Raw genomic sequence first — 113,589 nt, forward strand, 5'->3', positions numbered from 1 at the left:
CAGCCAGAGATGCCAGTCAAAGGGAGAACCCTCTCGGATCCAGGATATTATGGTCAAGGACTCAACCCCGGGCTGTTTAACTGCTCGTGGGACCCAGGTGAGCACTTGGTAAACAGGAGCAGGGCAAAAGAGGGGAGGCCCCCAAATTCATGGAAAATAGAGATTACTTCATTCTTGGAAATTGGAAGTTATTTCCATGGTGGGGAAGGGTGGGGGAAGCCTGCCCAAGCCAAAATGGTGAGAAATTTCAAAGGTAAATTAGGCAGAACATCCAGAATTTCTGGACTCAAATTGAGAGATGGGGTCTGGCCACTCCCAAAGCTGCCTTAATCATTTGCTAAACCAAGGCACAAGGGTGGGAGAGTAATTCTTTGGTTTTAATTACCGGCGGCTCCCACCCTGTACCAACCCATTGGAACTGGCTCCTGCTCGAGGCTAACATCTGCACCAAAGCTCTTGGACGGCATCCGGCTGTCTTGCTAAAATGGGGGATTCCGGGAAGAAACCCTGTTTTTCCCTTTCCGTCTGGGCCCTTCTTGGGAAGGAGGGAGGAAGACCTGAGGAAAGGGACCCCCTCCCTCATCCCCAAACACAATTCGGTGCCCTGGTGGTCCTTTGGAACGGAGGAAGATCTGTGAGAGGCACCTGCTTCCTGTTCACGGGATGGCCTGGCCCCGTGACCTCGGCTGGGCCCAAGCAGATTCATCTGAGTCAGAGGGCCCAGACTTCTCGCCACTGCAGCCTTCTCAAGACTCCCTGTTCTGGGCTATTAAAGAACCAAGTCCTGTCCTGAACCTCTCTGGTGAACTTAGCCCGGGAAGAAAAGGGGGCTGCAACAGGCAGGAGGAAGAGGCTGGGGGTGGGGAGGGTGAAAGTGTTGAGAGGGCCCCTGAGCTGGAATCTTAACCCCAGTAGACTGGCTTCCAAGCATGGGGGGGATGGGGTGGAAGCAAAGGGGGAGGGGACCGGACACTATGTACCCTCAGAGAACGTAGTCAATCCCAGAGATCTCAAACCCTCCCGGGGAAACCCGCATGGCCAACATGTGAATCAGAATCTTGCCCAGACCCCCAAGGCAAGTGTCCCGGGAGCAGTGAGGCCGACGGCAATAACAGTGGCTACCAACTGCAGCTTCTCCGGAGTGCTCCAACCCCCCGCCCTCCCATTCCACCACCCTGAGCCACTTAAGTGCATGTCTGGGGGTCCTTCTGGGGGGCCAGGACATCCGGCCGTGGCCACCTGGCGCCGAGACAGCCCCTGTAGAAGCATCTGACAGCGTTTGAGTAAAAGGGCATGTGTGTTGGGAGTGTGTAACTTTGCGGAGGGTGGGGAGGAAGCATGAGATAAAATGAGATTAGTGAACCATGCATGCAGTGGCACAAATACACCCAACCTGACCAAGATAAAGATCCACCATCCTACAGCTAAGTCTCCCACAGTATGCTCTCTTATAAAGAACAGTTTCTCTCTCTGTTTTCCCCACTTCTCTCTGTCTCTCCCCTCTCTTCTTCCTCTGCTTCCCCTTGTCTTTGTCTCTCTCCTCCTCCTCCTCTGTCTCTTTCCCCTCTTCCATTTTTCTCTCTCACCCCTTTTCTCTCTCTCCCCCTCTTCTCTCCATTTCCCCATTCTTTTTGTTTCGCTCTCTCCCCTTCTCTCTGTCTCCACCATTCCTCTCTCTTTCTCCATCTTTGTCTCCTGCATTCTCTCTCCCCTTTTCTCCATCTCTCTCCCTCATTCTTTCTTTCTCACCCTTTCTCTCCATTTTTTTTCCCCATTCTCTCTCTCACCTTCTCTCCATCTTTGCCTCCCCATTGTCTCTTTCCCATCTTCTCTCCATCTGTCTCCCGCGACTCTCTCCCCTTCTTCCTTCCATCTTTGTCTGCCCCCTACTCTGTCTTTCCCCTTCTTTTCTCCACCTCTCTCCCCCATCCTTTCTTTCTATCCCCTTCTTCTCTCCATCTTTGTCTCCCCCATTCTCTCTGTCTCTCCCCCTTTTCTCTCCATCTTTGTCTCCACCATTTTCTCTGTTTCTCTCTCCAAATATTATCTCTCGGCAGCCAACAGTTCTCACACCTTCTTTCCTTTGTCCCCTTTTGTCTTTGGACAAAAGCTTTCTTTCTCAAACTACACTGGCCGACTGTCGACTTTATAAAGCCTCTCAAGGCCCCCACAAAACCCTTCTCTGCCACCCCCATTCTGAAGGCTCCATCCCTCCCCACCAGATACCCTCACCAGCCCCTAGTTTTCTCCCTAGGCTCCCTTTAAAATGAACCCTGAGAAACCCCAGACCCCCGACTTCAGTCCCTGCCCGGCCCCCCGCCAGGCCAAGCCAAACTCGGGGGATGGTAGGGTACTTCTGGCCTCCTCGGCCATCAGACATCACGAGACCCCCTTACCTGGCCAGCTTTTCGGGCTCCCCAGTAAATGATGACAGGGCGGCGAGGAGGAGCAGGCCTGAGGCTGCCGTGATGGGCCACAGGAGACCCCTGGCCTGCCGGCCCAGCCGGCCCAGCCTCCGCCGGCAGGCCCTCATGCCGCAAGGTAGGTCACACCGGGCTGTTCTGGGCACTTTCACATCTCTTAGTGGGTTGGCCGCCAGACTGGGAGTGCCCTTCCCAGGCCTCTCTGGACTGCAGGTGTGTGCTGCCTGCCCCAGCCAGGCTGAGCAACCTTCCCCGGGCTAATTCAATCTGTCTTCCTGCCAGAGAAGAGGGAGGGACCTCCGGGCTGGGGTGGTTTGGGAAAGAAGATATTCCTTCTGTCCTGACAAGTTCACCTCACCCCGTCGCTCCTAGCCTCAAACCTGGATGGGAAACAACCCTTGGGCCGGGCACCCTCCCCGGCTTCTTCCTGCTGCTGTCACTGACACCAGCTGCCCTGTCCCAAGGACTCCCTGGACATCAAGACTGGGGCTAGAAACTGAACCGTCTCTCAGCTGAGCCTGGGCCTAGCCTGGAGAGAGCCCGCTTGGGAAGGGGGTGACCCAACTCTTACACCCAACCCCAAGCGAGAGCAAAGAGCACCCGGAAATGACTCAAGACCCCCAGATGACAGCACAAGACCCGAGATGAGAGTGCGAGACCCCAGGCAAGAGCTCAGGACCCCTGACCGGAGCAGAAGGTCCCAGACAGAGCACAGCATCAGGCCTGACAAAGGCTCAAAGCTCAGGCAAGGGCTCAAAGCCTCAGATGACAGCACTTAACCTAAAAGCAGTTTAGGGAAGGGTCTTCCATCTCAATCAATCAATCAATCAATCAATCAGTATTTGCTGAGCACCTACTGTGGGCAGAGCACTTAAGAGAGTGGAGTAGAATTAGTAGGCACAATCCCTCCCTACAAGGAATTTACAATCTAACTGGGGAGACAGATATAGAGCAATTTACAAACAGGAATGCTCGAAGTGTAGTATACAAAACAGTAACAGGAAGTAAGGAACGCTAAAATGCGGAGGAGTCAGAGGACCTGGGTTCTAATCCTGGCTCTGTCACTTATCTGCTGTGGGACCTTGGGCAAGTCATATCACTTCTCTGTGCCTCAGTTTCCTCATCTGTAAAAGGCAGATTCAATAACTGATTTCCCTCCTCAGATGGTGAATCCCACTTGGGAGGGGGATTTTGACCAACCCTATTATCGTGTGTCTAAGTGCTTAGCAAAGTGTTTAGCCCATACAAAGGACATAACAATTATTATTACTACTTTTAGCAAGAGTGCTGAGATGACAGTAGGGAGGATGTGACCTGGGGAGGATAAAAATGAATCAGGGAAAACATCTTAAGGAGAAGGTGGTACAAATCAATCATTTGATGGTATTTATTGAGCACTTACTGTGTGGAGAGCACTGTACTATGTGCTTGGGAGAGTACAATGCAGAATTGTATTGTACTCTCACGGCTTTTGGTCGTAGGGAGTCGTCCTGAGTCACCAGATTCTGAGTGTCAAGTGTCATAAGGGCAATCAGATGGAGGAGAGCTGGGATCTTAGCCCCCATTTTACAGATGAAGAAAGTGTGGCCCAGAGAGGGTAAGTGATGTGTCCTGGATCACCTTCAGGCCAGTGGCAGACCTGAGCGTACTGTGGATGCGATTTTTAATGCAATGCTTAAAAATCTCTGCACTGTACATCAGTTTCCCCATTTGTACATGGACAGATCTGCACAATCTGTATCTTGTTGGTGAGAATACTGTGAGTGAGGAGAACTGGGAGCGGGTCTCCTTGGAAGGTAATCAGAGAGATCGCAGGCCTGGGAATCAGAAGGATGTGAGTTCTAATCCCAGCTCCACCACTTGACTGCTGTGTGATCTTGGGAAAGGCACTGAACTTCTCCATGTCTCAGTAACCTCATCTATAAAATGGGGATTCCCTCAGCTCCCCCTCCCTCCCGCATCACCTCAAATTGCTCCCTTTGGTCTCCCTCCTTATCCCCGGCCCACAGCACTTACGTACATATGTATATATCTATACTTGTATTTATTTATATTGATGCCATGTTTACTTGTTTTGATGTCTGTCTCCCCCTCTTTAGACTGTAAGCCCATTGTGGGCATGGATTTTCTCTCTTTATTGCTGTACTGTACTCTACAAGTGCTTAGCATAGTGCTCGGCATATGGTAAGCACTCAATAAATATGATTGAATGAATGAATGAATGACTGTGAGCCTCATGTGGGACACAGACTTTGCACAAACTGAGGATCCTGGCAAAGTGGCGACTCTGGGACTACTGCCTCTGAATGGAGCCCAACGCCGTACATTCCTTGTTGGCCGGGAGAGAGGGTTAGAGGGAAATGCAGGTCGACGGGTCTGCTGCTTCCCCTGCCCCACCCCCACCCCCAGTCAGATCACAGGTAATGACAATGTTCATCGGCATGGACGGGCTGGGACGATGGGGTTAGCACCGGGTCAGAGGGAGTCGGCAAGCCCGGCCCCCAGTCCTAAGTGCATGATGTCTCCTCTCCTTCCCCGAGGGCCCAGCCCCTATCCTTCCCATCCGGCCACATTCCCACTGGTGTGGTGTCCTAGGGAGCTCAGAAACTCTTTCAGATAATAATAATGATGATGGTGGTATTTATTAAACACTTACTTTGTGCCAAGCACTGTACTAAGCACTGAGGAAGATACGAGTAATCAGGTTGGACATAGTCCCTGTCCCACATAGGGCTCCCAGACTTAATCCCCATTTTTCAGACAAGGTAACCGAGGCAAAGAGAAGCCAAGCGACTTGCCGAAGGTCAGCCAGCAGATACAAGACAGAACCGGAATTAGAATCCAGATCCTTCTGACTCCCAGGTCCATGCTCAATCCACTAGGCTTTTCAGCTGGCTCCTTCCCCGACTCTGTTTGAGGCACCGAGTCAACAAGGAGGCAAATCCTCTCTGGCGGTGTCGGTTTAGCTGGGCAAAGGTTACATCTCTCCCTCGGCCCAAACACGCCTCCAAAGCCCTCAGAAGGCAAAAAGAACACCTGGCCCCAGCTCATGGGAGAAGGCGAGATCCTCTCCGCCCCGGACTTGCTGTCCGTTGTGGGATCCTGGTGCACCCTGGCCGCAGGCAGGACACCGGTCCCTCTCTTCTTCCTCATTCCAGGCCCCCCTGCACAATGCTGCGGTGTGCGGTTGCCCAGAAGGGGATCATTCTGGGATTAAGTGCCTTTGTGCAGCTTGTTTTTCAAACAGTTTCTCCACCTCCCCCCGCCTCTGTTCTGCCCGGCAATGTGCTCCCATTAACATTCCACACCAAGCGTCTGCCCTCAGCTCTCCCTAGCCAGGTGTATTGTAGGTTTGGAGGGGTGGGTGAATGTGCTTCGCCCAAGGTTGGCACAGCCCTGTTGGCACTGCCACGCTAACACCCCATGCCCGGTGCAGTGTGATGGGTCAAAGGAAGCAGGCCCACCCAACCTCCCCAGACTCGGGGCATGGGTCAGTCAGCATGGCTTAGTGGAAAGAGCACGGGCTTGGGAGTCAGAGGTCGTGGGTTCTAATCTCGCTCCTCCACTTAGCTGTGTGACTTTGGGTAAGTCACATCACTTCTCTGGGCCTTAGTTACCTCATCTGTAAAATGGGGATTAAGACTGTGAGTCCCACGTGGGACAACCTGATGACCTTGTATCTCCCCCAGCGCTTAGAACAGTGCTTGGCACATAGTAAGTGCTTAACAAATACCAACATTATTATTATTACTGTAGGGCTCCCTCTCCTCTTGCCTGGATTTCAGATGTGTCCTCAGGCTTCCCTCTGCCTCTGCTGAGCTCCTGATGGCAGCAGTCCCTGGCACCGGAGCTCACACTCCCCTGCTCTAATGCCAACCTCTCACTGTACCTTGAGCTCGTCTTTCTTGCCGCCAACCTCTCATGTCCTACCTCTGGCCTGGAACGCCCTTCCTCCTCATATCTGACAGTTACTCTCCTGCATTTCAAAGCCTATTGAAGGCCCATCTCCCCCACGAGGACTTCCCTGTAATCCCTCTTTCCTTTTTCTCCCACTCTTTCTTCTTTGCTGTGACTTGCTCCCTTTATTCATTCCCACTCCCAGCCTCACAGAACTTATGTACATCTCTGTGATTTACTCTATTTATATTAATGTCTGTCTCCCCCTCTAGACTGTTAGCTTGTTGTGGGCAGGGAATGTGTCTGTTCTATTGTTGTACTGTACTTCCCCAAACGCTTAGGACAGTGCTCTGCATACAGTGCTCTGCATACAGTAAGCGCCAATAAATACCTCTGACTGACTCTCAGGAAAGATTTGTGGGTGCCAAGAAAGAGGCACGCTGGGGAGGGGTTCCATTGTTCCGTGAAGCGGTCTTGGAGGCAGGGACCAGGGAGGTGAGAATTAAAAGATGAGCCAGTTTCCTGGAATGCCGCCTCCCATTTTCTCCAAACCGCCAGACAAACCCCCTCAGGTTGGACACGATCCCTCTTCCACCTGGGGCATACGGTCTAAGTAGGAGGGAGTAGGATTAAATCCCCATTTTACAGTTGAGGAAACTAAGGTAAGAGAAGTTAAGTGATTTGCCCAATGTCACACAAGCAAGCAATTGGCAGAGTCAAGATTAGAATCCAGGTCCTCTGACCACCAGGCCCATGCTCTTTCCACCATGCTATGTTGCTTCTCAAACTGCAGTCAATCAATTTGCTATCAATCAATGGTATTTATAGAGCACTTACTATGTCCGGAGCAACTGTTTGGGAGATTAAATACAACAGAGTTGGAAACGTTTCCTGCCCACAGGAGTTTATAGTTTAATTGGAGAGGATGACATTAACCAATCAGTTGTATTTATTGAGCGCTTACTGTACCTAGCGCTTGGAAGAGTCCAGTGCAACAGAGTTGGCAGACCTGTTCCCTGCCCACAACCAGCTGGCAGTCTAGCGGGAGAGACAGAAATCAATATAAATACATCTACAGTGGCAAATTCACTTCCACTCAATCAACAGGACCAGTTGTGTCATGGTGAAATATTTTAGCCCATTTTAATTCCTGAGTTTGCTTCTCTTCCATCACCTCCTCACTCCCAGTAGGTCTGGCTGGCACAGAACCGAATACGGCAAAATGCAGGGAGCCCCGAACTGAGAATGACTGCATAATAATAATTCCTGGGAGATGGGAAGCTCCCCGAGGCCAAGGATAGGGTCATGTCTGTAAATCTCCATTTTGACCATTTTACATCCACATGGTGGACTGAGAAGCGGGGCCTAGTGGGAAGAGTATGTGCCTGTGAGGTGCTGCCAGGCTGAGGGTGAGTTCGTAAGCAGGTGACACCAGGCTGACCTAAAAGGAGTTCTCTAGGGGAGAGAGACAGGAATGTTTTGAATCCTTAAGAGCTCACAGGAATTCTTCAGGATGCATACCACTTTTCTTCGGTGACCCTACTCGACAGCAGACTCACCCTCTTAAGGAAAAAAGGCCAAGTAGGTACCAAAACGTTTAACTGTTTTCTCCAAATGTAAAATGCGGCAGTTGAAAGGCTCCTCAGCCTCTGTTCTAGCTTAAATATGAGTCTGCTGTGAGGGACACGCAGACTGGAGCCGGCTTCCGGAAGCAAAATGGAGATAGAGCGAGTTCTGATAGCCGGCAATAGAGCAGGTTTGGGGCTCACACTGGACTAACGTATTTTTTGCACGAGCAATGTAATGAGCAGGGACCTTGATTACATACAACTGCACAAAGATGGAGGATCAGTCAACTAATTGAACAAGTTATATGCAAGTTCAATGAAAGAAGGGCCTCTTTCAACCGACAACACATTCTCCTGTCACAAAGCTTCGGGCGCATCTAACTCCCTGAAACGACCAAATTGGATATGTTAGGGTGATCTTTCAGAGTCTGCTCACCCTTTCCGTGGGGCAAATGGATCTCTCAGCATATCTCTAGGTGGTCACTTGTTAGACTGTAGATTCCTTGAGGGCAAGGTACAAGTGTCTTGTTTCTGTTATACACTCCCAAGCAATTAGTGCCTAACCTGAAACATTAAATGCTGATCACCAGTGGACTCTCCCTTTGCACATAATAAATGCTCAATAAAAACCACTTATTGACTGATTCTTTTTTAATGGTATTTATTAAGCACTTACTATGTGCCTGGCGCTGTACTAAGCACTAGGGTAGATACAAGCAAATCACGTTGGACACAGTCCATGTCCTGCATGGGGCTCATAGTCTTAATCTCCATTTCACAGATAAATTACCTGAGGCCCAGAGAAGTGAAACAACTTGCCCAATGTCACACAGCAGACAAGTGGCAGAGCAGGGATGAGAACCCAAGTCCTTCTGACTCTCGGCCCGGGTTCTATCCACTAGGCCACGCTGATTCACCTTTCCTTCTTAGAATCATTTACCACAGAAGAATTCAAACAGCAGCAATTCTGTTTAGAGGAAACAGAGGAAAGGTCACGTCAGAGAATGTCCCCACCCAAAGGCAGAGACAAGTAGAGACTGTGGATTAAGAGAGTGAAGGTATTAACACTCCATTACTTTTGCCTACCTGCAATTTATTTTCAGGTCTGCTTCTCCTAGTAGATTGTAAGCTCCTTGAGGAGAGGGATTGTGTCTACTAAGTCTATTGTACTGTTTCAAGTTTAAACTTGGTAGAGTGCTCTGCACACAGAAAGCCCTCAGGAAATACTACTGATTGATTGCTTACCTAGTTTCGTTAGTTTGGTTCCTTTCCCCTCTAGACTTCAAGCTCATTCTGGACAGGGAATGTGTCTGATTATTGTTATATTGTCCTCTCCCAAGCACTGAGTACAGTGTCCTGCGCACAGTATGGGCTCAATAAATACGAATGAATGAATGAGTGAATGAATGATTACCAAGGAAGAGAAGTAGACATTTGTTCAAGAATTCTAGCTGAACAGGGTTTGGTCAGGCCCCTTCCAAAAAAATAAAATAATGCTATGAAGGTAATTTTAAACGACAATCTGTCAGACATTGAAGTAGGACTTTGAATGGGGTGACTGTCCCCTCAGAATGGAAAACAAACAGAGAAAGGACAGCATAGTCCAAGAAGATTAAAGACCTGGCCTGAGGATTTCTAAAACCGCATTTGGAACAATAAGAATCTCATTGGGAGAAAGTCTTTATAATCAAAGGACAGCTGTAGGGAAAAGGAAAAACAGGAAATTCAAAACCGGGCAATAAAATCAATCCAAAGCGCAGAGGAGTCCTGGGTGAGATAAGAAAACTCAATTTGCTTAGGAAGGCTTATTGAGGTACCCAGGAGCCAGGAGAAAAGGGAACAGAAAGCTGATTCTCACACAATGGGAGAACAATGAGTCTGGGTGACGCAAGAAGCTGAAATGGAGGTGGCAGAGACCCAAGTTGAGAGGAGGAAAGGGAAAAGTTGGGTTGAATTGGAGTCAGTGTGGGGACTCTGGTGACAAGGAGGGAGCATCATCTTCCAAGAAAAAAGATGGAAGAGTCTCACCGTAGCCAAAAGTCCCATGCAAAAATTTGGAACCCGTGGCTCTGCTCTTCCCAGGGTCCCTAATATGATCTTTTTAAAGGAGTTTTTCTGCCAGGAGCAGCAGGGAAGCAGCGTGGCCTAGTAGAAAGGGTGCCTGCCTGGGAGTCAGAGGACTTTGGTTCTAATCCTGGCTCTGTCACTTGACTGCTGTGTGGCCTTGGGCAACTCACTTCACTTCTCTGGGTCCCAGCTTCTTCATCTGTGAAATGGGGATTCAATACCTGTTGTGCCTCTTATTTTGACTGTGAGCTCCAAGTGGGACTGTGTCTGATCTCACTATCTGTACATACCTCAGTGCTCAGTGCAGTGTTCAATTCTGAGCAAATACTATTATTTTTATTATTATTATCATTATTATTTATAAGATGACCTAAAAAGCTTTATTGACAATGCCAGGTGGTCCAAGTCATATAGGCATGACAGTCAAGACATATCCTCTGGTATATCAATTCTGTTTTTGACCCATTAGGGTTGTATGGGGCAGGGTTGCAAAATACTGTATGCCCACTGAATCCTTTCCTGTTTCTCCTGAAATGCCCAGTCACTGGGCCACCATTTCACAGCTGCTCCCCTGCTGTCTCTTTTCTAGCTGACAAGTTTTCGCACTGAATCTGCCCAGGGAGCCCTTGGTCTTCCCTGCCAACGTTCTCTGGCCTTGGAGTCCAATATGTGGGTTTTTTGGCCCAGGAACACGGCTCCTCTCCAGCCCCCTCTTGCCTCTACATCCTGTAGCGACTACTTGGGCCTCCCAGACATGGTGAGTTGGAAGGAACAGCCAGACCCAAACCCCCCTCTTTTGTGAGGGGACAGTTTCCCAAAAGAGCCGCCTCACTTGTTGAACTCAGATCTCCCTCTTCCCACCTCCTTTTGCTATGGTCTTGACTTCCTCACAAGGAAGTGGTCACAGACTCACCCAGAAAATCTGCCCCTGGCACAAGGCCGCCACATCGGGAGTCCGGATGGCCTCTCCGGAATGGGAGATGGGGTTTTTTGTCACCTTCCCTCGGGGGGTGGGGAGTGGTCACAGGCATCATTTCCTTCAGGCCTTCTCTTCCAGAGAAGGGGCTTAGTCAACCCACCCACCACCACCAAATTGGAGCTTTAGGAGACACTGGATCAATCTAATTTGAGGACTCACATCCTCAGGTGGCCTGGAGGGTGGCCCAAAATTTTGAAATAAAAACAGGGTTTGGGGGGGGGCCTCAAATTTGACGATCCCTGCCTCGAAGCATCAAGCGGGGAATGGAAGTCTATGCTTTTGTTAATTGTCTCCAGATAGAGAGACTACACCCCCTCACTCAGTGCACATCACTCAATGCAGTAACAGTTCTTACTGAGCATCTGCTGTGTGCAGAGCACTGGACTACCCAGTTGGGAGAGTACGACAGAGGTAGTGTGAGAGGCAGTTTGGTCTAGTGGAAAGGCCACGTGACTGGGAGTCAAGAGACCCGGATCTGCCACTTGCCTGCTGTGTGACCTCAGGGTAATAATAATAATGTTGGTATTTGTTAAGCGCTTACTATGTGCAGAGCACTGTTCTAAGCGCTGGGGTAAACACAGGGGAATCAGGTTGTCCCACGTGGGGCTCACAGTCTTAATCCCCATTTTACAGATGAGGGAACTGAGGCACAGAGAAGTTAAGTGACTTGCCCACAGTCACACAGCTGACAAGTGGCAGAGCTGGGATTCGAACTCATGAGCCCTGACTCCAAAGCCCGTGCTCTTTCCACTGCGCCACGCTGCTTCTCGTGTAGGGTAGTCACTTGGGGTCTCTGAGCTTGTTTCCTCCTCTGTAAAACCAGGATTAAATCCCTGTTCTCCCTCCATTTTAGACTGTGAGGCCCATGTTGGACAGGGATTATATCTGATCTGATCACGCTCAGCCAGTTTGTGGCATATATTAAAGCACTTAACAAATAACAACAGGGTAATTCATGATAGCACAATGACCGTCATGATACCACCCTCTGGACTGTAAGCTCGTTGTGGGAAGGGAATGTGTCTTTTTATTGTTGTACTGTACTCTCTTAGTACAGTGTTCTGCACACAGAAAGCGCTCAATAAATACGATTGACTATTATTACATGGCACAATCCCTGCCCTCAAGGAATTTAGCATTTATTCTTCAATGGACTCTCCCCTTAAACACAAGACTGAACCAGACTACTCGACCCACTTTCTCAACCAAAAACAATAGCCACCCAGGCATGTGCCGACAGAATGATTAGGCATCCCAAATCTCTGTACTATTGCTTGTTTTACTATAAAAACAAATAAGATTAACTGGGCAAATCTCTCCCCTCCCCTTCATCACCCACAAAATCCGGTTTACCCCAGAGGTATCTCTCCGGCACACTGGCACTCTACTGTGTCTGGCTTGCCAATCGTGGCAGTTCTAAGGGGTCCAAACAGGAACTCCTTATGAAAGATGTTTGCTGTTCTCCAGTGTAAATCTGTGGTACAAGTACCATTAAAAAAAAAAAAAACGGAACCAATTGTAAACTACTTTACAGAACCAGAGCCAAACCCTGAGATTTGCTGTGGTTAATCTCCTGCCCCACCCTGGGGCCATCTCTTCCTTCTGAGTCCTGGCAGGATCTACCCAATACTAATTTGTGATTTGGTACTTTGAGGCGTTTACATTAAAGACTTGAGGGCCTTAATGGCTGAACTCTAATAATCACAGGTGGCCAGCAGAAAACCTCATTCTGACTTGCAAACACTTGTTTCTATTCTCCAGACATCTGTTTCCCCTGTTGGTGCCAATTTTGATAGGTTTTTTTTTGTACGAATTTGTTAAGTGCTTACTATATGCCAGGCACTGTTCTAAACGCTGGGGTAGATACGAGTTAATCAGGATGAACACAGTGCCTGTCCCCCTACATGGGGCTCACAGTCTTAATCCTCATTTTATAGAGGAGGTAACTGAGTTTCAGAGACATGAAGTGGCTTACCCAAGGCCATACAGCAGACAGGTAGCAGGGCTGGGATTAGAACCCATGACCTTCTGACTCCCAGGCCCATGCTCTATCCACTAGACCATACTGTTTATCCTTCTTCAAATTTGCAGACCACACCTTTCCCTGTCTTCAAATCACATCTTTCCTAAGAGGCTTTCCACGGTTCATTTCTAATTCCTCTGCAAATTTTCTCTATAGTGCCTGTTCAGCAATTCTGAGCTAACTAAACACCTCCATAGTAACAACTTCCCTTGAGCCTATTGTACCTCTCTTATACATCCTATTTCTTAAGCCCTAATTTTTATGTAAATATCCCCCTCCCTCCTTTCTCCCATCGGTGATTTATTTTAGTTTCTGTCTTCCCAGGTAGACCGTAAGCTCCTTGAGGATAGAAATCTTGTCCACAAATTCTGTTATACACTCCTGAGCACTTAACACAACGCTCTGCATAAAGTAAATACCATTGACCCTTTGCCCACATCCTCCTTCTGCCTGAAACTCCCCCTTCTTTCATATATACCAGACCACCACTTTCTCTACCTTTAAAACCTTATTAAAATCACATCTCCTCCAACAAGCCTCTCCTGACTAACCCCTCATTTCCTCTACTCTCTCTCCTTTCTAGGTCAACTATACATTTGGATCTGAACTCTTGAAGCACTTGATTCTCATCCCACCGTCAGCCCCAAGCATTTACATACGTAAACAACTGTCATTTATTTTACCATTTGTCTCCTCCTCTGGCACCTGTAAGCACCTTATAGGCAGGGAATGTATCTTTCAACTCTGTTGTAATTGCTCAAGAACTACCAATGATTTATTGATTGATTTTAAAATCCTCCCACACTGACACTCCTGGGTCTTGGCATCAAATTTAAGTTACTTACCCACCCCACCCTCCAATCCCCAGGTCCCCTAACCATGCTGAGGAAATTTTCTCACCAGCATTTTTGAGCTCCTGTTCCACCTGCACATTGTTAATTTCCTGCTCACTCTAAGTCTGGAACAGAACAGTTTTCTTCTTCCCCTCCCCCAGGTCAGCTGTCTCTCCACCTGGACAATCATTATGGTATTTTTTAAGCCCTTACCATTTGCCAAGCACTGTTTTAAGCACCGGGGTAGATACGAGATAATGGCATAGTCCCTGTTCCACATGAAGCTCGCAGTCTATGGCAAAAGAACTGGTGTTGAATCCCTACTTTATAGATGAGGAAACTGAGGTGCAGGGAAATTGACTGACTTGCTCAAAGCCAGAATTAGACCCCAGGGCATATCTGTAATTTAGATATTATGTCTGTTTTATTTATTTTAATGTCAGTCTCTCCCTCTAGACTGTGAGCCCTTCGTGGACAGGGAACAAGTCTACCAACCCTATTGTATTGTTTTATCCCAAGCGCTTACTATGGTCCCCCGTACACAGTAAGTGCTCAATAAATACACTGATTGATTGGTTGAACTCTGACTCTCAGGCCTACACTCTTTCCACTAGGCCACCCAGCTCCTTGAAGCTCTGCCCATTATCTTCCCTTGGGCCACCATCTGGCTGAAGCTGCTAGAACTCAAGGCAAATGGTCCACTACTGTGGGCAGAAACGAGTGCATGGAGAAATCTGTTCTGTCCCCATGGCTTCATTTCCCTCGCCTGAACTGAGTCCAATGGGGGTGACCAGGGTAGAATATGAAGGGGGGCAGGGAAAGCAGACAGAGGGCAAAGGTCTCCACTGCGTCTCTGGAAGTCAGTCAGTCATATTTATTGAGCACTTACTGTGAAGAGCTCTGTACTAAGCGCTTGGGAGAACACAATATCCACAATAAAAGGGCACATTCCCTACCCACAGTGAGCTTACAATCTAGAGGGGGCAGTGGTCTAGTGGACAGAACAAGGGTTTGGGAGTCAGAGGACCTGGATTCTAATCCCAGCTCTGACACTTGTTTGCTCTGTGGTCTTGGGCAAGTCACTTGACTTTTCTATACCTCAGTAACCTCATCTGTAAAATGGGGATTAAAACCGTAAGCCCCATGTGGGACATGGACTGTGTCCAACCTGGTTGGCTTGTATCTACCCCAGTGCTTAGTAGAGTGCTTGAAACATAGTACGTGCTTAACAATTACCAGAAAAAAAATCCATCAATGGTATTTGGTATTAGAGAAGCAGCGTGGCTCAGTGGAAAGAGCACGGGCTTTGGAGTCAGAGGTCATGGGTTCGAACCCCGGGTTGGCCACTTGCCAGCTGTGTGACTTTGGGCAAGTCACTTCACTTCTCGGTGCCTCAGTTACCTCATCTGTAAAATGAGGATTAAGACTGTGAGCCCCACGTGGGACAACCTGATTCCCCTGTGTCTACCCCAGCGCTTAGAACAGTGCTCGGCACATAGTAAGCGCTTAACAAATACCAACGTTATTATTATTATTTATAGAGCACTTACTGAGTACAGATCACTATACTATGCATTTGGCGGAATACAAGAGAGTTGGCAGATACGTTCCACGCCCGCAACAAGCTTACAGTCTAGTGGGGAAGACAGACATTAATAATTATAATGTTGATATTTGTTAAGCTCTTACTATATGCAGAGCACTGTTCTAAGCACTGGGGTAGATATTCATTCATTCAATAGTATTTATTGAGCGCTTACTACGTGCAGAGCACTGTACTAAGCACTTGGAATGTACAAATTGGTAACAGATAAAGACAGTCCCTGCCCTTCGACGGGCTTACAGGGTAATCAGGTTGTCCCACGTGAGGCTCACAGTCTTAATTCCCATTTTACAGATGAGGTAACTAAGGCCTAGAAGTGAAGTGACTTGCCCCCAGTCACACAGCTGACAAGTGGCAGAGCCGGGATTCGAACCCATGACTTCTGACTCCCAAGCCCGGGCTCTTTCCACTGAGCCATGAATATAAATAATATATACTATATCATTTAAAGAAAAACAAAACTCTGATTCAAGACCATGTAGCAAGAAAACAGCTTTTATCTTGGATTCTGGCCCAACAGGAGGTCTGTCAGTTTCCAGCTCTGAGGACTTGGATCTGAATTAGGAAAGGCTTGAATGTGGAGGGCGGGGAAGAGGGAGGCCAGAGTCTATTCCAACCACAGTTCCTGGCCCTTAGGTCTCCAGGGAAATACATTTAGAAATAGTCAGCAAAATCCACTCCGGAGAGGGCCAGAACCTCCAGGGATAATTCTAGACTACCAGAGTTGGCCAGGAAAGGGCCTGGAGTTCCCCAGATTGGACTCTGGCTTGCCCAGTGAAGAGCAAATAACAACAATAATAATAAAATGGTGGACAACAAGCACTTGAGAAAAGCTTAAAAGTTATGCAGCCTGGAGAAATGAAAGGAAAAATGAGACATATTTTATGAAAGTTTTCCAGGAGGGTTTCTGTACAGTTGGGGGGTACAGCAACAGAAAATTAAATGAGAAGGATGACGGGACAGAGGATATAACGAAGTACTAATGGGAAGTAGCATGGCCTAAGGGATAGAGCAGTGGCCTAGGAGTGAGAAGAACGTGGGTTCTAATCCCGGCTCTGCCACTTGTCTGCTAGGTGACCTTGGGTAAGTCTTTTCGTTTCCTCTGTGCCCATTTACCTCACCTACAAGTGGGGATTAAGACTGTGAGCCCCACACAGGACTGTGTCCAACCTGATTTACTTGGATCTACCCCTGTGCTTAGTACAGTGCTGACATGTAGTAAGCACTCAACAAATACCCTAAAAAAAGGGAATTGCCTGGGTCTTACAACAAGCAAGAGGTGGATTCGGGACTAGAACCCATCCCTCCTAACTCCAATCCTGTGGTCTTTCCACTAGGCCATGCTACCTCCCTAATCAGTTTCTGATCAAGCTTGGAACCTTCTGATGAAGCAGAGTGATCCAGGACGTCAGTGGCTTTATTACTGCCTCAGTCTTGGGCCAGAAGAAGCTGATAAGGACAGGGTGACATCAACCGATGAGGCAGCTTGGGGACCCTGAAATGCTTTCTGTGAGTAGATCCCATGTCCTGGGTCTTCCGGGGGCTTTTGTTTCTTAAGTTTTATAAAAGGGAGAAAAAGGAAGAGCTGAAGGAAAACCCCTATCATGACACGGCACCACGCGGCAAAGCTGGCTGTTCCTTTTCAGAGATGCTTTTATTTTTCTTCTCAAGAAACATAAAAAAGCAGCTTTCCAGGCAGTGTGACTATTCTGGGAAGGCTTGCATCCAATTTTAGTTTGACCTTAACCTCTTTGTTCTGCAAATTTTTCTCAAAATAGTAATTATTTTCAGTACCCGGAAATGTTGTGATTCAGTCCCTGTGGAGTAACCCCCAATCCTTACCAGCATTCAAGTATTTGCATTTGAGCCCCTTCTGCACCCCTTGGTTCGGGCAGAGGGCAGGACAGGAGAGGTGGAGGGTCACGAGAATGTCTTCGCTAGACAGGACTTTGACTGATGAGGGAGGAACTTGCAGGAGCCAAACTATCCCAATATAACGCTCCGGGGGATTCTCGTTGCGCGCAGAGTGGCGGTGCCTCGTCCTGAGGCAACATCGCCCTCTCCTGGAACACTTCATTTCCCCAATTTAACGGGGTTTATTAGGAGAGGGCTATTTTGGCCACTATTGGACGCCTTTTTGAAAGAGTTGAGGTCCCGCTCCCAGACAAGTGTCCCGGATTAGGCTCCCTTGAGCCTTGGACCAGCAGGCCAAATTAGGTGGAAGACCCGCTAGGAAATGACACCGAACTATCCCTACAAGTGAAGAGGCGGTCTGCAGGCTGGATGGCATTCAGCACCGTGGCTACATCACCAAGGACATCCTTTTAGGAGTAATAATAGTAATAGCAGCAGCTGTAATAGTAGACAAAACGGAATCGAGTAGCAGCAGTCGTAACTGAACGTCGCGGTGTTTGCTAAGGACTTCTACTGGTCAAGCACTGTACTATGCACTGGTCAGTATTACTATTACTACGGTAGTTAGCTGTAGTAGCCGCGGCAGAAGTAATAGAAATAATACGGGAGCAGCAGCAGCAGTAGTAGAAAAGTTAGGATAATAGTAGTAGAAGAGAGAGCATAGAAACAGTAGCATTAATAGTAGTAGTAGAAGAGATAATATAGTAATAGTATAGCATCAGTAGGAGTAGAAGAGATAGGATAAAAGAATAGCAGTAGTAGAAGAGATAGCATAGAAACAGTAATATTAATGGTAGTAGTAGAAGAGATAATATAGTAATAGCATAGTATCACTAGTAGTAGAAGAGATAGGATAGAAGAATAGCAGCAGTAGAGATTGGATAGAAGCAGTAGTATCACTAGTAGTAGAAGAGAGAGGATAGAAGTAAGAATAGCAGCAGTAGTAGAAGAGATAGGATAGAAGTCAGAATAGCAGCAGAAGTAGAAGAGATAGCAGAGAAACAGTAATAATAGTAGTAGAAGAGAGTATGCAGTAATAGTATAGTATCAGTAGTAGTAAAAGAGATAGGATAGAAGAATAGCAGCAGCAGAAGAGATAGGATAGAAGCAGTAGTATCACTAGTAGTAGAAGAGAGAGTATAGTATCAGTAGTAATAGAAGAAAGAGGATAGAAGTAAGAATAACAGTAGTAGAAGAGAGGATAGAGGTAGGAGTAGGAGCAATAGGAGGAGTAGCGGTAGTAGAGTTGTCCTTTGTTTCGATAACGCCGCCAAGAGTGAGGCTGCATCCGTGAGTGTAGACCGTCTTCATCCATTCAGTTGTATTTAGTGAGTGCTTACTGTGTGCAGAGCACCTACTAAGCGCTTGGGAGACTGGTCTCTGAGGCTACTCGGTCTCCACTCATAATTAGTAACCCAGTTAAAGCGGCATCTTCCAGAATGAGAGGCGGTGAAAGATGTCTTGTTTTTTGGTAGGGCACCTGTTAAGGACTTACTCTGTGCCAGGCACCGTACTGATTGCTGAGGTAGATAGAAGATAATCAGGTTGGACACAGTCCCTGTCCCATATAAACTCACAGTCTAAGTTAGGGAGGAGGATTTAATCCCCCTCTTACGGATGAGGAAACCGAGGCACAGAGAAGTGAAGTGACTTGCCCTAGGTCATGCTCAGACAAGTGGCTGAGCTGGAATTGGAACCCAGATCCTTTGACTCCCGGGCCCGGGCTCTTGCCACTGGGCCACACCACTTCGAAGGCATCTGTATTCACTCTTCTTAGGAGGCAGGAACAATTAACTCCTTATGCCCTAAAGGAACCAGCCTCATTTTCAATTTGATAAGCGTATGATGTTGCCAGGTACATAAATCTAGGGTTTACACTGGATAGGGGCTTACAGTAAGTGCTTAGTACAGTGCTCTGGACAAAGTAAGGGCTCAATAAATACCTTTAATGGATTGGATGGTGTCCCACAGGATTTTAAGAGTCTTTTTGTACCCGGTAGGGAGATGGGTCTGGTAGAATCCAGCCTCTGCTAGCCCAGCGGAAGGGAGATATGGTACCTCTTAAACCCCGTTTAGGCCCAGGGACCCACCTCACCTAAACCATGCAAAGGGATGTAACGGTAGACAGCGAGCTCTGGAAAGGGCCTCAGCAGCACTGACTTCCTGGCAGCAGCTTCTCAGAGTCCACCTCCTAGAGGCTGGGAGATTGCCATTTCCTGCACCGGAACTGGGAAAAAGAACCTTGACGAGTTTGGTCAGGAATGTGGAAGCACTGGGCCGCACAGTCCAAAGTTCAGCAGTGCAGAAGCAAAGCAGTGCAGAAGGGAGGCCCAACCAGATGCCAATTGTGAGGAGATTTATAAAGGCCAGACACACTGTGGGAGAGGAGGGCGGGTGGAACAGGCCATGGGGGTGAAAGGTTCCAGACCCTCTCTCTCTTCTCGCCTGGAGGGCTGTGTGACATCACGGTGCCTAGCCCCCATCCCCGCCCCCATCCCCGCTGGGGTGGAGGGTGGGAGATACAGGGAAATCTATGAAAATTCACACCATCTAGAGGTGTGGGGAACATCAGGCTGCCAGTCTATTTCCCTGTCTGGTTCTACTTGTGAGTGGGTCTGTGTTGGCCTCCTGTAGGCTGTAAGCTCCTGTAGGCAGGCATCACATCTACCAATTCTATTATATTGGACTTTCCCAAGCGCTTAGTCCAGGACAGTGCACACAGTAAGCTGCTTGAGGGCAGGGGCTGGCTGTCTTCAGTCTATAACTTTGTCTATCTCCAAGTGCTTAAGAACAGTGCTACGCATGTAACCGGTGCTCAGTACGTGCTCGTAACTACATATTGCAATGGCTAAATCTAGAAAAGTCTGAAAAGAACAGAGCATTGAGTCTAACGCCGCATTCACAGTATGACAGTTGGTCCTCCGTCTGCCGTCGAGGGTCAGGGCCACAGTCGAAGCTGGAGCACGCCCGGTGGCCCCGTAGCATCTACATGTCATAAAGTTTGAGCTGCTCCTCTACGTCCCCATCTGACATTTCGCCAAACGTCTCCGTGTTGTCCTTCATGAGCTTGAAGATGGCAGCCAGCTGCTCTTTTTGGACCCTATTAAGGAGAGAGAAAAGACGCCCCCAGCCCCATGACCCCAGCAGTTAGACCTGAATGGTGCCCCCGCCCCATGTAGTCAATTTAAGGGCCCACCTTGCCCTCACAGGTGTTAGGGGACCTGGCTGCTACAGACAGAACCTCATGGAGGATAATAATAATGGTACTTGTTAAGTGCTCACTATGTGCCAAGCATTGTTCTAAGTGCTGAGGTAGATACAAGTTAAGCAGGTTGGACACAGTCCCTGTCCCACGTGGGGCTCATTCTCTTAATCCCCATTTTAAAGAAGAGGGAACTGAGGCTCAGAGAAGTGAGGTGACTTGCCAGAGGTCACACAGCAGACCTGTGGCAGAGCCGAGATTAGAACCCAAGTCCAGTGACTCCCAGGCCCGTACTGTATCCACTAAGCCATGCTGTTTCTCCAAACAAATATATAATTCTGGTGGTGGCTTGTTTGGTGTTGGTGTCTACTGGACCAAAATTATTACTACTACTAATAATAATGTTGGTATTTGTTAAGCGCTTACTATGTACAGAGCACTGTTCTAAGCACTGGGGTAGACACAGGGGAATCAGGTTGTCCCATGTGGGGCTCACAGTCCTAGTGGCAGACAAGTGGCAGAGCTGGGATTTGAACTCATGAGCCCTGACTCCAAAGCCCATGCTCTTTCCACTGAGTCATGCTGCTTCTCGAGAAGTGACTTGCCCGCAGTCACACACCTGACAAGTGGCAGAGCCAGGATTCGAACCCCTCACCTCTGACTCCAAAGCCCGGGCTCTTGCCACTGAGCCATGCTGCTTCTCTGACTATTATTATAGTCATTATTACTATTATGATGTTTATCATTATTATTATAATGATAATTATTATGGTATCTGCTAGGTGTTTACTATGTGCCAGGCACTGTACTAAGCGCTGGGATGATAAAAGCAAATTTTTTAATGCTATTTGTGAAGCGCTTATGGGGTGCTAAGTACTGTACTAAGCACTGGGGTAGACACAGAATAATCAGGTCGGACATCGTCCCTGACCCACAAGGAGCTCACAGTCTAAATTGGAGAAAGAATAGATATTTAATCCCTAATTTACAGATGATGAAATCAAGGCCCACAGAAGTGAAGTGAATTGTCCAAGGTCACACAGCAGGCAAATCCCACACAGCTGGGATTAGAACCCAGTGTCCTCTACCTGCCAGTCTTGGGCTCTGGCCAGTAGTGCCACATTGCTTCTCCATTATTCTTAAACATTTGTGCCCTGAGCATTAGCATCAATCAATCATATTTATGGAGCACTGACTGTGAGCTGAGCACCGTACTAAATGCTTGGGAGAGTACAATTCAACTAAGTTGGTAGACCTATTCCCTGCCCACAAGGAACTCAAAATCCAGAAGAGTGAGTGAAAAATGCCCAGAGGGCCCCCACAAAGGATTTTGAGGACAATCAGGAAGGGTGCAAAGGGGGTTGTGGATTTCAGGGGAAGACCCAAGCAGCCGCGTGTGGCCTTTGAAAAATGGAGAATGTTGCAGGGGCTGGGCTGTCTGCTCTAGCCACCATGGTCACTGCAGTTGTGACCTTTGGACTCTGAGGTTCTGTTAGACTGTTGAGAAGCAGCAAGGCTTAGAGGCCAGGGGACCCAAATTTTAATTCTGACTCTGTCACTTGCCTGCTGGGTGACCTAGGGCAAGTAACAGTTGCTCGGGGCCTCGGTTTCCTCCTCTATAAAATGGGGCACCAATGCTAATTCTCCCTCCCCTTTAAATGTGAGCATCTTGTGGGACAGGCCCTGGCCCTGACCTGATGATCTTGTAATTCTCCCCCAGGCTTAGTATTGTGCTCGACCCACAGTAAGTGCTCAACAAATACCACAATTATCACTGAGCCGGGAGGACTGTGAGACTCTTCTCCTCTAGCCCTGCTAGGACCCTACTACTTTTCTCTTTTGTATTTATCCTCGCTCCTTTGCCTTCTCTGATGTTTGAATGTTTCTATTGTTTCATCTTTCCTTATGAGTTTGTCACCACTTCCCTCTCCCTTGCTTTATTCTTAGATTGTGAGCCCCTTTGTGGGGCGGGGACCATAGAATTTCCTCCTGAGTATTCTTTCCCAAGACTCTGTACAGTGCTCTGCACAAAATAGGTGCTTAATAGTACACCAGAAGCCCCAGGTGGGACAGGGAATGCTTCCGACCTGATTATCTTGACTCTATCCCAGGACACTGTATAGTGCTTGGCACATAGTAAGAGCTGAATAAATATCCCAATTTCTACTAAATACAATTACTACTATTCTTCCTCCCCAAAACCAGGACAGAAATTGGATTCATTGGCTATTTCTTGGTAAATAGGGAACAAAGAGTATTCTTGGTTTCAGAGGAAACAAACCATTTTTTCCTTGGTTACATGGGGAGCAAACCTAATTCCCTTCTTGGGTAAATATGGGGAACAAACCCCATTCTCTCCCTGGATAAATAGGAAACAAATCATTCTCCCTTCTTGGGTAAATAGGGAACAAACCCTATTCTTGTTCTGGATAAACAGGGAACAAACCATTTTCCCTCCTTAGTTAAACAGGGAACAAGCCCTATTCTCTACTTGGTTAAATAGGGTTTGTTCAATTGGGAGGCAGCATGTGGGAGTTAATGGCCTGCAGTTTATTTGGAAATTATTTGACTTCAGCTTTCAAGCTCTTTAATCCCCATTTTCCCTTCCCAAAGTTTCTTCCGGAGCTGCTGAAAGGCAGGACAAGAGGGACAGGAAGATGCAAGCATGGGGGTCGGCTCTATAGGAGTGAGGCAGGTGGTGACATCTTCATTTCAGAAGTTATACATTGGCTCATCTAGATTCTAATCCCAGCTCTCCCACAGAGGAGACTGCAAAACACTCACAGTTAATCGGTTTTGAGGTCAAACGAAGTGTTTACTGAACCTCATCAAGGTGAATAACAGTCTTAAAGAAATGCAGCTTCTGACTTGGATAAAATATATGAAAAATCAGCTAATAAAGTCAAGAGCTGCAAGTCACAATCTCAAGAAGTGGGGAGGGAGGAAGAGAGAGAGAGAGAGAGAGGTGTATAAGTGAATGAATAAGTGCTGAATATGTACTTTAAACTCTTTGAGAGTAGGGAACATGTGTGTTTTCTAACTTGCATTCTCCCAAGCACTTAGTACAGTACTCTGAACACAGTAGACTGTAAACTACTTGAAGGCAGGGATTATTCTATTGTACATTCCCAAGATGCTTTATAGGCCGTAAGATCCTTGAGGGCACCGTTAATGTTTTCCATCTTTATTGTTTTCCCTCAAGCACATAGTACAGTGCTCTGCACACTGCAGGGGCTCAATAAATACTACGGATATGTAAGATTTATACATATATTTGGATATAAATTTTGAATCTAGTCTGGGACAGGTCTAATGCCCTGGAAAAGGTATAAACAAAATGAGACCTTTGAATTTCAATTTTAACCTTTACTTTAGCAGACGTGTTCCCTACCCATAATGAGCTTACAGTCTACGGGGCAGACAGTCATTAATATAATTATTGTAGCATTTAATAAGTGCTTCCTCTGTGCCAGGCACTCTACTAAGAGCTGGGGTGGATACGAGCAAATGGGGTTTGACCCAGTCCCTGTCCCAGATGAGGCTCACAATCTGAATCCCCATTTGACAGATGAGGTAACTGAGACATGGAGAAGTTAAATGTCCTGCCCAATGTCATACAGCAGACAAGTGACAGAATTAGAAACCCAGGTCCTTCTGACTTCCAGGCCCATGCTCTAATCACCAGGTCACGCTGCTTCTCCCATTATTCTCATTTTTAATATAGATAATATACAATTTAAAGATTTATACCCAAATTCTGTGGGGTTGGGGGTGAGTTCCTTGAAGAAGAGGTGCACTGTAATCCCACAGGTATTCTAGGCCTCTCCCACCCCTTCCCACGCCTGCAGAAACAGTTTGAAATCGAAGGAGGCAGCCTTTTATGCAGTGGGCAAAATATCCAGTACTGCCATTAGGGGGAGATCAGGATCCAAAGAGAAGTCATTTAAAAAATAAAACTGAAAAATCACACTCACAAGAGTCCGTATCAGCTACTCAAAGGTTTATTGGGCCGAACAGAGGCCAGAAAACAGAGATCCAAGCAACCAGAAGTGGAGTCGGGTGTGTAAGAGCCCCTCTCATGTATAAAAAAAGGTAACTGCAAAGAGCCAGATTCATCCAGACCGTCTTGGGGTAGGCGGGGAGGCCGAAGCTAGCAAAATCTAGGTGGTTTGGGTGCCCAAATGGTCACGGTCGCAGCTGTTCTAAGGTATCTATCAGAATGTCCATCTGTCTAGTGCCCTCATGTCCGGTGGTTTCACTTAGTGCCAGTGGGTCTCATCTTCCGTCCCAGAAGTGAAAATTTACTGGGAATGGCACCAGCTCGGGGCTTGTTGCCATGGCAACTACCCACTTCAGGGCCGACTGCCACCAATCAGCCTAGCATAAGTGCAGTCCAAGGGAAGCATAGGGAATCTCTGAGAAGCCGGCCTGGGGCTGGACTAAAGACAGAGCCTGGGGCTCCTCCTAGGGGGAGGGCAAAGCCAAGGGGCCCACGGCCTCTGATTATTGCTATTCTAATGACCAAAGCTACAGCTGGAGGTGGAGGCCAGCAGAGTGAGCAAGGATGAGCCCCTCAGGGATCCCCGTCCCCATCCCTGGACACCTGAAAATCTCCCTCTTAGGGATGGGCCTCAGCTGGAGGAAGCCAATTTGGCTCTTGCAATTTTTGCAGATTCGTTCATCCGTGTATTCACTCGTCTGTCCATACATCTGTCCGTCTGTCCTTCATTCACCCCTCCACTGGTCTTTATTGAATTATCCAGGGGTCCCAGACAAGAGGGAACAGTGCAGTGGGGAAAAGTCGGGGGACCTGCTTAGCATCGGGGGGGGTGGGCTCGAGTGTAGCAGACCAAGACAGGGTGTGTGTAGTTCCTCATTTCTCACGGTGTCAGGACAGTACAGGATGTGGTTCACATGGAGAATGTTGGGGGAACGAGTGAGATGGGCTGTGCTCTGACTTGAAACCTCTAAATGCCTTTAAACCTCAACAGGTCACCCAGCCCGGCGGAAAGGGCCCGGACCTGGCAGTCAGCAGACCTGACTTTTCATCCCAGCTCTGCCTCCGGCCTTTTGTGGGGCCTGGGGCACATCACTTACCCTCTCTGGGTTTCAGTTTCCCTAGCTGTAAAATGGAGATGGGATACCTGCTCTCCCTGCCTCTTAGACAGTGAGCCCAGGGTGGGACAGGGAATATCTGATCCCGTATCTACCCCAGCGCTTAACCATAATTATTCACTATCTGAAATGGATAAGGAGGGCAAGGGTAGGCCTTGTTAGAATGCCCATCGCCTTCCAGTCTTTCACACCTGCAGGGCCTGAATGATCAATTCCTTTAAATAGAGAGCAAAGAATATGATTTGGTGCCCCCTTTCAAAGTCAAAGAGAGGGTTTCACTCATTGAGGGTCTCACACACACACACACACACGCATGTGTGTATGCATCTGTCAGTGTGTATACATGGCAAAGCATTGGGGTGTGCAACTAAGTGTTCCCACACGAGTGTCTGTGTAGTCTGGCTAATTTCTCAAGTGTTTAAGCTGCCAAAAGACAAAATCTCTAGGAGGACTCTAGGGGCAACTTCATACACTCTTCAGCTCTGCAAAGAGAAACAGGGAGAAAAAGATAATTTATTTCAGTCATTTCCGCTTGCCAGTGGAGGTGGGTGGGAGGGGAGGGGAGAGGCGGGGGCGTAGGGGAGGGGAGGGAATCAGGCCGCTTGGCTTGAAGAAGCCGCTGCCCGGAGGCTGCTCTCTCAAGCGGGGGATTCTGCTTCTCGTCGGCTGCAGCAAGATAGTTTATTCTGTGCACAGAGTCAGCCTTTGGACTCCAAGGCAGCACCTGTGGTGGCTAATTCCCCCCACGAAGCAGCCACCTCGGGCACTTGACCATTAATTTATTCCGGGCCTTAAGTTCATAGGGATAGGTACTTGGGCCCTCATGTACCCAGATGGACAGATATATACATGAAGAGAGATAGCTATACACCACTTCTCTGCTATGTGACCTTGGGCAAGTCACTTCACTTCTCTGGGCCTCAGTGACCTCATCTGTAAAATGGGGATTGAGACTGCGAGTCCCACGCGGGAAAGGGACTGTATCCAACCCGATTTGCTTCTAGCCACCCGAGCGCTTAATACAGTGCCTGGCACATAGTCAACGCTTAACAAATACCACAATTATCATCATTACAGAGATGAACAGATGTGTGTATAGATGTACAGTCAAACCTACATTCAATTATTTCTTCTTATTCCGCTGCTTGTGAATATCTTTATACTTGTCTTCCCTATTAGAGGGCGAGCCTCCTTGTGGACAGGAAACACGTCTTGTGCTTCAGTGGTACTTTCTCAAGCACTTAGTAAAGTGCATTGCTCCCAGAAAGCGCTCAGTAAGTAGCTGGGCAGCAGGTCCACTGTGAGCTGCAGACCTTTGACCTCTGGTCTGGCAGGTCAAACCCCTCGGTTCTTAGCTGCAACCGAGATTCTAGAGTCCCGTGAGGCCTTGGCCCCTGCTACGGAAATGGGCACCCCGCTGTTGCCAAGGATCTCAGGCCACGCTTCCTTCCCTTGGTGAAGCTGATGTCCGCCACCCTAATTTAGCAGCAGAGTAAACTGAGGCCCAGAGCGCAGATGTCCCAGATCACTCTCATCCTCCCTGTTGACTTTCCCATCCCAGTTGGCAACACCCAGTTGCATAAGGCCTCTACCTTGCCTTTATCCTTTTCTCTTCCCCTGCAGCCCCTCAAATTCCCCTGCCATGGTTACTGCTATAGTTCCCTCCATCAATTTAAGGGCAAGAATTGACTCTACCAATTCTGTTGTACTGTCCCAAGTTCTTTATCCAGTGCTCTGCACATAGTAAGCACTCAATAAATACCATTGATTGATCCCCATTACTCCCCCTATCGCCACTACTATGGTTTCCCAACCCCATCTCTGCCAGGTCTGACCAGCTCAGACTAATATTTAATTCAAAATGGTTCCCTCTGACCCTGTCAAAGATCCAATTTTGTGCAACGATCTTTCGTGGTCATTGATATTCCAAATAGAAGCAGTGCGGTCTAGTAGTCAGAGGATGTGGGCTCTAATCTCGGCTCCACCTCTTGTCCCCGGTGTGACCTTGGGCAAATCCCTTAACTTCTTTGTGCCTCAGTTACCTCATCTTTAAAACAGGGATTAGGATGGTGAGCCCTGTGTGGGACAGGGATGTGTCCAACCTGATTAGCTTGTATCGACCCCTGAGCTTAGTGCCTGGCACATAGTAAGCACTGAACAACTACTATTAAGAAAAAATGTAGCGTGGATTGGGCTGGTGGGTCAATCACACAACCTTCTAATGAGCGTCTGCCATGCTTCGCTAGGCCCTGCCTCCTGATCAAGGACCTGGGAGGAAGAGACGGGAAGATTCTTGGGGTTGTCTCATGACGCCTGGGTGATCCTGTCGTTACTCCCCACTCGCAGCCCTCCAGCCCCTGGGGAGAAAGGCGCCAATCTGTGTGGAAGCAGCATGGCGTAGTGGATAGAGCACGGGCCTGGGAGTCAGAAGTTCATGGGTCCTAATACCGCTTCTGTCACTTGTCTGCTCTGTGGCCTCGGGCAAGTCACGTAACTTTACTGTGCCTCAGTTACCTCATCTGTAAAACAGGGATGAAGACTGTGAGCCCCACGTGGCACAATCTGATTAGTTTGTACCTACCGCTGTGCTTAGAACAGTGCTTGGCACATAGCAAGCGCTTAACAAATACCATAATTATTATTCACTTCTCTGGGCTTCGGTTTCCTCATCTGTAAAATGGGGATTGAGACTGTGAGCCCTGTGTAGGACAGGGACTGTGTCCAACCCTATTTGCTCGTCTCCACCCCAGCACTTAGTACAGCGCCTGGCACATAGTAAGTGCTTACTGAATACCACAGTTATTAATATTGAGGACTCCAGGGCCCCGCTGCAGAGCAATAAAGCTGGCAAAGACACGGTAAGAGCAATGAGGAGTGGGCTGGGCTGGCACAGAGGAAGGGGTTGGGCAGACGCCTCAGCCTGGCTCCTTTCGGGAAAGGCTTATGCCACCGTAAGGACACACCAGCCTGCCCCTGACGGGTCCGAGCCTTGGCCTCAGCCGGCACTTTCAGTGGGTTAGCCGCAGTGTCCCCAGCCCATGGTCCCGGCCTTCTCCCCTTCAGCCTGGAAGCTTTGCGAAGCCCCAGGGCTCTATCATGCTGCAGAAGAGGAAAAGCAAAAACACAAAAGCCAAACTTACCGGCCTCATGCATCCCCAACTGGCACCATGCTGGACAGAAACGCAGCAGTAGAGAGTGGGGGGTTGGGGTCGGGGAGGGCCGGGTAAGCCTTGTGACCCCATCCAGGGGAGGGGGCATGGTTGCCCACATACAGGAATGGAGGAGCGGGGGAAGGAGGGGAAAAAGGTCCAGGGCAAGCAGATGTTACAAACAAGTGAATCCACCCAGGCATGCCAAGATGATGTGAGGAACATGCAGGTTAGAGCTGCCCCAATGGAAGTGTATGTGAGAACCCTCTCTTCCTCCCCTCCCCTGACCTAGTGGATAGAGTATGGGCCTCTGATTCAGAAGGGCCTCGGTTCTAATCCCGGCTCTGCCACTTAATAATAGTGGTGGTATTTGTTAAGTGCTTCTTCTTTGCCAGGCACTGTACTAAGTGCTGGGGTAGATACTAGCAAATCGGGTTCGACACATTCCCCCTCCCACATGGGGCTCACAGTCTTGATCCCCATTTTACAGATGAGGAGACTGAGGCCCAGAGAAGTGAAGTGTCTGGCCCGAGGTTACACAGTAGACAAGTGGCAGAGGCGGTATTAGAACCCATGACCTTCTGACTCCCAGGCCTGTGCTCTGTCCACTAGACCATGCTGCCACTTGTCTGCGAGGTGAGCTCGGGCCAGTTGCTTCATTTCTCTGGGCCTCAGTTACCTCATCTATAAAATGGGGATTAAAACCGTGAGCCCCTTTCGGGACACGGACTGTGTCCGAACTGATTAGTTTTTACCTACTTAGTACAGTGCCTGGCATGTATATGCTTAACAAATACCATTAAAAAAAACCCCAAAAACTCCCAGTCAGGCAAGGAGGGACCCACTGGGTGCATGTAGGCCTGAAGCGAGCCACAAACAAGGGATGAGTATTGAGCGCCATCTTCTCTGCTCCAGACCATCAGCCCGGGAGGGAGGGGGGATTTGAGAATAGCAGAAGTTTTGGCAGGAATTTAGGATAATGTGGCTGCAGTGATTAATTACAGATTAGATTGCATCTTGCTCAGACACAATTTTTCACCAGGGAAGGGCTTCCGGGAAAACCCAGCATTACAGTGGGCTATTTGATCAATTGACCGACTGGGCTAGAGTGGCTCGGTGGAAAGAACAAGGCCTGGGAGTCAGACAATTGGGGTTCTAATCCCGGCTCCACCATTTGTCTGCTTTGAGACCTTGGCCAAGTCACTTCACCTGTAAAATGGGGGTTCAATACCTATTCTCCCTCCCACTTAATCTGGGAGCCCCATGTGGGACAGGGAGTGTGTCTGACCTGATTATCATGTATCCACCTCAATGCTTACTACAATGCTCTGCACACGGTAAGTGCTTAATAAATATTATTACTTCTACTCCAGTTATTATTATTAGAGGAGTAGATTTGAGAGCCATCAGGGAGCACCAGCATTACATCCATCAGCCCTACCCTGATCCCTCTTCTTCATTTTCTACTGGGATGAAGTGGCCCCCACCTCAGAACTTTGCCCACCCACTCGAAATGGGGTATTTAGGATTTGCACGCCTCCCCCACACCCCGCCAATGATTTCCAGGAGTCATGGAGGATGAGATGAGGTTCAGGAAATGGAGCTGGGGGTGGGGGTAAATCACTGATTAATCGATTATGAGGAAGGTAAGGGAGAGGAGGGTTAGATCAGGACATCTTTTGTTCTGGATGTATTGACAGACAACACGAGGGGAGCCACGCTAGTCTAGGGATGCCATCTCCTTACCAAAAAGATTTGTAAGAATGTTTGTGGCCGAGGACCTAAGGTACTTGCTACAGAGAGGTGAGGTCAGAGGTCAGCTCAATCCTGCAACATAAACGCAGCAACCTAGTCATGCCTGTCAGGGGCAGCCCTGGCTCTGAGGCCGCAGCAGTCAGTCAATCGAATTCATTGAGTGCTTACTGTGCGCCGAGCACTGTACTAAGCGCTTGGGAGAGTCCAGTATAACAATAAAACAGACACATTCCCTGCCCACAACAAGCTTACAGTCTACAGCACTGAGTGGGAGGTAGCCGGACAGGGCTGGCTACTTTCCCGGGGACCTCGATGCTGATGGAGAGAATCCTAGGGTGGACAGAAAGGGTCAGCTGAGTCAGAGCGGGAGCCTAGGAGGGGCCCCGGAACTGGGAAACAAGAGACAAGGCCTGGCTTTCAAAAGTCAGTCAATCATATTTATTGAGCACTTACCATGTGCAGAGCACTGAACTAAGCGCAGGGGAGAGTATAATAGAGCAGACACATTCCCTGCCCACAACAAGCTAGAGTCTAGAGGGAGCTCTTTAGCTTGTTGCCCAGTGCTGCCTCATAAAAGCTACCAGTCCCTCTCTAGGAGTGGGACTAGTTCTCCAGTTGGCATTGGGGTCAGAGCCAAGGCCTCTGGGCAGTCCGCACCATAGGGATACCAACAGCTCTCGCTGAGAATGTCTGACTGGAAGCTCATTGTGGGCAGGTATACTGGTCTCTCCTAAGTGCTTAGTACAGTGTTCTGCACACAGTCAGCACTCAATAAACACGATTGAATGGCTAATCAAGCCAACCAGACAAACCACCCACATGGACTCACTGTGTCACCGATGTGTGGGCTGCCATTTTTGTTCTGGTGTTTCCCAGCGTAGCTTTCATGGCCAAACTCACTGCTTCCTCTTGACTGGAAGCTCGTTGCAGGCAGGGATCAGGTAACTACTAACTATTGTCCTCTCCCAAATCCTCAAGTCCAGTGCTTTACACAAAGGAGGTCGTAAGCTCCTTGAAGGCAACAAGAATTTTGTCTACTAATCCCTACCGTCCTCTGCCAGGCACTCAGTACGATGTTCTGAACACAATCAATTGGAAGCTCCTTAAGGGCAGGGACGGTGTCTACTAACCTATTTTCCTCTCCCAAATACTCAAGCAGGCAGGAATCATGTCTAACTGTACTATCCTCTCCCAGTGCTCTGCCTTCATTTGGTGCCAAATAAATTCTCCTGATCGATTGTTACACCTTGTGTGGGTGTCCCTGGTACGGCCTGGTTCGGTGTGGCAGAAGCAGGGCTGGGATGGAGTCCAGGCCTTGGGGCTCTGCAGAGAATTTCAATCTGGTCTAGCAGAGCTGCTGGGAGGGGAAGCAGAGGTGCTCCTCTCTGAGCTCTAGGGAAAGATTAGAGGGGAGGGGCCTTATTAATCGGATTTGAGCCGCAGTAGTCTCAGTCTGTGTTCAAGTGATAAATTGGTTTTGTCGTAAGCTTCTACCCAAGAGAGCAGCTCCGATCAGTGCCAGGCCTATTCCCGGGACTGGCTGGTCCCAGGAGCAGGGCCTCGCTTCTCCCTGCTCACCTCAGAGGGGCAGGCGTCCCCCTCGTGCCCTGCGGGACTGGTTCTACCTAGACTTCGTAGCTGCCAGGGTCCACAGGGATCCTCGGTCGCCGGCTGTCTTCTCAGACTCCCCAGGGTAAGGGGGCCATGGCTCAGGGCCAGCAGGAAGCCCAGAGGACTCTGGGTAGGGCATTACTGCTGAGATTACTGCAAAGACCCATGTCCAAAGGGGAAGGGGGTCCAAGGAGCCTAGCCCCAAAGTTCTGCTCCTGAACCCGAGCCTCTCCATTACCGGGGTCCCACATGGGGTTCGCCCTGTGTGGGAAGAGTGGGGGCTCTAGTGAATTGTTCCATCACTCCCTTGACCGTCCCCTCTCTCCTCCCCCACTGCCCTGAGTCCTGCCTGAGGGTACATCATCAGGGTGGAAAGCATTGGTTTTTGAGGCCGAAGGTAAAGCAGGGCTCCCCGATGAGACCTGGTTTCCTGGGGACAGGCTGCTCCTCCGTCTCTGCTCTGCAAGGCAGGCCCGCAGCAGCCCCGAGAGAAAGGTGGGTGGCCAAGGGATCTTCCACAAAGGGGTCGGGGGCCAGAGTGGTTTACCTTTGCTCTTCTTCCAACTCTTCTTTGGTCATCATGTTCTTATACTGGTTTCCCCTCAGCTTTCCGGGGCTGTACTTAAAGGAGAACTCTTCTTCTGTGGGGGAAAAGGAGAGAGCGCATGTGAGCCAACCCAAAGCAAGGAACTAGCTAGGAGGGTCAAAGGCAGGACACTTATCCAACTCCGTCTGGGCTAGGCCTAAAGTCCAGGGAAGCCAGGAGAGGAGCCAGGCTTCCGGGGAACAGGACGTGACAGAAACAGCATCTCCTCCTATCCCATTAGCTCACTCGGAGCAGCTTAATTTTGTATGTCTTTCTCCAACTTCACATTTACTTATTTATTTTGACCACTGTAGTTGTGAATCGTTTTACATCTGTCTCCTCCATTGGAGGGTAAGCTCCTTGTGTGCTCTAACAAAAATAATTATCAGAGAAGCAGCATGGCTTAGTGGACAGAGCACAGGCCAGGCCCCATTGAGCACATAAAGTGACTGTCTCTTGTGTTGGCACGTTGAATATTTTCACTTTCACCTCCTTGTCTCTCATTCTACAAGATGGCAACTGGGAGGAAGATTCCATCCGCCTCACTCTTCCGGCCAAGGAGCCACCATGTCCTCTACACAACCTGATCTGGGTGGGAGGGCGTCAGAAGAAATCCTGAGCCTGGGCAGACTCTTGTCCAGGGACTCAATTTCCCAAATCATTGGCCCAAAGCTTCAATTTCCAAGTTGGCTGAAACACTGCCCTGCCATCTCCAGCCCTGCCGGGCCAGGTGGCCAGCGTATGAGGTGCCCGGGGGCCAGGGGACCACCCCCCCACTTCCTGCCCAAGCGATGAGAAAGCTCAAGGATGTCATCTCAGCCGAGCTAATCAATTAGACACATGGACCTGGCTGCGCTCCATCTGGGAGAGGGGTGGAGGGTGGGGGGGGTGGGTGAAGGGGCCCCACTGACGTCCTCGCTGCCCGCCTGCTGACAGCTGGGGTCAGGGGCCCCCCGCCCGACACTGACAGTGCATCTGGTGGGAAGCATCTGAGGGCGGGTCGGGGGGAGGCGATGACCAGGATGTCTGGGTGGACAGCTCAGATAAGGGTCACGATGACGCAGGTTGGGAGGCGGATTGGATGGGGGGAGCGGCAGAGGAGCTGCATTCCTTCCTTCGGGCCCCCACAGCACCTGCTGCCTTCTCAATCCCCCTTCCCCTGCCCCCCGACAAACACACACACAGGCCTGGAGCAGCAGCTGGGCAGCTGTCTCCCCTGCCTGCAGCCACCGCCCGGTCTCAGATTCTAGGGATCACTGCCTCTTTGTGCTCCTTTAGCTACCAACCATCACAGACAATTCACAACTCGGAAGGCAGAGCACAATTGGCATCCTTTGCCTGTGTGAATGTGTGTGTGAGAGTGTGAGAGCGACAGAGAGAGAGAATTTCCTTCTCTTCCTTCCTCCCGCCAGCCCCAGCCACCTAGTCATTCATTCAATCGTATTTTAGTGCTTAATGTGTGCACAGCGCTGTACTAAGTGCTTCGGAGAGGACAATATAAGAATTGGTAGTCATGTTTCCAGCCCACAATAAGTTTATTGTACTCTTCTGAGTGCTTAGTAAGGTGCTCTGCACACAATAAGCACTCCATAAATACCACTGATTGATTGCCCTTGCAGGTACCCAGGCAGCCCAGAAAAGACTGGCAGAGTCAGAGTGACCCCTAGATACACTCAAAACAGAAAACAGTGGTGGGTGGGGAGTGGAAGAAAGCATAGACAATGGTCTGGTAGGTGGAGCTGGGAGATGTGAGTTCTAATCCTACCTCTACAATCAATCTACCTCAGCACCTAGAACAGTGCTTGGCACATAGTAAGTGCTTAACAAATACCATCATCATCAACCAAGTAATTGATAATAAATCAGATTTATTATCCAATGGATGTACTAAGCACTTGGAAGAAGATGACAGAATTAGTAAACATAAGTTTAGCAGATAAGTGGTGGAGTTGGGATTGGAAACCATGACCTTCTGACTCCCATGCCTGTGCTCTATCCACTACCTCATGCTGCTTCCCATCCATCCATCCATCCCGCCCAGCTCCAATTTACCCTCCTCCTCCTCTTCAGGCTCCTCAGCTGCAGGGAGCTTTTCACTCTCCGAGTCCAGATCATCTTCCTGCAAGGCAAATAATAATGGTAATTATAATAATACTGATATTAATAATAATACTGTCTGTTAAGCATTTAATATGTGCCTAAGCACTGGAGTAGATTTAAGATCATCAGGATGGACTCTGTCTCTGTCCCACACGGGGCTCACAGGAAGGAGAACAGGTACTGAATCCTCTTTTCACAGATGAGGAAACTGCACACCAGAGAAGTGAAAGATCACAGGACAGGCAACTGGCAGAGCCGGGATTAGAACCCAGGTCCTCATTGCCAGGCTTGTGCTCTTTCCACTAGGCCATGATTTTTGAAAAGGACTCAGCCCCCACCCTCTCCCCATCAGGGGCCAAATCCCATCTAGTTCCTGTTGCCCCCATCCCCAGCCTTGGTCCCTGGGCGAGGTTCTAAAGGGATGTTTGGCCAGAGACTAGAGGGACCTCCTTCTCTGAAGTGGTCAAAGCCAGAGCAACTTCCAGGGAGACAAAAAGGGCAGGCTCCTGGGAACCCCAATTTCACTCACCGTCAGGAACTTAGCTTCAGGGAAAGGGTCCAAGAAAGAAACAGAGGTCATCTTTGCTGGCTCTGTGTTCCCCGTAATGGGAAAGGGAGGCTTAAAGTGGTCTTTGGGGATGAGAGACTGAGGTCAGTCTGTGTCTGGAATTGGAAGTCAAAGGTCAAAGAACCAGCTGTCCCACAAAGGCTCTGAGCTGGCTGCTAAATCTGCAGCCCCAAGGGGTTTGTTCTACGATGTGTTCTGCAATTTATCTCCATATCCGCAATTTATTTATTGTTATTAATGTCTGTCTCCCCCTCTAGACTGTAAGCTTATTGCGGGTAATGTGTCTGTTATATTGTTACACTGTACTCTCCCAAGTGCTTAGTACAGCGCTCTAAACACAGTAAGTGTTCAATAAATATGACTGCCTGACTGACGGGCGGGCTAGCCTCGCCCTATACACCCAGCTGGGCTCCCTGGATGGCTCGAGGAATGTTGAGTTGCCCCTGCCCTAGGAAGGAAGCTTGCGAGGGGTCTCCTACAGTTTAGCATTCCAGGCACTCAGCACCCCCTCAGCTGCCAGACGAGCGCCTGGTGATTTGGGGACTCTCGTTCCTCCCTCCAGAGATAGAACACAGAGGAGCAGGCAACCAGAGAAGGAGAGGGTCACGAACTCCACCCAACAAAGGGGGCTTTGTTTGGGTGGAGAAAAGGGAAGTTGGCAGAGCGGGCTTCCCAGCCAGACCCCCTCCGCGGGGTGCCGCGTCCGATCCCGGTCCTTTGCCTTACGGATCTGTTTAAAACGGAGACTGACCCCGAAGGCATCCTCTCCTCAACCTGCTGCTGCAAAATCCCCAAGCGTGCCAAAATGGCACCCAGCCCCACCGGCTGGGTGGAGGGAGAAGGCCTCAGACAGCCCCTGGCTGGAAAGGTTTGAGAGAACAGCACCCCACCCCCGTCTCTCACATGATTGCTACGGGGAAGACTGAAGCTGGGGCGTGGGCTCTGGAGGGGGTGCGGACAACAACGGAGGGGGAGGTGCTGCACTAAACAGACCTATCGACCAAAGGTATTTATCAAGTTCAGAGCACTATACTAACTGCTTGCTGTGCACAAAATCCTCCAAAGGATTTTAGTGTAGACTCGCAGCTCATTATGTCCAGGGAATGTGTCTGCTAATTTCTCGTTTTGTAGGCTCCCAAGTGCTTAGAACAGTGCTCTGTACATAGTAAGCACTCAATAAATACCACTGATTGATTGATGGATCGTCTTCCCTGTTAGATTGTGTGCTCCCTGATGATAGGGATCATGACTGACAACACTATTTACCCTTTCCACTGCTTAGTAAAATGTTCTTCTCATAGTAGACTGTAAGCAGGGCAGGGATCATGTCTACTAACTCTGTTGTCTTCACCCATGTGTTGCATAAAGTAAATTCCCCCAAAATACTATTGATTGATCAGAAGGTGTGGGGAGTGAGTCTGAATGATGAATCTTGTACTCTTCCCCAGTGCTTAGAGCAATGCTCTACACACTGTTAGCACTCAGGAAATATCTCGGAATAGGTGAATGGATGAGAACGCATTAGATTGTAACCTCCTCCACTAGACCGTAAACCCTTTGTGGGCAGAGATCATGTCTCTTAACTACTGTCCTCTCCCAAGCAATCAGTACAGTGCTCTCCAGATTGTAAGCTCCTTGTGGGCGAGGATCGTGTCTACCAACTCTATTGTACTGTGCTCTCCCAAGCGCTTAGTACAGTGCTCTGAATGCAGTAAGAGCTCAAGGAATATCATCAATGAATTGAAGAACTCACAAGGCAAAACCCAAATGGAGAAAAGTTACATGGAGTTGGATGATCACCTCAAAAAAGCCATTAAGATCTTGGACCTGGTGGAGCTCGGGAGGGAAGGTGCATTGACTGACCTCTCACCCACGTAGCCCCCCGGTAGCCCTCCACCCCCTAGTTTATTCTGGGGGTCCCCAAACAGAAGCTCTTGACTCCCAGTTCCCGGGGCCAAGCCGCCCCTCCCCAGAGCAGTTTCCAGACCAGATGGCTGGAAGGAATGTGTTGGGGAGGAGGCAGTGACTTCTATCCTCAGGAATGGCAAAGCCGAGGTCGGGGCAGAGGCGGAAATCATCTCCAATGCCCGGGGGAACCGAGCAAGACTGGCTGGAGCTGGGGCCCGCCTCTCTGGCCGGGCCCTGAGAAGGCCTGGCAGATGAGGGGGCGGCGTGCCACGCCAGCAGCCCTTTGGCCTAGTCACCGGCGCCGGTGAAGCAGTCCCCGGTTCCCCCCCATTGGCCCACCCCACCCCCCGCTGACCCTCCACATCCAGACCAGCCTAGCCGCAGGGGCTATCAGCCTGGCCGGGACTACCTCACTGTGGCACTCAGAAGGGCGGGGAGAGGAGCAGGCCAGAGCCCTGGGTTTTGAGAGAGGAGTCTGCTCAGTTTGGAAGTGGCTGTGGGGGGTGGTGTTGGAGGTGGAGAGGGTGGTTTTAGGACTAGAGACTGCACCTTGATACACACCCCAGCACGACAATTTTCCACAGTCATAATCTATTTTAATATCTGTCCCCCTCTGTGGATTCTAAACTCCTGGTGGGCAAGGATAATGTCTACCAGCACTGTTGCACTGTACTTTCCCAAGCGCTTAGTATAGTGATCTGCACACAGTAAGTGCTCAATAAATGCCACTGAACGTGGCCCAGATTTTGTCGGAGGCCTTTGACCAATCCAGTAGCGTGAGTGCCACTAGCAGGCAGCATCAAGTGACTCCCTTCTCCGCACATCTTTTTGTATGACAGAATAGATTCAGCGCTCAACGAATACCACAGTTATTTTATTATTTCTCAGTACCAACCAATGGGCTATGCCCTGGAGTAGATACACGATAATCGGATTGGACACAGTCGCTGTCCCACAAGGAGTTCAGAGTCTAAGAGAGAAGGAGAGCAGGGATCTTCTCCCCATTTTATATAGGCAGGGAAAAAGGAGGCCCAGAGAGGTTAGCTGACTAGCCCAGGGTCACACAGCAAGCCAGGGGTGAGCTAGAATTAGAACTCGGGTCTCCTGACTCCCCATGCTGTACTCTTTCCTCTTGGCCACACTGCCTCTCTTCCTCTCTTGCCAGCAAGATAGAAATGTACACCAATGAAATACATTTTAGTTGTGTTCCTAGGGGTGAACCCAATTTTTCTCTACAGCGAGGCTTGGCTGGGGCAGTCCCAAGTCCCTCTAAGACAAGCACGAGAAGGAGCATGGCCTAGTGGAAAGTACATGGACCTGGGGCGGACCTGTTCTGGGAACCAAGGGGGAGCTCAGCTTGGGCCACTCAAGGCATCGCACACCTGCCATTGCCAAGGGCTTGGCTGAAGCTAAAAGCAGAGGGGAAGGGGAGGTCCTTCATGCCAAGCGCAGCCCAGCCCCGGGCAAAAATCTGGCAGTGGGTAACTCTGGCATCCTCGACAGCTGCTGAGGCCCGGCAGTCTCCCTTACTGGAGCCTGAACAAAGGAAACTGAGAGCCCAGCTGCTGCCAACACCCCTAGCGATATTCCCAGACTTGCCTGTCAGTATTCTCCTGACATGGATCAATCTTGGGGGCTTTTCTGACACATCCGGGGAGCAAAGCACTGACTTGGGGGACTACTGTGTGTGAAGCACTGTCCTAAGGGCTTGAAAGGGGGACCACACAATCCCTGGCCTACTGGAAAGAGAACAGGACTGGAGTCATGTTCCCTCCCAGCTTCATTTGCCCACTAGGTGACATTGGATAAGTCACTTCTCCTCACTGGGTCTCAGTTTCCCACCTGTAAAATGGGAATTCAGTACCTCTTTTCCCTCCTCCTTAGACTGTAAGCCCCATGTGGGACAGCATGACATAATGGATAGAGCCCGGGCCTGGGAGTCAGGAGGTCATAGGTTCTAACCCCAGTTCTGCCACTTGTCTGCTGTGTGACCTTGGGCAAGTCACTTCACTTCTCTGGGCTTCGGTTATCTCATCTGTAAAATGGGGATTGAGACTGTGAGCCCCATGTGGGACGGGGACTGTGTCCAACCTTATTTGCTTGTATCCGCCCCAGTGCTTGGTACCGTGCCTGGCACATAGTAAAATGTTTAACAAATACCACAATTATTATTATTATTGACTTGTGCCCATGCTGACGATCTTAATAATGTTGGTATTTGTTAAGCGCTTACTATGTGCCAAGCACTGTTCTAAGTGCTGGGGTAGACATAGGGGAATCAGGTTGTCCCACGTGGGGCTTACAGTCTTAATCCCCATTTTACAGATGAGGGAACTGAGGCACAGAGAAGTTAAGTGACTTGCCCACAGTCACACAGCCGACAAGTGGCAGAGCTGGGATTCGAACTCATGAGCCCTGACTCCAAAGCCCGTGCTCTTTCCACTGAGCCACGCTGCTTCTCTCATCTACCCCAGCGCTTAGTACAGTGCTTGGCACACAGCCCGCACTTAACATATACCACGGTCGTTATCTCCCCAAACTCATTAGCAACCAAACAAACTCAAAGTATTTCTGAGAATCTAATTCTGGAGCCGGGTCACTTCCTCTGCCCCAGGGGCGACCACACTGCCCCCAGCTGCTGGCCTTTGTTTCACGGGAAGAAACTTTCCATTTTCTGACCAGTGTGTGTTTTTCCTGCTCTGCCGCAAACCTGTTTGTGCCGGGGAGTGGACAATGGCGAGTGGTTACCTCACTCTTTCCACCGCCCCCGGATGACCGGGGCCGAGGTTCCCTCCCTCCTAGCACCCCCCTCCCTCGGGTTCCTCTGCCACGGCCAGGACTTCCTTCTGGCGCCCCGCCTGTCCCCCCAGGGACCCCCACGGACACCTCCTCCCTCTCCCCAAACACCATCCGAGGATGCTCCTGGAGTCCTAAAGGAGGGATGGGGGTGGAAGGGAGGAAGGGGGGAGGTGGCAGCCGGAGGCGGAGCAGAGAGTAGGAAGCCTTAGGACAAGCGGAGGGAGCCAGCACATTGCCATTTATGGCCGTTCTGGTGATCCAAGCCTGACGCGAGACACGGAAAGAGAGGAAAAAAGAGGGGGACCCAGCACAGGGAAGCCTCCACAGCCTCAGCTCAACACTGTGGTCTCTGGCCCGGGGCTAAGAGAGTAATAATGTTGGTATTTGTTAAGCTCTTACTATCTGCAGAGCACTGTTCTAAGCGCTGGGGTAGATACAGGGTAATCAGGTTGTCCCACGTGAGGCTCACAGTTAATCCCCATTTTACAGATGAGGTAACTGAGGTACAGAGAAGTTAAGTGACTTGCCCACAGTCAGCTGACAAGTGGCAGAGCCGGGATTCAAACTCATGACCTCTGACTCCCAAGCCCATGCTCTTTCCACTGAGCCACGCTGCTTCTCTAGAGTCCATCCCCTTCTCCAAATGGGCCGGTGGCCCCTCCACCCTCAGCCCATGCCCTTTGCTGATCCCACAGAGTTTCAGAGGACAGAACGCTTTCATGTCATGTGTTTGATAAACCCCACAGCACTTAGGTCCGTATCCATAATCTACCTTATCGTCGGTCTCCCCCTCTAGACAGAAAGCTCCTTGTGGGCAGGGAATGAGCCTAGAGACTTCACTGTATTGTACTTTCCCAAAGTTTTAGTACAGTACTCTGCATACAGTAAACACTCAAATACCTCTGAGTGACCATCGGGGGACAGCGTGTCCAAGGCGAGGGACACCACCCAAGCCCCTGGAGGACTCAACAAGAAAAGTGCATTCTCTTCTAGACAACCCCTGTCCTTTCGCATTAGTTCCCACTCAATGGCACCCCCCAATCCCCACTCTCCTCAGAGCAGGAGATGGATGACAGGGGGGTGGGCCTCGCTCTGGGCAAAGCCTGGGGCAGGGAGCGGGCAGGCCACGGGGGTTGCCACTGCTGCTTCTCTGGGGTCTCCTGGAGACAGTGGGGCAAATGCTAGGGGAGACACAGTTCCAACGGGAGACCTCATCCCATTCCCCACCGTGGTTGGAGACGGAGGCCTGGAAGCTGTGATCTAAAGTCAGATTCGGCCAGAACAGGCCCCCCCGCCTCACCGTGCGGTCAACCTCACATCCCTCCCCTCCCGCCCCCTTTGCCCAAAGACTGGGACGCAATGGAACACGAGTGATTGGACAGAGTTGTACTCCCAAGCGGTGTCCGTCCTCATCGATCAGATCAGATCTCGGCCGCCGTGGGGCCACGTAAGACATTAACCCTAGAGCTCCTCTGGGGAAGGTCCTGGTTTCCCCTCGCTCTAGCCAGCCCAGGAGAGTGGGAGGGGTCGATTGAGACTACGTTAGGGAGCGGTGGGGAAGGACAGCCGGGGCAACGGTGAAACCGTAGACCCTAACAGGCCCCGCTAGGAACGGGAATGGCAGGCCCGAGCCGGGAGAAAAGGCGGATCGGAGATTACTGAGGTTCTCTCCTACTACATGGAAGATTACTCTCAGAAGGCCAGAGCGGATTGACTTCCACCTCCCCTCAAGTCTGAAAGAGAAGAAATCGGCTTAGAACAAGCCTGGATGAAGCTGGGGAAGGGGGCCGACAAAACATACAATGATGGAGAGGAAGATGAGGACAATGATGAAATGCGACAGCTGTAGCTCGGTGGAGCCGAGCTCCGACAATGATGATCCATCATTCAATGGTATTTACTGAGCACGTACTATGTGCAGATCACTGTACTAAGCGTTCAGGAGAGTAGAATACAGCAGAATTAGCAGATGCTTTCCCTGCTTGTAAGAGTTTACGGCCTAGAGATGATAATTGTGGTATTTCTTAATTGTGCTATGTGCCAAGCAATGTACGAGTCAATCAGTCAGTCATATTTATTGAGCCCTTACTATGTGCAGAGCACTGTACTAAGCCCTTGAGAGAGTACAACAAAACAATAAACAGACACATTCCCTGCTCACGAGCTTACGGTCTAGAGGGGGATGCAGATATTAATAGAAATAAAACTACAGATATGTACATAAGTGCCGTGGGGCTCAGAGGGGGGATGAAGGGGATGAATGAAGGGCGAGGGAGAAGACGTATCATCTCCCCATTGAAAAGATGAGGAAACCGGAGCATAGAGAAGTGAAGCAACTTGCCCAAAGTTACATAGCTGGCAAGTGGCGGAGCCATGGATAGAACCCAGGTCTTCTGACTCCTAAGCCTGTGCTTTTTCTCCGAAGCTATGCTAGAGGTTTCTGCTAAGTGAGGGTTGCTCTACACTGAAATAAGTAACCAGAAGGGAGTGTGGGACCCCCTTCCTTGGCAGTTTTTAAGATAAATGGCCATTGTTCTGGGCTGGGCTCAGGGCAACCTAGCCTATGGGTGTGGCCTTCACCCCGGAATCTCAGAAAGCCTGGCAGCCCATAGAGGAAAATGTTACCTAATAATCATTCCACCCACAACAACTCTAGTTATTATTAACTGCTCCCTATGAGCCAAGCACCAGCACTGGTCTGCTGGGTGACCTTAGCTAAGTCACCTTGCTTCTCTGTGCCCCAGTTACGGATCTGTAAAATGGAGATAAACACCATGAACCCCAGGTGGGACATGGATTGTGTCCAGCCTGATTAGCTTGCATCTACCCCAGTGCTTAGTGCAGTGTCTGGCACCTAATAAGCACTTAACCAAAAACAACAAAAAACAAAGAGTGCTCGAGTAGATAGGGAATCAGATCCAATATCATCCCCACACAACATGGAGCTCACGTGCTAAGAGGGGAGGGAGAGGGTGAATAGATGAGGAAAAGGAGGCCCAGAGAGGTTAAGTGACTTGCCTGGCCAGGGGCAGAGCTGGGGTTAGAACTGGGCACTCCCAGCCGGGTGCTCTTTCAGTTAGGTACCGCTGCCTTCTGCCCTGAGCAGGCCAAACGGAGAGCCTGGGAAAATTGGACCAGAATTCGACCAGATGAGTAGAAATGGTCTCTTTTCCTAGGCCCAAATCCACACAACAAGGAGGCATGGGTCCCTTCTTCAGAAGGTGCCCAGTGAGACCCTCCATCTTCAAACCATTTCCTCCCATTCCCTTGGAGCACTGGGGAACTTGGTACCCCTCTCTGCTCTCTGGCAAATGGTAACAGTATTTATTAAATGTTTACTGTGTGCAGAGCACTATACTGAGTGCTGGGAAAGAATACAGGCTCTCTGCCATCAATCGCTGGTATTTACCGAATGCTTACTGAGTGAAGAGCAATTATTAAGCACTTTGGAAGGTCCGGCGCAAGAGTTGGTAGACATACTCCCTGCCCACAAGGAGCTTACAGATGCCTGCCACCGGAGCAAGAATCTGAGCTATCTCAGGGTCGGCAGGCGACAGAGCCCGCAAGTATCGGGAGTCAGTTGTTAGAGAGAGCACGGAATCACGTCAGGGTTGTCAGCCCAAACAGCTGCTTTCTAGGCTCAGGCCCCTCAGCACCGTCAGGGAGAGAGGTGGTTCCGATTCGGCTGGGATTGGCCTGCGGCCCCAGAATTCACCTTGCTTCCCCAGGGGCACCACCCGGTCTGACTCCATGAGCTAAGCCGGCCTGCACAAGGCTGCTCGAGTGTCTTGTCTCTCGGATGGGATGAGCAGACGGGTGGCCTGACCTGTCTTTGAACCGACTCTGAGTCGCCTCCTTTTCTCCATTCTCTGGTCGGCCTCCACCTGCCCTGGATCACGTCCACCCTCTCAACTCTCTTCCTCTCTGCCCTGTCCACAGAGCTGTCTGTACCCATGTACATAGTTGGGGCCTTGGCCTGCTGCTGATCACAGGAGAATCAGTCACCCGCTCTGTGAAATGGGGAGAGCAGCCCCTACTAGCTAGGCCAACCTCAAACAGGGAGGGAAAGAGGAAACGTTCCAAAATGACATAGGGCCTTGCATATCGAGCAGACAAGGGCCCTCTCCAAGGAAGTTCACCTCAAAACTGGCAATTTCACACAGCTCCACTGGGTAATTTTGATCAGATGCGATGCAAGTAGTGAACCGGCAAATCCCAAACTATAAAAATGGATAACCAGAGAGACTCCTACAGAACGAAAGCCACTCCTTGGTCTCTGCACCCTCTCTCATTCATTAAATCATATTTATTGAGCGCTTACTCTGTGCAGAGCACTGTAATAAGCGCTTGGAAAGTACAACTAACTCAACACTAGAGACAATCCCTGCCCACAACGAGCTTATAGTCTAGAAGGGGGAAGACAGACATCAAAACAAATAAACAGGCATCAATCGCATCAATATAAATATAAAGAATTGTCACCATGGCACAGAGACGGTATATGCCAGGGATGGAGAGTGCCCATGCAGATCGCCAGCTACCTGGGACATTGCCTAGTGGAAAGGGCCTCGGCGTCAGGAGACCTGGATTCTAACCCTGGCTCTGCCACTTGCCTGCTGGATGACCATGGGCAAGTCACTTCACTTCTCTGAACCTCACTGCAATGAGGATTAAATTCCAATTCTCCTTCAATCAATCATATTTATTGAGCACTTACTATGTGCAGAGCACTGTACTAAGCGCTTGGGAGAATACAATTCTGCAGAATTAGCAGACATGTTTCCTGTCCTTCCCACTTAGACTTTGAGGTCCAAGTGGGATAGTGACTGTTTCCAACCTGATTATCTTATATTTGCCCCTGCGTTTAGCAAGATGACTGTGGTATCTGTTAGGCACTTACTATATGCCAAATTATTATTTTTATTCTACATCCTGCTCTGCCTCGTGCCTGCTATATGACCTTAAGAAAATCATTTAGCATCTCAGTTTCCTTGTCTGTAGAATGGGGATAAAACACTTGTTCTCCCTCCCCCTTAGACCTTCAGCCCCATATGGCACAGGGACTGTGCCCTATCTGAACTGTCTTTGTGTCTACCCCAGCACTTAGCACATAATAAGCACTTTTAGCACATAATAACACTTAGCAAATACCACACTAGGTTGGATAGTCAATCATTCAATCAATCCATGGTATTTACTTATCACTTACTATGTGCAGAGCACTGCACTAAGCACTTGGAAGAGTACAGTAAAACAGAGTAGATAGATACGATCCCTCCACCACAAGGAATTTACAGACTGCAGGTGGAGACACAAGTTAAAATAAATTACAGATCGATAGGTACAGGGTGAAAAATCTAAGGGCTTAAGAGGTACAGACCCAAGTTCTTAGGAGACACAGAAGGGAGGGCCAAGGTGGAAAATGAGGGTGTAGGAACTAAAATTGTCAGGAGAATAATGAAGAAGAAACTTTACTTTCTATTACATTATGGTATTTATTTACAGGGCCAAGCACTGTACTAAGCACCAGATTAGATAAACTGTAATCAGGTTGGACACAGTCCCTGTCCCAACTTGGGACTCACAGTCTAAATCAGAGGGAGGAGGATTTGATCCCTTTTTTACAGAGGAGGAACTGAGGCTGGGAGCCAGGTCCTCTGCCGCCTGGGCCCTGGATCTTTCCAACAGGCCTCTAGACCGTAAACTCCTGTGGGCAGGGAATGAGTCTGTTACATTGTACTCTGCCAAGCACTTAGTACAATGCTTTGCACATAGTAAGCACTCAGTAAATATGATTGGCTGACACTAGGCCATGCTATCCTGTTGTGGGGAGGGAGTGAGGGGATGACATGACTCGGGGTGGAGGGCTCCGTGCTGTAGCCCCCTAAATCTCCCTCTCAGCAGAGGTCTAGTGGCACCCGCAACCCCTCCCCTGCAAGGCTGACCGGAATCCAATTCAGTGACACAATGCCCATAATGATGCTAAACAAACCGTCTGCCCAGAGGAGTTCTGGCACGTGCTAGTGCCAAATCCCTTCAGACACTTACTCAGCAAAGAAAAATGCCCCCCTCCCCACCTCACATTCCCAGCCACTGCTTCCTGCGAGAATTTAGACCCCCTCCTCAGCCGCCAGGCAACACCAACTAGGGTCCTCTTTCTCCAAAACAGTCAAGGCCCTTAGCAACAGTCACGACGAGCATTCTGCAGATGCGCAATCCATCTCTAAAATCATAATCCTGGATTAACTATTCCCTGTCCATCATATCCTGTCATCTCCCCCTTCCCAAGCAAAGCGGGCAATGAGTCAAAGCAAAGCTGCGGAATCGGCCATAGGACAGATAAAAGCGAATACTGGGAACCGAGGGATTGCAGGAGGGAAAAAAAAAATCCTAGTGCAGGCTGAGACTAGGGCAAGGCAAACATTTCTCATGAGAAGGGATGAGATCCTCAGAGTCCCTGGAGCAGAGGGATCCGGCCCAGAGACCTGGCCAAAAGGCAGTTACAGTCTGGTTTCTCAGAGTGCATAAGCATTTTGGACAGAACACCACTGAGCAGTTAGGAAATGGCCACTTGCCTGCTGTGTGACCTTGAGCAAGTCATTTACCTCCTCTGTGCCTCAGTTTCCTCAGCTGGAAGACAATAATAATGATACTAGTGGCACTTGTTAATCGCTTTCTTTGTGCCAATCACTGTACTAAGTGCTGGGGTACAGATGATGCAATCAAGCCAGACAGAGTCCCTGTCCCACTTGGGGGCCACAGTTTAAAGGGGAAGGAGAACAGGTAATTAATCTCCATTTTGCAGAGGAGGCAACTGAGGCCCTGAGAAGCTAAGGGACTTGCCCTAGACCTCACAGCAAGGAAATGACAAATATAGGATTAGAACTCAGGCCTCCCGACTCCCAGCTCCGTGCTCTTTCTACACGGCTTTCATGGGGATCTCATACCTATTCTCCCTACCACTTAGACCAGCAGATCCGTGGGGGGCAGGGGCTGCATCTGATCTGACTGGACTGCATACATCCCGGGCCGAGCACAATGCTTGGCCCATGGTAAGGTAAAGCACAAGAATGACAATAAATAGTAATTATGGTATCTGTGAAGCACTTACTATGTGCCGAGCACCGTTCTCATAGACGTGAGTTTGCCTCAGCTCAAGGTTCGTCGAGAACCCAACCCCCAACCTTGACATTGGAGAAGCAGCCTGGCCTAGCGGGAAGAGCCTGGGCCGGGGAGTCCGAAGATATGGGTTCTTATGCAGGTGCTACCTCTTGTCTGCTGTGTGACCTTGGGCAAGTCACTTCACTTCTCTGTGTTTCAGTTCCCTTGTCAGCAAAATGGAGACTTGATAACTCATCTCCTTCTTATGTACACTGTAATCCTCAACTGGGACTCGATTATCTTCTATCTACCCAAGCACTCAGTACAGTGCTTGGTACCTACAAAGTGCCTCGCAAAGAAACACAATTATTATGCTAATAATAATAATGATAGCATTTGTTAAGCATTTACTATGTGCCAGGCACTGTACTAAGTGCTGGGGTGGATACAAGCAAATCGGGTTGGACACAGGCCCTGCTCCACATAGGACTCACAGTCTTCATCCCCATTTTACACATGAGGTAACTGAGGCAAAGAGAAGTGAAATCAATCAATCATATTTACTGAGCACTTATTAGGTGCAGAGCTCTGTACTAAATGCTTGGGAGAGTAGAATATAAAAGAATTAGCAGACACGTACCCTGCCCATAACGAGCTTACACTCTAGAGAGGGAATCGACTTGCCCGAGGTCCCACGGCAGACAAGTGGCTGAACCCAGGTCCTTCTGACTCCCAGGCCCATGCTCTACACAGTAGGCCGTGCCACTTCTCATGCCCCGAAATGGGGGAGAGCCATCCCCGTGACTGAGTGAATTCTGCTGGGCATAGCCGTTTTGGGGCCCTGCCACGTTGCAGACAACCTCTCCCCGCACAAGCCCACGGCGCGGGCCAGAAAGCCAAGGATGCCCGAACGCCCAAAGACCACCGGCCGTCATACCACAATAGAAACACTTGCCACTCGTCCGGGGCCTTTTCTCCGGGGAAGACCACGCTTTTCACAATACCCTATCTCCCCACCCCTTTGTGGGAGAGAGGGGTGGGGGGGGGGGCTCTGGATTTCACAGTGGCCTAAAAAGGAAAAGGCCTCTGTGCCACCCTCTCGGCCCTTGTTTATCCCCTCCGGACGGAAGGGTATGCCCACGGTGGCCCGCACCCCAGGTCTCCACCCTCCGGCTAAGTTCCAAAAGGCCGGGCCGGGGAGGGGCGGAATGTCCGTTGTCCAGTCGGTTGTTTTGCTTCGGAAAGGATGATGCACCAGAGAGGGGAGAGCGGGCAGGCCGAGGGGGGCTTATTTCCTGGGGGTCAGGGGCTTCCCCCGCTGGGCGGTGGGGCCGGACCGACCTCCTGGGCCTTGGTCGCCGCATCCCCCTTCCCCTGGCCTGCGGCCTCGCCGCCCACCCCTCCGGAAAACCTTCGTTTCTTTTTGTCCTTGGCTCGAAGCGGAGAGGGAAGGAGGGAAGGGAGGCAAGGACCGGCCCTGGGTTTTGCGGCCCTTGGGGGCAACTCGTCTTACCTCGGAGGGCTGGACCTTAGTGGGATCTTTCTCCTGTCCCTGGGCAGGAGGCTGGGGGGGCGGGGGGCGGTCGGGGACTTCGTCCTGGGGGGGCGGGAGCTGGAAAAAAGCAGAGGGAAGGGTCGGGGTGCGGCTCAGCGCTTGGCCTAAAGGGCCGGGATGGGGAAGGGACTGGGGGTTCGGGGGGGGGCGGGGATGGAGAAGGGGTCCGGGCCCCGGACAGAAAAGGGGGTGGGGGCTGGGGGTCGGGGGAGTCGTTCGCTCCCTCCCACCCCTCCACAAAGTACCTGGGCCTCCGCCGGCGGCCCGGCGGGGCTGTCCTGGCTCTGGGCCTCCGGGTGTCTGGGTGCGGCCGGCTCCGGGGGGTCACTCCGGGGGGCGTCTGCGGGGGTCGGGTCCCGGCTCTCGGCGGCTGGGGGATGGGGCTGGGGGTCCCGGGGAGGGGTCCGGGCCTGGGCCCGCCGCACCCACAGCGAGGCGAGCAGCAGGACCAGCACGGTGACCAGCAGCGGCAGGGCCGCCAGCAGCTCCGCCGGGGCCTCCATCCCACCGCCCAGCCCGGGACGGCCCGAGTGCGGGGCCCCGGGACGGCCGGCCAGGCGGACGAGGAGCGGCGGGGAGGGGCCGAGCCCGGGACCCGCCCCCCGGCCCCGCCCCCCGGCCGGCTGGACTCCGCACCCCCCCGCGGGGCTGGGGACCAGGAGGATGACGATGGCATCTCCTAAGGGCTCACTAGGCGCCGGACACTCTACCCACAGCAGCGGGGCTTAGCGGAAAAAGCCGGGGCCTGGGAGTCAGAGGTCGTGGGTTCGAATGGCGCCTCCGCCCGCTTGTCTTCCTTGGGGAAGTCACTTCACTTCTCTGGGCCTCAGTGACCTCATCTGGAAAATGAGGATGAAGATTGGGAGCCCTACGAGGGACAACCTGACTACCTTGGATCTCCCCCACCGCTTAGAATAGTGCTCGGCACATAGGAAGCGTTTAACAAATCCCGACATTATTATTATCAATAATCCCCCGCTCTGCCACTTGTCTGCTGTGTGACCTTGGGCAAGCCGATTAACTTCTCTCTGCCTTTTATCTCGTCTGTAAAATGGGGACTATGGCTGTGAGCCCCAGGTGGGACAATCTGATTACCTCGTATCCACCCCGGTGCTTAGAACAGTGCTTGGCACGTAGTGAGCGCTTAACAAATACCGTTATTATTATTATTACAAGCAAATCAGGTTAATTCATTCAGTTATATTTATTGAACGCTTACGGGGTGCAGAGCACTCTACTAAGCGCTTGGAAAGTCAATACAGCAGCAAAGAGACAAAATCTCTACCCACAACCAACTCACAGTCTAAAGGGGGAGAGGCAGACATTAATACAAGTAAACACGCAACAATAAATAAATAGTTATAGGTAGATACATAGATACATAAGTGCTGTGGGGCGGGGAGATAGGGAAGAGTCAGGATGATGCTGAAGATCACAGTCCCTGACTCGCAGTCTTAATTCCCAATTTGCAGATGATGTTAGGGGTACAGAGAAGTGAAGTGACTTGCCTGTGGTCACGCAGCAGGTAGAAGAGGGGAATTAGAACCCAGGTCCCTCTGGCTCCTAGGCTTGTGCTCTGCTTTCCCCTCCCCGACCCCCCATCCCAACTCCTCCCTGGGGCCAATTTCCCCCATGTTGCCCCTCACCTCTTCCCTCTCATCCCCCTCTGGATCCACCCCTTGTAGGAGGAAGAAGGAGTTCCCATCTAAGCCCGGGGCCCTCTTGTCCTCATGGCCAACAAGACAGACCACGAGACTGGGAGGCAGGACATGGGCTCTAATTCTTCCTCCTGCCTGCTGTGTGACCATAGGCAAGGCACTTCACTTCTCTGTGCCCATTACCTCATCTGTAAATTGAAAATTTGGACCGTGAACAGGGACTGTGTCCAACCTGATTTCCTTGGATCTGCCCCACCACTTAATACAGTGCCTGGCACATAGTGAGCACTTAAATACCAAAATCAGCATGCTGTAGTGGATAGAGCATGGGCCTGGGAGTAAGAAGTTCATGGATTCTAATCCCCTCTCTGCTGCTTGTCTGCTGTGTGACCTTGGGAAGTCACTTCACTTCTCTGTGCATCAGTTACCTCAGCTGTAAAATGGGGATTGAGATTGTGTGCCCCACACGGGACAGGGACTGTGTCCAACTTGATTTGCTTGTATGCACCTCAGCGCTTAGTACAGTGGCTGGCACATAATAAGCACTTAAATGCCACAGTCATCATCAACATCATAATAGTTCTCAGCCACCGAGTTGGGAAACGGGGTCACCACTGCCCTGGGTCCTTCGGCCTAGCTGGGGGTGCTTCCCACTTCCTCACCAACCCCGCTAACCCTCTTACTGAAACTTGAGAGTTCGAAAGGACTGGGTCAGCACCCTATTTAAAGATCCAATATTTGTAAGATCCTAGGTGGATCCCTTTGTGTGGAATAAAAAATGCCATATAAAGGCAGGTTTCATTTTTGCGGCCAAGTAGAAACAGCACCTACAACAGCACAAAGGACAGCGTGTGGGTATCCATTGTGTTTGGGGCTGTGGGTCCGGCGTTGGCCTTTTCACCCACACATGCAGCGTGGCTCAGTGGAAAGAGCCCGGGCTTTGGAGTCAGAGGTCATGGGTTCGAATCCCGGCTCGGCCACTTGCCAGCTGTGTGACTGTGGGCAAGTCACTTCACTTCTCGGTGCCTCAGTTACCTCATCTGTAAAATGGGGATGAAGACTGTGAGCCCCACGTGGGACAACCTGATCCCCCTGTGTCTACCCCAGCGCTTAGAACAGTGCTCGGCACATAGTAAGCGCTTAACAAATACCAACATTATTATTATTATGCATGGGGAGGACTCTCCCTGTCAGGGGTGTATTTGAGCACATAGGACAGCACATCTCTGTTAAGACACAGAGGAGGCAGAAATTCTTAAACCTGTCTGATCCAATCCAAATCAATTGAAAATTTATTTTAGAACCCTTTCGAAGACAGATGCCAGTTTGGAGAGTTAGTAGGTGGAGTTAAGCCAGAAAATGTTTCTAAAGCAACAGAAAGAAAGCCTTACAAGAAAAGGCAATCAAATCTAATATTAGCAAATTTCTATTTGTTTTCCGTCAAGCCCCTGGAAAAAAAGAAGTGGGGGTTACAAAAGATGTGCCATTCCATCTCCCTCCAACACTCCCCCCAGGCCCCCATTCCCAGGGGCTCTTTTTGTTTTGCTTTCTCTACCACACAACATTGCTTAATTGGCACCAAAATCACACTTGCTGGCATCTTAGCCCCATTATACAGAAGAGGAAGCAGAGCCCAGAGAGGTTGTGACTTGCCTCAAGTCACACAGCAGGTCAGAACCTGGGTCTTCCACCAATCCTTTGTGCTTTGCTCTAGCAGTGGCATTTATTAAGCACCCATTTGGTGTGCCGCAGTATACAAGGCACTTGAAAAGTACAAAATAAAAAGTAACATTCCCTCCCCACAAGCAGCTGACACCGTGATAGGGGAGACAGGCATGATCTTTAAAAGCAGAATGGTCCAAAAATCAAGAATTGAGCATATATATTTGTGAGTAAATATATATATTTATATGTGTGTGCACGTGCACGCACTAAGGAGGGTGTAAATAGTGCAACTCAATGCAACCCCTATTTTATGGTTTTGGATTGTAAAAAAACCCAGTTGCGCCCACCAGATCCAATCTTCGGTGGCTAAACAAGGGTGGTTCCCCCTCCACCACAGCTATAAAGGAGGAAAAGAACCCACCATTTAAAAAAATACTCAAACCAGTCCACTTTATTCCAAATAAAGATTAAAAACATCCAGTGTTGTACCGATGCCGGGCCAAGGCTCCTTTTTGTTTTTTTTGAACCAATCATCAATAACAATAACAGTATTTAAGTGCTTACTATGTGTCAGGCACTGTTCTAAGCACTGGAGTAGATCCAAGCTAATCTGGTTGGACCCAGTCCCTGTCCCCTCCACATGGGGCTCACAGTCTTAATCTCCATTTTCTAGACGTGCCCAGAGAAGTGAAGTGACTTACCCGAGATCCCACAGTAAGCAATTAGCAGAGTTGGGATTAGAACCCAGATCCTTCCGACTCCCAGGCCCGGGTTCTATCCAATAGACCACACTGCTTCTCAGCTTCAGGTGGCCGGTGACGTCCACCTGGATCACCAAGCCACAATTCCCCGCTCACCCTGTCCACGTCTCTTTCCTTTCTCTCTGTCCCTCAGCCTGAAATCTAGTCCTCGGCCAGTCTCTCCTCCCCTCTCCTTTACACCCTGTCTTTGTACCCTCTCCAATTCCATTTGGCTTTGTTGCCCCAAGGGCGGGCACAGTGCAACAGTAGGGAACCGGCCTCTTCATCAAACTTATTTATTGAGCGCTTACTATGGGCAGAGCAATGGATTAAGCGCTTGGGAGAGTCCTCTACAACAGCCTTGTTAGACGGGTCCCCTGATCACAATGACCTGACAGTCTAAAGGGAACTGGGAACAAGGCCAGGGTATCCAGTAGCTCCGTCCGTCTGACCAAAATGAATCACTGTGGAACACCTACCTTCTGCACCCTGTATTTCCTGGGACCCCATAGAAACACTGACTTAAACCACAACCCACACCAAAAAACTGCAGACACAAAGCTGCAGATACATGCATACACAAACTCCTCCACTCTACCACCGACAACAATTAGCCCGTTACATTCAAACGCACAGGGGCCTCCCAGCCCGGTTCCTGGTTCCTCCCCAGCCACCGCCCTTCCTCTCACCGTGATCCATGTGTGCCAACAGCTTGAGCAATTTCTGGCAAGCAAACTGACCCAGGTGAGATGGAGCCCGGACAAATCTGTGTCAAGGTGGAATACGTACCCCCAAATTACTGGAAGCCCCAAAGGATGGGGGCCCCCATATCAGTGGCAGGGCCTGGCGAACCACCCCCCAAGGCTGGAGAGGAGTCCTGGGTTGGCTAGAAAAGAGAAGAAAGCAGCAGATTTTTTGCCGCAGTGCCGGTTCCCGATAACGAGTTCATCCAGTTTTGGCAGATGGACGCGTCGCCTTCTCTACCGCTTCTGGAGAACGGTGACACTCGACCGCCTGATTCCATCCGGAAGTTCCCGGGGGCCTGTGGTGGCCAAGACATCTAGCCACTCGCCCTGTGAACATCGTGGTTCATTTGGCAATGCCCCAAAGTTTCGGGAAGAACATCCGGTGGCCCTTCTACTGAAGAAAACCTTTTTTCTCATGAGGTAAGTCGCCAAGCGGTTGCCCGTGGCTAGCTAAAAAGGTCCTTCCCCAGGCATCGGTGGCGGGTCAAGGATGGAGCCAAGCCAAGGTGGCGGGGAGGGCCACCAATCGTCTATTCTGGACCGATTCTGTGGTTGGCTTTCCGGCAAACGAGAGCCCGGTGTTTTCTCCCCGGATGCCAGGCTGTCTTCTGGGGACTCTCTCGGTCGTCTCTCGGCGGGGCTCCCGTCCACCTGCCTGCCCGGCTAACCAAGCGGGTGCTCACCCTCTGGCAGTTGGTGGCGGGGAAGAGGGAGGAGCCTCCGGCCAGGGAGGGGGCCGCTGTCCGCATTCAGGGGAGGTTGAGGAGGAGGAGGAGGAGGTGGTGAAGTCAGGGCCCGGGGAACTGCTATCACCGCTCACACTGATGTCCCATCTAGATGAGCCCTGACCCTTATCAGGGGTGGGCACGACCTCCACAAGTGTCCCTAATCCTGCCAAGGAAAGTATAAACTGCCCGTTACCAGCATGTTGACAACCCAGCAGGTGCAGGGCAGCGAGAGGCTGGTGAAGTGGGCCCCGAACAGTACCCACACCCCCTCCCCAAACCTGTCTTCCTTTCAGGGTTTATGACAAAGCTACACAAACTCCACCGTACCCAACAGTTGGGAGGACCACATTAAAACTGAAAAAAAAAAACCAAAAACAAAAAACACCCCACATCATGGCTGTGGTACTTGTTGAGCTCCTGCCAGGGCAACTTTTGGCATAGACCTCCGCCCGTGCTGAAGCAGGGGGAGGTCTCGGGGGGCCGGGGCCGGCCTAGGTTGTCAGGAAGAGAGGGAACAGGGCACCGTTCCCCCAGTCCCCTCAGTTTAGAATCGAACTGCTCACAATGGCCTGGATGGAGGAGCCGCCTGTGGACCGTCCGGGTGGCCATAGCCCACGACCGGCCCCTTGGGGCCTTGGAGACAGGCCAGGCCCGCACACCCCGGCAGCGGCAAAGCAAGAGATGGTCTGGACATCACAAATTTTTTTTTCTTTTTTATTAAATAATGTAAAATGTTTCCTTGGCACCATCTGGACAAACTTGGTTTTCAGGGTGAGAAAGATAAACCCTCTAAAAGCGTATGGAGGTGGGCGAGTTCGAACCCTGAGACCGGCAGGCCGCTCTCCCGTTGGACGACCGGCCTTCATCCCCAGTGGGACGTCCCCCAGCCCGGCCGGCATCCCCCCGCCCGCCCCGCGTCCTTCTGTGCACGCCCACGGCGGAGCGGCCCCGGGCCGTCACCTGGAGGAGCTGCGCTCTTTGCTGACACAATCGTCCTGGGAGGTCGTATCTCCGTTGCCTACCAGGCTGCAGGTCCTCCTCTTCTTCCGCCGGTGCATCGTCCCGTCGGCCTCAGAGCCGGACTCGCCCTGGAAGGAGGGGGTACGTGATTGGGGGGGGGGGGGGGGGGGGCGGCTGCGGTCACCCTCAATCACCCTCCCTATGTGTACAGCAGGACAGAACGAGCAGGCTCGATCCCTCGGGGATCAATCGAGCTCACTGTTCATCCCTGCCACGGTATCATTCACCCTATCCTATTTACTGAGCACTTACTGGTGCAGCTCTGTAAGCGCTTGGGAGCGTCCAATATAGCAATAAACAGACCCATTCCCAGCCCACAGTGGACATCACCAAGCCCGGCTCCCCACCGTGGGCACAATGGACAGCCAACGACAGTGCCGGGGGAGCCGACAGAGCTGCCGCTGATGCCAGGATCCACAGCCCACTTCCCCCAGAGCCTCAGGGAGTCTTTAAGGAGCCAAATCGCTCCCCGGGTGCTGTTTTCCCCTCGATTACCCAGCAGTGATGAAAACATCAGTCGACTGCAGGAGGCCTAGCCTCCAAAGGGGCTGCCCGCCTAAAGGCAGAACTCCCAGAAGAGCTCCCCCATGCTTCGTCCTTTCCTTAGCAAGCTGGGGCCCGCACACAGGGCCTGTTTTCCACATTCTCGGAGCACAGGGAAGGCAGAAAGGGAGACAGCGGGACAGCGACGTGGGACAGCTACTTATTAGTAGAAATGGCCCTCGCCCCCATTGCGGGGAGGCTGCCGACTTGGCCTCAAGTCAAAATTGGCAGCATTTTGGGTCACTTCTTCCTTCTTTCCCAAAGACCTTTGGGGGTCCCGAGGTCACTTTCAAATGGGAGGGGTGGTGGGGAGAATGATGACACTCTGTGCACAGCATCCGGACCAGTAAAAGCCATTACCTAAACAATGTGTCCTAAGCTCCTCATTCATCTACAGCCCGGCCATTCTTCTTTCTAACTGTGATCCTTGAGGGCCTGCCTCCCTGCTGAATCGTGAGTTCCTCGAAAGCAGAGATTGGGTCTACTAACCTTACTGGACGCTCCCATGCGCTCAGTCCAGCGCTCTACACACAGAGGACTGGCAGTTTCTTGAGGGCAGGGACCGTGTCTATTAACTCTATTGGCCTCTTTCAAGTGCTCAGTAGAGTATTCTGCATACAGTAAGTTTTAAGGTCCACAATTTACTTTAATGTCTGTCTCCTCCTCTGGACTGCAATACAAGCTCCTTGTGGACAAGGAATGTATCAACCAACTCTGTTGTACTGTACTCCCTGATTAGACTGTAAGCCCGTCAATTGCCAGGGATTGGCTCTATCTGTTGCCGAATTGTACATTCCAGGCGGTCAGTACAGTGCTCTGCACATAGTAAGCGCTCAATACTATTGAATGAATAAATACGCCCAAGCACTTGGAACAGTGCTCTGCACACAGTAAGCACTCAATAAATACCACTGATCGACTTGCACCCAGTAGGTGTTCAATCCCACGATTAGCCTGGACACTCCGGGAGGGCAGGGACTACTAGTCTACTGCACTGCCAGTCTGCCCTGAGGACCATCGCAGGACTGCAATGAAGGTGGTCTGAGGTCACTTGGGGGGGCCCGTAGGGGGAAGTGCAGGTCCTTACCTCCGAGTCAGAGTCTGAGGAGCTGGAACTGGAGGAGCTGGAGGAGTCGCTGGAGCTGTCGGACGCTATGCCCGTGGATTCCTGGAGGTCAACCGAGTCGGCCAGCACGGCCAGCTCGGGGTGTTCCTGTTTTAAGATCCTGCGGAGCGAGAGGACGGATGGGTCACGCCCTCCGCCGAGCGAGCCCGGCCTCTGAAGCTCAGGACCACCCCCCGCCCCGCCACACTCGGGTGGAACCTGGTGAGGCCGTGCACCGAGGAAGGGGAGAAGGGAGGGCTCTCCTCAAGTCAACTGAGCCTCGATGGGGCGCGAAGGCCAGCCTCCCTTCTGCCTCTCTCGGAAGCGGAGAAGGAGTCTGCTAGCCGGTCCGCCGGGTGTGCTGGCTTTGGGCCCAGATCCCCGCTTTGCCAGCGATTCCCGCTTTGCCTGAAATCCACGGTTACCAGGCCATTGAAGAAAGTTGGAGCGCTCGAAGCAGTTTCTTAGAAATCCGTCGGAGACAGTAGTGGGGGGAGTGTGTGAGTGTAAAAATTAGTCACCTGCACCTCCTATTTCCTCCAGGGCTAAGACAATTCACACTCGCAGAGCGAGGCAGCCATTTGGAAGAGAATGAGAATGAAGTTCAAGCCCTGGGAAGGAGCGGGTTTGAAACTAGTCTTAGGTCACAGTGGGGGAAAAAACCCTAAAAAACCAAAACCCCCCCCACTACCATCGCTGCAAAGTCCTAACCCTAGCGCTATCTGTGAAGGCCCATGGGGCCTGCAGAAACTGAGCCGGGGCGAGGATGGGGCCTTCCGCGTTGTCGGTGGACACCCCGGTTCCAGGGCGAGCCAAAAAGTCACCACCCTGGCTGGCCACCTGAGCGGGGAGGCCAAGGACCGGGCGAGTCGGAAGCCTCCTCTTACCCCGAGAGCTGGTCCCTCCAGGTCGGGGTTGGGACCCAGTGGCACGGGGTGGCTGGGGGTGGTTGTTTGCACTGCCGCTGCCCGTGCGGTAGCTGTTCTGTGGATAAACAGAGGAGCTGAGTCCCCGGGGCCCACGGCCCACTCACGAGAACCCAAGCCAACATGTTGGGGTGAAGGGCGGTCCGACTCGGCGATTCGAGGTGGGGGAACCACGCACACACCCACACACGCTCATGCCCGCACCCCAAGAAAAAGCTTTCACTGCTACTGTTCGCTTTCCCCAAGAGCATCACCTGACGGCATCTTGGCCCCGGGGGGCCGGTGATAGGTCTCACCTGTACCACTTCCGGGACAGCTTTGGCCTCCCCCTCACGGTTTTGTGCCACACGACGGGGAAGTTGGTGCTGCTGGCAAAGTTCTGGGTGATGGCGATGGTCGTGTCGAGATTGAGGACCACGTGCCACCAGCCCCCTGAAATTCAGACAGCGGCGGGGGTTCAGCCGGCCACGGGCCGCCGAGACGAGGTCCTGGCGGGGAGGGGGAGGCGTGGCACGTGCCACAGTGACAGGTGGGCCAGGCCAGGCGGGAGCCATGGTAGCCGCGGAGTGAGGACCTGCTAGCCCTGCTAGGCAACCAGCCTTCCCAGAGCACTTAGAGAAGGAGCACGATCAAGTGGAAAGAGCCCGGGCCCGAAAGTCAGAAAAAAGGACCTGGATTCTAATGCCAGCTCCGCCACTTGTCCACTGGGTGATCTTGGGCAAGTCACTTCTCTGGGCCTCAGTGACCTCACCTGTAAAATGGGAATTGAGACTGGGAGGAACGTGGACCGTGTCCAACCTCATATCTACTCCAGCCCCGAGTTAAGTGCCTGGTACAAAGAAAATGCTTAACGAATATCATCAATAACAACTTAAGTACAGATTTTTTAATGCTACTGCTTCCCCCTACCTGAAATTCACTTTAGTGTCCTTCTACCCATTAGAACAGAAGTTCCTTGAGGCCAGGGAGAGGGTTTATGAGCTCTACTGTACTCTCCCAAGCTTTCAGTATAGTGCTACTGATCGAGTAATTGTTTAAGGCCCAATCCCATGAGGACCAACGGCCTATTTGGACGATGCCCAAGTCAAGTTGGGGCCTCAGCAGAAACAGGGGATTTCTGGGGGTCAGAGGGTCCCCAGTCTTCCCAGATGCCATGGAGTAGCCCCACATTCGGGTGGCGGTCTCCAGGTGGGACTTCTCTCAGGGCCATACCTGGCACGAACACCGTCTCCCCCGGTTTCTGCAGGATCTCCAGGGGCCGGAACTCGGCGGGCCACGTCCCCAGCTGCGTCCGGGGGTAGATGGTGCTGAACCACGTGATGGCCTCGTCCTGCTGGTTCCCGCCCTCGTCCCGCGTGACCTTGATGAGCTCCCGGGGGGTGCTGGTCGGGAAGAGGCACCAGCGCTTATGGCCCTGGACCAGGGCATTCCACGCGCTGGTCCCCAAGGGGTCGATGTGGATCCCTGTGCCTGATCGGGGCGGCCCCATCACAAACCATCTGGAGCAGGGAGGGTTGCAGGGGAAGAGACAGAAAGAGAGAAAGGTCAGTGGGGCCACGGTCTAATGATAAGCTCCGTATTTGTTAAAGGCTTACTGAGCACAAAGTACTGGGTTAAACGCTGGGACAGATACCAGGTAATCTGGTCAGGCAGAGTCCCTGCCCCACAGGAGCTCGCCATCTAAGGATGACAGAGAGAGGTAATGAACCCCCATTTTACATGAGGAAACAGAACCAGAGCAGTGAAGTGACTTGTCCAAGGTTACCCAGTGGGTGAACAGTAAAGGTGGGATTAGAACACAGGTCCCCTGGCTCCCATGTCTGTGTTCTTCTTTTTTTAATGGTAATTATTAAGCACTTCTTATGTGCCAGTCACTATACAAGCACTGGGGCAGATTCAAGCTAATCGGGTTGGACACAGTCCCCGTCCCACATGGGGTTTACAGTCCTAAAACTGTTTTACAGATGAGTAAACCGAAGCCCAGAGAAGTGAAGTGACTTGCTCAAGGTCACAAAGCAGATGAGTGACAAAGCCAGGATTAGAACTCAGGTTCTTTTGTCTCTCGGGCCCGTGCTCTAACCTCTAGGCTGCTTTCCCAGCTGCTCTCTGCCACGTGGTTCCTCGAGTGGGAAGGGTGAAGCGGCATAGGGAGGAGGGGGACCCAATGGCAGACCCGTGCGCTCTGCAGGCAGAAGCGGCCATGTGGGCTCGGCCAAAGACCGGAAACCCGAGAGAGGCCTGGCCTCGCCCCCCGAGACGCCCAAACCCGCCACCCTCAGAGTAAAGTGTTTGGCAGCTCTCCCAGCGTGTGGCTGTGGGGCCGCTGCTCAAGGGCAGCGCTTGACCTCGGACGGGAGATCCTTGGCGTGAGGTGGAGAGGCAGACGTTTACATGCCAAACCACCCGCCTCACACGCTGCTTCTTGGAAACTTCAATGTTGGTCTAAGAATAAGGGGTGTGGCCTTTGGCAGGGTGTTTGACATGCACCTTCTTTCTCTGGCTTAGAAATCTAGATCATCCCTGGGCTTGAGGGAGAGGACAGGAGGAAATTTTAAAAAAAAGGCACTACAAGCATGTCTTGGAAGAGCCTATTGTGTGACTTAGGGTGAGTCACTTACCTGTGCTTCAGTTCCTTCATCTGTAAAATAGGGATTCAACCCCTGTTTTCCTTTCTACTTGGACTGTGAGTTTCATGTGGGGCCCGATTATTTTATATCTATCCCTGTGCTTAGTACAGTGCTTGGCACATAGTACGTGCCTAACAAACGCAATTACTATTATTACATCTTGTGTCACCAGAAGTCCTTTTATTACTGGGGGTTCACAGGATGAGGTCTGCCTTAGGAAGAGTCCAGAAACAGCCCACTCTCCTCCCCCACCAACTCTCTTGATAGGAAAAACAGAAACAACTGAACTAAGCACTACTAAGCACTGGGATAGACACGAGTTAATCGGGTTGGACAGTCCCTATCCCACAGAGGGCTCACGGTTTTATCCCCCATTTTCCAGCCAAGGGGACTGAGGCCCAGAAAAATGAATCGCCTTGCCCAAGGTCACTGAGCAGACAAGTGGCAGAGCCGGGATTAGAACCCAGGCCCTTCTGACTCCTGGCCATTGTGGGCTAATACCGCTTCTGCTGTACTGGACGCTTCCAAATGCTTAGCACGGTGCTCTGCACACAGTATGCGCTCAATAAATACCACCCCTGCTCTCCCGGCCTCTTAGTGAGCCCAGGGCTGGGACTAGATCCAATCTGCTCCCAGTGTTTTGGCACACGGGGAGCACTTACTAAATACGGCAGTCATTCGGGTCTCATCATCCTAGTATTTCTACCACCCAGGCTCCGCCCGAGGGGGACCCACGTGGCCCACGCGCCTGGTACCCTACCTGTAGGGCGGTCTGCGTTTCTCCCCGGCATACTGGAACAGGTCGTCGGTGAAAAACTTGGGCACCTTGTAGTCCTCCAGAAGTTTCCGCCTCTTGGGGTGCTCGCCGTAGCTGCTGTCGAAGATATAGAGGGGGCTGTCGTCACGCGTGCTCTCCATGTACTCGATGTAGTATTTCATCTTCATCTTCACCGAGTACCCGTCGTTGTCCTCGCCGCACTTGAACTTCTGGTTGCGGTACTTGCGCTTCAGCCGCTCCAGCGTCCATTTCTCCTGGGCGGACCAGCCGACCTGGGCGTTGAGCAGGACCACGGGCTTGTAGGGCCTCTCGTACCGCTCCACAAACTCCTGTACCGACAGCTGCAGCGCATCCGCCCGCTCCACGTTGTCCTGCCGGCCCCCGAGGGGAGAGACAAAAGTCAGCCTACGCAAGTCAGCCTGCAGAAGCAGTTTGGTCTAGTGGCTAGAGCCCCGGGAGGCAAGAGGACCTGGATTCTAGTTCTGGCTCCGCCACTTCTCTGCCGAGTGACCCTGAGCAAGCCACTTCGGTCCTCTGGGCCTCGGTTCCCTCATCTGTAAAATGGGGGTGGAGACTGGGAGCCCCACTTGGACAGGGACTGTGTCTGACCCAATTTGCTTGTATGCACCCCAGCTCTTAGTACAGTGCCTGGTACATAGTAAGTGCTTAACAAATGCCACCATTAGGATTACAATTTTCAAGGAAGGACTCAAGGGGAGAGAAGCATCGTAGCTCAGTGGAAAGAGCCCGGGCTTGGGAGTCAGAGGTCATGGATTCAAATCCCAGCTCTGTCACTTGTCAGCTGTGTGACTGTGGGCGAGTCACTTCACTTCTCTGTGCCTGTTACCTCATCAGTAAAATAGGGATGAAGACTGTGAGCCTCATGGGGGACAACCTAATCACCCTGTATCTACCCCAGCGCTTAGAAAAGTGCTCTGCACATAGTAAGCACTTAAATACCAACATTATTATTATTATTATTAAGGGGGGTGGCCAGGGATAAAAGCAAAGAAACAGCGTGTTATAGTGGAAAGAGCACGGGCTTGGGAGTCTAATCCCGGCTCCGCCACGTATGCGCTGTTTGACTTTGGGCAAGTCACTTCTCTGTGCCTCAGGTACTTCACCTGTAAAACGGGATGAAGACTGTGAGCTCCACGTGCGACAACCCGCACATGAGACAACCCTTTTACCTCGCATGTACCCCAATGCTCGGAACAGTGCTTGGCACAGTAAACGTTTAACAGATACCATTATTATTAATCATCAGGAAGGCCTATTTGGGGGATGCTGCAGGACCGGGGTCCGGTGACCGCCTCGTGTCCCCCGTGTCGGTTGGCGGCCGGGGAATAACAACAATAATAACGGTACTTGCTAAGGCTTAACCATGCGCCAGGTACTGTACTAAGCGCTGGGACCCACACCAGCAAACGGGGTTGGCCACAGTCCCTGCCCCACGTGGGGCTTCCGGTGTCCATCCCCATTATACGGATGAGGGAACTGAGGCCCGGAGAAGTGAAACGACTTGCCCAAGGTCACCCAGCAGAAAAGGGGAGGGAGTTGGGGGTTAGAAGGCAGGAGCTGCGGGTTCCCAGGCTGCTTTCGCTACCGTGAAGACCCCCGCGAGGCGGAGGGACCCCCCGGCCGGTCCTCACCGCCACGGCGGCCGGGTTGAGCGGGAAGCTGTCGCAGTAGTTGTGCCGGGTCCAGTCCAACGAGTCCTTCAGCTCGGGCCGGGCGCTGCGCTTCGCCTCCCGGATCCGCTTCTTGCTCTTGTGGTTCATCCTGCAGGCCGGGCCGTGACCCCTGACCCCGGCGGCGGCAGCGACTCCAGCACCGAGCGGGGCCCGCAGCCTCGGCAGCGCCTTTAAATCCCCTTTCCAGAAAATTCACTTCGCCCCGCCCCGGCTCCTCCCCTTCCCATTGGCCCGTCGCGGGGAGGACGCCCCGCCCACTCGCCGTTCCTGGACGCTCATTGGTCCGATCGCTCGCAGGGCCCGGCCTCCTCCCGCCGCCATGTTGGGAAGGTCGAGCGGTAGGCAGAGCGGCCGTCCTCCCTCCTTCCCACCGCCATGTTGGGAAGGTCTATCCGCAGGCAGAGGGGCCGCCCCACCGCCATGTTTAGAAGGTCAGGCGCAGGCAACGCGGCCGTCCTCCTGTCCCACCGCCATGTTGGGCAGGTCAAACGGTAGTAAAAGCGGCCGCCCTCCTTCTCACCGCCATGTTGGAAAGGTCAAGCTTCAGACAGAGGGGCCGCCCCACCGCCATGTTTGGAAGGTCGGCGGTAGGCAGAGCAGCCGTCCTCCTTCCTTCCCACCGCCATGTTGGGAAGGTCAAGCGTCAGGCAGAGGGGACGCCTTCCCGCCGCCATGTGTAGAAGGTCATTCGGCTGGCAGCGCGGCCGTCTTCCTGTCCCACCGCCATGTTGGGAAGGTCGAGCGGTAGCGCGGCTCAGTAGAAAGAGCACGGACTTAGGAGTCAGAGGTCATGGGTTTGAATCCCGCCTCTGCCACTTCTCAGCTGGGTGACTGCGGGCAAGTCACTTCACTTCTCTGTGCCTCAGTGACCTCATCTGTAAAATAGGGATTAAGACTGTGAGCCTCACGTGGGACAACCTGATTACCCTGTATCTAAACCAGCGCTTAGAACGGTGCTCTGCACCTAGTAAGCGCTTAACAAATACCAACATTAATTAGGCAGAGAGGCCGCCATGTTGGGAAGGTCGAGTGGAAGGCGGAGCGGTGCCGTGGCTGGAGTTCGGCTCCGGGCTTAAGAACGTGCTTCCGGTCCCGCTCCCCCACTTCCGGTTTGCTCCTTTTTGGGCTTCCGGAGACGCCCCCTGCCCCCTCCTGAGGAGAATTTATCGGCCGCGGGCTCGTTTTCCCCGACACGTGGGAGCTTAGGGCACGTGTCGTGGGGTTGGGGGCCGCGGGGGGCGTTTTTTCCACTTGGCCGTGAGGGGTCCCTTGGCCGGGCCGGTCCTCGGCCCCGCACGCGGCCTACACTTCCGGTCGAAGCCATGAGTGCGAAGGGGCCCGAAATCAGGACCCAGCGGTTCCGCTTCTCGGAGCGGGGGGAAACTGAGGCCGAGAGCGAGGAGTTGGAGCTCCTCATCCCCCAGGTGCGGGGCCCACGGGGGTCTCGGAAGAAGTGGGTCAGCCGTGGGTTTCGTTGAGAAGCAGCGTGGCGCAGTGGGAAGAGCCCGGGCTTAGGAGTCAAAGGTCATGGGTTCTAATCCCGCCACCTGTCAGCTGGGTGACTTTAAGCAAATCGTTTCACTCCTCAGTGACCTCATCTGGAAAATGGGGATGAAGACTGCGAGCCCCACGTGGGACAACCTGATGACCCTGTATCTCCCCCAGCGCGTAGACCAGTGCTCCGCACATAGTAAGCGCTTAACAAACACCAACATTATTATTCGGCCCCGGGGCCGCTCCGTGTCTGCCGAGTGAGCTTGGGCAAGGCCCTTGACTTGGCCTCCGTTTCCTCATCTGTAAAATGGGAATAAATACCGCTTTCCCCATTGTCTGAGCTTTGCTCAGTCCTTTCTTGTCCGTGGACACATCAACGTCATCGATGGTATTTCTTAATAATTGTGGCATTGGTTGAGCGCTTATTGTGTGCCAGGCACTGTACTAGGCGCTGGGGTTAATATGAGCAAATTCATTCAATAGTGTTTATTGAGCGCTTACTATGCGCAGAGCACTGTACTAAGTGCTTGGAATGTACAGTTCGGCAACAGATAGAGAAAATCCCTGCCCACTGATGGGCTTATAGTCTAATTGGACAAAAACAGTAACAATAAATAGAATCAAGGGGATGTGCATCTCATTAATAAAAGAAATAAGGTAATGAAAATATATACAAATAAGCATATGAGCACAGTACTGAGGGGAGAGGGAGAGGGGGAGGATCAGAGGGAAAGTGGGGGACACAGTCCCTATCCCCATTTTCCAGATGAGGTAACTGAGGCCCACAGAAGTGAAGTGATTTGCTCAGGGTCACCCAGCAAACAAGTGGCAGAGCTGGGATTAGAACCCATGACCTTCTGACTTCCAGGCCCATGCTCGATCTACTACACCTTGTTGCTTTTCTTACTCTTTAAACTCTGTGCAGAGCACTGTACTAAACCCTTGGGAGAGAATACAACAGACTTAGTAGGCACATTTCCTCCCCACGACAAGTTTCCAGTCTAGAAGAGGAGACACAATATCAATAATGTATGATCTATACGTAAGTAATGTGGGATGAATATCAAATGCTCAAAGGTCACAGCTGAAGAAACAGCATGGCCTAGTGGAAAGAGCACTGGTCTAGGAGTCAGAGGACCTGGGTTCTTATCCCAGGTCTGCCAAATGCTTGCAGGGAGACCTCAGACAAGTCACTTCACACTTCTCTGTGCTTCATTTCTCTTGCTCTCCCTCCTATTTAGACTGTGAGCCCCATGTGGGACAGGGACAGTCCAACATACTTGTATCTACTCAGTGCTTAGAACAGTGTCAGGCACAGAGTAAGCACTAACAAATGCCATTAAAATTTTAAAAAAGTGCATAGACAACACAGAAGGGAAAGCGAGGCAGACATAAGAGGGCTTTATCCAGGAAGGCCTCTCAGAGGAGCTGTGACCTTAATAAGGCTTTGAAGATGGCAATAGAATAGAGGAGCAGGCCAAACAGATGCCAGGCACTATACTAAGAGCTGGGATAAATTTGAGATCAGGTGGGACACAGTTGATGTTCCACAAGGGGCTCACAGTCTTAATTTCCATTTTACAGATGAGGTAACAGGCACAGAGAGGTGAAGTGAGTTGCCCAAGATCACCCAGCAGACAAGTGGTGGAGCCAGGATCATTCATGCATGCATGCATGCATTCATTGTGTGCAGAGCACTGTAGTAAGTGCTAGGGAGAGTACAATTAACAGACACATTCCCTGCCCACAATGAGCTTACAGTCTAGAGGGGGGACAGACATGACTAGAAATAAAGAAATGACAGATATGAACATAAGTGGTGTGGTGCTGGTAGGGGGGATGAAAAAAGGGAGCAAGTCAGGGTGATGCAGAAGGGAGTGGGAAAACAGGAAAGGAGGGCTTAATCAGGGAAGGCCTCTTGGAGGAGATGTGCCTTCCATAAGGCTTTAAAGGGTGGGGGGTCGTTGTAGGATTAGAACCCAGGATCTCTAATTCACAGCCCCAAAGTCTATCCAGTAGACCACGCTGCTTTCCTTCCTTGCCTGAAAAGTAAGCTCCCTCTAGACTGTCAGCTCGTTGTGCATAGGAAATGTGTCAGTTTATTGTTGTAGTGTATTCCCCCAAGTGCTTAGTGTATTCCCCCAAGTGCTTAGTACAGTGCCATGCACGCAGTAAGCACACAATAAATAATACAATTGAATTGAATTCAGGGCCACTTGACTTGACTTCCTGGTCTTTTTTTCTTCAGGTTCTGCATTCCCAGTATGGCATGTACGTGTGGCCTTGTGCCGTGGTTCTTGCTCAGTACCTGTGGTTTCACCGGAGAAGACTGACCGGCAAGACCGTGCTGGAGGTAAATACTGCTGGGTAGGGCAGTGCCAGGTTGCGGAACCAGTTTGGCCCATGTTTAGAGCCATCCTTTGTGCTCGAAGAAGATTCCGTCACGGCTGCCAGGGTCACTGAAAAGGCCAATGTGGGACAGTCATAACGGGAATAGTAATTGTGGTGTTTGTTAATCGCTCACCATGTGCTAAGGGCTGGGGAAGATACAGCGTAATCGGGTGGGACACTGTCCCTGTCCCACATGGGACTCACTGTCTAAAAGTAGGAGGGGAACAGGTGTCAAACCTTCATTTTCCAGGTGGAGGCACAGAGAAGCGATGTGATTCGCCCAAGATCCCGCAGCAGGCAATCGGTGGGGCCGATATCAGAACCCAGGGTCCTCTCTCTCCCGGGGTTCCTAGCTCTATCTGCCAGGCCACACTGCTTCCCTTCTGTCCCAACCACGCTGGGCTTCCCAAGAGCTTTTGCCAAAAGGCTCCATTATCGTTCCACCAATAACCATCGAGGTTTTTCTGTATTTTTGATGAATTATTGCTTTCCTTATGATTTCCATCCTTGAACTGTAAGGAAAATGGTCTGTTATCATCTCTCTCTTTCCCCAAGCCAGTCGGTCCATCAGCACTGCTATTAATATCTATTGAACACTTCTTAGGTGCAGAACACTGTACAGATTGCTTAGGACAGTACACCAGAAGCAAAAGATACAGTCCTTGACCTTGAGGATTTTATAATCTGAAAGGATGATGGACCATTGTAATTATTTACAAATAAAGGGAGCAGGAGGGAGAGCAAGGATACAACATCGAAAATCAGCACAACCGTGTCAGGAGGAGGTAGCTGTAAAAACCAGGATTATTCTGACACATTTAAGAGCTAAGCGAACCTGTTGGGTCGATGCTGCTTGGAGCATGGGAATAATCAGAGGCTCTTGGAAAAAGTGGGATTTTGAAGAGAAGGAAGAGCCATGGTTTGGCAAATTTGATGGGGTGAGAGTTCTGGGCTGGGAGGAGGGCATGAAGCAGGAATAGGGATATCCCTACATGGGACGTGGACTGTCTCCAATCTGATTCTCTTACATCTACCCCAGCTCTTAGAGTGCCCAGCAGCACTTAACAAATACCATTAAAAAACAACAAACTCCTAAGTGGTTAATACAGTGCTCTGCACACAGTAAGCACTCAATAAATACCATCGATTGAGTGCTTGACTCTGTACCACAATATCACTTTGGAGTCGGTTCAAGCAGGGCCTCGTGTGATTAAAAGCAGTTTTCAGAGGTTGCCCGTTTTTCAGGGTACCGCGTATATGAAGAGTATTGACCATAGACTGTACCCTCTAGACTGTAAGCTCGTTATGGGCAGGGAATGTGTCCCTTTTATTGTTCGAGTGTACTCTCTCAAGCTCTGCACACAGTAAGTGCTCAGTAAGTACGACGACTGACATGTTCCCATCGCTTCCCGTAGATCGGAGCCGGAGTGAGCCTTCCCGGTGTGCTGGCCGCCAAGTGCGGGGCCGAGGTGGTCCTGTCGGATAGCGCCGAGCTGCCCCACTGCCTGGAAAACTGTGCGCGCAGTTGTCAGGCCAATGGGCTGGCGGAGGTGCGGGTCACCGGCCTCACCTGGGGCCAGGTCTCTCCGGAGCTGCTCGCCCTGCCTCCCCTGGATATCATCCTTGCCTCCGACGTCTTCTTCGAGCCAGAAGGTAAAGCCGTGCACGGGACATTCTCATGTGGCCCTTCTTATGGAATGATGTAAATAATTAATGATGATAGTCACGGTATTTGTTAAGCACTATGTACCGAGGACTGTACTAAGCCCTGGTGTGGATAGAAGATAATCAGGTCTCACAAGTTCATTCATTCATTCAACAGTATTTATTGAGCGCTTACTATGTGCAGAGCACTATACTAAGCACTTGGGATGAACAAGTCAGCAACAGATAGAGACAGTCCCTGCCGTTCGACGGGCTTACAGTCTAATCGGGGGAGACGGACAGACAAGAACAATGGCAATAAATAGAGTCAAGGGGAAGAACATCTCGTAAAAACAATGGCAACTAAATAGAATCAAGGCGATGTACAGTTCATTAACAAAATAAATAGGGTAATGAAAATATATACAGTTGAGCGGACGAGTACAGTGCTGTGGGGATGGGAAGGGAGAGGTGGAGGAGCAAAGGGAAAAGGGGAAAAAGAGGGTTCATGCTCTCAGTAAGTGGGAGCACAGGTATTAAGTCCCCGTTTTGCAGATGAGGGAACTGAGGCAAGGAAGTGAAGAAGCGACTTGCCCAAGGACACAGAGCAGGGATGAGAACCCAGGCCCTCCGACTCCCAGGCCTGTAGCTCCTTTTGATGGGCCACGCTGCTTCTCGCCGGGTTAGTACTGTTTACTCATCGCTTTCCAAGTGATCGGCCTTGGGACACAGTCCATTTGATCCGAGGCTTACGTAGAGGGAGAGCGGGGGGGGGGAATCTTCCCATTTTACAGAATGAAACTGGGGCCTGGAGAGGCTAAGCGATTGGCCCAAGGACACACAGCAGGCCAGAAGCAGAGCAGGGAAGAAACCCAGATCCTCACGGACTCGCGCTCCTTCCACTAGGCCACCCTAGACTGCAAGTCTGAAACCGATGGTCAGTTACCCGATTGCAGCATGATAATCTGAACATGAATTCAAATAGGGCTTGGGTGTAAAATGAACTGCCTTGTCAAAATGCTTCCACAGACTTTGAAGACATTTTAACCACAGTCTACTTCCTACTGCAAAGGAATCCCCAGGCTCAGCTCTGGACAACCTATCAGGTCCGAAGGTAATTAATTCAAGCCCCTTCCCACTGTACTCCAGTGTGAAATCCTCCTTGAAGTCAGATCCTTCTTGTTCCAACACTTAACCTACTCCTTAACCCAAAATAGATGGCAGCTATGCACGATAGAAGAGCCCTTCTATGCTAAACTACCAACTACTTATGGACAGGGAAAGGTCTGTTACAGTCTCCCAGTGCTTAGCCCATAGTAAGTGCTCAATAAATATAATCGACTGATGAGCTCCCTTTTCTGCTGCCTTAAAGGTAACTTAAGAATTTTTGAATCTGGCAATCCTTTCAGACCACCTATTTGTGAGTTCATCGTTTGAGCACCTGGGTGCCAGAAAGTTCAAGTTAAAGATATCACAAACCCTGCTGAATGTCTCCCCAGGAAGACGCAAAGTTAGTTGCAAGTGTGAACGCTGCTGGCATCTTCGTAACTCAGTGGCAGATCTTAGTAGGGATCCTGTTACAAGGTCCCATGCACTTTAAAAGCAGACCACTACTGACATTGCAGATCATACCGCAAAATAAAATTAGTTGAACCCAGCCCTCAAGGGTAAAGTCAAAGCCTTTAACTACAAGCTCCTAGGGGAGGCCTCTTCAAATTCTACAGGAGCCCTTAGAACAGGCTCAAGGGACATCAGGCTAGTCTTACTAGTCTTGAAATGTTATTCCTTCCAGTGCTGAGTGGTCACTTGAAGCTTTGCTCCATAAATGGGACCTGAAGTGCATCCACGTACCTCTCCACTCTTTCAATGCCGACGGAGAACACCTGGCCGGATCGACTCTTCCCGGAAGACACACGATAGAGATGCTCATCATCTCCCCTAAGGAGGAGCCTTCCTGAGTCCTTGGAAGCAGTAGAGACTGCTTTGAGCCCCCTTCTTGTGACAGCTGTCAGCTGCCTTAAGAGCCAGTGTATTATATTCCCCGCCCACCCCCAGACAATTTACACACCACCTATTAGACAGACCAGCAGTCTGGAAATAAACAATGCAACCACAATAGCAAAGGACAATGTTTTATTGAAGGGCTTGGATCACCTTTACTTCAAGAAAGGGGAAAATGAGCTGAGTCTTCAAAGTTACTTCCAAGTAACTTCACAAGGCCCGAAGGCCCCCGTGCAACCCTTAGGGGTGGCATAGATCGCAAGCTGACCCCCTCACCCTGCTGTCGGGGCCAGGAGGCAGCCCCCTCTCGCTGCTGTGACCCACTGCCCGGGGCTTGCCAGTAGCAGCTTCAGCACCAGAAAGTAACAGAACACTGTAACTGCGAGACCGTACAGCAAGTTGACAGTTTACAGAGTAATTGCATAGGTCTTTAAAAGCAAAAAAAAAAAAAAAAGAGGATCGAGACGTTGAATTGTAGAGAAAATTTTACACCGAGAAAGTTTAATTTCAACTACCGAAAACAGTGGTTATCGTACAGAGAACTTCATAAGCAAAAGATACAGGTCATCAGTACTTACAAAGGAATGGATCGTTTTGCTTTAACAAAAAAAAAAAGAAAAAAGAAAAAAGAAAAAAATAGATTTGTCATATGCGAGTTCATGAGGGTGATCGAATTTACCACTTTTTGGAAAAGGAAAAAAAAAATAATAAAATAAGGTGTGTTTATCATCAGCTAGATGTGCTCACTGTATGCTCCGTTATTTTTATGCGAGGCCCAGGGGGAAGGGGGAGGAGGGACTGGAAGTGCAGGTCAGGCATTTTAATAAACCGGACAGCCATGTGTTTCTGCACGACAAGGCATCGTTACACAGGAGCAACCAGGAGAAAACAGGAAACAGCCAAGCACTCTGCACTGCAACACGCCACCTTAACAGCTAACCAGCATTACTCAACTGCTACACAACTGCGCCTAGTGCACAAAAATACATAAGAGAAGAGATTAGAATTTTGTCGTGTAAAGCAATCCTCGCAAAAAAAAAAATAATAATAAAAAAAAATAAAAATCAAGTCTCGTTACCTGCTATGTCTTACACAAAATTTTGGATTCAGAGAGTCTCTAGACTTGAAAGTGAGTAACATTTACAAATAAATTTACACTCAAGAAGGTTTTGCAGGATTTTTAATTGTTTAAGAAATGAAGGCAAAGTTGAGTTAACACCTCTTTAAAACAGCATCAGGCTACTACTGCGTGTAATGGCTGTACGTTTCCTTGGGTTTGTCTGGAGGTCACAAATTGAGTTGTCCATCCGGGTTTTAATTTCAAACAAAGCTCAGCATTGTACAAAACAAAAAAGTGAAAATTTACCTCAAATATCCAAGCCAATAATGAAATCTGTAGTCGTTCACTTCACTAAATTACAAGAAATTTGAATAACAGCAACAAAATGGCACAGAAAACGTGAAGTTTGCCAGCTGGGGCACAACTTAAAAAAGGGAAAAAGTTAGACAAAATGTTACAAAATAACCTTTTCAAACAGCCAGTTGCTTGTTCCAGGGACTCTTCGTATGAATTGTGGCGGTATTTTTTTTCCCCCAGATGTCCATTAGGTCGATCTCTGATCTATCTGAAGTATCTAGATTTGAAGAGAGACAGGTTCAGCCAAACTTCCAAAAGACAAATGACATCATCACTCCAGGCCCGTCCGTTCCTGGTTTTTATTTATATAAAAATATATATGGAAAATATATACGTATGGGTATTAAGGCTGGAGATGGCTTCCCTAAAAGGCCCCGCCAACCTTCGGAGTCGCTGCAAAACTCCGCCCCGCCCGCCCCGTCACCGCCAGTCTGAAGGGCCCCAACCTTGCTTTTTTTTTTCTTCTTCCAATAAGTGAAGTTACCAGCATTTGCAAAGACAAAAAGCGTGACTGTGCCGCCCAGATTAAGAGATAAAAGGGCCAAAAAAAAAAAAAAAAGGGGGCGGCCTCTGCACAACTCGACGCCCCGTCCGCCGCTGGCGCTCTCAACTTGGCTAACTTTATAGGCCTCAACGGGCGAGGGTGGAACTCTGGAGTGACGATCCAAATTACTCGGTCACTTATTCCATTCTAAACCTCCACGCTCCTCAGGCCCCTTTCCGTTTAAAAACTGGACCAAACGATTTGAGGGGTTAAAGACACACTATCCTTTCCCCACCCGTCTTAATGCCCTGAAAAGCCCGTCCGAACGTCCAGATCCGCGAGGCTTCCGCCACCACCGGCTTCCCGGTGATTTCGCCTTTGGTGCCACCTTTTTTTTTTTGGTGGTGTGTCGGTCTTTCTTTTGTTTTTAAAATAATATATCGAGAACGGTGCCCCCGGTCGCCACGGCGACTGTGGAGCCGTGGTTCCCCTGCGAAAGGATAGTGCATCTTTAACATTTAAAGACAAACCTGATCCAATACACGCCCACAGAAACTGGTCCCTGGAGGATCAGCCAAATCAGTTAAAATCTGCAATACTGGCCAATATTCTTTTAGCAAACAGGAGACCGCAGCTTTAAAGGGGAAAATGCAGATGGTTGGATAAAGACAGTTAAGAAATCGTCATTTCGTCAGTTACAGGACAGTTTTACGCAAACAGCCGGTTTTTTTGGGGTGGTTTTTATGCTTTAAAAAAAAAAGCGGATAGGCAGGATAACGCATTCCTCCGCAGGCCCCTCTCCGGGGTTATTTTGGCCGGGCCTCGACGAGGCGGCAAGTTGCTCTTATAACACGATCGGATCGATCTAGTACTACTCCAAAAGCCCTCTTTTTTTTTTTAGGTGGTCGCGTGCAATTTGGGGAGGGGGGTTGGGGTGGGAGAGGAGGGGGGCAGGGAGAGAAGGGAGGTGGGGACTCCCCCCCCGGGACATTACCATCATCCTCTAAGACGACACGGCTCCTTCCTCCTCCGGCGATTTGGGCGGGCTCTTGGAGCGGGAGCGGGACTTGGACTCCCGCTTCGACACCGGCGGCGGGCTGCGGGAGCGGGACCTCGAGCGGGAGCGGGACCTCGACCGGGACACCGACGACGACTTGGACTTGGAGCGGCGGGCCGAGCGGGACTTGGAGGTCGAGCGGGAGCGGGAGCGGGTGCGGGAGCGGGACTTGGAGCGGCTGTAGCGGGAGCGGCTGCGGCTGCGGGAACGGCTGCGGCTGCGGGAACGGCTGCGGCGGCGGCGTCTCGGGCTGGGGAGAGAGAAGAGGAGAAACGATGGAGGAGGAGGGAGGAGGACGACCTCGTGGTCCCGCCCGGGCGGCCATTATGTCGCCGGGCGCCATTTCCCCCGCCACGAGGGCGGGGTTCGCCGACTCTCCGCTAGGGGGCGCCTCGGGATCCCCCGGCTCTCCGCTAGGGGGCGCCTCGAGATTCCCCCGGCTCCCCGCTAGGGGGCGTCCCGGGTCAGACCCAGCCGTGCCCCCCACCCATGCGGGCACCACGTGGCCTTTTGTCGGGGGGTCCCCCCTCGACGCCCCTTCCTTCCCCCCCCCCCAAATCCCCCTCCGTTTACCTGCGGCTCCGGCGTCCGTAGCCGCCTCCCCCGTACCTGCGGGGCGGCGGTCCCCGGCGGCTGTGGTGGGAGTCCGGCGGGCGGCCGTAGCGGGCCATCTGCACCCGCAGCTCGCGCCCGTCCAGCACGGCCCCGTCCATGGCGTCCATGGCGTCCTCGGCGTCGCGCTTGTCGTGGAAGCGGACGAAGGCGAAGCCGCGGGACTCCTTGGTGTAGCGGTCCCGGGGGATGTAGACGTCGCCGACGCGGCCGTACTTCTCGAAGACGCGGCGCAGGGTGTCGGGCGACGTGCGGTAGGTCAGGTTGTCCACCTTCAGGGAGGTCATCCCCTCCACGTCGGGGGGAGGGCGGCCGTAACTCATGGCCGAGGCGCCCCGAGGACCAAGCGCGCCGAAAACAACGCCCCGCTAAGGGCCCGCGCGCACCGAGGACAACGGCGACTCGTCGTCACCGCGGCTCTTTCTTCTTCTTCTTCTTCTTCTCTTGCTGCTGTCGCTTCTCCTCCCGCCGGGCCGCAGCAGGGTTTCGGGACGGGTGGGGCCTCGGCCGCCGGCAGCTCCTCCGCCGGACCCGGAGAGCGAATGAAGGCGGCGCCGCGCTCAACGCCCGTTTATCCGCCTCCCCACAAAATGGCGGCGGCGCGACCCGGAAGTGGGCGTCCGGAAGCAGGGGAGGACCAGCCCGAGGGGAGAAGGGAGAACCCGGCCCGCCCGAAAAGCGCGCCAAACGGCTTTCCCGCCGTCGGGGGAGGCCCTCTCCGCGGGGGAGGAGCCCATCGGGCCTCCCGAGAAGAAGCCACTCGAGGGGGCTCGTCAGGCGGCGCCGCAGGAGGCGTCTTCCATAGTCCCGCCCGTCGCCTCAGGCCGCCTCAGATGGCGGGCAGGCCTGCCCCGCGCGGTGGCTGTCGGGACTACATTTCCCGGCGTGCTCAGCGGCGCTTGGCCTGAGGCCCAGTCAGGTGATGGCGTCGCCTGACGCGTGAGGGGAAGGACCGGTCGCCCCTCTCCTCCCTCAGCTCGCCCTCCGCAGACGCCGCCGTCCTGCCCCGCGCCCACCCGGGGATGGCCCGCCCCGCCGCGGACTTAGCCTGAAACCGGGGAGCCGGAGTCGACATCCAGGCTGCCTCAGACCCCCGGCTGGGACGGGGGGAGGGAGCCAGACACAACCCCCCCCCCCCAAAAAAAGAGTCAAAATGTCACCGGAGTCAAAAAAGCTTTTCAACATCGTGATTCTGGGAGTCGCCTTTATGTTCATGTTTACCGCCTTCCAAACATGTGGGAACGTGGCGGTGAGTGCATCTCTTTACAGCCTCTAATTTTCCCTCTGAGCTGGCTCGCTCAATAAATTGCAGAGTTAATCACAGTAACGCAAACTCAAGCCGCATTTCCCCCCCCCCCCCTCCTCTCGTCTCTGTTTCTCCTTCCATTCTGAACTGCCGGAGTCCTGGGTTTGGTATTTGCTCACGACTGAACTTCATCGCTCCCTCTTATTAGACGTTGGGCTGGGGCGGGTGGTGTGGCTGTAGTTATTTGGGTTTTTTTTTTACTCTGATACCGTCCTTTATGGCGTGGGTTGGCAGGGAATTACGATTCCCAGCAGAGTTTCCCCTTAGGGCCCTTAAGGAAGGTGGTAATCACATTTCTTTTGCCCTCCGTCTGCTTTGGCCCAAGTGGCAATTTTAGCCCATCACTAGGGTGATTATAATATGTGACCCCGTGCGTCTTGAAATTTGCGTTTGAGGGGTGGTCTCAGTTTTCGAGGTGAACATCACGGATGTGTTCACCATCCCAAGGAGAATCCTGCCCTTTTGGGGGGTCAAATATTGATGGTATTCGTTAAGCCTTTATTGTGGATCAAGCGCTGCTGGGGTTACATACAAGTTGTGAACATGCTTTAGAGCACAGCAAATAGTTATAGAATGTACAAAGTGATATGCATGTGATCTTTCTCACAGCAAACTGTCATCAGAAGCCTAAACAGCACAGATTTCCATGGCAGTGGATACACCAGGTATACCCTTTTTAAAAAAATCAAAGTTACTTTGCGATGTTACAGGTGGACTTAGAGTTCTGCCACAGTCCCGTCCGAAAATCAAAGTTACTTTGCGATGTTACAAGTGAACTTAGGGTTCTGCCACAATCCTGTCCGTGGGGCTGCGTTCAGCCAAGTCCCTTAGCGATGTTGCAGTATTAGTCATAGTAGAAATAGCATTTATTAAGAGCTCGGCGGATGTAATGCATTGTATTTAAGCGCTTAGGAAGAATAAAACAAAGTCAAGAAATGACCTGATCCCATCCCCAGAGGAGGTTATACTCCAGTCAATCAATCAGACGTATTTACTGAGTGCTTACTGTGTGCAGAGCGCTGTGCTATGCTCTTGGGAGAATGCAATATCGGACGCATTTCCAGCCTACGACAAATTTGCAGTCTAGAAGGGGAGACAGACATTCATAGAAATCAATTACAGAGAGGGTCTTAGTATTGTGGGGAAATGGTCATCAAAACATTTACAGAGTAATCAAAATAAATAGTTGAATGCATAACTGAATGAATGTGTATTCATAAGTACTGAGGATAGGTATAAGTAAGTCCTCGAGGTGACTGTGACCCAGTTTATGTCACTTGGGGAGCTAAGAATTAATTTAGGATAGTTTGTTAAAAGAGGAGGGGTGGGGAGATCATTTGGGGGAAGCAGAATGAGGGAGGAGAGGGTGACCAGAGTCTTGAGCTAAGGTATGCTTAGAAGATTGGGCTGAGAGGGCTAAGTAGAGTTTGGCCTGCAAGGTTAAGTGAGAGTATTTGACTAAAATATCTGAGGAAAAAGCCTTTTTATTTTTTTTCTTTACCATCTTTGTATTTTCGTGCAGCATGGCGATTATCTATGGGGTGTTTTCGGCCTCAAATCTGATTACGCCTTCAGTGGTTGCCATAATAGGACCTCAGCTCTCCATGTTTGCAAGTGGCTTGTTTTATAGGTAAGTAGCAAAATGCCCCTGAGTTCATTTTTATTAATGTATCACCCACAGTTCAAAGACGTCAAGTAATTGAAGTTAAATGCACCCCTCCCATCTTGGGGAGATTGGTTTTGGGGGTGGGCAGGGCTGGGATGGTGCCCAAAGGATCCGGTCTTCATTTGATTCTTAGGTAATCAGTCGGCCGATAGTATCGATCGAGTGCCCAGCGGGTGCAGAGCACTACATTTAGCACTTGGGAGAGAACTGCTGAATTAGTAGGCGTGACTCCCCCTCCCAAGGAGCTGCCAATCTAGTGAGTGCTCATGGGCATAAGGTAAATGCCGCTTTTCCTTGCGCCTTAGATCTCCTCCGATAGAGGCTCCGGGGAAGGCTCGGGAGAACAGTGCAAAGGAGGCTCAGTTTGGCCTCGATCCTCAGGGGTAGGGATGTTTTTCTTATCTCATCATCCCTGATCTCTCGGCCCTTCAAAGACCCCCCTTGTCCTTGAATCATGTCAAATAACGGTTTTTCTCAGGAATAACCCAAGAGAGTCCCCCTCTCCCGTGAATTTTTCCATCCTTCTTGAATCAATTGACAGCGTTTGACTGGAACGTCTGAGGAAAGAATCCCCGGTCTATTCACTTGGTCACACCCTTCTCCTGAGCCCTCCAACAGCCAGTGAGGGGAGGGAAGGGAAGGTCGATCAGCCAGTTGGTTGTGTTTATTGAGTGCTTACTGTGTGCAGAGCACTGTACTAAGCCCTTGGGAGAGTCCAGTCGAACAATATAACAGACACATTCCCTGCCCACAGTGAGTTTACGGTCCAGGAGAAGATGTCTGTGACATTCACCACTCTGTCGAAACTTCCAGAGGGCTCTGCTGTAAAGGTGAGCCTCAATGCCAAAGTCCACAAGTTAACATCAGCACGACACTGACCAGTTGTGAAGAAACAGGGAAGCACCATGGCCTACTGGTTAGAGCCCAGGCCAGGAAGTCAGGAGGACCTGGTTCTAATCCCAGCTCTGCCACTTGCCTGCTGTGTGGCCTTGGGCAAGTCACTTCACTTCTCTGTGTCTCAGTTACTTCATCTGTGAAACGGGCATTAAGACTGTGGTTCAGGGACTTAACAAATACCACTATTATTATGTGACCCCCCCCTTGTACCTTCAGAGGGAAACAATCCTCCCTGAAACTCGGACCACCGGAGCTCCTCTCCCTGCGGCTAATCAAATGGCCACGGACCCAGATGGCACCTGGCAAACTGAGAAAGTGGCAGACCCTATTTACATGTGTTCTCTTTCAAAGTGAGCAAGACTTCCTTTATAGAGCGGAAGAGGTGCCTCAGAGTCGATTCCTAGAAGACCCAATTGGCATGAAGTCTCAAGTACGACCTGACGATAATAAATTGCCCTTTTCTATTTTTAGCATATACATTGCCGTTTTTATCCAGCCTTTCACGTGGTCCTTCTACACAGCCTCTGTTTTCATCGGGATCGCAGCTGCTGGTAAGCTTGATAATCATCATGACAGTAATGCTGGTGCTATTCATGTTAAGCATTTAAAATTTTATCAAGCGCTGGGGTAGTCGCTACAATATAAGCGTATCGGACACCTTCCCTCCTTCCGTGTGGGGCCCTCGGTCTAAGTGGGAGGGAGAACAGGGCTTATCCCCTTTTACAGATGAGGAAATTGAGGCCCAGAGAGGCGATGTGACTAACTCAAAGTCAAACAGCAGGCAAATGGTGGAGCTGGGCTTGAAATCCAGGTCTGCTGACTCCCAGGGCCAAATTCTTTTGACCAGGGCACTCCGCTTCTCACAATGTCTTTGTTTTTCAGGACTTTCCTTTTTTGGGCTATTTACTAAGGGGGGTGTCGTTCCTGTGGGCTGCTCAGCGATTTATCCTTTGATCAGAATGTCTTATGGCTTGAATTTTAGTACTCTGGACTGCCCAAGGAAACTGCCTGACAATAAATTCAGATGAAAACACAATCGGGAGAAACAGTGGAATCTTCTGGGCCCTCCTGCAATCCAGGTAATAGAGTGGCCTTGGCAAGTCTCCAGATGCTTTTGGCATAGGCCCTAATCATCTCCGAGCACATGTGAGTGACTTCCACCAATAGCATTGGTGGGGCACCTAATTAAGTGTTGGGAGAGCACAGTAGAATGAATAGACCTGATCCCTGCCCTCAAGGAGTTTACAATCCAACCCAGCAGGGGAGGCAGACACTGAGGAAGTTATAGATGAAGTCCTGTATGATCTAATATTGGACAGACAACCTATATAGAGAGAGAAACCCCCCTGCAGGAGGCAAATATTAGTAATAATAGTAATAATAATAACTGTGGTATTTGTTAAAGTTGTTATGTGCCAGGCCCTGAACTAAGCACTGGGGTGGTTACAAGCAAATCAGGTTGGACACAATCTCTGCCCCACAGAGTTAGACAAGGTCACACCGCACAAACAGCGGCGCACCGCAGGCAAGTGGCAGAGCCGGGATTAGAACCTGAGTCTTCGGATTCCCAGGCTCGTGCTTTATCCATTAGACCATGCTGTTTCTCGTGTTGTTTCTGTTGCTTATGGATTCAGTTTCCCATCTTTTCTTTTTAAACACACTTTGGTCCCGAAACATTATTGGCAGCAGATTAAACTTATTACAAATATACTTAGAAAAATCATAATTCCTGTTAGTGTCTGTCTTCCCCACTAGATTGCCAAATCCGTGAAGGCGGGATTACATCTACTGTTTCTACCTTACTCTACCAAGCCTTCAGAACAGTGTGCTCTGCAAACAGTAGACACTCAGGAAGTCAGTGATATTTATTGAGCACTTACTGTGTGTAAAACACTTTGCTTGAGAGAGTGCGGTAGAAACCCAATCCTACTTTTAATCGTTGGGTATGTAAAGATAGTTCCCCCTCTTATCCTCCCAAAGACTGTAAACTCAGTGTGGGCAGGGAACATCTCCTAACTGTTGTATTATACTCTGCCAAGCATTTAGCATAGTTTAGAATAATAATGTTGGTATTTGTTAAGCGCTTACTATGTGCCGAGCACTGTTCTAAGCGCTGGGGTAGATACAGGGTAATCAGGATGTCCCACGTGAGGCTCACAGTCAATCCCCATTTTACAGATGAGGTAACTGAGGTACAGAGAAGTTAAGTGACTTGTCCACAGAGAATAGTGCTCTGCCCATAATGAGCTCTCAGTAAATACCATGGACTGATTACACCAGTTCCCTGCTAAAATGCAAAGCCACATAAAAGTGAGAAAGTGAGATTGGCTTCTAAGGGAACTCTGTTACAGGTGTCATAAGAATGAAATCTAGCACTAATGGGAGGAGGAGAAAAAAGGGGAAGGAAGAAGAAAACACATTTGTAGGACTTGGGTGAGTGGGGAATCTTGGCACCTAGGGCACTCCCCCTGCCCAGAAGTCAGGGTTTCCACGGGCACCCCAAGTGCCTCACGGACCTTGGGAGCTTCAGCACCCCCATGGAACTGGGGGGACGACTAGGGGTTCAACGTGACACCCCAGTTACATCAACTTCCACATTAGTAGGTTCCTGTGACCCCAGTGGATACTGCATTCTCGGAATTAGGAACTCAAGCAGCATGTTTTTTCCCCCTGGACAGACTTTTCCAAAATTCTCGTCAGTCCCATGCTGGGAGTGAGTAAACTCTTCCTGAAGGAGCTTCTTGGTGACCAGTTGCTCACTGTCACGTGGCAGGGAATCGAGCTCTATCTGGGTGTTGATGATCCGAATCGATCTGCCCACCCAGTGGCCAATTCTGTTTCCCAGGGGTCCCCCGTGAGGCGTATCGGCCCCGATGATGACCGCTCACTGGGTGGACAGGGGACTTTGGCCGGGCGTGGATTGGGCAACAACATAGAGCGAAAGAAAGATCCACCTGTTTCTGGGTGGCCCGGACAAAATCCATCTAGGAGTAGAGAGACTCACTGCACGGACTTTTTATTGTCCCTCAATCAGAGAAGGTCTGCGTCGAGCCCATACGGAAACATTTTTCTCCTTGCAGTTTCGTGGTCTGGTCCGGGAGTCTGTTCACTTGACCTTTGTGTCCCAGGATGCCTGGAAATCTGGCGTCCTGCCCACCTCCCTGGACCTTGAGACCAAGGGGGTGGCGGGCCTCGCCTGGAATGGGCCAGAGTAGGATTCAGCCAATCAGGGGAAAGGGCTGACCCAGGGATTCCTGGATTAGGACTCGTTATGGGGCTGGTGGTAATAATAAGGATGATGATAATAGCTGTGGTGTTTGTTCACTTACTATGTTCCAGGCACTGAACTAAGTGCTGGGATGAACACAGGCAAATCAGGTTGGAGACAGCCCCTGCCCCAAACAGGGCTCAGTCTTAATCCCAATTTTTCAAATGAGGTATCAAGGCTCTGAGAAGTGAAGTGACTTGGCCAAGGTTGCCCAGCAGACCCACAGCAGAGCCAGGATTAGAACCCAGGTCCTTCTGACTCCTAGGCCCGTACTCTATCCACTAGGCCACACTGCTTCAGGTGTATGGTCTCAGCGGCCCAACCTGGCCCTCTCAGGTTTGCCGGGGAAGATTTGGATCCAAACAAATTTTCCAGCAGAAAACCACCCTTCAACCACAGCCTGATTCACGCAGGCGCGATTGGTGTGTCATAACCTCTCCAATCGTTAGCATATAAAGTCCTGCTGCAAAATCCCAGCCTCATCCACCGCATGTACCTATCTTTAAAGTATATAGTACACATCATTTTTAAAAATGTGGATTCAAATCTACCTTCCCTTCTAGGCACAAGCTTGTTGTGGGCAGGGAACATATCTGCCAACTCTGTTCTATCTCACTCTCACCAGTACTTAGTAGAGTGCTGTGCACATAGTCAGTGCTCAGTAAATAGCCACTGATTGATCAGTCTCTCTGTCTTTCTCTCATTTTCAGCCTGTTCTTTGGAAACCTCTACATATACTTTGCCTGGCAAGGGAAAACTCAGATATCAGGTCAGTACCGTTACCTTGTACGTATCGTCTTTCTCGGGGGTCCGGATCTTAGGGTGTGTCAGTGAGTCAAGTGGAACCTCTCCTCCTTAGAGAGGCCCGCTCATTGTCGTTCGGTTACTGCTCTGAGATACCTCGGCCCCTAATCTCTTTCGACTTCAGACAGAGAGATTTTGGGGGTAGCTTTTCTTGCATTACCGGACCGGAGCGGGTGACCTTGCTTAGCCAGTTCCCCAGCATGGGAGGTCATCTTTGGGGCCCCTGACGGACTACTCCCCTTTGCCCTTCCCCTCCCGCTTCACTGCTCCCCGTTCAGCAGCAGAACGTGAGGAGTCTTCCCAAGGGTCAGCGTCCCCGTAGTGTGTCGGCACATCTGCAGGGACCTAATGACCCCCCCGGCTCCCCGGTGGAATTTCTCCCCGCCTTGCTCAAGGGTCACTGGGGCATATGGAAGCAGTAAATGAGAATTCACTGCTGTGTATCTTAACGGGCAAAACCATCTGCTCTGGAAATGATCTCTTGAAAAACTCAGCTGTGGAGCTTGGGATCTTGAATCTCTCTCTTCTTTGTTTTGTTTTTCTCTTCAGAGAGTGACCGGCGAACAGTTTTTATTGCTCTGACAGTGATCAGCCTTGTGGGGACGGTTCTTTTCTTTCTCATTAGGAAACCAGACCCGACGCAGGTCTTGGGAGAGGAAGATTCTTGCGACAGCCAGAGCTTGGAAGCCAATACGTAAGCACTTCAGAGAGTCACCCGTTCCTCTCTTATAGTATTAAGAATAATACTTGTATTTACGATCTTCCTTTGTGCCGGCACTGGGGTAGTTACGCTACAGTCAGGTCAGACACAATCCAAGGTCCACATAGGGCTCATTGTCTATGGGGGCGGGAGAACAGGTGCTCCGTCCCCCATTTTATAGATGAAGAAACTGAGGCACAGAGAAGTTAAGCGGTTTGTCCAAGAGAGCACAGCAGGCACCAGTGGTGGGACTGGGATTAGAACCCAAGTCCCTCAATCCCCAGGTCCACGCTCTTCCTGCTTGGTCACTCTGTTTCCCTAGTCTGTGTTGGTTTAGCCTGTGAAGCTTACGTCTACAGCCCCAGCCAAACCAAGAGAATTCCAGGTTGCCTGGTCTCATTTTATAAGTTCTACAGAAGTTCCAAGGGACCACATTCAGGTGTTATTCCCAGGCCAAGAGCAGTTTAAATTTTTTATGGTATTTGCTAAGTGCTCACTATGTGTCAGGCACCGACCTAAGTGCTGGGGTAGAAACAAGCTAATCAGGTTGGACACAGTCCACATCCCATGTGGGCCTTACGGTCTTAATCCCCATTTTGTAAATGAGGGAACTGAGGCCCAGAGAAGTGAAGTGACTTGTCCTAGGTCACAGAGCAGACAGTGGCCGAGGCAGAATTAGAGCCCAGGTCCTTATGACTCCCCGGCCCAGGCTTTATCCATAAGGCCACGCTGTGTCTCCTAATTAGTACCAGCGATCCCTCCTCCAAAGTGGAATCAGCTAGAATCCTCTTTCTGAACTTGCAGGGGTACGTTTGCCTGCCGCCAAACTCCTGAAACATCAGTCTCCCTAGTCTTTATGGATGCCCGATTCTGTGCTGTGCCTGCAACATTTAGTTCAAGAATAGAGTCTTAGTACAGTGCTCTGAATGCCGGAAGCGCTCATTAAAAAATACTGATTTGATTGGCCTGCTTACCAGTCTCTAGCCAAGGGAGCGGTAAAGAGCGGCTTATCAATGGTATTTTTGGAGCGCTTGCTGTGTGCGGGGCTCTGTACTAAGAACTTGGGAGAGGACAAGACAACAGAGTTGGCAGACACCTTCCCTCCCCACAGCGACCTTGCAGTCCAGAGGACGAAGCACAGCGTTTTGTGCATTCAGAGAAGCTTGAGCCTTTCTTTGGTCACCACTAGACTCCAAGCACCTGGAGGGAAGGGATCGTGCCTACCAATTCTATTGTCGTACTGACCCAAATGCTCAGTACAGTGCTCCACACGGGCCACGCTCAGATACCTTTGATTTACTGGAAGAGAGGAGGTAGGACAGGAGAGGGGAGGGCATAGTCAGAGGGAATCCAGAAATCTCAGACCAGCTACTTATTCTTCGTGGCCTGTCCTTTAGGGGACCTCGGAGTAAGGATGCTATTGATTTTCCTGATAATCCAAAGCAAAATCAATCATTGGTGTCTTACCAGGTGCATCCAGAGCAACATGACGAAGGCGATAGATGCATTCAGTAAGTATGGAGGTCACACCAGTTTGGACAGTTTACAATCTCTCTGGGCCGTAAGCTCGCCGGGGGCAGGGAACATGTCTACCAACTCTGTCGGACCATACTCTCCCAAGCGCTTAATACAGTGGTCTGCCCACAGTAAGCGCTTAATAAATATGACTGATTGACCGATCGAAGTTTCCCCGGTTCAGCTTCCCTCCTGCAAAAATGTGGGTAGGGGCCAATTGGAGACCTTTTATCACCCAGCGCTTGGCCGAGAGTGGTATGAAGGGATGCACTTGCCCTGTTTCCTCCTCACAACTTCAGTTGAGTCTTCCGTCTTTAATTCCCATGATGCAACAGGAATCCCTTGAACAGGGACACCAGTCCCTGGACTTGATCCTCTAGGACCGCCCCCCGCCACCGAATGATTGAGAAGACCCCATGCTAGGTTTGAGCCCGGTTCTGATCTGTGCAGGATAGAGTACAACATGCTTTCCGACAGCATGCTTTAATCCCGGCCAACCTGATAATTCATCTCCTGATGTGGGGTAGGAATTTGTGTAAAAACCGCACGGTAATGTCCAGGGATCTTACTAATTGCCCTGTCTCTTTTCTTTGTAGGAAAGTCCATGAGACTATGTGCCACCAAAGAGATTCTACTTCTCAGTGTTACAACAGCTTACACAGGTAAAGGAATTACTACTACTACTACTAATAATAATGGTATTTAAGCGCTTACTATGTACCGAGCATTGTTCTCAGCGCTGGGGTAGATATAAGGTCATCAGGTAGTCCCACGTGGGGCTCACAGTCTTAATCCCCATTTTACAGTTGAGGTAGCTGAGGCACAGAGAAGTCAAGTGACTTACCCAATGTCACACAGCTGATCAGTGGTGGAGCCGGGATTAGAACCCATGACCTCTGACTCCCAAACCCGTGCTCTTTCCACTAAGCCACGCTGCTTCTCTTAATTATTATTGTTTATAATAGTGGTCTTTTAGTATTTATTATACTCCAAACACTGGGGTAAATACAAGATACAGTCGGATACAGTCCGCCTCCCACAAGGGACCCACAGTCTAAAGGGAGGGAAGACAGGAATTGAATCCCCATTTTACAGGTTGAGGAAACTGAAGCCCAGAGGAATGAAGTGACTGGCCAAAGGTACACATCAGGATTAGCACCCAGATCATGTGGTTTATTTCCAAGTGACACCCCCCTGCCCCCCAGTCTCTTCTCGGATCTATAAAACTGAATACTAATGGTTAAAACCATTTAAAGCCCTGAAACACAGATTTCAAAGCCTCTCCAATTTCAGGAAAGTGTGGTTTCCGTTGACATTAATAATGACTTTAAAGAAACACCCCGGCATTATTTTCCTCCCTTTGGCCCATTCAGAACTTTGCGATTTTAAGTAAGGCATACACTAAACAGGTTAGCATTTTTCCAGGCAGATGGGCCGTACCCTTCCCTGGAAAAGCCCCTCAGGAGGTTGCCGTTAAATGAGAACACTCAAGAGTTGTGCCTGCCTCCGGGAGCGGAACGGCCTCCACTGTGTCCCGTCTTGTTCGGAAAGCAGAACCGACCGGTTTTTAAGGTTGTTGGCTAATGTCCTCTTACCCAGGCGAGGAATTAAAATCTCACTGGGAAGATGCTGCAGCTGCCACCCAGCGACTGAAATTTGACCTTCCCTCCATTCCACCCACTCTTCCGTTTAAATGGGAAAACCAATGCCAGTTGACCGGGAAGGACGATTAGGCAGAGAGCCTATTTAAAGACACCACGGTGCAGCCAGTGAGCTTTAACTGTGTCCATCTGTGAAAGGACACGGCGGTTGGGCTGAATTTAGAAAGCGGGGGTCGGTCCTCTTCGCGTCTGAGGGGGACGCCTTGTTGAGTTACGGAGTGGTAATAATGGTATTAAGTGCTTAGTATGGGCTAGGCCTGGGGGTAGATACAAGATCAGCAGATGATGATAATGGCATTTGCTAAGTGCTTACTATGTGCCAGGCACTGTACTGAGCGCCAGGGATCCTATTGGACACAGTCCCCCTCTCTCACCCGGAGCTTGCGGGCTGAGGGAGGAAAATAGGGATCTTATCCCCATTTTACAGAGGAGAAAACTGAGGCAATGAGTGGTTAAGTGGGTGGCCCAAGGTCACACAGGCAAGTGGTGGAGTCAGGACTAGAACCCAAGCCTCCTAACCCCCAGGCTCATGCTCTTTCTACTCGACCTCACTTTCTCCTCTCTCCGGCCTTTCCCTCCCATCCCTTCCCGGGCTTCTGAACAGGTGAGAGGCCAGCAGAGAAAAAGGCAGCTACTTTAAGTGTGTCCAAAAGAGATCCTGATTGGTGCTTAGTCTCTGCCTCTGAAAATACCATTTGGGCATTGCTTCTCTCTCCGTTTCTTCTTGGACGCACTCTGGAATTCCTGAGAATGCTAAGTAAACGGGAGAAAACAAATGTCCATTTGTCGATTTGACCCTGATTTTCTTGTCAAAGGTCTGGAGTTGACTTTCTTCTCTGGGGTATATGGGACCTGCATTGGAGCCATCAATCGGTTTGGCTCCGAAGAGAAGAGCCTGATTGGACTGTCTGGCATTTTCATTGGCATCGGAGAGATTTTAGGTTCGTCACCGTTACCGTGGTTCGCTCTCAGCGGTTTCCTCAGACTCAGTTGCCCACCTCTTGGGATTTGACAGCTTTTTTTCCCTTCATATGTCAGTTTTGTGTAGCCCGACCTCCTCTTCCCTTTCCCCCAAAGACTGCTTCAAGGAATATGGGGGAATAAAATGGCCCAACCATAGGTTGAAATACAAAATCTAAAACCTCGTCTTCTTTCCCCTCTGCTGCTTTCACCCAAGCCCCAAATCCCCGTCTCCCCACCCCATCTAAAATATCCTTCTTCAGAGGAAGAATTTGTTTAGTTACACTAAAGGACTCAGAATGGTAGTTGTAAGAGTAACCGTAGAAGCACTTATGGAGCGCCCATTTGGGGCAGTGCACTGTATCAGGCACTTGGAAAGTACAGAATAAATAAGCGACACATTCCCTGCCCACATGGAGCACTAGATTCATGTAGGCACTTAAATGTTAATCAATCATGACATAATGATAACGACAACACCCGAAAACACTACAGTGCCGGCAGACCACTTTGTGAAAATTACAGGTTTTAAATGGCAAATGTCCTGTGCGGCTTCAGTAGCTAACGCTCATTTGTTGTTTTTGTGGTTTACCCAAGTCCAAACCTACCGAATTGGTTACCCTAAAATGGAGATTCTTTTGGATTGAAGGTTTTTGCATTTAAAAATCCCCCTCCTGCTTTTGCACTTCTGTTTTTTCTGGCCTTGCCATTTCTCCATTCCCATATATTAGAACAGTTTTATCATTTGCAGTTTGTTCCTGTAGGTAATGTGCAGTAATACTCTCTGTTACTTCACCTAACTGTAATTTATTTAAGTGCAGATCTCCCCGCTCTAGATTGTAAGCTCCTTGATGATGAAGATCATGTCTTCTACCTCTGTGGCCGCTCTCAAATCTTAATATAGTGCTCGGTACCCAGTAGATGTGCAACAAATGGCACGATAGGGAATTGTCTTTAGAAAGGAGTGGAAGTTACCCTGTTTCTGCATGAATTATTCTGGGCATTGTTCATATTCCTTCAAATCTGTATGTACAATCAGTTGATTAACTGATTGCTCCCACTTCAGCTGGATCTGAAAGTACAGGTCCAAATGATTGCTAATGAGCACCCAAGGATGGCAGGGGGAGGATGGGGACCCCCGCCGTCGAGGCCCCGGCCTGCCTCACACTACATCTGAGCAGGGGGTGCGTTTCCCCCCTTTGACCCTTCCCCTTGGCGTCGCACTCAGAATTCTTTGGGCCCAAAAGGCACAGGACTGGACGTGGGCCAGCCTTCTTCCGTGTTAATCACATGGGTCTCCTTACAGGTGGGAGCCTCTTCGGCCTGCTGAGCAAGAACAACCGTTTTGGCAGGAATCCGGTCGTACTCTTGGGCGTCCTGGTACACTTTGTCGCCTTTTACCTGATTTTCCTGAACATGCCCGCGGATGCACCCATCGCTCCCGTCGAGGGGACCAACAGCCGGGCATACCTCAGTCCCAGGTATGTAGCTTGCCGCCAGGACCCAGCTCAAGGACAGAATGATAGGATTCCACCCCCCGGGCACTTATAGGGGAACAGTCTGCCCTTCTTCCCTCTGACGCTCATTGGAACTGTAGCTTTCAGTTGATTGATTCTTTCGATCCTGTTTATCGAGAGCTTATTGTGTACAAAGCACTATATTAAGCGCTTGGGAAAGTCCATTATAACAGTAAACAGACCCTGCCCACAATGAGACAAGAGTTTAGAGACGAGCTTCTTGCTCTTGAGATGTTTGTTCCCTAGGGCTATAGCTGCAGTGAGCGTGAGTTTCACCTGTTCTTCCTACTCCTGCACGTTTTCTGGGAGAAGAGTTGGGAGACTTGGTTCCGTCCTGGGCTTCCTCAGTAAAGGTGCTTAGTCCAGGGCTCTGCACGCAGTAATCAATCAGTCAATAGTATTTAATTCAATTATACTTATTGAGCTCTTTCTACATGCAGAGAGCACTAGTTTACAGAACGAGTTTACAGCCTAGAGTAAACACTCAAGAAGTGAGAAGCAGCAAGGCCTGTTAGATAAAGCTCAGGCCTGGGAGTCAGAAGGACCTGTGTTCCAATTCTACCTCTTGCTTGCTATGTGACCTTGGGCAAGTCACTTGTCTGGCCCTCAGTTACCTCATCTGTAAAATGAGGATTAAGACTGTGAGCCCCAAGTGGGACATGGCTGCATCCAACCCAATTACCTTGTATCTACCCAGTGCTTAGAAGAGTGCCTGGCACATAGTAAGTGCTTAACAAATACCTTAAAAGAAATAAAGAAAATACAATTGATTGATTGATTGATTGATTCGTTCTCCCGAGCCTTGAGTGAGGTTCGGGTTTCCCCTCTTCCTGGTCCGGCAGTTTCGGGGGCTGGTGTGGAAATGAGCTTGCTCATAGGAATGGGCTTGTTTATTCTCTCTTAGCAAAAGTAGGCCCTACCTCTCTGGAGTCTCCTAAATCCGCTATTTTCTCCTTCTCCTTAGCAAAGAGGTGGCCATCTTTTGCAGCTTCTTGCTGGGACTTGGAGACAGCTGCTTCAACACCCAGCTCCTGAGCATTTTGGGTTTCCTTTACTCGGAAGACAGCGCACCTGCTTTTGCCATCTTTAAATTTGTCCAGGTACCATTTTGCCCTCCGCCGTACATCCTTTGCAATGAGACTGTGTCTAGCTGTGAAATTTGGGTTCTGCAACAACTGGAAGCAGTTTTGGGTTTCACTGGTCTCCAACCCATCCAGTTGTAGACTTTGGGGAAGCGTGAGATCGGTTCTTTTTCCACTGTAGAAATGGGGTACTGGAAAGGTGGCGCGCTGAGGTCTGCCGGCTCTCCCTTTTGTATAAATTTTGTTTCCGGTGTTGGATTTATGTAGCGCCCTTCCTCTGTGAACGTGTTTGCTTACATTCTGGACAGAGACAGAAAGGCCCTTTCTGTTCTTTGAATCTTTTCTCTATCTCAGAGAATGAAACCCCTCCTCCCGTTTTGTTTCCGCTGTGGGGACGTTCAACCACAGGCAGAGGTGCCCAACTTTTCACTGTGCACACGGTGGGAGCCAAGAGGGATTTGGGGGGATGGGGATGGGAGGGGACGGGCTTGAGAGAGCCATCGGGCCAGGAAGCCGCCCTTGTGGGCTATTTTCAGTCCTTAAGCGAGGCTGGAGGTCAGACACCTCTACCCACAGGGCGTTACTTGGGACAGTCCCAAGCGCTCCACCCAATGGGCCCCAAACTGGGCCTTGGCGAGAGGTTCCGATCAGCGGGGAGCATTTGGGTTGCAGCTCTGCGTCGACTTGACCGGTCTGGGCTTAGAAAAGAGTGGGCTGGATTTAGGATTTGGGTTCTTGGGGGGCCCGACGGGCTGGGATGGATGGCTGTGCTCAGGTTGGCCTCTCGGTAAGCCACTGCTTAGGTAAAACCCAACCCCACGCCTGAGGCTGTGCCCCCTCAATGCCCGATTGGGGGGTTGGCTCCCATATTCCCAAGGCTCAGCTCAATGGGGTAGGAGCAGGGGTCCGGATGGGCAGCCCAGGCTGGCCTTGGCTGGGGCTCTACGAGGGGAGGGCGGTGCCCGGGTGTGGGACCCCGAGAGCCCCCTGGTCACCTCCGTGTCTCTTGTGATTCTTTCAGTCCATCTGTGCAGCAGTGGCCTTTTTCTACAGCAACTACCTGCTTCTCCACTGGCAGCTCCTGCTCATGGTCATTTTTGGCTTTTTGGGAACCATCTCGTTCTTCACCGTGGAGTGGGACGCCGCCGCCATCGTGGCCCGGGGTTCCGAGTACCGGAGCATTTGATGGAGGCACCCGGGGCTGAGGGCGAGGGGGCCCGGGGGACCGGAGCCAGTGGAACTCAAAGGGGCGGGAGAGAGCGTGGGCAGCTGCATCCCTCTTGTGGCCAAAGGGAAGATCCCAATATCCAGATTAAAGGCTCCTCCAGCCTGCGCAACCATGTGTCCTCTGGGACTCTCCACCTTTAAGACACATGGACCGAGAAGGGAATCTGTTCCCCAGATGGCTCCTGTTGAGACCTCGCCCTTTCCGGGCTCCCGCCTTCCTTCCTACAGTCACGATGATCCTAGGGCCGACTCCTCTCATTCTGGTTTGGCTGGGAAAACCTGGCTTCGATCCAGCCTCCTAGATCTCGTGTCACGTCACAATCCCTGCCGGGAGTGACGAGGGCTTCACTTTGGGGGGAAAACCAAGACTCAAGTCCGCGCTTCTTGATGTCTGTCGGCACAGCTGGGGCCGGGAATATTTCGAAAACTGTTCTAGTAAATACTCGCCGTCTCTCTCCCTCGTACCTACAGCGTTTAGCTGCCTAAGCACGTCACTCCTGTAGCCGATTATAGCTGGACTGAGCCTTTAAAAATCAAGTCAATCAGAGTTGGACAGACATGAAACGGCCCCTTGATCATTCATCATTTCATCATAATTGGAAATGGTGCCTTTTTGATGTTTAGCCCTGAAATCCCATGATTCGTTTTTTCCTCCATTGTACCCACCGCCCCAGCTCTCACAACGGCACTCTGCACCCAATAGGAGCTCAATAAATCCTGCGAGAGACTAAAGACTCGCTTCTTCTGGTGGGTCAGCAGGACTGACGCTGAGGTGGTGGGAGGATGCCCTTACCTAGATGGCAATTTAGACTCACTTGGTTGAAAGGACTCTTCTCTCCTTTCTCCCAAGTTCTGGTGTCCCCTTTTAGTAATATCCACATGAGCACCTGCCTCGAGCAGCTTTTCTTGCCCTTGTTTCACATCCCTCCAAGTAAAAAGGCTTTGGCCAAGTGTAAAATGTAAAATCGGCTCAGCATAGCCCCCGGAGCTGGGAAGAGGCGGCTCGAGACCCTGAATCGGCAGGTAAGGAGCCCGGAAAGAGTGAGATGTGTTAGGCCTTGGAGGAGGACGGAGGGCGGGAAGGTGGAGAGGGCCACGTGGAGTTTCCGTTCAGGTCACCTTGGGCTGGAAAAGCATTTTGTGTTTGCCGTGCCTGGTCTTTTGGGAGTAATGCAAAATGACTAAAATGCGAGTCCTGATCAGGAGTTAATTTAATCGTGATAATCATAATTGTGGTATTTCAGTGCTTTCTGTGAACCAGGCACAGGGGTAGATAGATGATCATCCGGTTGGGCACAGTCTCTGTCATACAGTCAATCAATCAGTGGTATTTTTTGAGTGTTTATTGTGGGCAGAGCACTGGACTAAGTGTTTGGGGGAGTATAGTTCATTAGAGTTGGTGGACATGTTCCCTGGCTGAGAGTAGGTAGATAATTTTAGGACAGGGAGAGAGACTAGGTGTGCAGTCCCCATTTAACAGATGAGGAAACTATGGCCCAGAGAAGCTAAGTGACTTACCGAGAATCATACAGCAGGCAAGGCAGTGGAGTCGGGTTAGGACCCAGATCTTCTGACCCCCAGGCTTGTCTTCTTTGCAGTCTATCTGGTTTTCACAGTCTTCCCAGGCTGCTGAACCTGTGGCCCTCGGTAAGATCTACTCCTCTGTTCTGGGAGAATCTGCGCTAACGGATTTCCACTCATGAACACAGTTATTGCTGGCAGAGAAGCACTGTTGTCTAATGGAAAGAGCCCGTACCTGGGAGTCGGAGGATCTGGGTTCTAATTCTGCCTCCGCCATTTGTCTGCTGTATAACCTTGAGCAAATCACTTAGCTACTCTGTGCCTCAGTTACCTCATCTGTAAAGTGGTCGTTAAGGCTGTGAACTCCGTGTGGGACACGGACTGTGTCCAACCTGATTATTTTGTATCTTCCCCAGCACTTAGTACGGTGCCTGACACCTAGTAAACACTTAATAGATGGCATTTGAAAAAAGACTCGATGCATACCATTCTAGAGGGAGTGAAACGGAAACCTGGTTTCTTCTAATTGACCGGGGGCCTGAGTGCTTTCCCCATGGTAACAATGTACCGACCGCAGTTACGCTGAACAGGTCACTTTAGCTAAGGTCAGAGTACATGCCTGTAAATCTCCACTTTTGATCCTTTTTTTTGTCCATGCGGTGGATTGAAAGTCGGACTGAGTCGATCTGAAACACCCATCAACAGTGTAGGCACAGTCCAGTTGGATTCTAAGGAGAATCTACCTATTCATCTTAATAAACCGTCTGCCCCATTTTACAGTTGTACACTGTATTTGAGAAAGTGTTTCCACATAGTCTGTTTTTGAAAGGGAATTCTTCGGTGGTTCTATCAAGTTTTCCTATCATCTCTTTCTTTCAGAACCCCCAAACCCAGAGGCTTGGGGGAGTTCAGAAACTCCGCATCTTCATACCAGAGAGTCTTTCCTCTCTCGACATTGGTAGAGATTAAGACTCTGAATGACTTGATTGTTAGAATTGCCAGAAGGTTGTCCATTGATGGATGAGTGAGACATTGCTGATGGAGCCAGGGGGATTCAGAGGCAACTCTGGCTTGCAGGTAGAAGAAGGCTCTTGCTAATTTGTTTTCTGTTTAGCCTGTCTTGCGTAGCTGATGCTACAGTAAATGGTTTCCAATTTGAAAAGCGATCAAAGTTACCTCATCTGAAAAATGGGGGTTATGGTTGTGAGCCCCGTACAATTACCTTGTATCTACCCAGCGCTTAGTAGAGTGCCCGGCACATAGGCACTTAAATGCCAATAAAAAAAAATAATATGATAAAGCCCAGCAGGTCTGGTAGTCTGCCACCCGGATCAGTCAGAGTACAGTCAAAATGAAGACTTCCTAATATTCTAAAATTTGCAGAGGGATCTAGAAGCTCTATAATCAGCCCAGGCCAGAACTGCAGCTTAAAAGAATTCCCCCAGCCTCTTAATCTATGGTTGGCGAGACAAGAAAGGAAATCCAAAAACACTAGGGACTTCTTATTGAGATGCAGTGAGTAATGATCCAGAGCTGCTGCTGCTTCTGGAGCTGATGGCTCTAGGTTCCCCAGACCGTACTGTTCCATTGTTCTGATCCTCCCTCCCTCCCTCCTGCTAGGGCTGGCTCTCGAAAGGGTTGGAGTCGCCACCTGGGCCATCCACGATTAATCTTGACCCGGCAGCGGGGTGTTAGCGTGGCTAGTGAAGTGCGATCACTGGCCAATAACCGAGAGCAGCACGAGCTTCTGGGAAGCTTTTCCGACCCCTGTTTCTTCCTCTCACCCCGCCACTTCTGCTTTTCTCTCCAGAAGGTCAGACTAAGGGAGATTAATCGGTTGTGCCAATTTTGGCTTCGTTTCTCCTCACGTGCACCCTCTTTCCCTATTTAAAATGTCAGGTTCTTTCACTTCAGTCTTTGTTTTTTGTTTACATCCTAATGCTGTTTGACAGTCTCGCTCTCATTGGTTTAGCTGGCCTTTATTTTACATTTTAAAAGGGGTCTTTCAGGTGTAATTGATGTCTCACGAACTGAGAGCGGAGCGTTTTGATGACTCCTATAATGAAGACCCTGATCGTTAAGCGAGCGGGTGGAGGGAAAACAGATGTTTTACACTATTTCTCTTTTGTGGTTCCAGTCATTCAAATAAAAGAGAAGTGGAGCAAAGCTTTCTGCTCGGTTTTGGTTAAGCTGTCTGTTGAACTGATAGTGCTGTCAGTGTAAGCTATGCAGCAAAGTTTCAGCTGGTTTTCCTTTGGCAGCTGGGTTGAAAGCTGCCCAGATCTCTAGGACCTTACCCTGTTCCTCTCCACTGACACTGCTACCGTGCTGATTCAAGCACGGGTCAGTTCTCATTCATTCAATCGTATTTATTGAGCACTTATTGTGTGCAGTGCACTGTACTAAGTACTTGGGAGAGCACAATATAACAGTAAACAGACACGGCCCCCTGCCCACTACGAGCTGTGTCAACCTCCTGGTTGACATCCCTCCCTCCAGCCTCTCCCCTCTCCAGTCCGTGCTTCACTCTGCTGCCCGGATCGTTTTTTCAACAAAAACCTCATTCTACGCACGTCTACCCGCCCTTCGTCCACTCCACATCAAGCAGACGCTCCTGACCATCTACTTAAAAGCTCTCGATCAGCCCAGACAAGTGGCAGAGCCCAGATTAGAACCCCAGGGCCTTCTGACTCCTAGGCCTGAGCTCTAGCCATTAGGCCACACTGCTTCTCTTGAGTACCTGGCTAATGATAAGTGCTTAAAAAGCATCATTCTCATCATTGTTATTATTATAGAAGGGCAGACTCTTTGCTCTTTGACGTCCATCCCCGCCTCCCACCAACAGGGTCCTGCCAAGGGCCTCAGATTCCCTCCCGGGAGCGAGTGAGTTCGCAATCAGCGGGTTATTTTCTGGACCAGCTATTTTCTGATTTCCACCCCTCTCTGTCTCTCCTGGCACATTCTCTGCCACTAGCCTGAGCATATTTGCGCAAACGAAAACATTCCCACCTTAAATCCGATCTAAATTTCATCAAGTCTGTGAATAATAATTATATTTGGAAAAGAAAAAACCAAAACCCCACATCACTTTCCTAAGACTGCTCCCACCCATGCTGGGCTGCTATCACTGTGAGTAGAGACATGAAATATGACCGTGGGGGTGGGGGAGGAGGGCTGTAGAGTGAATTTCATTTCATGCCAAGGAAAATGAGATTTAAAAGATTTCGAGGCAATAAAGTATCTTTGAATGTCTGCACTGAGCAAATAAACCAGCAATCACAGATGTCGGGAGGGAGAGTGGGGTCCGAGAGTAGGGTGGGCTCCCGGTTCTGGGGGGTCACTTGTGGCACCTCTATAAAGAGCTGGGGAGTCAGGGATTTGGAGTTGGAGTTAGTCTTGCGGTCCTCGAACTTCCTGGCAGATGAGCTGGTGAGAAAAACGACTGAACCGTAAAACGCCTCTGCAGTTTCTCATTGAAGCAGGACAGGTTTTTTTGGTATGGTATTTGTAAAGTGCTTACTATGTGCCAGGCACTGTACCAAGCGCTGGAGTAGATAGAAGCTAATCAGTTTGGACGGAGTCCCTGTCCCACGAGGGGCTCACGGTCTCAATCCCCGTTTTTCAGATGAAGTCAAGAAGGCCCAGAGACGTGAAGTGACTTGCCCAACGTCACACAGCGACAAGTGGGCAGAGCCGGAATTAGAAACCATATCCTTGTGACTCCCAGACCCGAGCTCTATCCATTAGGCCACTCTGCTGGTCGAGGTCTTGTTCTTGGAATTCCGGCCGGACAGCAGAGCCTTAGAGGCTTCCCTCATTCGTGGCTTGGAGCCTTTCCCATAGGCCCCTACTTTGGACACATCTGGCCCCAAAAAGCTTTCTGTCCATGTTTCCCCACTTGTCAAGAACCTCCAGTGGTTGCCCATCCACCTCTGCATGATGATGATGGTGGCATTTGATAAGCGCTTACTGTGCAAAGCACTGTTCTAAGCACTGAAGATCAAACAGAAACTCCCTACCATCAGCTTTAAAACCCTCGATCACCTTGCTCCCTCCTACCTCACATTGGTACTCTCCTAGTACGACCCCAGCGCACCCACTTCGCTCATCTAATGCCAACCTTCTCACCGTACCTCATTCTCATCTATCTCGCCGCTGACCTTTCGTCCGTGTACTGTCTCTGGCCCGGAACGTCCTCCCTCGTATCCGACAGACAGTTCCTCTCCCCACTTTTGGAGCCTTATTGAGGGCACATCTCCAAGAGGCCTTTCCTGACTAAACCCTCTTTTCCTTTCTTCAACTCCCTTCTGTGTCACCCTGACTTGCTCCCTTTATTTGAGCCCCAAGTGGGACAACCTGATTCCCCTGTGTCTACCCCAGCGCTTAGAACAGTGCTCGGCACATAGTAAGCGCTTAACAAATACCAACATTATTATTATTATTCATCTCCCCTCCCAGTCCCACAGCACTTATGTACATATCTGTCATTTATTTGTTTATAAGAATGTCTCCCCAGCTAAACTGATTGCTCATTGTGGGCAGGTAATGTCTATTTATTGTTATATTGTACTCTCCCTAGTGTTTAGTACAGTGCTCTGCGCAAACTAAGCACTCGATAAATTCATTTGACTGCCTGACACGGTTCAATCGATGCGGATTCTGGATGGCGAAGGGTCTGGGGTTTTCACTGGGCCACCCATCTGGGAAAAGAAAGGATCTGGCCTCAGGAGCCTGGACCAGGATTCATGGGTTCTGATCCCAGCTCTGTCACCTGTCTGCTGTATCACCGCAGCGCTTGGTACAGTGCCCGGCACCTAGTAAGTGCTTAACAAATTCCAGGAAAAGGAGCCTTTTTCAGAAAGCATCAGGGCTCAGTACATAACATACCATAAAAAGAAGCCTTTTTCAGAAAGCGTCAGGGTTTAGAGAAGCAGCGTGGCTCAGTGGAAAGAGCACGGGCTTAGGAATCAGAGGTCATGGGTTCTAATCCCGGCTCCGCCACCTGTCATCTGATTTTGGGCAAGTTACTTAACTTCTCGGTGCCTCAGTTACCCCCTCTGTAAAATGGGGATTAAGACTTTGAGCCTCACGTGGGACAACCTGATGACCCTGTATCTCCCCCAGCGCTTAGAACAGTGCTCAGCACATAGTAAGCGCTTAACAAATACCAACATTATTAGTAAGTGCTTAACAAATACCATAAAAAGAAGCCTTTTTCAGAAAGCGTCAGGGCTGGGGGGTGGGAAGGTGACCCGGCTAGTGACCCCCTCTCCTCTCTCAAGGTCACTCACGTGTGGTTTGTTCCCAGGGATCCGAACCGTCGGGGAGTGCTCTGCACACAGTAAGTGCTCAATAAGTAAGTGGCGTGGCTCAATGGAAAGAGCCCGGGCTTGGGAGTCAGAGGTCATGGGTTCGAATCCCGGCTCTGCCACTTGTCAGCTGTGTGACTGTGGGCAAGTCACCTCACTTCTCTGTGCCTCAGTTCCCTCATCTGTAAAATGGGGATCAACTGTGAGTCTCACGTGGGACAACCTGATTACCCTCTATCTACCCCAGCGCTTAGAGCAGAGCTCTGCAAATACCAACATTATTATTATTATTATTATTACGCCTGACTGACAGCATCATTTTTGGGGGGCGGGGGGGCGGTTGAAGAGTTTCCCTGTGTGGCCGGCAGGGGGCGCCACGCTCTCGCTGTTGGTGCCGGTTCCCGTGGGAGCTGGGGTGGGGAGGTGGGGGTGATGCTGCTGCTAGCTTATCTCTATCCCCCCACCCCCAAATAACCATCCCCGGCTCTGAAAAACAAGCTCCGCCTGAGGTTTCGGGCCTTTTTTTCATGGGTCCAACTAGTTTATACTCATTCTTTCATTCAATAGTATTGAGCGCTTACTATGTGCAGAGCACTGGACTAAGCGCTTGGAATGGACAATTCGGCAACAGATAGAGACAATCCCTGCCCATCGATGGGCTTACAGTCAAATCGGGGGAGACGGACGGACAAAAACAAGACAACTTAATAGCAATAAATAGAATCAAGGGGATGGACACCTCATTAATGTAATCGAAAAGCAGCATAGACCCAGTTCATAATAATGATGGTACTTATTAATAATAATGATAATGTTGGTATTTAAGCGCTTACTATGTGCGGAGCACAGTTCTAAGCGCTGGCGGAGATACAGGATAATCAGGTTGTCCCACGTGAGGCTCCTAGTCTTCATCCCCATTTTACAGATGAGGTCACTGAGGCACAGAGAAGTGACTTGTCCACAGTCACACAGCTGACAAAGCACTGGGGGTGGGTACAAGTTAATCAGGTTGGACACAGTCCCTGTCCCACATGGGGGCTCATGGGCTTAGTCACCATTCTGCCTGCAACACCCTCCCACTTCTCCCACTGCCGCCCTTTTGCTCTCCCCAGCTTCAAGGGCCCCACGGGGCTCAGAAGCTGACCAGGAAACAGCCCGCTGATGATTGTCTCCGGTCCGCCTCGCAGAGGGGGCATTTGATTGCGATGGGGTGACATTTGATCTCTTGATCTTCCTGCAGAGCCCCCAAGCTGGATCATGGGGATGTTCGATCTCCCTGCTGGTCTGCGGAGGCGGTGACATTTGAAACCCCAGCCCTGAAGGAGATGCTGATTAATGTCCCAGGCCTCTGGAAGGGGGTGAAACCTAGGCTATCACTCATCCTTACTGATCCACTGGGAAAAATCGGATGGAGAATGATAATTCATAATTATGGTATTTAAGTGCTTACTAATTGTCAAGCGCTGTACTAAGAACTGGGGGAGATACGAGATAATCGAGTCCCATAAAAAAATGAAACAAATGGCGGTATTTGTTAAGCTCTTATTATGTGCAAAGCACTGTTCTAAACCCTGGGGGATACAAGAAGGGGCTCACAGTCTAAGTGGGAGGGAGTGTAGATATTGAATTCCCATTTTGCAGATGAGAGAGCAGAGGCACAGAGAAATTAAATGACTTGCCCAAGGTCACCCAGCTGACAAGTGACAGGGTCAGGATTAGAACCCAGATCCTCTGACTCCCAAGTCTGGGCTCTTTGCATTAAGCCACTCTGCTTTTTATCAACCAGGCAAAGGCAGATTGAGAATAATGATTAATAATTATAGTATTTAAGTGCTCATTATGGACCAAGCATTGTACTAAATCACTCAATCATGTTGCTCGGATTCTAAATAGGAGGAAGTACAGGGATTGAATCACCATTTTGTAGGTGAGGGAACAGAGGCTCAGATAAATTAAGTGACTTGCCCGAAGTCCCAGAAGACTAGGGGCAGAGATGGGATTTGAACTCAGATCTCCTGACTGCCCAACTTCCACTGGGCAGTGCTCTTCCACTAGGCTACCCTGCCTCCCAGGCGCAGGCTTCTGTCCTTCCCCGCACCTGTTTGGGTAGCCTGGGACTCCCCTAAAATTTATTTAAGTATTTCATCGTGACATACTCCTGCTACAATCTGTTATTTCTCTGTTCCTTTTTCTCCTCTCCTTGTAAGTCACTCATGCCTGCCTGTGCCTCTCCCATTAGATTGTATGAGAAGCAGCATAGCCTAGTGGATAGAGTCCGGGCTTGGGAGTCAGAAGGACCTGGGTTCTAATCCAGCCCCTGCCACGTGTCTGCTGTGTGACCTTGGGCAAGTCACTTCATTTCTCTGGCCCTTAGTTACCTCATCTGTAAAATGAGGTTGAAGACTGTGAGCCCCTTGTGGGACAGGGACTGCGTCCAATCTGATTAGATTTTATCCACCCCAGTGCTTAGAACAGTGCTCGAAAGTAAGTGCTTAACAAATACCATCATTATTATTATTATTAGGGCAGGAACCAGATGTTGTAGCTTCTTGTGTAAGCTTAGCAGAGTGCTTTGCACTCCACGAATACTGCCGATTGACCAGGGCCGCCGGTTGGCTCTCCTCTCTACCAGCTGGAGCCCATCGGGGGGGGGCAGACGACTCCAGGACCACGGCCCCCTCACCGTCCCCCACCACACACACATACCCACTATGCCTTCTCTGCCTGTCGCAGGGAGGGGTGGGTGGGCTGGGGCCTAGTAGAGCCCCCACCCTCAGTGGTCCATCACAGTCTTTCACCACAACAAAGACTGTATTAATAATGCCGGCCCCCGGTGCTGGCAGGCCAAGCCTGGGTAATGAGGTTCCCCTACCTGCTGTTTCCTTGTTGGAATGAGCGTGTTGATTTGGCCCAGATTCCATGTGGATTAATTAAAGCAAGGGAGAGGATTTCCGCTGAATTATTCACCAGTCTGCCGCAGACAAAATCTCCGCCACCTTCTGGGGGCCTGGGCAGAGAGTTCACCTCTTCCGGCAAGGCAGGGACCGGAGGAGGGAAGAAGACCTGGGCTCGTTAATGATAGCAGTAATAAAAGGGGTATCCGTTAAGCGCGTACTGTTTGTCGAGCACCGGTCTAATCGCTGGGTACAAGTTGATCGGGTTGGACTCGATCCCTGTCCCACCTGGGCCTCACAATCTAAGTAGGAGGAAGAACGGGTACTGAATTGCCATTTTACAGATGAGGAAACTGGGGCCCAGAGGAGTGAAGTGACTTGCCCGGGGTTACCCAGCAGACAAGCAGCTGAGCCCAGGAGTAGAACCCAGGTCCTCTGACTCCCAGGCCTGGACTCTCTCCACTAGACCAAGCTGGTTCTAGCTGAGTGTTTGGTGCTGGATAATATGCCCTTTTAACAGTATCTCCCTCCCCAGCTAGACTGTAATTTCCTCGCAGGCAGGGGTCGGCTCTATTAATTCTACTGTTGCCTCTTCCCTGCAAGCGCCGGCACAGTTCTGAGCACAGAGCGAGCATTCAATCAATCCTACTGATTGATCGAGGTGAGCATTCGGCCGGGTGTGTCGTCACGGCTGCCCTTTTGCCAGTGCTCGATTGGGCAGGTTTAGCGGTGACACCCCGGGAAAACCCTCTCCGTTTTCCCGTCTCTCGATGGGCGGCCCGAGACCCCTCTTTATCACCGTCAGGTTGATCAATGTTCATTTGTCTCTGGATCCCAGTGGCGGCTCCTGCGGAGAGAAGACAAGTGAAGTTGACAGGCAGAGATGGGGAGTTAATCTTTAAAGCCAATAAAGATTTGGGACAGTGTAATCGTTCTAAGCCTCGATGTAACCAAGGAGTCCAAAACTCAATTCTTGAATTACACCCTCCCTTGGCGGGGCGGGAGACAGAAGAATGGCCCAAGGTTGATGGAGCAGGGATCTGAAATCAATGAGGCTTCTGAGACTCCCCATTGGAGTCTGGATCTTCCTTCTTTGTCAGTCGGATTTATTCGGCACCTGTTTTATGGGGAGCCCAGTGCTAAGTGCTTGGGAGAATTCCCAGGAGGTCAAAGAGATATTCACTGCCTTCAAGGAGCTTAAGATCCAGTGGGGGGTTTAAACTGGCATAAATATTTACAGGTGGAGAGAGCGGGAGGAAGAACAGCATGGTGGCCTAGGGGGAAGAGCCCGGATCTGAGAGTCAGGGAACCTCGGTTCTAATCCTGGTTCCCCCGCTTGCCTGCAGTGTGAACTTGGGCAAGTACTTCATTTCTCTGGACCTCAGTCTCCTCATCTATAAAATGGGGATTAAATACCTGTTTTCCTCCCTCTTAGACGGTGAGCCCCATGTGGGACAGGGACCGTCTGGCCCGGTTACCTTGCATCTGCCCCAGCGCTTAGTACGGTGCCTGGCACATACTAAGCACTTAATAAATATTATTATTATAAGGATGTACCACATCACCCATCGTAAACAGACGACCCTCGATCCAGTATGAACTCTTCAGGCTGGCGATAGCATCTCCGTGACCCTAGAAATATATGCGGTCTCCCCGCCCCCCACTTCCCTCCCGCCCTTGTGCAGAAATGCCGCAGGGTGGACCTATACCCTATAAAACATTCAGATAAAATGCATGAAACATTCATCAAGTCAGGGGCCTAGCTGCGAATATGAAAACATCCGCAATAGAAGCACGTTGACCAGGCCTGTAGGAACCAAACAGAAGCACAGACGGAAACCCAAAAGCGAAATATGTGTCTGTCTTAGCTGCCCAAAGTCCCTCCCGCCTTCCGAGAATCGGCCGGCATCGGGAGGATTCGATCCCACTCCTTTTTGCCCCAGTCCAACCCTGCCAGGCCCCGGGGGGTGGGGGCTGAGCTGGAGTTGAAGGAGAGGGGAGCTTCTGCTTAGAGAAGGTGTATGTCCGGGAGCTTCCCTATTGGCCGGTCATCTGACCGATTGACAGCTGCTGCCTGCTTTCTGCAGAACCGAGCATTCATTTGAGCGGGGGGGGGGGGGGGGGGGTGTCGGAGGCAGGAGGAGTGTTTGTGGTTCCAAAATCCTCCGTCCTGCCTGCCCAATGCGATCCCCTCTAATAATAATCACTGTGGTATGTAAGGGCTTACTATGTGCCAAGCACTATTCTAAGCACTGGGGTAAAGACCGGATTATCAGGTAGGACCCAATCTCTGTCCCACATGGGGCTCACAGCCTCGGGGGAAGGGAGACCAGATACTGAAGCTCCATTTTACAAGATGAGAAAATGGAGGCAAAGAGAAGTGAAGTGACTTGCCCAAAGTCTCACAGCAGGTAAGTAGCTGAACAGAGATTAGAACCCAGGTCCTCTGACTCCCAGGCCCATGCTCCATCTACTAGCCAAGCTGCTTCTAGCTTGGTGCTTGACAGCAGATAAAATAATATCCTAGTTTTTTTGTTGTATTTTATCGAGCACTTTTACTTTCCCCTAGCTCTTTAGCATCAATTATTTAATCTTCACAGCATCACTGTAAAATAGGGATGCACTAAGGTAGGGAGAGGCAGGTATTGTTGTTATCCCCATTTTACAGGTGAGGAAGCTGAGGCCCAGAGAGATTAAGTGGGTTGCCCCGGGACACCCGGCCCTCCAGGGGTGGAGGTAGAACTAGAACCCAGGTCTCCTGACGCACATCCTTGTCAGCCAGCCTCATCTTCTTTTCATCTGGCCGGGCCTCTCCTGCCAGACTGACCTCAGATGAATTTGGACAACATTTTAATGTTCCGGACTTACCCCGGGGGCAGGGCAGGAGTCAGAGCCCCACGTCACTCCCTAGACAAGTAGTAATAATAGTATTTATTAAGAGCTTACTGTGTGCAGAGGCCTGTACTAAGCGCTTGGGAGAGTCCACTGTAATAGAATCCCAGCACGAACCTAGGCAGAGCTTCCGTCCCGTTCTCCCCTGTCTTGGCCAGAGAGGGTCTGTCAGTCAGTCTGTCAATCGTATTTATTGAGCGCTTACTGGGTGCAGAGCACTGGACTAAGCCCGGGCCAGGGCCCTCCCCTCTGCCCGCTGTGCCCGCCGCTGGGCGCCTGGCATCTCCATCTCCATGGCTGCCTCCTGCCTCCGGCTTTTCCCGACCTGCTAATATTGCTTTGTTGTTAAACTTCATTTCACTCTTGACTGAGCTGAAATATGCTTATTTTCCTTCCTGCCTGGTCTGTGAGACAGGGAGGGGGTTGGAGGGACGGGGTGCGGGCAGGCACACACACACGGGAAAATGATTTTCCCTCTCACTGTACCCTGCAAAGTGCACATTTTCTTTGTATGGCCTCGCGTGTGAGACGTCTGAGGGCCCTGAAAAGCTTTTCTCCAACGGTCTAATTGGCTGATCTCCATCAGGAACTGGGAGCTTTTAATTCTGGCTCTGGCTCTCCGCAGATCGGAGCGGGGACCTGGCGAGCCAGGTGGGGGCCACTCTAGGTATCTTTAGCAAACAGGAGTTGGCTCCTCCTCCCACCCCACCATCCGCCGCCTCCTCGATCTCCCCGGGGTCGGGACCAACCCCGAGCTATGCCTCCGCCTCCGGGATCGTGGGGGTCACGGGATAGCCTGCAACCCTGGGGGCGGTGACCACCCCTCCCAGGGACCCCCACACAAGGACGGGAAATGGAGTGAGCCGAAGAGAGAGATTTTGGCCTGTCAGCCAATCTCTGCAGAGGGTCCACTATATCCAGACCCCTGACCAAGAGTCCAGTCGGAACAAACCACAGCCCTGCCCCTGGGGTACTTCCAGATTGGTGGAATTGACCTGATACACCCCCTCCCTCCCTCCTCTCTCTCTCCCTTCTGTCCTTTCTCCATCCCTCCCTCTCTCCTTTCCTATTTCTCCCCCTTCCTCCTTCCCTCCTTTTCTCCCTTCCTCCCTCTCTCTCTATCTCACTTCCTCCCTCTCCCTCTCTCCCTCACCCACTCACCCACACCCACAAACAATTATAAATTGAGAGTGTACCAGAAGCATGAAAACACATGAAAGATTTATAAGGACATGATAAATGATGGAAATACATAAACACCGTTTACAGACATCCATAAATGTTTCCCTGCTAGACTACAGGCGCCTTTAGGGCAGAGATCCTGCCTACTCCTTCTATTGTACTGTCCCAAGTGTTTTATACAGTGCTGTGCACACAGAAGGCACTCAACCAATACTATTGACTGATTGACTGCTAGGGGCCTTAATCATAATTGTGATATTTCTTAAGAGCGTATTATGTTTCAAGCACTGTGCTAAATACTAGGCTAGATGCAAGATAATCAAGTTAGACCCAGTCCCTGTCCTACATGGGATTCACAGTCAAAAGGGAGAGGGGGAACAGATACTTAATCTCCATTTTTACCAGTGGGGAGACAGACCCCGAGAAATTCAGTGATATGCCCAAGGTAACGCAGCAGACAAATGATGCAGTGAAGACGAGAACCCAGATCTCCTGACTCCAGGCCTATGCTCATTCCACTAGTCCAAGCTGCTTCTCGTGGGCTTTCTGGAGCAAAAGCAGTTAGTAGTGGTAATCTGGGAAGACTTCCCTGTAGAGGTATGGCTCTTTTATCACATCGAAGAAGAGGAGAGATTGGTGCAGAGGAGAAAGGAGGACATTCCTGGATGTTTTTCAAAATGACTAGCATAGTTGTCACTGAATGTAGACTGTAAGCTCGTTGTGGACAGGAATGTTTCTGCTATATTGTACTCTCCCAAGCACTTAGCACAGTGTTCCGCACCCAGCAAGCGCTTGATTAATACTATTGAATGAATGAATGGGGGGTCATGTTCTTAGAGAAGCCGGCCCCCCTGGAGCCATAGCTGTCGTGGTGTAGTGTCCATGCTTTACTCTTGCCCGTCCCTTTTTCTCCCCATTGCCGCGGGACCACCTAGGCCTAATCCACAAGTAGTACAGGACTCTTAAGATGACAACATGGTCCCTTGGACCCCAGATTACACTTCCAAACCCTCTCTTTCCCCTCACCCCATTTTTCCCCCTCCCCAGGGACCTTTCCATTTTCTGTACACTGTAAGCTCCCCTTTTTTTTTAAAAAAAGGCATTTGTTAAGCACTTACCTATGTGCCAGGTACTGTGCTAAATTTTGGGGTAGATACAAGATAATAATAATAATAATAATAGTGGTACTTGATAAGTGCTTACTATGTGCCAGGCGCTGTATTAAGCTCTGGGATGGATACAAGCAAATCAGATGGACACAGTCCCTGTCCCACCTGGGTCTCACAGTCTTAATCCTCATTTTACAGTTGAGGTAACTGAGACCCAGAGACGTGAAGTGACTTGCCAAAGGTCACACAGAGGACAAGTGGGGGAGCCGGAATGAGAACCCAGATCCTCCTGACTCACAGGCCCGGGCTCTATCCACTAAACCACACTGCTTCTCAGGTCCCAGCTCCTTGTCGGCAGGGATCGTGTTTACCAACTCTATTATAGGGGACTCTCCCAAGCTCTTTGTACGGAGCTCTGCACACAGTAAGCGTTGAATAAATGCATGGATCGATTGATTTCCCGCTGCAACAGTTTCCCCCCCTCCAAGCCTGGGTATCCCAAAAGAGTGGGCAACGACAAGGGTCTCTCTCAGCTCACCCTGAGGGCCGCTGCAAACCGAGGGGGTACAGGTCAGGTCAGGTTAAGGAGTGAAGCGTGGAACTACCGACCGCCAGTCCCCACTAGCCCGGGCAGCTAGCCCCGAAGCCATGCTGGGGGTAAGGACCCCTGCGACGACCGCCACCCACCCTCTTCCCCGCCTCATTATGGATCCCGGTAGCATAGACACCATCTTCTCTCGCACATAGCACCAGTTCCTCCCTAATTACCAGTCACGGCAGCTCCCACTCTCTCCAGCCCTGACTTTAATTTCTTTAATTAGAGCTGCTGCCTAATCTGCCTAATGAAGGCACAGCTCTCCCCTCCCCGTCCTAGCCGTCACACCCTTTGCCAGCGTTTTCTCCCTGCTACTGTATCTATCCCCAGCAAACGGATTCTCTGCAAATGGAGTCCCTGGCAAGTGGATGTGCTCCTGCACAGGTACCCCCTGCTAGTGTGCCCTTCCACAGTCAATCAGTGGTATTTATTCAGCGCTTACTGTGCTCAGAGCACTGTGCCGACCACCTGGGAGAGGACACGGTAGACGCCTTCCTTGCCCACAATGAGTTTACGGTGTAGAGGCAAGTATACCCTCTGCAAATGTATCCTCAGCCCAAGTAGCCCCCACGTGTACCTTCTATTAGGGCACAGTGCTTTGCACACAGGGAATGCATCTGTTTATCGTTGTAGTGTGTTCTCCCAAGCCCTTAGCCTGCAGTAAACTCTCAATAAATATATTTGAATAAATGAATGAGGGTAGGGGTTGCATCCACTAACTATTCTCTCCCAAGTGCTCAGTAGTATTCTGCACACTGTAATCTATAAGCTCCTTGAGAGCAGGGATTATGTCTAACGGATCTATTACGCTCGCCCAAGTGCTTAGTTCAGTGCTTTGCACCTTAGACCGTAAACACCCCGAGAGCAGGAATCATGTCTATTAACTCTGTTGAACTCCCCCAAGGAATGCAGTACTCGGCATGCAGTAGATTTTAAGTTCTTTGAGGGCGGGAACCATGTCTACTAATTATATTGCACTCTCTCAAGCTCTTAGTACTGTGCTCTGCATACAAAACGTTATCAGCTTCTCGAAGGCCAAGATCTTACCTACTAGCTCTAGTCTATTCTCTCAAAACGCTTAATACAGTGCTCCACCCGCAGCAGGCTGTAACCTTAAGGCAGGGATTGTGCCTGTTAACTTTATCGTATAATAATCATGGTGTTTGTTAAGCGCATACTATGTGCCAGGCACTGTACTAAGCGCTGGGGTGGATACAAGGAAATAGGGTTGGACACAGTCCCTGTCCCACGGGGGCGTTCACAGTGTCAATCCCCATTTTACAGATGAGGGAAGTGAGGCAGAGAGAAGTGAAGTGGTTTGCCCAAGTTCACACAGCAGACAAGTGGCGGAGACGGGATTAGAACTCATGACCTTCCGACTCCCAGGCCTGTGCTATAGCGGATGAACCTCCTTCTTCCTTGGTCTCAGGGGAAAAGGTTCCGGGTCTCCTTGGGGGTCTGTTTCTGTCCGAGCTCTGACCGGCCATTCTCGGCACCTGCTCCCTTCCCCCTTCCCCGCTTCCCTCTAATTGATTATCGTAATAAAAACGTATCGATCCTTCTCTTGTGGGGCTCCTGCTCTGCAGGTTGCCTAGATCAGAGATGATTGAGCTCTTTATTAGTGGCCCCGGATTTTATATTTATCAAATTAAACAAGCAACCAAGTGGTCATTAATTAAGATTTCTTTTCATCAGGGTGGGGAAGGAGAGAAAGGAGCAGAGAGGGAGAGAGAGAGAAAGGGGAGGAGAGATAGAAGCAGGGAGAAACAAGATAGTGTATCAGAAAAACCCAGAGACAAATAGAAATGGAGCTGCAGAGAGAATCAGAGATAGGCAGAGAAATTGAAATAGAGACAGAGAGAAATTTGGAGATAGAGACCTGGGGGGAAATAGAAAGAGACAAACTGAAGCAGAGTCAGACGTCAGAGAGAGATAAAAGAGAAGAGACAGAAACTGAGATAAAGACATAGAGAAACTGAGGCAGAGATAGACACAGAAAGACGTTGAGAAACTGAGTCGGACACACGGAGACCGAGAGAAACAGAGAAACTGCGGCAGAGAGCTAGAGCGAGACACCGAGATAGAAACTGAGACAAAGAAACAGAGAAACCGAGGCGTAGAGAGACACACAGACCGAGATAGAGGGACAGAAACGGAGGCAAAGAGAGGAAAACAGAGAGGAGGGAGGGAGTGTGTGTGTTTTGGGGGTGTGGGTGGGGGAGACTGTGACCCTCTTTGTGGTAGGAACGTTCCGGCTCTGCTAATAATAGCTCTCCCAGAGCAGCACAGCCCCTGGAGAAGGTGACAGGCGACTGATAGGGTCATTAAACAAGGATGAAGGATTTTCTCTGCATGAGGAATCACAGAGATATGAGTCTTCGCCGGTCTCCCCCGGGAGCCAGCTCTCAGAGAAAGATCTCCTCCCTCCGTGACAAAGAGATCGTGGAGTCAGGACTCCTGGGTCCCCGCCTGGGGCAGGTCCTGGCCCGGAGCGGAGGGAGGCTGAGGCCTTGCCCGCTTTCGCAGCCTGCCGCCCCCGCACCCCGCAACCCTCAGCCGCGGTCCAGCTCCCCCCGGGACTGGATTGGAGGTGCCCGGTCCTGCCGGTGGAAGGGGGCGGGTTCCGGGGCTGAGGGCTTGTTTCTCTCCAATTGACTCTGCTCTTTGGGTTCTTGGAGAAGCAGTGTGGCCTAGTAGAAAGAGCCCGAGCCTGGGAAGTCAGGGGATCTGGCTTCTCATTCCCAATCTGCCTCTCTGTGCCTCGTTACCTCATCTGTAAAATGGAGATTAAGACTGCGAGCCCTATGAGGGACACGGACTGTGTCCAGCCCTATTAGCTTGGATCTACTCCAACGCTTAGTTCAGGGTCTGGCACATAGTAAGTGCTTAACAAATATCATAAAAAAACCCAAACTCCTCTGACTCATCTGCAAAATGGGGATTCAATACTTGTTCTCCCTCCCCTTGGACGGTGAGCCTTAAGGAGCGTAGGGCTTTTGTCCAGTCTGTTTACACTGAATCTACTCCAGTGCTCGGCACATAGTAAGTGCTTAACAAATACCACTGTTATTTGTTAGCATCTGCCGCTCTACCTACCATTTCACCCTTTCCTTCCGTGTCCACCACCTCCAACGTCCCTGCCTCTATCGTCGAACTCTCCCCAGTGCTCAGCACAGCGCTCTGCCCGCCGTCGGTGCTCAGTAGGAACCCCGAGCGAATGATTGTTGCCCAGCCGAATCCGTGCTCCGACCCCAGGTGGGCCCAGCCAGGGTCGGAGTGAGGGGCTCCCACGGGCAGGGGCAGGGGCGTTTCGGAGGGGGAGAGGCCCTCGGTGTGAATCTCCACGTCTCCGGGCACACCTCGTCTGGAGCTGACCTGCTTTCCTGAAAAGGAAAGCTCCCCGGAGCCTTCCTCCCTCGGAGACGCCTCCCGGTTGGGAAGCGGAGTCGGAGCGTGAGAATCCAGGGAGCCATCTGCTCCCTCTTCAATAGGCGAGGGAGGTTCAAGAAGCAAAAAGGTGAAAAGAGACCCAGCTGCGGGAGGAAGGATATTTTTAACGCATTGTTGCCATGCCACCCGGTGCGGCCTCGGTCGGTTGGCGAGGCGGGGCAGTGCGGAGCCCAGCTGGGCTGAGAAGTGGAGGAGTCCCCGTGCCCTCTGCCTTTAGCTGGCTGCTGACCCCCTAGGAAGTCTTTCTGGGGGAGGAGGGGGATCGGAATGCCCCAACTCGGCTCCTCTTGGAGGTCCTTACGGAAGAAACAGGCTGCCACCCTGGTACACTGAGAGAAAGACAGGCAGATCTGTCTGTACCCCTGGTCCCCAGCCATCAGTCAATCGTCCATTCAGTCAGTAGGATGTACTAAGCGCCCTTTGCATCCACAGCACTGTTCTGAGTGCTCAGGAGAATATGTAGCGCCGTCCTTAAGTTTGAAGACGGCGCTCTGGCTGGTGATTCTGTGTTCACAAGTGTACGCCACTCCTAGGATCTCTGCACACCAACACATTGTGCCCATGAAAATACAGCTGGGCTCCTCTCCTAGCTCCCCGCCATGTGGGTGAGCGCTGTTCAGGAGTGAAGCGGGGAGAGGAGGGTCCCACAGCCAGCGGGACAAGGGCTTCCGTTGTCTTTGCGGTAGTGGGGCTGGTTTGCATTGAGCCGCCGGCCCTCTCGGGCCTGGGCGCCAAAGGGACAGTCCCTGCCCTCACGGGCTTTGGTGGAATGGGGAAGGCAGGCAAGTAGAGACTGGTTCTGGTCTGGATGGGGGGCCTCTGGTCCCTGATCCCTGCAGGACAATTCCCGGCTCTTCTGGAGATGACCGGGAAGCAGATAGCGTCCTCTTTTCTCTAACCGGTGTCATCCCCAGCAGCTGGCCAGAGCTCAACCCAGCCCATCCCAGTGCCCACAAGCTGGGCCACAGAACGGCATTTTGGTCAGGATAAAAATCAACCCCGGGCTCTGCCTTCTAGTCGAGGGTTTAGGCTGAATGTTGGGAAACTGAGAGTTTGAAATATAATAGTTATAGTAATAATAATAATAAAAGCGGTATTTATGCTTACTATGTGACAAGGACTTTACTACGCTGAATAGGTGCCAAGCACTGTAGCAAGCGCTGGGTTAGAGAGAAGATAATCGGTTCCCACATGGGACTCACAGTCTAGGTAGGAGGGAAGAACAGGTTTGAGTCCCCGTTTTGCAGAAGAAGGAACTGAGGCACAGAGAAGTTAAATGACCAGACCAAAGGCACACAGCGGGTAAGAGGCCGAGCTGGGATTAGAACTCAGGTCCCCCGACGCCCAGGCTCGGGCTTTTCCCACTAGGCCATGCTGCTTCTCTGCAACCATGAAACCGATTTTCCCATTTCCTCCCGCCGTCCCCTGCCTTGGCCAGGCCAGATGCCCGGATGAATCTGGGTTTTTGCCCCTGACAGTGCTGACTCTGGCTTCTGTATCGGGTCAGGAGATGCGGCTCTGACATCATTCAGACTCCAACCCTCCTGCCTAGGACAACAGGTGATTGCCTTTTAATATCCTTACTGATGCCCCAGTAAAGGCTTATGAAATCACTCTCCACCACTTCAAAGCCTTATTGAAGGCCCATCTCCCAGAGGCCTTCTCTGACTAACCCCTCCTTTCCTCTTCTGCCACTCCCTTCCTCATCTCCCTGACTTGCTCCCTTTATATGCTCCCCCCTCCCAGCCACACAGCACTTATGTCCATATCCGTATTTTATTTATTTCTGTTAACATCGGTCTCCCCCTCTAGACTGTAAGCTCGTTGTGGGCAGGGAATGCGTCCGTTTATTGCTCTGTTGTACTCTCCCAGGCGCTTATACAGTGCTCTGCACACATTAAGTGCTCAATAAATAGGGCTGAATGAAATGAATGAAAACTATGAGCTCCAAGAGGGACCAGGGACTGTATCCAACCCGATTATCTGGTATCTACCCCTACAACAGTGCTTGACACCTAGTTAGCGCTTAACGAATACCATCAGCATGACCTGGGGGCCAGAAACGGGGAGAATGATAACGTGTAGCTGGCGGCTGCCTGGCCCACGGACAGAAAGGCCGTCGTGGGTGAGCAGATGAGGAAAATGTGGCGGGGCGGCAGATTGTGGGTGGGCAGAGTAGGGGCATCCGGGCCTGGGGGGCTTGGACTCCATCCCACCCCGGAGATCTGCAGCCTACACAGAGTGGAGGTCCAGTAATAATAACCCTGGCCGTGTGACCTCGGGCAAATCACTTTACTTCTCTGTGCCTCAGTGACCTCATCTGTAAAATGGGAATGGAGACTGGGAGCCCCACGTGGGGCAGGAACTGTGAACAACCCGATTTGCTTCTGTCCACTCCGGCGCTTGGTACAGTGTCGGGCACGTAGTAAGCGCTAAAGAGAAGCAGCGTGGCTTGGTGGAAAGGGCAGGGGCCTGGGAGTCAGAGGCCGTGGGTTCTGATCCCGGCTCCGCCACTTGTCTGCTGTGTGACCTAGGGCAGACCCCTTAACTTCTCTGGGCCTCCGTTCACTCATCTGTAAAATGGGGATTAAGACTGTGAGCCCCGAGTGGGACAACCCTTGTGTCTGCCCCGGCGCTTAGAACAGTGCTCTGCACATAGTGAGCGCTTAACAAATACCGACATTATTATTATTCTCTGGACCTCCGTTCACTCATCTGTAAAATGGGGGTTGTCTGTGAACCCCACCTGGGACCACCTGATTACCGTGCTTGGCACATACTAAGCGCTTAGCAAATACCATCATCGTCACTATTATTATTATTATTATTACCCCAGCGCTCAGAACAGTGCTTGGCACATAGTAAGCGCTTAACAAATACCACCATTATCATCATCATTGTTTTTAAACCCTCGGAGCCCCCAGGCCAGAAGAGGGGTGGCTCCCTCGGCCCCGAGGGATGCAGGGCCGCCCCGAGCGGTGGGCGGGCCCTTGGGGAAGGCCCCTTCCCCCCACCCATCGCCCACCCCCCGGGGGGGCGGGCTCTGTTATGTCGGCGGCGTCGGGCCGGGAATAATAACGTTGGTATTTGTCAAGGGCTTACTATAATAATAATAATGTTGGTATTTGTTAAGCGCTTACTATGTGCCGAGCACTATTCTAAGCGCTGGGGTAGACATAGGGGAATCAGGTTGTCCCACGTGGGGCTCACAGTCTTAATCCCCATTTTCCAGATGAGGGAACTGAGGCACAGAGAAGTGAAGTGACTCGCCCACAGTCACACAGCCGACAAGTGGCAGAGCCGGGATTCGAACTCATGAGCCCTGACTCCAAAGCCCCTGCTCTTTCCACTGAGCCACGCTGCTTCTCCGATGTGCAGAGCACTGTCCTAAGCGCTGGGGGAGATACAGGGTGATGAGGGTTGCCCCACGTGGGGCTCCCGGTTTTAATCCCCATTTTACAGAGGAGGTCACCGAGGCCCAGAGAAGTGAAGTGACGGGGAAAGTCCCACCGGCCCGCTCCCGCCGCCGCGCCCGCGTTGCCCGCTAGGGGGCGCCCGGGCCCCGCTGCCGCGCGCGCTCCGCCCGCTAGGGGGCGCCCGGGCCCGGCCGCCGCTCGCCGTCCCCGCTAGGGGGCGGTCGCGGGCCGCTGTAGCGCCGTGGCCGGGAGCCCGGTACCCCCCTCCCCCCCCCCCCCGGGCCCCGCCCCTCCCCCCTCCCCGGTCCCCGCCCCTCTCCCCCCCCCCGTCCCCTCCCCCCCCCCCCCGGCCCCCTCCGCGGCGCAGCCGCCCCAGCCGGGAACAATGCGGGCCGGGCTGAGCGCGTCCGGGCCGGGGCCGGGACCGGGCCGGGGACCGGGACCAGGACCGGCCTCCCACGCCGCCTCCGACCCGTAGGGCCCGGGGCCGAGCCATGGGCGCCCCCCGGGGGGGATCCCGCCGCTAAGCCGG

General features: G+C 50.9%; 5 protein-coding genes across 18 annotated transcripts; 2 read left to right on the plus strand and 3 right to left on the minus strand.

Annotated features, from left to right (window-relative positions):
- Positions 1-19,232: 19,232 nt before the first annotated feature.
- Positions 19,233-49,305, minus strand: MXRA7 (matrix remodeling associated 7). Of its 4 annotated transcripts, none has more exons than XM_029056850.2 (6): positions 49,002-49,304; positions 48,715-48,813; positions 34,778-34,844; positions 32,687-32,780; positions 30,520-30,600; positions 20,328-20,407 (listed from the first exon to the last, which is right to left on the minus strand). In XM_029056850.2, the coding sequence occupies exons 1-5, from the start codon at positions 49,257-49,259 to the stop codon at positions 30,567-30,569; spliced, it is 552 nt and encodes a 183-aa protein (XP_028912683.1). In that variant the 5' UTR covers positions 49,260-49,304; the 3' UTR covers positions 20,328-20,407; positions 30,520-30,566. The 4 variants fall into 4 exon arrangements, with proteins under 4 accessions (XP_028912680.1, XP_028912683.1, XP_028912682.1 ...); XM_029056849.2 differs by lacking the exon at positions 20,328-20,407 and adding an exon at positions 24,493-26,106; XM_029056847.2 differs by lacking the exon at positions 30,520-30,600 and having other exon boundaries at positions 19,233-20,407; positions 49,002-49,305.
- Positions 49,306-52,828: 3,523 nt separating this feature from the next.
- JMJD6 (jumonji domain containing 6, arginine demethylase and lysine hydroxylase) lies at positions 52,829-63,237 on the minus strand. 6 transcript variants are annotated; one of them, XM_029057062.2, is made up of 7 exons: positions 62,945-63,237; positions 61,275-61,663; positions 58,184-58,319; positions 57,849-57,940; positions 56,944-57,082; positions 55,254-55,381; positions 52,829-54,456 (listed from the first exon to the last, which is right to left on the minus strand). In XM_029057062.2, exons 1-7 carry the CDS (start codon positions 63,071-63,073, stop codon positions 54,420-54,422), a joined length of 1,050 nt encoding a protein of 349 aa, XP_028912895.1. In that variant the 5' UTR covers positions 63,074-63,237; the 3' UTR covers positions 52,829-54,419. The 6 variants fall into 6 exon arrangements, with proteins under 6 accessions (XP_028912895.1, XP_028912891.1, XP_028912897.1 ...); XM_029057058.2 differs by lacking the exon at positions 57,849-57,940 and adding an exon at positions 59,100-59,386 and having other exon boundaries at positions 62,945-63,224; XM_029057064.2 differs by lacking the exon at positions 52,829-54,456 and having other exon boundaries at positions 54,994-55,381; positions 62,945-63,233.
- Positions 63,238-64,119: 882 nt separating this feature from the next.
- On the plus strand, positions 64,120-70,633 carry METTL23 (methyltransferase like 23). Of its 2 annotated transcripts, none has more exons than XM_001507583.5 (5): positions 64,120-64,410; positions 66,729-66,833; positions 68,287-68,524; positions 69,545-69,629; positions 70,308-70,633. In XM_001507583.5, the coding sequence occupies exons 1-5, from the start codon at positions 64,309-64,311 to the stop codon at positions 70,471-70,473; spliced, it is 696 nt and encodes a 231-aa protein (XP_001507633.1). In that variant the 5' UTR covers positions 64,120-64,308; the 3' UTR covers positions 70,474-70,633. The 2 variants fall into 2 exon arrangements, with proteins under 2 accessions (XP_001507633.1, XP_007668109.1); XM_007669919.3 differs by lacking the exon at positions 64,120-64,410 and adding an exon at positions 64,639-64,676.
- On the minus strand, positions 70,634-74,765 carry SRSF2 (serine and arginine rich splicing factor 2). Of its 4 annotated transcripts, XR_005659714.1 has the most exons (5): positions 74,048-74,765; positions 73,412-73,724; positions 72,948-73,051; positions 72,043-72,150; positions 70,634-71,486 (listed from the first exon to the last, which is right to left on the minus strand). XR_005659714.1 is itself a non-coding variant. In XM_029056772.2 (3 exons), exons 1-2 carry the CDS (start codon positions 74,407-74,409, stop codon positions 73,421-73,423), a joined length of 666 nt encoding a protein of 221 aa, XP_028912605.1. In that variant the 5' UTR covers positions 74,410-74,679; the 3' UTR covers positions 70,989-72,150; positions 73,412-73,420. The 4 variants fall into 4 exon arrangements, 1 of the variants encoding a protein (XP_028912605.1); XR_003756592.2 differs by lacking the exon at positions 72,948-73,051 and having other exon boundaries at positions 70,989-71,486; positions 74,048-74,679; XR_003756593.2 differs by lacking the exon at positions 70,634-71,486 and having other exon boundaries at positions 71,680-72,150.
- Positions 74,766-74,936: 171 nt separating this feature from the next.
- On the plus strand, positions 74,937-91,421 carry MFSD11 (major facilitator superfamily domain containing 11). Of its 2 annotated transcripts, XM_029056771.2 has the most exons (14): positions 74,937-75,335; positions 76,002-76,057; positions 76,915-77,022; positions 77,364-77,441; positions 78,427-78,506; positions 78,938-79,034; positions 81,934-81,992; positions 82,577-82,721; positions 84,198-84,238; positions 84,839-84,904; positions 86,719-86,844; positions 88,170-88,344; positions 89,345-89,480; positions 90,484-91,421. In XM_029056771.2, exons 1-14 carry the CDS (start codon positions 75,240-75,242, stop codon positions 90,646-90,648), a joined length of 1,428 nt encoding a protein of 475 aa, XP_028912604.1. In that variant the 5' UTR covers positions 74,937-75,239; the 3' UTR covers positions 90,649-91,421. The 2 variants fall into 2 exon arrangements, with proteins under 2 accessions (XP_028912604.1, XP_001507319.2); XM_001507269.5 differs by lacking the exon at positions 77,364-77,441.
- The last annotated feature ends 22,168 nt before the right edge of the window (positions 91,422-113,589 follow it).

The sequence above is a fragment of the Ornithorhynchus anatinus genome, unplaced genomic scaffold (genome assembly GCF_004115215.2).
Source record: "Ornithorhynchus anatinus isolate Pmale09 unplaced genomic scaffold, mOrnAna1.pri.v4 scaffold_264_arrow_ctg1, whole genome shotgun sequence".
NCBI lineage: Eukaryota > Metazoa > Chordata > Mammalia > Monotremata > Ornithorhynchidae > Ornithorhynchus > Ornithorhynchus anatinus.

Coding starts and splice junctions, on each gene's coding strand:
- MXRA7 (XM_029056847.2), bottom strand. CDS start 49,259: ATGGAGGCCCCGGCGGAGCTGCTGGCGGCCCTGCCGCTGCTGGTCACC. Junction 34,845..48,714: donor CTAAGGTCCAGCCCTCCGAG/GTAAGACGAGTT, acceptor TTTGCCTTGCAG/GAAGATGATCTGGACTCGGA. Junction 32,781..34,777: donor GCCTGAAGAGGAGGAGGAGG/GTAAATTGGAGC, acceptor TTTCCCCCACAG/AAGAAGAGTTCTCCTTTAAG.
- JMJD6 (XM_029057058.2), bottom strand. CDS start 63,073: ATGAACCACAAGAGCAAGAAGCGGATCCGGGAGGCGAAGCGCAGCGCC. Junction 59,387..61,274: donor AAACGCAGACCGCCCTACAG/GTAGGGTACCAG, acceptor TCCCTGCTCCAG/ATGGTTTGTGATGGGGCCGC. Junction 54,457..55,253: donor AAAGAGCGCAGCTCCTCCAG/GTGACGGCCCGG, acceptor TTTCCTTGGCAG/GATTAGGGACACTTGTGGAG.
- METTL23 (XM_001507583.5), top strand. CDS start 64,309: ATGAGTGCGAAGGGGCCCGAAATCAGGACCCAGCGGTTCCGCTTCTCG. Junction 68,525..69,544: donor CGTCTTCTTCGAGCCAGAAG/GTAAAGCCGTGC, acceptor ATGCTTCCACAG/ACTTTGAAGACATTTTAACC. Junction 69,630..70,307: donor ACAACCTATCAGGTCCGAAG/GTAATTAATTCA, acceptor TATTCCTTCCAG/TGCTGAGTGGTCACTTGAAG.
- SRSF2 (XM_029056772.2), bottom strand. CDS start 74,409: ATGAGTTACGGCCGCCCTCCCCCCGACGTGGAGGGGATGACCTCCCTG. Junction 73,725..74,047: donor TACGGACGCCGGAGCCGCAG/GTAAACGGAGGG, acceptor CTCTCTCCCCAG/CCCGAGACGCCGCCGCCGCA.
- MFSD11 (XM_029056771.2), top strand. CDS start 75,240: ATGTCACCGGAGTCAAAAAAGCTTTTCAACATCGTGATTCTGGGAGTC. Junction 77,023..77,363: donor GCAAGTGGCTTGTTTTATAG/GTAAGTAGCAAA, acceptor CTTGCGCCTTAG/ATCTCCTCCGATAGAGGCTC. Junction 88,345..89,344: donor CGGGCATACCTCAGTCCCAG/GTATGTAGCTTG, acceptor CCTTCTCCTTAG/CAAAGAGGTGGCCATCTTTT.